The 140,152-nt window shown below is 33.1% G+C and overlaps 24 protein-coding genes across 43 annotated transcripts in view; 12 read left to right on the top strand and 12 right to left on the bottom strand.

Annotated features, from left to right (window-relative positions):
* Nucleotides 1-2,670, bottom strand: part of LOC109362435 — a 2,878-nt gene extending 208 nt beyond the window's left edge. The window contains exons 1-5 of one of the 2 annotated variants that reach the window (XM_019608230.1): nt 2,394-2,670; nt 1,495-1,609; nt 648-1,343; nt 382-493; nt 1-165 (exon numbers count right to left, since the gene is read on the bottom strand). The exon at nt 1-165 is cut by the window's left edge and continues 208 nt beyond it. In XM_019608230.1, coding sequence (XP_019463775.1) covers nt 140-165; nt 382-493; nt 648-1,343; nt 1,495-1,609; nt 2,394-2,476 — 1,032 coding nt within the window. In that variant the 5' untranslated portion in view covers nt 2,477-2,670 and the 3' untranslated portion in view covers nt 1-139. The remainder of the gene's footprint in view (nt 166-381; nt 494-647; nt 1,344-1,494; nt 1,610-2,393) is intronic. The other variant, XM_019608231.1, reaches the window with a different exon arrangement.
* On the bottom strand, nt 7,012-8,907 carry LOC109362434 (AAA-ATPase At5g57480-like). Its single transcript, XM_019608229.1, has one exon. It carries the CDS (start codon nt 8,800-8,802, stop codon nt 7,291-7,293), a length of 1,512 nt encoding a protein of 503 aa, XP_019463774.1. The 5' UTR covers nt 8,803-8,907; the 3' UTR covers nt 7,012-7,290.
* LOC109362436 (protein YIPF6 homolog) lies at nt 13,638-17,597 on the bottom strand. Its single transcript, XM_019608232.1, has 3 exons — nt 17,015-17,597; nt 14,392-14,466; nt 13,638-14,141 (listed from the first exon to the last, which is right to left on the bottom strand). Exons 1-3 carry the CDS (start codon nt 17,507-17,509, stop codon nt 13,881-13,883), a joined length of 831 nt encoding a protein of 276 aa, XP_019463777.1. The 5' UTR covers nt 17,510-17,597; the 3' UTR covers nt 13,638-13,880.
* Nucleotides 18,757-20,013, bottom strand: LOC109361775. The gene has a single exon (XM_019607314.1). The coding sequence runs from the start codon at nt 19,787-19,789 to the stop codon at nt 18,842-18,844; it is 948 nt and encodes a 315-aa protein (XP_019462859.1). The 5' UTR covers nt 19,790-20,013; the 3' UTR covers nt 18,757-18,841.
* LOC109362706 (4-coumarate--CoA ligase 1-like) lies at nt 25,747-31,302 on the top strand. Of its 2 annotated transcripts, none has more exons than XM_019608691.1 (5): nt 25,747-26,805; nt 27,541-27,736; nt 29,888-30,101; nt 30,486-30,588; nt 31,026-31,302. In XM_019608691.1, exons 1-5 carry the CDS (start codon nt 25,807-25,809, stop codon nt 31,149-31,151), a joined length of 1,638 nt encoding a protein of 545 aa, XP_019464236.1. In that variant the 5' UTR covers nt 25,747-25,806; the 3' UTR covers nt 31,152-31,302. The 2 variants fall into 2 exon arrangements, with proteins under 2 accessions (XP_019464236.1, XP_019464237.1); XM_019608692.1 differs by lacking the exon at nt 31,026-31,302 and adding an exon at nt 30,759-30,791 and having other exon boundaries at nt 30,486-30,603.
* LOC109361777 (zinc finger protein 2-like) lies at nt 36,503-38,288 on the top strand. Its single transcript, XM_019607318.1, has 2 exons — nt 36,503-37,517; nt 38,195-38,288. The coding sequence occupies exon 1, from the start codon at nt 37,022-37,024 to the stop codon at nt 37,514-37,516; it is 495 nt and encodes a 164-aa protein (XP_019462863.1). The 5' UTR covers nt 36,503-37,021; the 3' UTR covers nt 37,517; nt 38,195-38,288.
* LOC109362062 (CASP-like protein 2C1) lies at nt 47,775-48,909 on the bottom strand. The gene is made up of 3 exons (XM_019607631.1): nt 48,583-48,909; nt 48,351-48,489; nt 47,775-48,080 (listed from the first exon to the last, which is right to left on the bottom strand). The coding sequence occupies exons 1-3, from the start codon at nt 48,822-48,824 to the stop codon at nt 47,835-47,837; spliced, it is 627 nt and encodes a 208-aa protein (XP_019463176.1). The 5' UTR covers nt 48,825-48,909; the 3' UTR covers nt 47,775-47,834.
* On the bottom strand, nt 49,962-51,475 carry LOC109361615 (probable xyloglucan endotransglucosylase/hydrolase protein 23). Its single transcript, XM_019607125.1, has 3 exons — nt 51,125-51,475; nt 50,620-50,813; nt 49,962-50,513 (listed from the first exon to the last, which is right to left on the bottom strand). Exons 1-3 carry the CDS (start codon nt 51,398-51,400, stop codon nt 50,117-50,119), a joined length of 867 nt encoding a protein of 288 aa, XP_019462670.1. The 5' UTR covers nt 51,401-51,475; the 3' UTR covers nt 49,962-50,116.
* On the top strand, nt 53,550-54,885 carry LOC109363099 (probable xyloglucan endotransglucosylase/hydrolase protein 23). Its single transcript, XM_019609282.1, has 3 exons — nt 53,550-53,920; nt 54,024-54,217; nt 54,331-54,885. Exons 1-3 carry the CDS (start codon nt 53,639-53,641, stop codon nt 54,728-54,730), a joined length of 876 nt encoding a protein of 291 aa, XP_019464827.1. The 5' UTR covers nt 53,550-53,638; the 3' UTR covers nt 54,731-54,885.
* Nucleotides 58,175-58,888, top strand: LOC109361935. Its single transcript, XM_019607462.1, has one exon. The coding sequence runs from the start codon at nt 58,175-58,177 to the stop codon at nt 58,886-58,888; it is 714 nt and encodes a 237-aa protein (XP_019463007.1).
* LOC109362266 (probable xyloglucan endotransglucosylase/hydrolase protein 23) lies at nt 61,245-62,465 on the bottom strand. Its single transcript, XM_019607943.1, has 3 exons — nt 62,100-62,465; nt 61,803-61,996; nt 61,245-61,689 (listed from the first exon to the last, which is right to left on the bottom strand). Exons 1-3 carry the CDS (start codon nt 62,379-62,381, stop codon nt 61,290-61,292), a joined length of 876 nt encoding a protein of 291 aa, XP_019463488.1. The 5' UTR covers nt 62,382-62,465; the 3' UTR covers nt 61,245-61,289.
* On the top strand, nt 65,529-66,888 carry LOC109362268 (probable xyloglucan endotransglucosylase/hydrolase protein 23). Its single transcript, XM_019607944.1, has 3 exons — nt 65,529-65,883; nt 65,974-66,167; nt 66,311-66,888. Exons 1-3 carry the CDS (start codon nt 65,608-65,610, stop codon nt 66,702-66,704), a joined length of 864 nt encoding a protein of 287 aa, XP_019463489.1. The 5' UTR covers nt 65,529-65,607; the 3' UTR covers nt 66,705-66,888.
* Nucleotides 68,606-70,441, top strand: LOC109362265 (probable xyloglucan endotransglucosylase/hydrolase protein 23). Of its 2 annotated transcripts, XM_019607942.1 has the most exons (4): nt 68,633-68,983; nt 69,083-69,276; nt 69,371-69,638; nt 70,229-70,441. In XM_019607942.1, the coding sequence occupies exons 1-4, from the start codon at nt 68,702-68,704 to the stop codon at nt 70,268-70,270; spliced, it is 786 nt and encodes a 261-aa protein (XP_019463487.1). In that variant the 5' UTR covers nt 68,633-68,701; the 3' UTR covers nt 70,271-70,441. The 2 variants fall into 2 exon arrangements, with proteins under 2 accessions (XP_019463486.1, XP_019463487.1); XM_019607941.1 differs by lacking the exon at nt 70,229-70,441 and having other exon boundaries at nt 68,606-68,983; nt 69,371-69,948.
* Nucleotides 70,307-76,686, bottom strand: LOC109362264 (calmodulin-binding protein 60 B-like). 7 transcript variants are annotated; one of them, XM_019607937.1, is made up of 9 exons: nt 76,516-76,686; nt 76,181-76,322; nt 75,011-75,086; nt 74,500-74,558; nt 72,814-73,307; nt 72,548-72,708; nt 72,149-72,352; nt 71,537-71,765; nt 70,307-71,235 (listed from the first exon to the last, which is right to left on the bottom strand). In XM_019607937.1, exons 2-9 carry the CDS (start codon nt 76,285-76,287, stop codon nt 70,658-70,660), a joined length of 1,908 nt encoding a protein of 635 aa, XP_019463482.1. In that variant the 5' UTR covers nt 76,288-76,322; nt 76,516-76,686; the 3' UTR covers nt 70,307-70,657. The 7 variants fall into 7 exon arrangements, with proteins under 7 accessions (XP_019463482.1, XP_019463483.1, XP_019463478.1 ...); XM_019607938.1 differs by having other exon boundaries at nt 76,181-76,331; XM_019607933.1 differs by having other exon boundaries at nt 76,494-76,686.
* On the bottom strand, nt 77,358-86,262 carry LOC109362250 (bifunctional dethiobiotin synthetase/7,8-diamino-pelargonic acid aminotransferase, mitochondrial). Of its 2 annotated transcripts, none has more exons than XM_019607911.1 (14): nt 85,512-86,262; nt 84,612-84,782; nt 83,461-83,722; nt 82,398-82,472; nt 82,164-82,284; nt 81,820-81,968; nt 81,567-81,661; nt 80,955-81,070; nt 80,728-80,865; nt 80,178-80,311; nt 79,945-80,076; nt 79,222-79,356; nt 78,297-78,409; nt 77,358-77,689 (listed from the first exon to the last, which is right to left on the bottom strand). In XM_019607911.1, exons 1-14 carry the CDS (start codon nt 86,162-86,164, stop codon nt 77,509-77,511), a joined length of 2,475 nt encoding a protein of 824 aa, XP_019463456.1. In that variant the 5' UTR covers nt 86,165-86,262; the 3' UTR covers nt 77,358-77,508. The 2 variants fall into 2 exon arrangements, with proteins under 2 accessions (XP_019463456.1, XP_019463455.1); XM_019607910.1 differs by having other exon boundaries at nt 82,398-82,478.
* LOC109362251 (FGGY carbohydrate kinase domain-containing protein) lies at nt 88,676-95,858 on the top strand. Its single transcript, XM_019607912.1, has 15 exons — nt 88,676-88,945; nt 89,078-89,157; nt 89,720-89,837; nt 89,928-90,106; nt 90,685-90,767; nt 90,869-91,053; nt 91,706-91,767; nt 91,976-92,078; nt 92,161-92,280; nt 93,004-93,123; nt 93,247-93,367; nt 93,452-93,608; nt 93,740-93,812; nt 94,369-94,496; nt 95,354-95,858. The coding sequence occupies exons 1-15, from the start codon at nt 88,801-88,803 to the stop codon at nt 95,474-95,476; spliced, it is 1,797 nt and encodes a 598-aa protein (XP_019463457.1). The 5' UTR covers nt 88,676-88,800; the 3' UTR covers nt 95,477-95,858.
* Nucleotides 96,932-103,311, top strand: LOC109362248. Of its 8 annotated transcripts, none has more exons than XM_019607908.1 (10): nt 96,932-99,730; nt 99,868-99,972; nt 100,104-100,256; nt 100,743-100,906; nt 100,996-101,143; nt 101,372-101,494; nt 101,588-101,675; nt 102,319-102,542; nt 102,641-102,724; nt 102,825-103,311. In XM_019607908.1, exons 1-8 carry the CDS (start codon nt 97,526-97,528, stop codon nt 102,483-102,485), a joined length of 3,153 nt encoding a protein of 1,050 aa, XP_019463453.1. In that variant the 5' UTR covers nt 96,932-97,525; the 3' UTR covers nt 102,486-102,542; nt 102,641-102,724; nt 102,825-103,311. The 8 variants fall into 8 exon arrangements, with proteins under 8 accessions (XP_019463453.1, XP_019463452.1, XP_019463454.1 ...); XM_019607907.1 differs by having other exon boundaries at nt 102,641-102,722; nt 102,833-103,311; XM_019607909.1 differs by having other exon boundaries at nt 102,641-102,704; nt 102,833-103,311.
* On the top strand, nt 108,256-110,000 carry LOC109363011 (transcription factor MYB36). The gene is made up of 3 exons (XM_019609162.1): nt 108,256-108,582; nt 108,744-108,873; nt 109,039-110,000. The coding sequence occupies exons 1-3, from the start codon at nt 108,447-108,449 to the stop codon at nt 109,847-109,849; spliced, it is 1,077 nt and encodes a 358-aa protein (XP_019464707.1). The 5' UTR covers nt 108,256-108,446; the 3' UTR covers nt 109,850-110,000.
* LOC109363010 (flavonoid 3-O-glucosyltransferase-like) lies at nt 111,130-113,622 on the bottom strand. The gene is made up of 2 exons (XM_019609160.1): nt 112,692-113,622; nt 111,130-112,155 (listed from the first exon to the last, which is right to left on the bottom strand). Exons 1-2 carry the CDS (start codon nt 113,176-113,178, stop codon nt 111,299-111,301), a joined length of 1,344 nt encoding a protein of 447 aa, XP_019464705.1. The 5' UTR covers nt 113,179-113,622; the 3' UTR covers nt 111,130-111,298.
* LOC109363012 (pathogenesis-related protein PR-1-like) lies at nt 115,042-115,710 on the top strand. The gene has a single exon (XM_019609163.1). It carries the CDS (start codon nt 115,091-115,093, stop codon nt 115,586-115,588), a length of 498 nt encoding a protein of 165 aa, XP_019464708.1. The 5' UTR covers nt 115,042-115,090; the 3' UTR covers nt 115,589-115,710.
* On the bottom strand, nt 117,514-118,360 carry LOC109361646 (pathogenesis-related protein PR-1-like). Of its 2 annotated transcripts, XM_019607164.1 has the most exons (2): nt 118,083-118,360; nt 117,514-118,052 (listed from the first exon to the last, which is right to left on the bottom strand). In XM_019607164.1, exons 1-2 carry the CDS (start codon nt 118,171-118,173, stop codon nt 117,574-117,576), a joined length of 570 nt encoding a protein of 189 aa, XP_019462709.1. In that variant the 5' UTR covers nt 118,174-118,360; the 3' UTR covers nt 117,514-117,573. The 2 variants fall into 2 exon arrangements, with proteins under 2 accessions (XP_019462709.1, XP_019462707.1); XM_019607162.1 differs by having other exon boundaries at nt 117,514-118,358.
* LOC109363041 (ADP-ribosylation factor 1-like) lies at nt 121,479-126,197 on the top strand. The gene is made up of 8 exons (XM_019609208.1): nt 121,479-121,870; nt 121,976-122,014; nt 122,123-122,185; nt 122,909-122,927; nt 123,999-124,110; nt 124,831-124,878; nt 125,159-125,289; nt 125,916-126,197. Exons 1-8 carry the CDS (start codon nt 121,768-121,770, stop codon nt 125,947-125,949), a joined length of 549 nt encoding a protein of 182 aa, XP_019464753.1. The 5' UTR covers nt 121,479-121,767; the 3' UTR covers nt 125,950-126,197.
* LOC109362363 (zinc finger protein CONSTANS-LIKE 5) lies at nt 129,998-131,682 on the top strand. Of its 2 annotated transcripts, none has more exons than XM_019608097.1 (3): nt 129,998-130,848; nt 130,926-130,951; nt 131,003-131,682. In XM_019608097.1, the coding sequence occupies exons 1-3, from the start codon at nt 130,135-130,137 to the stop codon at nt 131,262-131,264; spliced, it is 1,002 nt and encodes a 333-aa protein (XP_019463642.1). In that variant the 5' UTR covers nt 129,998-130,134; the 3' UTR covers nt 131,265-131,682. The 2 variants fall into 2 exon arrangements, with proteins under 2 accessions (XP_019463642.1, XP_019463641.1); XM_019608096.1 differs by having other exon boundaries at nt 130,005-130,848; nt 130,926-131,265; nt 131,296-131,682.
* On the bottom strand, nt 135,096-138,423 carry LOC109362361 (probable receptor-like serine/threonine-protein kinase At5g57670). Its single transcript, XM_019608094.1, has 10 exons — nt 138,036-138,423; nt 137,713-137,837; nt 137,508-137,626; nt 137,295-137,422; nt 136,844-137,197; nt 136,495-136,749; nt 136,228-136,385; nt 135,907-136,122; nt 135,492-135,641; nt 135,096-135,384 (listed from the first exon to the last, which is right to left on the bottom strand). The coding sequence occupies exons 1-10, from the start codon at nt 138,166-138,168 to the stop codon at nt 135,232-135,234; spliced, it is 1,791 nt and encodes a 596-aa protein (XP_019463639.1). The 5' UTR covers nt 138,169-138,423; the 3' UTR covers nt 135,096-135,231.

The following is a 140,152-nucleotide window of genomic DNA, read 5'->3' on the forward strand; positions in this document are numbered from 1 at the left end:
ATCCACATACAGGTAGTAATTCACCTTAATGTCAACAACCACAAATTATAAGGTGAGATTGATTGCCTTCCCTGCCTCCTTAGTGGACTTGTCCCACCGCAACAGCCAGACATCTCATACGGCCAGTGACCTCCTTTGTCTATGAGACTACGAAAATGTAAAGCCCTGCAAAAGCCGAAGGCTAGTTAATGTAATGCCACACACCAAAAAAGAAAAAAGCAACAAACAAATAAATATATTGCCTTCAAATAGAAGCCATTAAGAGAACATAAACATACATTACAATAAAGCTGAAGTAAACATAAATTAGAGACAAATTTGTTACAGATGGAATTCCCAGATGCCAAAAATCCTTTAGGAGCAGGAAATTGGAAGTCTTACCCATGATAAAAATGGTCAACATTAGGGCAACTGTAACTTGAACAGAACAACCATATCGCAATTGTAAGGGACTTCGAAATTGTTTGTTGAATAAACCAATGCGACCAGAACACTGTAGAGTATGAGAAATTCATTAGCAACTACTTGGAATGTACAAATATTGGGACGTATTTCAGAAATGTAGACTGTAAGAATGGAAGAGCAAACATAGAAAATAGTTCCCATCTTTTCCATGTATCTCTTTCATAAAAATATATTCATATAACCTGATTGAGAATATGAACTGCTCGCATGGCCTTAGGATATTCTTCCCATTTTTGTTTCCAGAAGAGAGGTCTGGATCCTTTCTCTTTCGGGGTGGCCTCAAGAGGCCTTGTAGGTTTATTTCTCCGCTCATCTCCAGCAATTGCAATTTTTAAAGCACTATAATTTGGAGTACTCCATGTCTTCCTTGTACTAATTGTCCTATCTGTTTGACAAACTACCTCGTCACTGTTTCTAGAAACAGAATTAGCTTTTATTTCTATCACATGATCCCTATCCTTGTTAACAGATCTGAAATCTTCGGAAACCTCATCAATAGTAGAGATATCCCAGTTGCAGGCAGAATTTACTCTTCCATTTTTATCTTCTTTATTGACTAATTTCTCCTGAACGGAGCTTTTCGAGGAAGGATTAACCTTTTTGAAGGAGGGAGTGACCTCTACACACTCATCCTTAGAGCTTTGTATGGTCTGACATGTTCCAGATAGAAATGCAGCCAAATCATCACGCTCTTCTTCGTTGAGATTTACCCACCGAAGGGGTTGCTTACCTTCTTCAGTAAAAGATTCCCTTAACGCTTGTTCAACCTGGGAAATTTGGCTTTCGATAGCAGAAATAAACTGCCTATGCCTAGTGGCAATGTTGAAATCACCGTGATGTCGGTAGTTTAGCCTGATCGCTTTCTCAAATTCTTCCATCTATTTCATCATGATCAAAACAGAAAATAAACAATAGAAAATTTGAAAGGGAATATTCAGTTTCATAAGGGAGTTAACTTATCAGAAAATCAATGATAAGAAGATTTCAGAACTTTGAGACAAAACAAATATTCATTAGGAGTATATATACCTGCCATTTTGCAGTACCTAAAGCAGTTTGCAGCTCCCTGCATAGTTCATTTAATCCACCAGAAGCTGACCTTTCTCTCCTCTCTCTTAACCATGCCCTATACGCAGATTCCATTCTGGAAAGATGGAGAGAGAAATGAAATTCAAGTCAAACAGAATCACAGTGATGTTTCACTGAAAAACTATAATAAATGACTAGTTTCCCCTTTTTTTTGCAGGACTTTACCCCGAAGGGAGTCCTTCCAGAAATTCTCGGAGGCCTGAGCCAAACCCAGGCCTAAGAGGGGGTTTGAAAATAGTTTTCAACCAGCAATGGACGCGCCTCGGTTAGAACCTCATTAGCTGCGTCATTGCCTCAAGCCCAAAGATAACTATTTTCGCCTCAAAATCAGGAAAAAACTTTAACAAGGGAGATTGTCATGCAATTGCAAGATCATCATCCATGACAAAAGTTTTTTTCCCCAGAAGAACCTGGTATGCTGGGGATAAGTAATTCAGTACTTAACCAGATAAATAAATAAACAATATTTGAAAATTTCAAAGCTAATATTCCACCCCTTGTATGCATTATTCCATAAATAAATAGAAAAAAGTAACCCACTAAAAGTTCAAAACCGAAATAGACAATACAAAAGTGTAAGAGACAGCAACAAATTGAGTAAGGAAAATAGGAAAACAGAACTTGGCGCAACAAAAGACACGAGAATCATCAATGAACCGATGGAAGAACCCCCAACAGAACCATAATAATAATAATAAATAAATAAAAACAGACATGCAGAACAAAATTCGGTTGCAGACACGAAATTAAAAATCAAATACAGACAAAGAAAAAGTAAAAATAAAAAAGAACATAAATAGGAAAAAATTGAAATGCAAATAAAAAAGTGGGGAACGTACATATCAGCTGATTCCTGAACCTCCTCCGCTGCAGAGAAGAAAGAGTCCTTCCGCCATAGATCAAAACTATTAGCTACCAACATCTTCAACAGCCCAAAATTCTTCGGAGTTCGAAGGAAACACGTATACGAAGCAATCTCTGGTGAAGAAAAACAACAAGAGAAGCTAGGTAGTTGGATTTGTTCCTGGATTCTCTCTCTTCAATTTCTTGTGAGTTATGGCGAAGCCAAGAAGCAATTGAAGAGAGACTCACTTCTCTCTATTTTATTTCCATTTTATTCCTAATCGTTTGAAGGTTTAAGTTTTAAAATTGGATTTAATATACGACTTTATACACTAAACAAATCATCACCATCCATTTATATATTAATCATATTCATTCTCAAATAAAAATAATATAAATTAACAGCATATAATATGTTAATAATATAAATTTTTTACACTAATAATATTAGATTTTAAATTCTTTAAAATCTAACCATCATATGAGATAAGTGACGGATTCCAATTACTAACTTCAATTTCTTTTTCCTTTATATTTTCGAAAATCTAATTTTTAGATTTAATCACAAATTCAAACTATTAAATTTTCCTAAAATTAATACTAACGTATAAAGTATAATAAGATTCTCTCATGATAATATATCTTATTACTTCAAAGCATATAATACATTTAGTTACTATAACTTATCAAATTGTATATTTTAATAGCACTTTTTAATAAGAAAAAAGTGTATGCACAGAATAGTTTTATACACTACATCATCAAGAATTTGGATTTAGGATTTAATATGTATATACCGACAATGTAAATGTTTTTTATACTGTCAGTCAATCATCCATCATTGATTTGTTAACCATCATTGACTCTTAGACAAAAGTAATACATGACGTGCTGACAGTGTAAAAAACTTTACACTGTCAGTGGATAGATTTTAAACTCTTATATTTGATCATAACGGACTCTTCAAAAAATAATACAAATAATGCTATATAATATTATAAAAATCTTTACGTCTAGAATATATATATATATATATATATATATATATATATATATATTACATTTAATAGTATAGAAATATAGATATAGATATACACAGACTTTCCTATGTATTGAGTTTATATATTATATTTCTTGTATTTAAATTATTTTTTCTTAAATAATATAACATGAAAATGATACATTCTATATCATAAAAAACAAAAAAAATGCGGGTGACTAACACGGAGTGGTAGTCGACACGCTAGTATACATAATCGTAAACAATTCACAAAAGTTTAATATAGGTCATTTTACATGTCTAATTGCATATTATTTATTTAAAAAAATTATATTATATTTAGTTTGATTTATGATCTATTTTAAATTCAAATATTAATTTGATCCATATTCAAGGTCAAGCCTTTTCTGAGTTCCTTAATCAATTTGTTCAAAATTTAGTCTAATCATTAGTCAACTTAAATGCATTGTGTATTTTAATTTTTTATAAATTTTACAAATATGTTTTTTAGATTGTCCTTATTTTCAAATATGGTAAAAAGGAAAATTGTTAAAAAGTCCATAAGATTTTGTTTGAAAGTCCATTAAAATTGTTAAAAAGGAAAATTGTTAATGTATTGAAAATTATTTAATCTACTTTCCAAATTAAATGCTTAAATTCTTTGCACTTCGGATAATATCTTAACCAAATGAGAAAATTTCTAAAAGTGTTCACATTTTAATATTTGTGAGTTAATGATATAAGATTTTTAGATTGTTCCAATATATTGTTAACTATACCTAACCCTTAAGTGTAAAAGAAATCCATATTTTTGTACTATTAATATTATTATTTTATCTTTTTTGTGAGAAATTAATATTTTTTGGAGTATATGTCTTCCCTTCCAATAAGTATCTTTCTCATAAATTAAACTCTTAACATTTTAATTGTTTTAAATTTGATGGAACCTTACCACACTAGAATAATGATGTGTTGTTTTTTTAAGGAACCTGCTTTTGGTGACAAATCATGCATATTTAAGGCAAACGTGTTAAAGCAGTTTCTAAGCATTAGAACTATACAATCCAGGCATAAGCATGAAGCGCGTCTTAATCAACAACACTTAGGCATGGATCATTCACTTCGAAATATTATTACTTCTATGTTTTCTTAATTGCGTAAGTCCTACTTGTTCCTTCCATCTTGCTTAAGCCATTCCTCAAGATTATCCGTTGTCCATAAATCTTAGTTATGGATCGAATTCGTTCAAATTAGAACGTAATATTTATAGGATATTTTTTATGTATAATAAATTACTTTTGTTTCCAAAATATCTTTATTAAATCAAAAAGTTTAATGGAAAGAAAAAATAATTTAATTCCACTATTGAAGAATAATTTTAATCAAATTACTTACAATTGTCAGCACCTTTAAATGTCTTCATTAATCTACATGAAAATTACACAAAGGGATATATAAAAAAATCAAAATGATGGCAAATTTAAATTATAGCGAACCAGTAAGTCGCTAGTCTAGTCGTATAGAATTTTAAGGGATTCCCGAAATGAACAAAAAATTAAGTAATTGATTTTTGGAAATGACACTTATTGGGATGAACAACCACATACAAAAAAATAATAATTTTTTACTCATAGAATGATGAGATACTAAAGAAATGCCACAAACTCTCATTTATGTTTGAATTGATTATCCATTTATACTCTATAATTGTCTTATTTTCAATATTACTTAATAATCCCAATTTTAGAAAAATATTTGTCTAAAATGAGAAAATTTCTTTTCCTAGCAATTTCAATTATGTTTGACTTAAATATAGACCTCATTAAATAAAATAATTTTTTTAGATAAATATTTTTCAGTATTATTTATTGTTTTATGTATGTAATTTAACATATTAAATAATATATACATATATTGTGTGAATCATTTAAATATTTATGAACAAAATAGAGAATTAATAAAGTATCAAATGATATATATATTATGATAATATTTTTTTTCATAAGAGTGTTCTAAATAACTAACAAAAACAATTAAAAAAATATGAAATTATATGAGTTGATAGTTTTTTGGTAGAATGAAGAGAGAGAAAAGACGCTAACACCTTAAAAATGAAATTTCTATAGCTTGAAAAATGTTTATGAGCTCCTGGTGGGGGAGAATAAAAAATCAAGATACTATGGTCATTATAGGCCTCATACTTTGCTAAAAAGTTAGTGCAAGAATTGTGTTCAATGTGTTCATAGTTTGTTACAAGCACATGAACTATATACTTTGGTGTGCATACATGCACGTATAACCGTAAGTCCATAATTCATGAGAAAGAATGAGAGAGGCTGGGACGAGTAGTACATGTTTATTACTCATCCTCAAATATTGTTCGGTTCTATGTTTTGGACTTAAATGTCTTGTCCACTTTTTTCATTGCATGAGAAGACTTTCTAGTTGTTTTTGTGCCTCAACCCTCCTTGTGGGAACAAGTTAGATCCTCCTAAATAGGAATCCACTTGGATTAGAGAGACAAATGTTTCAGACTAGTTTTTTTTATTGAATAATAAAATTATTATTTTATTGTAATTAGATTTTCATTTATTTTTTGTGAAGCGATTACCTTTCACAGTCGGAGACGATTCCAACCTTCTATACTTCCCAAAGCAACCTTCTGATTCTGATCCTGTCCATTCGAACATAAGTAGTTTTACCGATTAATAAATAAAGTTTAAAGGTAACAATCCAAATGGCAAACTGACAAATAAGGCAAACTTGGAATTTTATTCTCAAAGAAAGGTTTTAGCTAAGTTTCACGCAGTTAACAAAAATCACTTTCGCATTAAAAGGACAAGATCTCAATCACTAATTCACTATTTGTAGCAGTGAAAAGAAAAAAACGTTGTAGCCTTGTATTTTGCAGTTTGCAATGCAAATATGCAATTTAATTATACTTTTTTAGCTGTGTAACAATTGGTCTATTTTGAAACCTTTTCTAAGTTCAAATTATTAGAGGCTGAACCTTGTAATTATTCGTTGGGCAGGGCATTACCCCACCCACATATTTTTGTCATCTACGATAATGCTAAATTGCAGTATCAACCAATTTCTATAAGTTCAACTTGTTAGACAATAGTAATACTCTATCTCACTTATTACTAGTTTGAGAATTAGATTTTGGAAGAGAATGAAGAGAAAGGGAAGACTTAGAAGTCATTTCACAAGTGTATTTCATGGTTTCCAAGCTTTCCCTTTCTATTCATTCTATTCCAAAATCTTACTCCCAAATTAACCCTATGTTGCATGAAGCTCAACCTTTCCGTACCATGTGCACCCACATGTTTACCAACACATCCCAGCTGGCTCCGCAACCATGTCAGGTTGTAAAGTCCTTCCATCCTACAGATCAAAATGTGTAAAGGAAACAAAATTCAAGAAAAGTGTTTGATATAGATTCTGATTTTAGATAATGATTATTGTGGTATTATAATATTTAAGATTATAAACTAAAAACATAAATCAACTCATCAAATTCAATCCCGTTTCTTACTTATTTTCTTGGTTTATAAGGTAAGGTTGCTTGAATAACAAGCATATAACATTGAGCGTGGAAACCAAGTTTCTTGCAAATAATTTTCCCTACACATAAATTCCATCATTCAAAACTACTAATAAAAAGACAGAACTATATGACATGTTTAAGTTTAGATGCAATAGCTTCATCCACATTTTCTTTCGATCTCAAAAGTCGTATCCCATAATTTCCCCATAGTTTTGTCTTCTTAAACAACACAATTACCCTGGAGAATACAGAGTATAATAATACTGCTACTTCTTTAGTAACAGCTATGTTTCAAACACTGTAGAACAATTGTTCCACCATTATCACTAATCACTATAACTCTTCAGTCACTCTTCTCTTCTTCTATCTTACCTTCCTTGCAATTGTCCTCAATCTCAGACTCTTTTCTTGGACTGTCACTATCCAAAGCCCTTTTCTCTTGCTCTTCATCCCCAATATTCTCATTCCTCTGTGCCCTGACCTTCAAATTTTCCAACAACTCAATCACTGCCTTCTTCTTCTTCCTACGATTCTTGATCAAAACCTCACTTATATCAGCAGGGGTCATCCGTGCCACGTCAACAACTTCCTCCAATTCCTTCAAAACCGATTCATCCAAGTCACTATCTTCACACCTCAAATAATTCTGAAGCAGAATCTTCAACGAAGAGAAGGAACAGTAACTCATGAAAATGTGCATATCCATTCTCCCACTACGTAACAGAGCCGGGTCAAGCTTCTCAACGTGATTAGTTGTAAACACGAAAATCCTCTCACTTCCACAGCAAGACCATAACCCATCACTGAAATTCAACAAACCTGAAAGGGTAATCGAATTTCCACTACCTTCTTCACTGCCACCAACACCTCGAACTTCAAGTGCACTTAAATCATAGTAACCTCTAGAACCACTAACACCACTATTTTTATTTTTCTTTCTGTTAGTGAGGTTAATAGAACAATCAATGTCTTCAATAACAATAATAGACTTAGAACTAGTCTTCATAAGAAGCTTTCTAAGTTCAGAATTGTTATTCACCTCAGTTAACTCCAAATCATAAATATCATAGCTAAGGTAATTAGCCATAGCAGCAATCATGCTAGATTTTCCAGTTCCTGGAGGACCATAAAGAAGGTAACCCCTCTTCCAAGCTCTACCAGTTTTCTGATAAAAACCTTGACCATTTGCAAAATCTTGCAAATCCTCCATGATCTCATTTTTCTTCAAAGGATCCATAGCCAATGTGTCAAAAGTGCTTGGATGTTTAAACGGCACTGATTCCCAAGGGTGACCCCTTGAATCCAATGACCCACCTCGTGAATTCGTGTACAAAAGCCTATCTTGATTCTTCCTTCGAATCTCGTTCGCTTTCTCCATAATGTAATCAAGGTATGATTTTAGGATCAGGGTTTTATCTTTTTTCTTAATCCGGAGCGTGAAGCCACGCTTCTCATCGGGGAGTGGACGCCATGAGAAGGTTTGAGATTGTCTCTGTGTGACGATGTGTTCCCAGAGCACATTAACGCCGTTAAAGGTATCAGTAATGGTGTCATTGTTGGCAAGACCGAAGGTGAAAGCGGTGGAGTTGAGGGCGCGTGTGAGGCTGAGACGGGTTCCGGTGACGGAGATATGGGAGCTGAGGTAGAGTTGGACGGCGTTGTAGAGCTCGTTGGTGTTGACGCCGTCAATCTCCGTTATGTCGAAGTAGCAGTAGGAGGAGAAGCAGTGGAAGAAATGGGAGAAGAATTTGAGTGAAAGAAAGCGAAGGTGTGGTGGGAATAGTGATTGTATAATGGTTTGGCAGAAAGCAAAGACACCAAGAAGTGATGCCAAAGAGGTCCAATACTCTTTCATTGTTTCCCGTTTTGGTTTCTTTCTTCTAAAGGTTTCTGATTTTTTGGCGTCTGTGGAAGATGGAAAGAGTAAAATGGTGAATGGAAGTGGGAAGTTGTGTAATTTATTGAAAGTGATCCAGGTTGTATCTATTTATAGAAGACAGTGGATAGTACTCTGTCTGTGCCAATAGATGATCAATTAGCTATTAGTTATATCCAATCCAATTTAGAGAAGGCTTAAGATATAAGATATAAATTCAACCAACAACGAGCGTTAATTCAAGTGGTACATATTTGATTCCCCTTAAGCAAAAAATATTTTTTATTGAAAAATGTTGCATTTATTATTTTCCAAACAAGTTGAATTGGATTTCTAAAATTAAATTATAGTACTTTCTACTCAACAACTAATATATTATTAAAATTGTGATATTCAGTTTAATATCTATATATTATCATTATTTACATGATCATTATATTATTTATTTATGTATGTTATTTTTATTGATTAGTCCTTTATGATTAGCAAATAAATTGTGATTAATTGAGATAAGGAATAGTTAAATAAGACAAGAGACAATGTGTTGTAAGGGATCAAAATTGGGTGGGAGAGTGGGGATGGAAATAGAGAAGGCAAGCTTATGGAGAAAATTGAGTGAAGAAAGGGACACGGGCCAACGTGGAGGATATAACATACTAACATATAAAATCCTACTAGATTCTATAAAGACAAAAAATATTAAGATTTAATTCTTAAAGTGATATTTATTGGAAATGATATTACACAAATAAAAAATTATTAGCATTTTACTCATTATGAGTAAGGTAGTATAAAAAATATACATAATACAAGTAGGTCAAGAGATTGAGGACAAAAAAAACAATTAGAGATGGGAAGAAATCAGAGATGGTCCCTAATTTGATCAGGTTGGATGCTTGAGGGAGGGAATTTACGGAGATGTTTTCAAATGATTATTTTTTCTTTTATACTAATATGAATTTTTTATCTTCATATCAAGTTTTCTGCCGCAAACAACGAATGTTGGTTCAAGTGGTATATGTTTGATTCTCCTTAAACAAAGTCTCGGGTTCAAGTCTTATGGATAAAAAAAATGTTTGCTAGAAGAGTTAGTCTCACATATCTGTGAATGTTCCTGGCTCGGACATGATTGCCTCAAGTACGAAAATACACGTGGGAAACCAAAATAATTTCTCTTCAACAGATGGCTGACTAGGATTCCTAAAACGCGAGCAGAAAAACTATTTTCAACTTGTTTGGAATTGGTAAAAGTAAAATGACACTTACCCTCACTTAGTCACTTGTTCATTTATATCTTCAAACCTCATTAGTTATTCAAACACGAAACCTAGCTCAACATAGTGACCTCTTCGTCACTCTACACAGTGACCCTCATGAATGCTACCTTCATTTTTCTAGCAATAGCGCCACATAACAAATCATATTGCTCTGCACCACTCTGCACATAAGGTTAAAAGTTGACCCATTACGTAAAGCAAACTCTTTCTGTGTCTCTGCCTCTTGGCTTCAGCATTGCCTTACCACTAATTCACTATCTATCACATCAAACCCCAAAGATGGCTACAGAACAGAGAGAACACTGACGCAGTAATGCATCTGTATATGTGCCTCCTCACATCCATGCACCGTACATTTTGTTCTTTCCTACACTAATATCAAACATTTTTATTATATATCAGCTAGACATTGGTTTAGTAGTATAAATACACACTAAATTTTAATGATATTTATTGGGTGAGACAATCACGAACTCAAAAAACAGTAATTTTTTAAACAAAAAAGCTGAGAAAATACTAATGATAATACCAAAAAATCAATTTTAGAATGATACTAACTTTCTCCACAAACAAGATATCTATTTTAGTAATTATTTGAAAGTACAAAAATATTTATTTATTTATAACGATTAACATAAGTTAATTTAAAAAATAATAGCACATCCTTTCCTCTTATATTATTATTATTTTAATAATGTTATTCCTCTCTCCTTTTTATTTTTCTTTTCTCACCTCCTTGAGGATAAGATTCATGATTTATTTGAAAGAAATGTTATTTAGGATTTACTTGAAAATAACTTATGGGACTTATCCAGTACTTTTACCATATTTATTTTACTTTACACATTAGTACATTATTTTTTAATGGTAAAAATTATATCTTTTTATTGGACCTTACATTCCTAAAACTTTTAAAGCATAGTGTAAATGGTGTAGGTATTCAATTTGTGATATTTTCATGGCGCTCAAGATATTTTGGACATAATTGGTGATTAAAATTGTTATCGCTATTTTATATATTACATATTTCAGATTAATAATTTAAATAATATTTATATCTTTAATTTAAAATCAACATTTAATTTTCAAACATTAATATGATGCACTAACAATCAAATTTTATTCTAGATGACTTGAACTTATAATTTATTAACATTTGCAAATATATACAAGAGAATATTACCATATGTGTTTAGAAATAGAATAAAGAAAGGAGATGATAAATAAATAGAAGTGACTCATCACTTAATAAACTCGTCCAATTATGTCTCAATATTAGGTAGCCTATGCATCTGATAATTTGATTAATTTGTTGAGTGTGGAGTCTATCTTTTGCAATATTTTTTTTTTGAGAAAACTATGAGGAGAAGCAAAGAGCTAAATGTTTACACAATGACAGAAAAGTGAGGAATATGAAGGAACTTTTTTCTACAAAACCGAGAAATTTTCAGCCCGTTCTTTTTCTTTGCTATATTCTATTATCTTATTTTAGAGATGCTCTACTCCTTTATTCAGCATTCTTTCTAAGAGTAACCTTATCCTAAAGGACAATGAATCACTTGGTTATGTTGGCAATAAAATTAATTTAGAAAAGAACAGAATTCGATTTCGTGCAAAGTAGACCTCAAAAATCATTTTCACTCATGGAAAATTGACCCAAGATTTTCAAAGGTATCATATCCAAGTCTTGGATATAAAAAATGAGCATTATTATATCTCTTACTAAATCATCTTATTAATCTTTCTACCCACAAAAAAGTGACACATGTTACTTGTAATCTAATAATTAATAATTAAAGTATTTTATTGTGACATATGTTATCTTCTTGTGGGTAGGAGAATTAGTATGAGAATATATCATTTTCCATAAAAAAAAAATTGTGAAAAGAATTAGCTCCATCATATTATGATGATTGTGGTAGATGATACTTGTTCTTGACTTGGCTGAGAAGAATCAAGCAAACTCACCAAACCAACATCTAGATGAAACCAGCCAAATCATTGTCTTGCGTTCAACCCTAGTAACAGCGGGATTTATAATTCTTGATTAGAACAATACTTGGTGATTTAGAAGAAAACTCTACATTTAATTTTTTTTGTTTGTCGAAGTCAAAATATATAACTTGAAATCAAATAATGTTTAATTAATCTATAAGGAATTACATGCAACCTTTTGATAAATATACTTCTCCTTGGGTCTATCTATCCATTTTAATAGTAATTCAAGTCTACCTCATTAGACCAGTAACAATGATGAACATGCGTTGAAATTTGGTCTTATCAAATTTTGTATTGCTAGGTTACAAACAAATGTAATGATTATACCGCAAGAACAACAACGATATCTCTTCTACATTCACTATTTGACCCTACATACCAGCTAGTATGGATGATCATTATTACCTATAGCACAAAATGGGAATAATAGCATTTTTGTCGAGTTCAATTTCTGTCCATGAATTAGGTCGCCGTTATCAATCTATATATAAGGAGACAACGAATGCCCTAATTTAACTATCTTAACCAACCAATCCTAATTATTGAAGCATTTCTGAGTTTTTCGGTTGCAGAGATTCCAACATGTATATGATTGTCTGATTGAATATGACTAACAAACTGCATTACAGCCATTACAAGGTCAAGAAAGAAACTATGTAACAAATCGATGACTAATGACGCAAGTGGCCTAACCAACTAGTTCATCTATTTACTTTGGACATGAAATGGGAGTTGCCAAGTCATTGTTACAATTCTCAACCACAGGTAATTATAGTATTTAAAAAACTACAATTCCCACTAAGAGTTTTAAAAAACTGTAACTATAGTATTTCTATTGCTGAACCAGGACGGACCCCATTTTAAGATAAACAAACTTTGCACAATCACTTATATGGTATATCAGGGTATATCTGAGTAATACTATATGCCCGAGTATCTAACAGATTATTTTTCGTTAATAATTGAAACCTTCAGTTTTATATAAAAAACGAGGGGCCCAAGGAAGCAGTGTAGATAATATAAACGTTGCCAAAATGCAGTAATGGATGGAGGACGCACGAATCATATAGAAACAAATAAAAAAGAGCATCACAATTCACAACCCCTTTTAGAAAGAAAGAAAGAATAAAAAATACACAACTGGCTCGACACGTGTTTAGCACTTTTCACCAATTCACCAAATAAACCAATGCTTGCTTTCATGAATTAGGTCCAAGTACTTCATTAAGTGATCAAAAAGGTTCTGTTAGGCAAATTTTGAATAGAGTATGCACTTTATTCCAGCTCAGACATTGGCCATTTGCTGAGTTAGGAAAGGTTAATATAGAATTTGGACCAAGCGGCCAATTCTAGATATATATTTCGTTGGCACGATAGAATTATTAAATTGAAAGCCAACTAAGTAATCAATATCCACAAAGTTGAGAGCATGTAGCCAAAATATAACACACTATAATTTTCTAACTTCCTCTTTCTGTCTTTCTCTGGGTCCATCAAAATTATCAGTATTCACATTCACATATTAAATAACAGAATGGGTAAACATAACTTTAACGAGATGGTTGCTGCAGGTTTGATCCCATTATATAACTTCCACGTAGTATTATACAACTGTCTGTGTCGAAATATACCTAACCAAAATATCAAACATACAAAAGACAGGGCAGGGGCACAAAATAAGGGCAAAAAGAATTTAAAAAGGTTGATCAATAAACAAAAATTCCTATTAGAATTGTATTCCAAGCAGTTATGGGAATATAGTAATTAGAAGCATTGATGAATTTAGTCAATGGCAATGATGAGAAAACCAACAGATACATACACGAGAAAAACTGGGTAGAGTGCAAGAGCTTTTCTCCTAGGGTTGACAGCAGAACTCATGAAAGGATATGCAGCCCAAGAGCTCCAAGCCAATGTCACACACACCACAACAATTTTCAGTATGACATTGTTCTTTAACATACAAATTAATGCACCAACGTCCAGAGGGAACAAGCAATAACCCAGCAGACTCAGACTCTGGAAGAAAATAATGTGTCCACCCTGAAATTTTGAAGAGTGAGAGTCAAATGTTTGCTTGCCATCACTCGAAGTAAACTTTCAAGAATGGTTAGGTTCCCCCCACTCTTTTTCCTCTCAATTAGGCATCCTCTATATACAATTAAATCTTCCTTTTTTGCACATGAAAATAGATATTTTACTAAACTTCGACATTACACAAAAACAAGATACTGAAAAAATTAAAGCTGACACTAAAAAATGACTAGATCGGAAGAGAGAAAGAGGCTATTACCAGAAGCAGTACATTCAATGTCAAAATTACAGCGCCAGCAGCAAGTAAAGCAAATGCAACAGCAAAAACTTCAGACTGCGAAACAACCAGAGAAAATATTAGGAGGGACATGACTGAAACCAACCATATTCACTTTGTAACCATCCAAAGCATCATGCAGATTATAACACCAAAAAGGCAGGGAAAATAGCATGGAGCTACCAAAATGATAATAGCAGTACAATGATTAATGCCACATATGCAATTGAATAATGCCATGGCATATATGAGAAAAACTTAGTAAAATTAATTACAACTATCGGCTCCACACTATCCTATCATGCCTCATTAAACTTATATAGGTTCCCAATTGAAAGTAGACTAAACAACCCCGGAAAGGATAAAAGGAAAAGAAATCTATATTCAATTTATTTGTATCACAGAAGAAATAGATTATGTTGATAAACGCAACTGAGTAATTCAAACAATCAGCATCTTGCAGTGATCCTTCAGACTGAAAACACAGACTACCCGAACACTTGTCTTCTGGTCTGTCCTATGGCAGTCTATATATATTTCAGAGTATTATAGCCAACAAAAACTCTTAATTTCATCCATCGTGCCCACTGTTTTATAGAGTTTAAAGAACTGAAGGTTAAGCTGAAAAAAACCTAGCAGCACCAAATCATTATAACGGGTATCTATCAGGCTAATTGCTCACTGGATGACCCATCAACCCGAAGCTTCAAAGTATGAGAACTTCAGCTCTTCAGGTATAATCAGAAAAAGGAAGGTATTCACTTCAGTACTATGGCAGTGTTTGGTAGCCCCATCGAAACAGGACGGAACAAGACAGATGGGTTCTATCCCATGTTTGGGTGTATGTTATAAGAGGAACAGAACAGGACAAAGGAGTGAAGCAATGGGACATTTTGGTTCCACCACTGAAACGGAGCAGAAAGCTTTTATGATGTAAATATTATTGACCAAGATACCCTCTATTATGTGTAATTCTCTTCCCCTACCCAATTCTTGATTACTTGTTCTTCAGGTCTCTGTCTCCAACTCTCCATCCCCTTTCTCTTGCTCTATGACCTTTTCCACAGAAATCTCATTGAGTCTCCTCTATCAGAATATTTAAAAGAGAAATGGTGACCTTACCATGTCCAGACTAAAGAACTTCGCACATGAAATTGTAAAGGAATGTGTGTTGGTCGTAAAATGGCTTGTATACACTATACAGCATCACAGTAATGGACATGAAATAAAGACAAACTATACAGCCAAGTTTCCTTTAGGATTCAAACCGAATTTCATGGTTGGAAATCACCTATGGTGTTTGACGCGGTTGGAGAGATGTAGAAAAAACCTATAAATTCAAACAAACAGGAGAGGGACTTAATTGTAATCGATGACAGTGTCCCTTCTATTCAACTAATGCCAAACACAATGCAGAAATCGTATGTCTTTTTTTGTTCTAAGGTCACCAAACATAGTAAAAAGTTTAAATATGTTTTATTCCATTCTGTTCAGTTCTGCTTTGTCGAGTCTATTCACAAACCAAACACTATGTATGTGTACATCCACTGCTCAAAGTTGCAGCTGATTGTTTTTGCCAATGTTGGAAAAATGCAGGAGATGTTAAAATGCACAAATCAAATAGCCTGAAGCAACTTAAAGGGAGACAGCGTTTTACAAATAATAAAATATAGCTTCAACAAAGAGAATATGGCAGGTCTGACAAACTATCTAGATAAGAATTAAAAACTGTATGACAGAATACGGTCAATGCTAACAATTCTGTTAAACAAATGCAATCAAAACAAACACTAAAACAAGGGTATAAAGTTTTTGCTTATTCTATTTTAAAAAACAAAGTGTTCCAATCCCTATAGTATCAACACACATACACAAAAAGAGAGAACCAATATATAATAAGTGTCAACAATATGTAAAGAACGACCAAATGCTAAACCACAAATTGAAGAGAATCCAGCAAAAGAACCAATTCAGTACAAACAAGATAAAAGAGGATAATTAACAATACGATTTCATACAATATAAGGATAATTAGAAGTTTAAGTTTAGGCAGGCTGATGGATCGATTTGTTAACATCGAGGATAAGGAGATAAGATAGGGAAGTGTACATTGAGAAACTAAGTCCACTGTTACTTGTTATATTGAATGCATCATTTCCTAATACAAAATTATCTCTTCTGGTTCCTTATATTTGTCCCTAAGGGCTGATGTTAACAAAATGCTAGAATTAAACAAAGACACGAAAGAGTGATTTAAGGAAAACTCGCTCCAAATCATTTGAGGCTGTAACCGGCCCTGTGATCGAATGCAACATTGAAGTGGTGGACGACGACAACTAAGCAAGAACCTATCGAGATTTATATCTAAGACAAACATGCCAATAAGTGTGTCTCTAACGGAACCCTTACAATCCTGGAAGAAAGACTATACGCAAAATCACTAATTAACTCATACATTGCCCTCAATATAACGCATCATTTTTACTTTCATTCAGCATACAACCATACAATAAACTAAAATAAAAATTCTGAGATGACAAAGACAAGATCCATTGTATAACCAAAGATGAAGCAAAAGAAAAAAAAGCAAGAAATTAGAGAGTACCTTCTTAACAGAAGCAGACCAAGAGAGAACGAGACCAAGAAAAACGATGAAGAAGAATGGACCCCACAGATCCCAATCCCTCAAAGCCTTACCAGGATCCTCACGAAAAGGGTTGGGAAACACCACGAGCTTAAGATTGCTAACAATCCTTGACAGATCCCTCTTCACAGTATCCCAAACGGGTTCGGTGAGAGTATTAGGCGGAGATCCGAACCCGGTTGGAGCCAGATCGGGTCGAGAAGGGACAGGTTGAGAAGGAGGTTTGGGAATGTGATTTTGAGTAGAAGAAGAAGAAGAAGAAGATTTGGAAGGAAGAGGTGGAAGATTTGAAGGAATGAAGGGTGAAGAAGAAACAGGAATAGAAGCGCGTGGAGGACTAGGGGGTCTTGCGGGGAGAACGGTGGCCGGAGAAGCATTCATCAGGTTTTCGATCTCATCAATGTCAGATTGAGAAGATAGATGAGGATGAAGGGGTATTGTATCGCCTTGTGACATTTTCACTCACGCCAAAACACAAATCTCTATTCTTCTTCCTCTTTCTTCTTCCCTGTGCTTATTCCTTATTTAATGTTCCTCATTTTCTGTTTTATAATAAGTCTGCGGAAGTTCTACTATATTACTATGGATATAAAATTTGTAATTTTTTTGATCGAGTTTTTATCCTAATTTGTTAAGAAAATCCTCTTTTTAACGTTCATTTCAGTTTATGGTAAGTATTATATTGAGATTAACTTCATCCTCATATAAAACTTACCCATTAAAAACATCACATCAATTTATTTATTTAATTATAGAAAATAAAAATGAAGTAAATAGTAATTTTGTATTATGTTGCTATAATTAAAAAATTGAAATATTTTATTATTGTGAGCACAGTTGATATCAAGTTAATTTAATGTTCCATAAAAAAGAATCAAATTAGTGTCATGTGTTTTTTTATGATTTAAAAGGATTGTTTTGTTAATATTCCTCTCACATTTAAGAATGCAATTGTCTATTTGGCTATTTGCACATCTAAACATGAAAATAAAAGAATTTTGAACAATTCGTTACATAAAAACAACAATTTGTGACCAGAGCACACGGATATAAATACAAAACAATCCTCACTAACAGATTTAGTGTTGCTACTGTTGCACCTAAAAGATGTAAGAGTACCCATTAAAGATAAAACTAAGCAAAGTTATCTTATAAAAGTATTAGATCAAATGAATGATAGATATATAGCCTTATCCAAGTTATCTTATATGTATATCAAATTTACTTGCTGGACAAGTTTACATTCTTTCTTTTTTGGTACAACAAGTTTTACATTCTATAATGTAAAGTGTGATTATTTCACAATATCTCAATTAACATATTCTCCCAGTTGAAAAAATAGATGTTGTAAAACATTTTCTATTTTGATTTCATATCTGGTTTTGGTGTGAAATTATTGACAATTCAAAATGTTTATTCAGATTTCATACTAACTGAATCATAATATGTATTTTTATGGAGTTTGAGAGTGTTAATCAGCCTAGGCCCAATTTTAAAGATCTGGACAGCTTTTGAGAAATTCTGAAAAAAATGAAGAGAACAAAACCTTAACCAGGAAAGTGTTTTCTCTGCACTTTCCCTGTTTCCCTGTTTTAATTGATTTGCCTTTGATTTCGCAATGTTAGTTAATTCACAGTGAATCTTTTTGTACACAAGAGGCTATAGATCAAGTTGATTTGTATTGCATATAAAAATTACGAATCCAATATTATATATCATAGCATTATTATTGATCATACATGAAAAAAATAAACAAAATGGTCAAGTCAAAAATACAATGACCAAACACTAAGAAATATGATACATCTTTGATGGCTTCAAATCAGTGGTAAAATTGAAGAAATTAAGAGTATGAATCCACTTCTCTTGATTCTTCAACAAATGAACCGCAATAGTGTTAGGCACAAGGTCATGTGCACAAACTGAAGGTGGATCAGGATAATTATACATAGACCACTTAGCATTAAACCTATTCTGGCCACGCCTACCCCATCGCATCCAATCTCCAAACACTTTATCCTCTGGTCCCTCAACATGTTTCTTAGGAATATCAGAACCATGAATCCATTCAACTATGTCCCATGATACCACAAACCCCATTCCAGACATGTAGTGTTTAAAAGGGTCCATGCTCCCACACGGTATAACGAACCCATAGTATAAATCTTCTCTAGGTAACGGTTTTAACGACTCCACCAAACTGTTGAGTCTCACGAACGTGTCATCATCTGCTTTCATTACATAATGGTAAGGAGGGTAAGGTACATTGTTACCATTGGTTTCGTTGAATATCTCTGGCAAGGTGGAGAAGAAAGTTGAGGTTTTTCCTTTGTTCATGTTCTCTGTGCAGTTTAGGATTATGATGTCATCGTAGCGCATGATCTCCAATGCTACTAGAACTTTTTGGTCATCTTTGGTTAAGTTGCAGAACACGAACTTGACGTCCACTTTTGCACCCTCTGGATTTTGCGAGCCATAGATGAGGCGGAGGAAGTGGCGTCGAAGGTATTGGTCTGGGAGCGTAAGAACCGCAATTAAGATTCGTATGTCATCTTTGGAAGAGGAAGAAGTTGTAGTGAGTGTGTTGTTTGAGAGAGCGCATCGACCAAACCTTAGTAGACCATTGAATCGAACTTCGTTTATGGAAGCTAACAAACAGAGAAAAATGAAGAATATGAAACAAGAGAGCATGAAAAAACTTCTTCCTCTTTTTGGCTTTGGAGACTTTACCATCATTGGATTGATTATTGAAGCTTCAGAAGAGACTGTTTATTTTCTGTGAAAAGGAAGGGTTATGGGTGCAAAAACCTTGTGTGAATCTATGTTAAGCTGATAACAAATTTCTGAGTTTCTTACATCTGACGCGTTATGCTCATTTTCGTGTTAGTGGGATTTCCCTTTCCCTTTTGAGTTTTGACTTCTCTTTTAAACAGTGTGATTGGCAATAAGCTATTCCTATTAGTGTAACACCATTTTGTAAAATAATTGATTTCTAAGTTTCACTAATTCGTATGGTTAATTTATTGAACAAAGATTGTAGTATACGCTTGAGAATGAAGCTGGAATTAATTAAATATTGGGTAAATTAATGAGCTCTTCAAGTAACTTAACATGGGCTACTGGAAAAAAAGTTGCATAGGTTGGTTACATATCCCTAATGTGTGCCTAGAATTGAGCAACTTTATAGATTATTAGTTACTAATTATATAACTGGAAGGTGGTGTGAGAAAGGAGCTATTAAGAATTTGAGATGGTGGAGTTGAGCCTAAATGGCGGCTGCATCCGTATGCAAAGTCTCGCTTGATTGAGTTTACTATAAAGTGGGTTGGTCAACTTTTCGTAATTAGGCATATTTGCATGAACAAAGGAGGCTTCATTACCATTAACGCCATACTTGACTGTGAAGCAAGTAACGCCATTGACCCTAAAATAATTCTTTTAAGTTTCTTTTGGTACAAGCAAGTAACACAGTACATTATTGCTATCTCAACAAATGATGCTTACGGAATTCTAAATATTTTGGTTTTTTTGGAGATATATTAGACCTGCTTATACCACTATATGAAATTTCAAGACATTAATAGTTAGTAGTCACTGTTTACACCACCTGGTTTCGGTGCCAACTAACCATGAGATTCATGAAACACTAGATTCTCTGCCTTAATAAAATATGTTATTTTTCATGCATTGGATCCGTTACTTACCAGCTTCATCGATCAAGAGAGGAAAAATCGCGTGACTGATGAGCCACACCCATACGTTATGTAATACTTTTTTGGGGTTAAAAACGCAAAACACGTTTGCTTTGCCACAGTTTATCACAAGAGATATCATAGGATTGTTCTAAAGGTACTTTTTGTTTGTTTGGTGACAATGTAGCTCGTTTAATCTGAGTCTAGAATCTGTTAGATTAATTTAATAATCAATGTGGTTCATGTACATGAAAGTCACTAATCTGAATGAGAGTGTCTAATGTGATAATGGTTGACAATTAAATAATCAGATTAGTGGGGGTTTTGTTAACTCCCTCCCTCTCACTTCATGGGAAGTTTCCTATATGTTAACTTCCCCAACTGATGCATTAAATTGGACAGTGTGTGGCAATTCCATTTAGTACATAATATATACATCTCTGTTCTGAGAGAGAAAACAAAAAGCAAGAATAAGAGAAAGATCTTGGTTTTACATAAAAGAAAATCTAGTGCATTGTTATAGCGAGGAAGGAAGGAAACTGAGTTTCTAATCATCAAGAAACTCATAAAGGGAAGGAGGAGAGGTGAAAACAGAAATGCAATCAGAGAAAGCATCAGGGAAGAACACTAGAAAGAAATAGCAATGAAACCATATATTCTCTAACCTTATTCTATAACATGTAAATGTCATAATGTCAAGATCCTAAATTAAGGGTTCTTATAAACCATTAAAGGCTCAATGTAAAGTTTCTCCAAAAGTTTTTTTTGAAAGCACTAACAACAATCTTCAAAAGCATGAAAAGGCTCCTTCAATTTATCAACCGAGTAATAATCATCTAAAAATAAATTTGATCCATTGATTAATGAAATAGAAGAATTAAATTTTTTTATACTATTTACAAAATGTATATTTTTTAGTGGAGAGAATATATGAATTAGTAGTAATGATATGAAACTCAATGCAATGCTTTTTTGTATTAACGGAATAAATCTTGTATTCACTCCTTTGATATTATTTTATATTATTCCCATTTTTTTATTTTTTTTATAAATTTAACACACACTTATACTTTATTTTCACTAATACAATTATTTATTATTCATCATTTTCACATTTATTTATCTTTGCTTTTTTTTTTTGGTAAAGTTTGAAAAGAAAGACAAAAACTAAGCTTTGCGGTACCATAATCCAATGGCATCAAAATACAACATGTATATGAGATCATTGGATAGTTGGATACTATATTTAATACGTGAAGAGCAGAAGAAATGGCTCTTTTCTTCTCCAAATAGAAACCAGTTTATCAAATCTTGAATGTACTCGACTTTACCCTACTTACTTATTGGGTTTGGAGACCTTGTTATTGTCAAATTTGAATAGGTTGGATTTAATCGAGTCTATGATTAGATTCAAAAATTAAACTCTGTCAATATTTAAGTCGAATATTAAACAAGTATGACTCAACCTAACTCGTCTCATGTTTATACACTCATTATATAATTGTATATATCTATGTTTAATTGTGTAGAAAGTCATCAGATTTTTTTGTCAAAATATTATTGATTATCTAATTTTTTTTATATATATTTATAAAATTTCATATGTCAAATTATATATTCATAATAATAATTAATATGGAAAATATTTTTTGGAAATATATATTTACACAGCAACCACGTGATGTTGCCATTTTTCCACTATTTACTCACTTAACTCTCTGCTTTGCTATCCGGAATTCGAGTTGGGGTGCAATTTTGATCATGCAAATATAAAATATTGATCATTTCTGCACCCTTTGTGCCTCCCATCATTATATACTAGTATATTACATTGTTTTATTTTAGAACCTATATTGGTAGCGTCCAATCAATTTGTATGGAAAAAGCAATAATTCATCTTGATTCATTATCTCTTCTCCTTAAAAAGATAAAACGGTAAGTATAAGTAATTAAGCATAACCCATGTGGTAGAAAGTATTGTCTTAAGTTTATATCAGAAGTGGAAATTAGAGGGTTTTTAAGCCATCTAGTCAATCTTTTTAATTCAAAATTGAACTAATTTCACTACATATCAGGTACACGTTATACATAAAATCTTTCAAGCATTTCCTATTATTGAAGCACAAGTCAGGTATAAGAATCAATTTTTATACATAAAGGTATTCAATTTTGAACCAACTCCATACGAGCAAAACTCACTAGTGTAGAAAAAGACTATATATCGGTTAAAATTGACATTTAACATTGATTTTAGGATCAGTGCTGAAAATGACGGTGTTATAAAGTTGGAAGTTTAAGAATTGGTTATGACCTTATGTTGAATATGGACAAAATATATTATTTCTAAATTCAATATCAACTATATATTTTGAAACATTTTCTGTACGATTTGTACCAAAAGGATCAGGCTTGATGCATCTCGCATTTTTCGTTTTCTATCATTTTCTTCCTAAGTGACTTATATCCCAGGAGACAATGTATGAGGTCGACATTGATATGTGTGAATTTGAAGTATATTTAGCTTCTAGTTTGGATGCATTTCTCACACATTTAGGACTTTTATATTAATTTTTATATTATTTTATTTTTCGGGCCAAGTATGAGTTTTGTGTGTGTTTTGTGTAGGATTTCTCAAAATAAGCCCAAAACAATAGTTCAAAGCCCAAAAATAAAAAGTAAATAAAAAATAGTGGAATTTCAAGCCTAGCAAAAAGTGCCTTAAATCAAGAAATGAAGATGGATAAGCGTGAAATAGTATTATTAAATTTGGACCGTTTATTAATTTGGTTAGGGTACTAGTCAAGGAGTTATTGATTTGACCAATGTGTCACTAGTTGAATCCAATAATGTAAAAGCTGTACCGTACCGGTCGGCTCGACCAGAAAACTGGCGAATCGGACTTCTAACCGGTACAGTACATATGTTGAACCAGCCAAATATCAAAACCGATCAAAACTAGTCAAAAATTGATCAAAACTTGTCAAAACCGGTCAAAATTGTTTAAAACCAGTGAACCGACCGATAGTTGACTAAACCGGCCGGTTTATACACATATTGTTTTTTATAAAAAAAACTTAAAAACTCATTATAAGGTGACCCATCTTTCTAATTATTGTTCAACACTTCAAGACACATGCTTCCAATACATATTTAGATTACACCTTTTGGTTCCTAACATTCGTGTTTAATCTCATTGACATTTGTGTAATCTTGGAGTACTGTCTGAAGATAGGATTTGGTGCAAAAATATAATCTCGATATGAGACAACTTTGACTCATTGATGTTAAATGTTAAAACTCCAAATTTATTTGTTTTGTAGAGTGACTTGTGAACTTCTGTCATTTATTTATGTCTGTCTCTGCCAATTTCAGTTCTCGAAATTCTTACTTTATGACTATCTCTGCCAATTCTAGTGCCAGATAAAGAATGAGAGGGAAGTTTGCCGGAAATGCGTCAACAAAGATCACGAGGGAAAAAGATGTTGAGTAAAGATGTACTCAATTTGGACAAGAAAATATGTAAAGATGATGCTTTTATTTATAACATAATATTTTTTCAAATTCCTTAACCATCCAATACGGGACTTAGAGTATTTTTTTTTTAATATTCTTCATATGTGGAAGTTGTAAGTTTTTTTTTATTTCAGACCAAAAATCCTCACTAATAACCTCCATAAAAATAAATTGCAACAATTTTTATAATAACACAATCATGTTAAGGCGTGTGCAGGAAATGAAGACTATAATCTTCAACCAATTATATAAGATGTTGCTGATAAATATACTTAAATTAAATATATATGGATTGATATGCTAATTAAATGTTGGAAAAGTTTTTAAACATTGAGATCAAGACATCAAAGCTGCCTTGTTTTTTTAATGTATTTGAGTAAGAATTCCTAACCAAAAAGCTCCTCCCATAATCCGGTGTGACACGCGTGCCATTTCTAATAATAGTTTTGATATCATATAAATAATTGCCAACTAAGTTAATCACCTTATTGGTATAATATAAGAAGTAAGTTTAAATTTCACAACTTTTAGATATAATAATTTTTTAAATTAAATACGTAAAAACTAATAATAAACTTACAAATTAAATTTTTTTGTATCAGTAATCTTGCACCACACATGGGATGCGACTAACTAGTAAAGGAGTATCAAATATCAACAATGCTAATCACCAAGGCATAGCTTAATTAAAGTAGGTACTCGAGTTGAGTTATTGAAATCGAACTGTGTTAAAATTTGGTGGACATGACTTTTTTTCTTTCTATTGTTTTAAAATTTCTAAACCATTTTTTTAGCTTATACTTGGTCACCTTTCCAATAATATAATAAAATGACGAGTTGAGTAGTGCTGCTTTGCACGTTTATACAATATATACATACTTACTATCTTAAGTCATATTTTAAATTTTATTTTGTACCAATAAAAATATATTATGTTAATTAAAAATTAAAAATTTATTATTAATTTTTGTTTTTGCTTTATTATTATTAAGGAGAAATGGTTTGTTTGATAATATATTTTTATTGGATGCTTATGAATACCTTGTGGGTGGAAATCAGGTAAACCAATCTCCCTACATATGACAATTTATACATGAGGTGTAATCCATGGGTAAAAGAAAAGTGGGTGAAGGTTCTGTTTGACCCAGATTGGGAACAATTGCAGTTTATCTCGGGTTGATGGAGTATCTTGAATATAAATTGCTTTAGAAACTTACAATGACGCCTACTTAAGTTTGTTAATGGCAGCAAGATATTATTGGTGGTATACTACTTGAAACTTGAAAATAACATTACTCAACAAACATGGTCCTCTAATTAAAGCTTAACCATGGATGATATATCTGATGTGTTAAAAACTTAATATAAAGGATAAATTGATTTCTAAATCATGAACCATTAATAAGGTAGCATCCAAATAAAAATGGGTGAAAGTCAATATCTCACCAAACCCACTAGAGGAAAAAGCCAGAAGCAACTATTATAAAGTTGTAGAGAGTGGCACCACTTCCACCAAACTTAGAAAAGTTTCCAACCTCTCCCACCAATATGGCACCTGCACCTCTTCCTTCTCAAGAATTCATTTTCCGTTCCAAACTACCAGATATTTCCATTCCCACCCATCTTCCTTTACACTCTTACTGCTTCCAAAACCTCTCCGAATTCGAACACCGCCCATGCCTCGTCAATGCCGACACCGGCGACACCCTCACCTACGCCGAAGTTGACCTCACCTCCCGCAGAATCGCCACCGGCCTCGACAAAATCGGAATCAGTCAGGGTGACGTCATCATGATCATCCTCCGCAACTGTCCCCAGTTCGCCCTCTCCTTCTTGGGTGCCTCCCACCGTGGCTGCGCCGTCACCACCGCCAACCCCTCTTATACGCCGGCTGAGCTGGCGAAACAAGCGGAGGCCACGAAAGCGAAACTAATCATAACACACGCTGCTTACGTGGACAAAATCAAATCTTTCTGTGAAAGCAACGATGTCAAGGTGATATGCATTGATTCATCACAAGAAGAAGGTGTTTTAAACTTCACGGTGTTAACTAACGCTGACGAGAAAGAAATCCCCGACGTTAAAATAAACCCAGACGACGTCGTTGCAATCCCTTTCTCTTCAGGAACGAGCGGTTTACCTAAGGGAGTAATGTTAACACATAAAAATTTAGTCACCACGGTGGCGCAGCTTGTTGACGGTGAGAATCCACACCAATACAGTGACAGCGACGACGTGCTTCTCTGTGTGCTTCCAATGTTTCATATCTTCGCGCTTAACTCGATTTTGCTGTGTGGGATACGTTCTGGCGCAGCGGTTTTGATCGTGCCGAAATATGAGATGACTAAATTGCTGGAGTATATAGAGAAGTACAAGGTGACGGTGGCATCGTTGGTTCCGCCGATTATTATGGCGTTGGTTAAGAGTGAAGATGCGGTGAGATACGATTTGTCGAGTGTTCGGGCAGTGATAACAGGTGCGGCACCAATGGGAGTGGAGATTGGAGAAGCTGTCAAAACTAGGCTTCCAAATGCCATACTGGGACAGGTCAAACCTCTCCACCCTTTATAGTTGAATCACTTTATTCCATGTTAACAGGAATATATGATTTCTCTCATTTAAAACTTATTTAGTTACTTGTACTTTTTATATAAACAAAAAAGCTAGGTAATAAATAATTTTAAATTCAAAATTAACTTTAAAAACTGGGAGATAATAAATTTTATTTTCTGCCTTTGGTAATTTGGGCTATTGTATTAAACATTTTATCTTAACAAAAATATAATTTCACATAAGTTTGATATGAATTTTTAATATTAATGGAGTAATGGTATATAATTTTTTTCATACGGCCAATACACAATACAAAACCTACTTATTAACGGAGAAGAATTTTTAAATAAAAGTGAACCACATGAATAATGAATATTATATGCGTTGTGTAAAAAAAACTTTATATTTATCTCTATAATTTATATAACTCTTAAACGAGTTATAATATGATTTGACACTTTTATTCTGAAAATATAATGTATTTTTACGCTTATGTATAAGTATAAAAATAATTATTTACCTCTCAATTTAATTAATGGATATGATCCTAACTCTTCTTAAACTCTATTAAAGTATTTTTAAATGGATAGTTTATATGTAATAACCCTGGTGATTATTGCATGGAATAAAAACTAAAAGGAGAAAAAATAACTTATTTCAAATATTATGGATAAAATATAGCCATAGTAATAAGACACCGAAAATTGATGTAGAATTTTGGATTTACAGGGATATGGGATGACAGAGGCTGGGCCACTTTGCATAAGCTTAGCATTTGCAAAGGAGCCATTGAAGATAAAGATAGGTGCATGCGGGAGCGTTGTTAGAAATGCTGAGATAAAAATCGTGGACACAGAGACTGGTGCTTCGCTTCCCACAAACAAAACTGGTGAAATTTGCGTTAGAGGCACAAAAGTTATGAAAGGTATTCATATTTATATTTTTTCACTATATAATATACTTATACATCCCATTCTATGATTTTTTACCAATGTTTTTATCAGGACAAATTATTACATGATCATTAATTTTGAATCATGCAATAATTCTCACTTAGCACCAATGACATGTTCTCCCATTAGATGGTGTTTCCTTTATTATTTTAACTTTAATATGACTGAAATGTAAACTTCAAGCAAGTACATTTCTCTCTCCTTTCCTCACCAATAGCATTATTCTTGACAAATTTCTTCTTTTATAACTAAAATTATCAAGACTGTAATATTTATGAATTGTTAGCGTAAAAATTTATATATAGTCACTATATTATTTATAATTTATTTAAATTATTTTTTAAAAGTCAAAAATAATTAAATATAAATAATAAATAATGAACAAAAAATATAAAAATATCTTACACTATTAATATATACATTTTATCTTTTGTATTTTAGCAACTATTATAATTATAGTTTTATATTACTATGCTTTTGACCTGAAAAACTTTACAGTGATGAAGCAATGAAGCATAAATGTCTAACTATTCTTTTAAAATTCCCATTTAGTACCTTTTTTATCATTAGATATGGATATTATGTTGAATGGGTTATGCATCCCATTTCTATTTAATGAGTTTAAATTATTTTAGTTTTATCAATTATGAAACTTGTGTTAACGAAAATATTAAAAGAAAATACATTTTCACCAACCTATGTATGCTTTTTACAAGAGGTGGGGGTCCTATTTATGCTTTATGTACTCTCCCAAGAGGCCATATTCCCGCGAAAAGCATCTTTACACCAACCCACCACCAACCACACGAACATGAGAATGAAGTCCACTTAGATTAGATTTAAAAACATAATAGTATTATAGACCAACTTTCTACTGCGTCATCTTGCAATAATCCACTTAGGTCTCCTTTTCTTTATAGGATCACTTTCAAAGTTTATTCATATTAATTAATTTTATCATCCAAATACTGTTACATTAATTGATTATGAATAAAAATTATCAACTATTTGAGTGGAAAGACAAGTCGAATAAATCTCATTAATGAAGAATATTTTAAAAAATACATACAATTTAATAATATTATCATGCATAATCCTTGACCTTGATTAAAAGTATAAAAAAATGTCATCATGTAAATAAAACCAAAGGTATAGTTCTCTTTTCTGGCCAAAAACGAGAATTTGATTTAAAAAATTTATTTATCTGGGAATCAGTCATCCCATACACGTACATGTAATAATTTTATTCTAAATTTAATTTAGATTTTATTCTTTAAACTTAAACAATTTCATAGATCTTCTGTATTTTTAAACAATATGCAGCCCATGTTTTCCATTTACCAGAAGATGTTTTCCCATTGGCCAAAGATTTGATATCACTACTCTTGGGTATTCACAAGTACTTTTTTTGATGAATTATTTCAAAATTGTCTTTTTTCTAATGAATCTATCGATGAAGTCGTCATAAAACGTAACTCATTTTACTTGTTTTTCCTCCACAATGAAGTCATTACCAGTGGGTCCAAGTAGTCTCAATCTTTTGATAATTGACATACACATGTAAGCCACTGATAATACTCTACAGCCACATGATTGATTAGAATGTGACCTAATTTTAGCTATCATAAATAGATCAAAGATAAATTAGATGATCAGTCCATACAATATCAATCCTGAGTTAGAATCTTCCATTTTAGTGTTTCCAAAACAAAATAAAATATAATTTTTAATAATATTTATCCTTCTAATTAATAAAATTACAATTTAGGTTAAATAAATAATTTCTCTCCATTAAAAAATTCTTGTTCATGAACGTAGTACTCCTTTAAACTAGATTGTATATTTGTTTACATGTATGAATAGTGTAATAGTTTTATACGCTGTATCATTTATCATTCATATTTAATATTAACCCTTAAATATAAATAACGAAGAATAATATAGTTACTATATATAAAATTTTAAAATAACAATACATAAATCTAAAGGAACCTAAATATAATACCATGATGACTCCGTCTTCTAATATATTAAAAAGGGTAAAAAAGAATGATACTAAAATATATTAGCAATATTGTTTGACTTGTTTCTAAAGATGCTTTATATGATTTGTGGTTGGTAAGGATACCTAAATGACCCAGAGGCTACAGAGAGAACTATAGACAAAGAAGGATGGCTACACACTGGTGATATTGGTTATTTTGACGATGATGAAGAGCTCTTCATCGTTGATCGATTAAAGGAACTAATCAAATACAATGGATTCCAAGTAGCTCCTGCTGAACTCGAAGCAATGTTGATTGCTCACCCAAATATTTTTGATGCTGCTGTTGTACCGTAAGTTCATTGCTTAGCATATAATGCTTTTGAACAAAAATTCATGTAAATATTTTTAAATGTCTCATATATTCAGTATTGTGATTTACTAAAGATTTAATAGATAAGAATAAGTGATTCTATAATAAAGAATGTAAATAAAAAGTTGTCATGCAAATAGAAATTATAGTCACCCGTTGAATGATTTGAAATAAAAGAAATTGTTGGTGAGGAGGTTCTAGTCTTTCCGGTTTTTGATGTTGTAAGCACTGTGATCTTGTTTTGTGCTGAAGCAATCCTCTTGCTACAGTCCTAATAAAGTTTTCAGTTAAAAAAAATTAATTTTAAGATTTTTAGGTAATAGTTAATTGTGATGATGAATGATATTTTTGATGTTGGTTTCAGCTTGAAACATGAAGTTGCTGGAGAAGTTCCAGTAGCATTTGTCGTGAGATCAAATGGTTCTAAGATTACGGAAGATGAAATCAAACACTACATTTCACAACAGGTTCTCTCTACCAAAATTATCAGTAGTTTATTTATTGTATATATAGTGGTGTGTGGAGGAGTTTAAGGTTAGAATAAAAACACTTTAAATTGAATCATTTTTCTATTATTTGAAAAAAGACTCCTCACAAATACATATTAAGTTATTATCTATTTATAACAATCGAAAAAATTATTAGACATATATAAAGAGTTTATATGTATCACATTATATATTAGTATATTACTATATCCGGTTGAAGCATGTATATTAAATAAGTGAATAGTAATAAATTAATGAATATATAATTTCATAACTTACTGTAGATTACAAATTAATTTGACTAAAAAAGAAGAGTTCTCTGACTAAAGTCTCATGTATTAATTATCTATTGATATTTATTTATTTATTTTTGGTTGTAATGTTTTATTTTGGATGGGTGTGTGTGCTTTTGGCAGGTGGTATCTTACAAGAGAATCAATAGAGTTTTCTTCACAGACACTATTCCTAAAGCAGCCTCAGGCAAAATTCTGCGAAAGGAATTAAGTGCAAGGCTTAACGAAGGTCTAGTACAGGCCAATTAGTTCCTTGTGGCACAAGAAAGTCACCAGACCCTTTGTATTTTGGTTTTCTTCTTGTTTTTGTATGTAATTTTTATAAATACAATTCGACAACTTTTCTATTTTCATAAATAATTCAATACTGTAAGAACCAACAACTTGACCACAACCACATCACTATGGAATAAAATCATGACTAGTAGTGATGGAGACCAAGATAATAAAATCTCAAAGGAGATAAATTATCACCTAAATAAAATATATCAAAATAAAGAACTCAATCACAAGAACAACATACTAAAATCTCACAAGAAATAGGACAAGTTTGCACCCAAAAAGTGATTACATTGACACTAAACCATCATCAGAAGTTCCCAACTCTTTCAACTAGTAAGCATGTCTTTTTTCAGTTTTGGAGAAACTTGGAAAGGGGCAACATGTCCGGTGTAAGTTTATCAAATGTTATTTTCTTAGCCCAATAGGGGCTTTTCTTTAATGGATATAGACTTGTATGCATCCACTTATTTTGCTGCTGAACTTCTCTCCCAGCCTAAAGCATGGTTTTGAAATCTTGGTTAAATTCCCACGGCCCAAATCTTGCACACAATAATTAAAAGAATAACATGTTTTATATTGATCCCTATTAGGTAATTACCTACAGAAATTAAGTCCTTCCTCTCATTCAACTCCAATTCAATTACTTGCTTTCTATTAATTTTTTGTCTACTTACAATCTTTTCTCACCAATCTTACTATTACTTTAGAATAAGTTATCAATATCCAAATTTACACCATGTTTATGTGAGATTCACCTAATACTTATTCAATAGTTGTACATAATATATTTTGGACAAGATAGTTAGAAGTTTCATCTCTACTACATGAAGTTTCAATTATTAAATAGTAAAAAGTTTAATATTATCGGTTGAAATTTTCTAAAATGAATAATTACAATGACTAAAATAACAGATATTCTCATTAAAATAAAATATAATATTTCAGGTACAAATTAAGGTAGAGTCAGATTTAGATCCAAAGAAATGACTATATCAAATTATTGAGTGAATTAATATTAAACAAAAATTATCCTAATCCACTTGACACATACCCTACATATACGGATATACAATATATACTACAAAATTTCAAAACCCCACTTGAAGAGGATAGGGCAACAATGTGGTAAATGGTTGGTAACACCTCATCTTCCAATATGAGAAGAGACTAGTATACTATGTTACTTGGGGTCAACTAGTGTTACTCTTTTGTCTGCCACCAATTATCTCATTACAAGAATACAAGCCTTATTTCAGTCTGCAACTCACATAAGAGACTATAATTTTGCTATATTTTTGTCCTCATCTCTTTCTGTTTCTATCCACACAACCACTAGCTAACGTTGTACATTCACTTTACCTACCTAGTCTACTACCTAACTCACGCTCACAGCACAAACAAATAGATATGGTCCATGAAACAAGGTGAATATTTTTAATTTAAATATTTAGTTTAATTCCCACCTTAAAATAAAAACAGAGATATACTAAAGTCTATCATTCTCCAAGCCATTTTTGTTGCACATATGAATATCAATTCAAGTGTCAATATCAATAACATGCTATTCATAATTGGCTTGATCAACAAAAAATTTCGTCACTGAAGACTGATAAAGAGATAAGACTGGGATCTTAATTTGTTGGACTGTAAATAACTCTTTGGTGACCTTGAATATCAAGTCAAATGTCAGTATCTGTAATATAATTCACTAATTGGATGGTTAACAATTATTTTCGTTATTTGACATGTTCTGCTTGTCAAAGTCGAATCCCACTTCCCATCCATCAACAGTGAAAGGATATGTCTTGGTACCTAGTCCTTAGTATGATGACAGTACATATACTTAATTATAAAATGTTTTTTAAGCACGTGGACTTAGATAGTAGAACAATGTTAAAGTTATTTAACAATGTTGTCTCAAATTATATTTTAAATTATGTCTCATATAAATAAAAATATATTATATTAATTAAAATAATTATATATTTATTATTTTTTCTGTTTTTATTTTGTTATCAATGATGAGAGACAAAATTTTAAAATATCATACTCATGCCACATGCATGCAGACAAAACACAAATCAATTTTTAGAGTTAAATGATCCTTAATGTAGAAATAATAGAAAATAATATTAGAAACGATACACTATTTTAATAAATAGGTTTAAAATCTTCTTAATCATAAAAAGTAACAAGTGTTAGAGTAGCATGTCAAAATGCCACTTTCTTAAAAAAAAAAAAATTAGATTTAATTGTCACGAGATTTAGCATTGGGGAAATAATATTTGGGAAATGAAATTCTTAGGGGATGATCAGCTGTCTTCAAACTTGTTCTTATCTTCTTTTCTGACCAATTAAAAATGTCATTTAAATAAAAAGATAATTTTAAAAATAAAAACTAATATTTTCACATTACTTGATGAAATCTAATTGTTTAAAGATATAATGATATAGTTTTTTGGGACAAAATTCTGTTATCGTGGATGGCACTTGCCATAGTACTCTTATCCAATTTCATCTAATTGTATGGATGCAAATAACGAGGAGAAGCGATACCATAGGAAAAGTGTATAACGTGAGGTCGAAAATGGGAAGATCTTCTAAGTATTTTCAGCTATGAAGCAATTATACATAAAAATGCAGCATGAAAAAGAAGTTACTTAGAGTCATGAGTAGTTGCAAGTGATGAGGCATGCATGTCCACTTTGGAGCTTAATGATCGCTTCATCAGAAGTCACATATGCTATCATCAACTAAAGTATAAAGCTGGTTTTATGAGTTTAACAAAAGAAATTGGCATCACTAAGAAATATGAGAGAAACTATTTACAGTGGAGGAGCACAGTAGAGATTATCAACCACAAGCGAAAGGAGAGAACCTCACCTCATTTATGTAAGTGTAAGCGTATAATTGAGTGAAGATTTATATACAGTTAGTATATCTTTTAACCTTCATTTGAATTATTGTTTTTTTTTAAATTAATAATAATTAAAAATGAACCGTAGATAATACAATAATATTGTGAAAAAACTCTTATAATATTAATGTAAATATCTTTTTCTCATTAAGTAACGTCATAGCCCAATGTATTTTTATTTATGTGGAGCCAGAAAAACACAAAAAGCTTGTCAATAGTCATATTTCTATTTGAGTCAGTCCTTCGCATATATTCCATCTCATCAATGCTTTTCTTACTTTTAGATTGGACTTGAAAACTGTATATTTATTTTTTTTCAATGTTATTTTTACAATGAAATTGTGATAATCTGAAGTCACCTTTTGGCTTTTATATTAATTTTATGGTATGAAGATAATAAAATATTAAAAGTAAGTAAGAGAGGTAGAGGCAACTTAATTTATTGTAAGAAAAATTATTAAATCTGCTAAATTATATTATGTTTATTAATAAATGAAAACACGAAGATTTTCATCTAGAAGAATTTTTATATCATACTAGTTTTTAGTCTATAATTTTTAGACAATAATCATCTTCCACATCATTGGAAATTGGTTGATGCAATAATTCCTTATTATTTTCTTCTCGTGAAGGAGATTTTCTAGTTTAACTTATTTTTGGAATCTTAAGACTTGGTGACTGAACAAACGACAGCATGACGTAGTTTCTTGGTTCACTATGTGCCTATGATTTAGAGACAATACTCACCGCAATCTTAGTAGATTAGAATACTCTGATCCCCCAATCTTGGTTTATTATTATGTTATATTGAAGCCTATTCATGATGGGATTATATATATGCTTATGTAATAGTAAATACCTGTGTGGAGGAAGGGTACGAATTTAATTTGTCTGCTACGCTACATTTTATAATTATATTTCCCATATGATCCTCCAATCATGGTTTATTATTATGTTATATTGAAGCCTATTCCATGATGGGATTGTATATATAAGATTATGTTATAACAAATACCTGTGTGGAGGAAGGGTACAAATTTAATTTGTCTGCTATGCTACATTTTGTAATTCTATCTCCCATGTGCTTGGTTCAGACCACAAATTTGGATATTAGTTAATATTACATCTCCATCATTCATTTGAAATAAATTTATCTGATTTTAATTATTAATACATTATTGATAATGAATATTTGATTAAGATCATTAATCCTGAATCATATAATAATTTCTCAATCAAAACAAAATCAGTATAGTCTGGTGTGTAACTGTATGTAATTGTAGTGCTGCAACATCACTCACTTAAGATCTAAGACCACCCCAACACTGGTGAATTCTTTAAATTTCCAAGAAAGTTGATATTGCTATTCAACACGGTGGGAAACATTTTTATCCATTTTTATTAAGAACTGTTTCCTATTCTGCAATTAGTTCTTTTTGTGTTTTGACTTCTGAGGCAAACAATAGAGATTCACCATTGAAGTTACTATTCTTAATATAAAATAAACAGTATGACCCAATTAAGATTAGAAAAGCTGTTTAGGATTGTGAATGTTCTAAGAGAACAATAACAACGGGCAAGTTAACTTAATTGATTTCATATAAATGTATATCTTGATAAACCATTCATTGTGAGAGGCTGTGGCGTATCTATTGTATGTAGGAGTAGTAGCTAAATGACAAGTCATTTTGTTGTCAGTATTGGCTTTGAATTGGAAATGCTAATTAGATAAATTTAATTCAATTAACATGAGGATTATTTTTCCATTATTGATTGAATAGAAACGAAATTGTTAAGCATTTATACTTATATATGTGCATGGGTGTAGACAGATATACATGGCTTATATAGCTTGATCATTAGAGATAGAACGTAAAATATGTATATCCTGACAGTGTAAAAATTTATACGCATGTATTTTATTTTTTACCATTCATTTAGATTACCTTTTCTTACAAGTGAGCAATAATTAAGAAATCAAATGTAATGATATAATCACAATATATAAAACTACACTATCGGTACATACATGTAGAGCCGTAAATAATCAGAGGTCTGCAGCACGATGCTTCAATGTTAATTAATCTAAGCCGCTAATTTTGTTAAAACAGCACGGCTGTCCAATCTTCTATAGACAGATAGTAAAACATGGAATGAAGATTAATTGTTTCACTTTTTTATGTCTTATTTGTCCCAATCTAATGAGAAATTGTCACCTATTTAAAAAGAAAAGTCACAAAGTGATAAAATAACTTTTTATACTTTTTGATGATATTTCATTAGACATAAAGACATGGTTTTTTAGGGACAAAGATCCTCATTAGCAAAACATTAATATTATATGCCTTTAATTTAAGACAAAATGTGAAAATGGTCTCCAATCATGTCCATTATAATTTAGTCTAGTCAAGAAGGTTTATCTTGCCCATATTGCAATTCCAAAATTAGTAGTCTGATGGAACACTGCATGATTTTAAGTTTCAACTCCTTGTTGATAAGGGTCACAACGATACTGGCTAAAACTTTCTGATTAGATGCTTAAATTGCAAACATTCACATATCTCAATGACTAAAAAACAGTTCAAATACAAATAAACCTGATTAATCTATCTGTGTAGGAGGTTTCATTATTTATTATTTAACCATCGACCGACAAAGGATCCAAATTCTGCCATTAATGAAGGCGACAACCTCTATGATTCTCTACTGATCTTGCAGATATATGTCCCTCTATCTCACTAAATATACACCATCTTTATTTTCTCACTAAATATAGTACTGTTTGTGTCTTCAGGAACAGTGAACCTTAGAGCCTCCTATATTGCATAAAGATCCCTCTCACCCCCTACTTCACATCACACCCTATATCTTTTCCTCTCTATTGCTTATATTTTTCCTTCATCTGTCTCTAGCTATACCCATGAATTTCCATCATCCTAATACTTCTCTTCACCTAAGGGAACCAGATGAGAACAATTCACTAAATCTAGATCTTCTCCTTGACCCTTCTTCCTCTTCTTCATCTTCACCTCCTATTACTTCAATGGAACCTAGGATATTCTCATGCAACTATTGTCAGAGAAAGTTTTATAGTTCACAAGCTTTGGGAGGCCACCAAAATGCTCATAAGCTGGAAAGGACTCTTGCCAAGAAGAGTAGGGAGCTGAGTTCAGCCATGCAAGCTTATGGAGAAGGAGGACAAGAAAGAAGACCATATTTCAGAGCTAATTCACACCAACAACACCATCTTGGTCGTGCTCTTGGGGTCATGGAAAACCAAGGTACGAGGGTTGTTGCGGAAAGAAGAGAGTTTAACTATGGTTCTAAAGATGGGGTACCTTCTTGGTCACGTGGCTATACTTCTGAAAATGTTCAAGAAGATGTTGGCCAACTTGACTTGTCCTTAAGGCTTTGAAGTAATTAGAAAGAAGATTCTTATTTATGATGAATCATTCTGAACCAAACAATGCACAAATAAGAAATGATTTGTATTGGGTTGAGCATCTCTTATGTTATCTTAATATATTTCTTTGCCTATAAAAAAACAAAGGGGTTCGAGGTGAGTTGGGGAATCAATGAGTGTTATTGTGACAATTTGAAGTGACACTTTTAGACGCTATAAGGTAGTACCACTGTCACTTTTCTTTAGAGGGTAAAGAAGGAAGCTGAATTTCAGGTTACATGGGTTACTATATTCATGACTGTTTCTATTTTTAAGTTTTTCTTTGTTCCTTTTTGTACTGTAAGCATGGTAGAATATTTATCATTGTAATATGAGATATTTTTTTTACAGAGAAGAACTTGAGAAGTTTGATAAAATAAAATGGAACAATACAACAAGAAAGTCAAGTGCCTGATCAGAATAACAATTGCATGCAAAATTTTAAGGATTTCCATGCTACATTTCTTATTAATATAATATATATACATGAAAGAGTAGCAGAAGCACAATTTAAAACTTAAACCCATAAATGGTATAATTTATGGAGTCATGTCGTGATATGGTCACTGAGGTTCAGTTTCCTTGTGACTTTACATGCAGCAAGTGAACATTTAATAAAATTTTCTTTGGTTTCTGTTTTCTAGCATGTAGTCTGAAAGTTCATCACATGGTCTTGTTGGTTCACGTCCCTGGTTGGAAAGACGCATATAAGTTTTTTGTTGTTGAAAAGGGTGCGTATGTGTGCTTTCTTATTAATTATTGACACAAACTAATGTCTTCTTCACAAAGCCTTTTTATTGTCCCTGACATGCATTTCATTCTTGAGTATGATAGAGCACAAAAAATGTATCTCTTTCTCGGCTTTGCTACAACTCACTAAAGAGGAAAAACAACTGATTCATAAGCTTCATGGAGTATTATTTATTCTGGCCACTGAAAGGCCTTAAACGGAGTTCAGAATCCGGTTGCTAAAGAAAAAGAGAAGATATTCAAATTGAGAATTGATTGATTCCTCTATTCACAAGTAGCTATAGGAGGAATCTATTAACAAAGAATTGTACTTCATGCTGGTCATTCACCTGACAATTTTATCTAAGACTATTATCATTATTATTTAAGAGATAAATACTACAAAAAAATAAAACAAAAAACAAAATGCTAGTACACTTATTTCTTTGTTTAATGTGAGATTACATTTTTCCATTGAAACTAAAAGAAAAAAATTAAACAAGAACTCCCATATTCAATGTCCTTGATAATTATCATTCACTTCTTATATTAGGCATGTGAACAATGATTGCTCTTTATTTTTTGAGTTAGAGAAATGGAGTTTTGTCACCTAGGTAAAGAACTTTATTATCACGGAGTTGAACATTCGTGCAGTCCATTAAGAAGTGAATCATGTGCAATTCGTCATTTACTTAATCAACCTGTGGTCTATAGACCCATTTGTACTTGAGAAATGACATATACATATATATTATTTAATTAAAACCTTAATTTACATATCTTTTCTTGGAAAAGAAAAGGAGATAATTTAAGTAACAAAAATTATATTTCCTTATTCTTTTCTTAGCTAAAAGAGGAAAATGATTATTTTTTATTACAAAAAGGAAATATGAGGCTTGAAATATAAAAAATATGTAAATACTATAGCTCATTGTATGTTAGGTACACATGGAGTTGCTGACATTGGTGCTTGAAGAACATGAGCATTCTACATATTTAGGCAAAAGACAAATTTGAAGATAATAAATTTTTTTATTAATCATTTGGTATTCAAATATCACATTGACACTGAATAATTTGGATTTAAGTAGGGATAACTTCTCCTTACCAAACATCTAATACAAGTGTATTCAAGGATAGTCAAGCTTGAATTTTCTAGTTAAGTTAGAAGATTCTCATGCAATTTAGCATTTAGTGGTAAATAATTTATTGAAATTGTAATAACTTTCTTAGAAGGAAGAATGATCAAAGCACCTCTCTTCACAGGTCACATTCTCACAATGGTGATGGTATAGCAGTTATTCAATATTGAGATGATGAGGGAAAGTTACTCAAATTTACAATTTTTTAATGGTAACTTTCTTCCAACAATTTTAAATAGTAATTAATTATATGTAATATGATGTTCTTGTACCTCTGGCGATAAGAGTCATCTATTTCCAACATTGTCCCACTCTATATCTGAATTAATTCTATATTGTCATATGAATAAAAGAAAATTATTTTTCATCGATTAAAAATGATAATTATACGAAAGAATGAGAATTTGGGACATGGGTGGAAGATTGTAAATTTAATGGGGTGTGAAAATATTGAAGGAGGAAATTAATTTATTTTGAAATTTGAAGTGGGACATGCTCCAACGATTACGTTTGGAATAATTTGGCTTCTCTAAAATGCAGATTGCACTCTAGAGTACCCCAATCCACATTGAAAATTGTAGCATGAACGTTTTGTTTGGTTTTCAAAATAAAAATTGAAGACGTGTTCATTTTTTATAATATTGTGGGACCTATTTACAATAGAAAATTTTCAAATCTAAAGCAAATACTTTAGTTGCTTTTTACCCTTAGATCAGCTATGAAGCTTCAACGATTATGACTAGTACAATCAGTTGCACTATGATTGCCTCCTTATAAAATCCCCTAGGTATATTTATTCTTGAGTTGCCAAATGGGTCAAAAAGAATTCTCAAAATATCTCAAGAATAAATATATCCTTTTTTCACACGTTAAAAAATAATTAAGGTACAAGGAGTTTACTGTATAGAACAAATTCAATTTAAATGAGCTATTTATATGATTCAAATTTAAAGGATTGTCCACCAATAATATAATTTTACAATATCAATCAACATCAATCATTCATTGTATAACGAGTGATGCATTAATGATATTAAATTCATTTAAGAGGTTTTGTTTTCAATACATTAACTGTTGTATAACGAATGATGCACTAAAGATAATAAATTATTTTTATATTATTAATACACATCCGTTATTTAAATCCTATTTATAACTAGTAGTGATACATAAACCAAAAAGGGAAACCTAGATTTTACAATTTTTAATGATAGTTTTTTTTAACAATTTTTAATCATATAATAATTATATGAGAGAATAAGAGTTCTGAGATTAGTAGATTGCAAACCAGTACTTTTGTATGGTGACACCTCATAATCTCATCATTTTATGTATTCTTTTAGTCCACATAAACTCGTGAGTGTTGAAATTTATAATCAACGTGAATGAAGTAATTAATGGGTGACAAGCTAATTGATTATGTGATTTGTGTTATTTAATGAGTGGATTGTAGTTCCTAAGTTTAGTTAATTGATTTTTCCTTGGTGTTTATCTAAGTTGGTGATGTTATCATATTTCTGGTCGTGTAGCTTTCTCCCTTGTGAAGGTTGTTCTTATCTTATGATATTTTAATAAAAAAATTACTTTTGAAAAAAGTTTATTTTCTTATACCATATATTGACACATGACATAAAAACTTGTTTAATGACCAATATTTTAATAATTTTTGTAAATATTACCAAATTCTTTCTTTGCTTAATATTTTAATACTGGAGATGATTCTAACTCAAAATGTATGAGTAGATATCCTCTCTAGTATTTGAGGGTCTTGTACTAGATAAAGATATTGAAATATGACATTGGGAATTTTTTTACATTTCAGATTTTAATATTTTTTGAATAAAATATTAAAACGTATTAAACTTCTTCTTTAATTGATATTCCAGAAGCACTGGACCTTTATACGGGATAGGATCCCAGCCCACAATATATGTGTTGTAAAATAATTTAGGAGAAGTACAGTAAATAGATTAAAACAAATAAATAAAATAAGACTTATAATACGAAATAAATAAGGAAAATTGAAGAGGAATGTAAGGTGCAGAGTGATGTTAAATCTAATTAATCTTAGCTATATTTTAGAATGGAAAAAACTAGTTGTTATTTTGTAGTTGACAGTTACAAATTGAAGAAAATAATGTTTGGTAAGGAAAAAGGAAAGAATTGCTTCAACTGTGCCATAATTACTCTTCTTTTGCAATGCATGTTAAAAAAAATGGAATTACCCTTGAGAAGCCTCAAATGTCAAAAGGTAGAAGTTGGATAGAACATTTGTAAACCAGACAGTGATTGTTGCCAGGTACTTTGAAAACTCTACGTGGGTTCGATTTGGTCGGCCATAATAACAAGTTATAGTGTTGTGAGGGTCCATGTTTCTTTAAGTTTATGATCCATGAGTCCATGCCTCTAAATAGCACATAATCCCATCATCATTATCTATGTAGTGGGTCCATATATCCTTGACTATGAGTCCCTTACGTCCTCGACTTGGTCCTTATGTGGGACACACTCTTTGTTACTTGCTTATTCAACAACTTATATTTAAGGTATAGCCCAGCTTGCTATGCACTTCTCTTTTTTACCGGTTTAGCTAAAATCAAACAACAATTTCAGTGCCTTTCTTGTTTCAGTTAATCTGCATGTTCAAGTGCGTTCTGGACTTTAGCCTTTTTAAATTGCTTCCTACTCGTAAGTTTCTCCCTTTCAAGGTTCATATGATCACATGAAAAAATGTATATAGTTAAGTTCATTATATCATTTATCATTTATATTTAATCATAGTTAAACTCTTCAAGAAAGTAATACAAATGAATAGTAAATAATATAATGAATATATATAAATCTTTATACTAACAATACATAAATATTATACTCATAGTTTAATTTATCATGTTTTATTTTTGAAACTAGTATTTATGAACTATCAACCTAAAGATTTATACATTCATAATACATTGTTTATCTGTAATATTTATATTTAATAGTTTACAATAATAATTTGAAAAAACTCTTATATTAGTAATAGATAAATGTTTTTCTGTTTATTTTATGTGCCCTTGCTATATAATTTGCTCTGTATTAATTATTGGACTATATGATTAATGAATCTAAATTGGTTATACTGTTAAAAACTGACTTGTTTAACATATTATAAATTTTAATACTGTGATTTTCAATGTAGATTTTTAATTTTTGATTACTTAATTAATATGTGTATGAAAACGTTTGTTAACAAGTTATCACGTGTCCACTTTTTTTACGCTATACAATATAGACATTATTTATAATTAAAATAACATCATATATGTGTGTTTATCATTAAATTACTAATGGTATGAGCGCGCAATATTATGAAAATTGGCTAGTTAAGACAGTAATTTGAATTTTCTGTCGAATTAACAGCCGCCATATACTATGGGAGCTTGCTTGGGATAATGTTTACATTTGTGCAACACTGGTTTGAAACATTTTAACCGAAGTCTAAAGTAACCAAAGCCTGTTAAGTGAAACAACAGCTAAAGAATTTGTTACGTGATGGACACTAAAATCCTCAATCAGATCCCTTTGCTTTTTCACATAAGTTTGGCGTTGGAGCAAAACAAAGCTGTATCCAACAAGTGATAAAACCATCACAAAGTGGTTCTACACTTCTACTTTCATTACTCTGTCATTATCGTTTTGTTTGCATGAAAAAACATACCTCTTTATGTGGATTTCTTTTTCTTTCTTCTGAATTTGTATTTTCCTTTTTTATTCTCTTTTTCTTTTTTCCTTTCAATCAGTTTTTTGCTTTTTTGATGTAATGTATACCTCCTCTTATCCTTGCAGTTTCCTACGGATTATATCATTTACAATATGAAGGAGACTGATATATATACACACATCGAACTTCTATTGTTTTTTATTTTAAATATCTTTATTATTCAATAAATGTCTGTATGTTTCTCCATGTTCCTGCGAGTTTTTCAGATTCATGCGGTGGCTATGGGGTTTCAATGGTGCCTCTGAAAAAGGAGATGAGGAAATTTGGAATTTTTTTATAAAAATAAAGGATTAAAATAAATCCAAACAACTATGAAGGACCAAATTGGACACTCTTAAATAGATAAAAGACCAAAAAATATTTAAGTCTTCAAATTGTATTGTAAAGTACGGAAAATACTCAATTATGGATCAAAACTCGCCTGATATATATTTTTCACTAACAAGATTGGAACTCAAGATGGACTTTATTTTAAGAGAACTAGTGACTTCGTCAATGTATGCTATTATTGTTTGAATAAATACATATTTTCTTTATTATTGTTTGAATAAATACATATTTTCTTTCTTCAAAATGTTTTTTTGAGATAATTAAAGAGAAAAAGAAGAAGAAAAATAAAAAAGAGAGGCTAAAAGTCATTACAACATAATATCAAGATCCGAAAAAGTGATCCGATCTTTGTCCATCTCCCATTGATCCAAAGCCAAGAATTAACTCTAGCGGACTTAAGAATTTTCTCAAGAGAGGGTTGAACAAAATTAAAAATAAAGTCATTCCTAGACCTCCAGATAGCTCAAATAGCAGCTAACCAAATGATACTCCAACAATTCAAATAATATAACGCATATGTAGTATCATGCCCATGTGATTAGTAAAATGATGAATGGGCTGAAGAGGAAGAACAATGTTTATGTTCAACCAATTATAGAGAAGCTGCCAAACCGAATAGGTGAAGTTACTAGAGGAGAAAATATGTTGAATAGTTTCAACTTGGTCATTGCAAAATGGGCATAACGTTCCCGCTCTAGGTGCTATAGAGACTCCCCTCTTGAGAAGAGTGTCGACAGTAGGAATCCGATCCTGAAAAAGTCTCCACGCGGAAGCTTTTACTTTTAAGTGAGCTTTTGACTTCCAAAGCATACAAAGATGGTTAATATTACGAGTCGAAGGCTGTTGATGATGCTGAAAGAGAAGGTCATAAGCAGATTTGACCAAGTATTGGTTGGATTTGTCATGGCGCTACTCCCAAGAATCAAGAACGTTTTTCCGAACAACAACGTTTTGGATTACCTGCAAAAAAGAGTCAATTAGATCAATTTCCCAAATAAAAAGATGACGTCTCCAAGAAAGATTCCAAACCCAATTTCCCTCGAACCAACTTCCTAACTCACTAATGTGGGCATTCGAGTGAACACTCAGAGAATAAAGCCTTCTAAACCTGGAGAACAGATTAGTATGACCCACCTAATTATCGTGCCAGAATCTAGTCGAAGACTCATCTCCAACACGACGAGTAATACCATCCCAAAACCAATGAATGTTATCAGAACCTGTAAGATGAAGGTTACCAAAATCCCTAACCCATAAAGATTTGTAATAAAGGAAGACCTAGACCCAATCCCAGTAACATTAACAAAATTCTGGTCATACTTAGAATACAAAAATTTACACCACAGACTGTCTTTCTCAGTGAGCATGTGCCAATTCCATTTCCCAAGAAGGGCAAGATTGAAGAAATGAATATCTTTAACGCCTAACCCACCCTTAGACTTAGGCGTGCACATCTTATCCCAATTAACCCAATGGATCTTCATATGACTTTCAGTCCCACCCCAAAGAAAATCCCTCTAATTTTTTTGGATCGAACGAATAACACCAACAAGAGCTTTGTAGAAGGACAAATAGTAAACATAGAGAGCTGAGAGGACAACATTAATCAAGATGAGACGACCCCAAAAGAGATATGATTCATTTTCCACGAAGAGAGCCTAGTTTGAATCCTATCGATAAGAGGTTTCCAAGTTGCACGACGATGATGATACACCCACATGAATCCCTAAATAAGTGAAAGAATTAGGGGAGAGCTTGCAATGAAAGGAATCAGCCAAACTTTGAATATGATCCTCAGTCACATTTATACCAAGTAATTTGCTTTTGTTGAAGTTAATTTTAAGACCGGAAGAAAGCTCAAACAACCGCAAAATACTTTTCATAGCCCAAATATTCTAATTAGTGCAGTCACCAATTAGAATTGCATCATCATCAAATTGAATCATAGAGACATCAATATTGTCAAGGCCCACCTTACAGGGAGTGAAAAGACCTTGAGAGCTAGCTTCACGCATAAGATCAGGCAAACCTTTAGCCACAATAAGGAAGAGAAAAGGGGAGAGGGGTCTCCTTGACGCAGACCATGTTGGAGATGGATCTCCTCCGTCGGACTCCCATTGACCAGAATAGACGTTGTTGCAGTAGTCAAGCATTCCATGATCCAACCCTTCCACTTCTGACAGAACCCTAACCGAGACATCATATGATCAATGAAACTCCACGAAACAAAGTAAAAAGCTTTTTCAAAATCGATTTTAAAGATGGCACACTGCTAACCAGTTTTCTTAGCATCATGGATGATTTCATTGAGGATCACAACCCCATCCAGAATATGTCTACCTTTCAGAAAGGTAGATTGAGTATCACTAATGACCTTACCAAGCACTTTCCATAATCTGTTAGCGAGCAACTTAGCCAGGATTTTGTATAAGCAACCAATGAGAGAAATTGGTCTGTAATCCCCTATCAGTTGAGGACTAGATTTTTTAGGGATTAAACAGATGAATGAGGAATTGACGCCCTTAGTAATTTTACCATTAGCATGAAAATCACGAACCATTGTAATGATGTCATCCTTCATGATATGCCAGAAAGCTTTGATAAACTTAAAATTAAACCCATCAGGCCCAGGACTCTTACTGCCCTCACAATCCTAAATGACGTTTTTAATCTCCTCCTCATCGAATTTCGCAATAAGAGAAATATTGTCCAAGGAATCTAATTGGCTCAAAGTGATTACGGATCTCCTCTTTGACACCATGAACATTTTCAATTGCCCATGAATACATAGCCTGTGAATATTCATAATTATACTTTAACATGTTTCATGATTCTTAATAGGAAATACTTTAACTTATATTCATAATTATAAAGTACTAATTTGTATTTTTTTTCCTAAGATTCAAACTACTACACATGAAAATTATTAAGGATTAACTTGAGGATTCAATCATATTATTTCTATTTTAGTTCTCCCTTAGTTTCTATCTAACTTTGTGTATAAGTTTTTTATTGTCAAGTCACGTGTTTTCTAGATTATGCAATCCTGTTACAACAGGAAGTATCTATAATACAGTCGTGCTTGCTCTCTAAGCAGTAGTCTTCAACGTATTCAAGAATTAACGCGAGTCTAGCTTAACGTAAATAAAAACAGAAAAAATATTATATAATATAAGAGTTTTATACATTATTAGTTTATTATTTACTATTTATTCTTAATTATCATCGAGTCGAAAAAATTGAATAGTAAATAGTATATTAACTGTATGTAAATTTTTACCCTGAATAAATATTACACTCAAATAAAAATATACCACTTTAACTAACTATTTGTTGATTAAATTTTTATAATGAATTCAGAATTATTTATTATTTAATGTACACCAGACACTGTACGTTAACATTTACAGAATAAGAAAACGTATTTTTACACGTAAAAAAGTGAAGGTTGAGAATTTTTATTGTCAATTTTCTAATATTTATGTATCTTTTGTGCAAGAAAAATATATTGTATAGGGGTTGTCCAATATTAGATGAGGTTTCATTATTTCCCCTACCCTATTTTATTGTGGATATCTGATACATTAGAAATACATACATATTTCTTTTAATCAAAAAAACTGGATGAAAAATAAAAGGATTGAACTCAGTTCAATTTAATAATTTTTTTACTTGAGTTCAAAATAAGTTATGTTTTTAGCTATAATTTAACTAAATAGAAGTTCATAAATTGTTTAATTTTACTCGTCAACTCAAATTAATTTAATAAATCAAGAGTTGGTAAAATATTTAGTTCAATTTATTAGTTTAATTGGTTCGACTCAAGTTCTCATTTGTAACCTTAAAAAAACGGAAAAGGACAAGGTTCTGGCCTATATACTCAAATGTAAAAGGCTCTGGCCCAAGAATGGGAGGATAAAAACATCCTCGCCATGATAGTCCAATGAAATCTCTTTTTATTTTAGTCCAAGCAATTGTTGAACTAAAGAGAGACAAATAGACGGGGAGAGAGGCCTTACTTCAGAGAATTCATGGATTTTTTCTGTAAAATTGTAAAATTAGAATAATTGGGTTTTAGAAAACTACAAAATATTTATCATCCATTCATTTTATTTTTCTTATTTTTAGTTTCATTTTACTATATGTTAATAATTTATGGTGACTGTACAATAGTTTCCCCTAATATAAGATATGAGTGCGACTGAGTAATCACATATTAAATTAGAATCATTTCAATTATTCAAATAACACAACTCATATCCTCAATTATGCATAAATTTAGTGTAGTTATCTTAAGTATACAAAGCCAAACACGTGATTAATACAATTATTCTGAAACAGTATACAACTTTGGTAAATACATCCTGAACACTTTGTAAGCAGAGATAGTAGATATGAGAGCCATTAGGATGGATGCCACATAGCCACAGAACACAGCCCCTCCAATCTGGAAGCAGAACCTTGTAAATCTGTTGCATACCTTTAGCCACTCAAAGGTTTGTGATCCAGTTATTGCCAGCACCGAGCCTTCAAGTGCTGCAGAGTTTGACGCGAATGTAATGTACACAGCCATCTGTTTACAAATTTAAACATAAAGTTTATTTACAAATATTGGTCAAATGATTGATTCAAACATTTTTTCACTGAGAACATGGGCTACCTAATTGATATGTAATATGTAGTACCTAAATATTCTAAGGTAACTCCAAATTTCCAGCAAAATTAAACTAAACTTTATACCCAACAATTTGATGATTCTGCAATAGCTACAATTATACTTTGATTAGATAGAGGATGCATACATACATAATAAAAGAAAAACCAGGTAAAGAAGAGTAATTACCTGATCCAACAAGAGAGAAATCCAAGCCACGCTTATATAAGACCCTTTGAACTCGCTTCCAGAATAAGTCCATGCAGCGTGTTTGCATAATTGAAGCATGTTATAACCAGCAGACACAGATGTAATATACACCAATATCCTGTAATAAAAACATGCAAACCCTACCTCTAATTTAGCCATAGCAATTGATGAACAAACAAAGATATAATTAGATGGAGAGAGTTCTTCTTACTTGAGAGCATTCACATCTTTGTAGGTAGCCTTCTTCTCAATAGTTAATACTATAACCTTTGTTTGAGTATCAAAAGCAACTAAAAATGCTGTTAATACCAAGACAAGAATTGCAAAAATCCTTAGATAAACTTCCCCTCTCGCCATTCTAAATTCCATTGTTTTTTCAGATGAAACGTACTGTATCAATATTCTTAATTGTAGTTCCAACCTGATGCATCTATTGAGTTGTGGAAGATGCATCGTATTGATGCTTGACACATTATAGGTAGATAACTATCCACGGTTGGTAGAGACTAGTAATGTCAACAGTTAACTAATCTCTGTTATTTATTATTCATCATAACTCATTCGGTTGGATCTCTATCTTTTTATGCACTTAATTATTTTTTATTTACCACAAAAGGGTATGCCATAAAAGTTGAGGCACACTACAGTTTCGGGGAAAAACCAAGGCTTGATCCTTGGAGATATACTAATTTGGAGGGCAAGCCTCACTGTTCTGAGGAATTAGTGTTGGACATGGTGATAGGACGATGCATACGACAACGATCAAACATTTATCTCACCGGGTGGAATTAGCTACATGGACCGGCTATACGATCAGAGGATGCTTAGTAAAACCAAAATTTAATTTTTATGTGTGTTGAAAGTGCACTTAACTGTTCTGTCTGAAATAAACTATTCCTTTTTTTTCCCTTTAAACTATGATGATGAATTTCGGTGCACATAGGAAAATTGAATTGCGAATTGAATTGAATGGTCCTTCTATTTGCCCAACAACGTGTTCCTATTTCCTACAAAGAAATTAATACTAAACCATTTTTAATAGAAAGTGTCTTTCTTCCTTGTATGCAAAATAGTAGTTGGAAAGTGATTTTCAATTTTCTCATTAACCTGTTTTGAACATGTACAAGGTGATCCTACTCATACGCATATCATATGGGACGAAATTAGAAAGGGCACTATCTGCTTTAATCAATCTACAAGGCAAATGGTCATTAATATATAACCAAGCAACCATACTTATTGTCACTTCTGTGATCCAACTAATTTCAACTGATTTTAAATACTCCCTCCCAACTAATTTCCAGCCCGAGAGCACATCTTCTATCATAAACTTTGTATTATTCTATGTACCTCCTGTTTCTCATTGGTCAAAAAATATAAAGTTAATATATATTTAATTCATGTTTTACTTTTCCGACCAATGAAAAACAAGGGTAATGGAGTGGTACAAAGTTCCATCCAGCCTTGTCATCACTTTGGGGCAAGCCCTGTTTTTAACTTCTAAGTGTTTATAACTCATGTCTAAAATGACATAAATACCATGATGCACTAGATTCGTGGTGTTGTTTTTCTTGCTCGAGAATATAGTATGCCATTTTATTCTTTTGTACTTCAATTAATAACTAACACTATTACATGACGTTGACATCTGAATATAACTCAAATCAAACAGCAAAAAGAATTGCAAAATGATATAATGTGAAGAAAATAAGACACAAACATATGCAAGAGCATGATGAACTATCCTATGAGTTGGTGCGGATTGTGCATTCAACAGGGAGGCCTTCAGGGAATCGCTTAGTATCTGTGCAGTAATTGTAAATCATGTAATTTTTCCGAAACCATTTTAGCCTCTTCAGGCTTGTAGAGTCAAACTGTTGAGAGAGCCAAGCATTATGAGCAGAGTTTGAGTTGCAAGAAGAAACACCATTAGACCAAACACAACCATTTGCACTGAAGTTCCTGAAAGAAGCAGTGAATGGAGCTTGACTCCAATCTGTTTTCACAATTCCTCCTCTTGTTGCCCAATCATCAGCATTCCAGAGACTTGAGTATAATCTCATAGGCTGGTTCTTTGGGTAAGGAACACCTGCACCCTCCAAGTTCTTGAACTCCCTAATTGGTTTCCCATCAACATAGAACCTGAAAAATAATATAAAATCAATTATTCTTATAAGTCAAGTTAATGAAGTTTAAGATTATAGATTTCAATGCAGGACATATATAACTGTGGGTTTTATAAACTTACACAACATTTACAGGACTCCAGTGAATGGAATAGGTGTGAAAATCTGCAGTTGGGTCAAACCAAAGGTAAAATTGCTGCTCTCTGTTACCTTTGCCTTGGGTGTATACATTAGTATGAACTATATAAGGATCACCACTCAAATTTCCTAGGAACTCAAAGTCTAACTCATCCCAAGATAACCCTTCTGAACGTAACTACATGATCCACAAATTACATATTAGAATGAAGTTCATGATTCATGTGTAGCCATCAGGCATGTTCATTTGTGAGAGTTGAGCATATTATTATTTACATGGCACTCTTTTGGATTCATAGTTATTCAAGTCACGTCAATATTAATCTTTTAGTAAATGTTCCACAGTTATTTACATTTACCTACATATTTAATTTTATCTGTCACTTAGTTTTATGTTCGTTCTATGACAGAAAGAAAAACAAGAACTGATGTTGTCCTTATCTTATCTTGTTATTCAATTAGATGAATAAGATTGATTAAGCAACTCACGTAATAAGCAGTGACAGTGCCGGCGGAATTCCCAGGGACAAGTTTGATTTCCGTGTCAATCTTGCTATATAGAAACTCATTCTTGGATTGAAAGCCAGAGCCAGAGGCACTGTCAAGGGACAAAGTAAGAAGCTGACCATTGTTCACAATCTTACCCCTTCCATCTCCCCAAGTAATGTCAACATGTTGGTACAAGTTAATACCAGCAAAGGCAACCATAGAAGGTGTAAATATTAGAAACGCTATAACAAACGCAACAGAAGAGAAAACAGCCATTGGGAAAAAAATGTAATATTATGCAGCTATGTTATTTGCTGAATAGGTTTAATTTATAGTAGTCCTTGTGAGGCTTTCTGAGGCATTGGAATATATTCGAATAATAAAATTTGGTTGGTGGGGTGAAGTTTGAACTAAATAGCTGGACCGCAATTGAATTCACTTACTTTGCATAATAGTAATCCCAAGTTTTTAAGTGGTTCATTACGTGGTGCTTTCTGAGGAAGGCATTATTTTAAACATAACAGTGGTTCTGAGTTCCTAGGTTTGGCTCTTATAAACGTGTGAAGTTATTGATTCTTAGTTCCAACCCAAAGTGCTGTCACTTTATCTTTTATTGTAAAATAAAACTCTGGTTCTGGTATCTTCCAGGGGACCTTGTGGGCTTTGTAAAATCAGTGGCAGAGTTCTAGAAAGTTGTACTACTTTGGTTTCTATCTACTCCATCTTGCAGCTTCAAACAACACAAAATTCCTTTCATAATTGAGAATTATGATTCAAAGAATCATCATGATTACAATTAGAATTCACAACTAAACTTGCCCAATATAATGTACTCTAGCAATTACTGGTAGCCAAAAAAAGAGATACTTTGTTACTAGAAGGGGATAATTCTAAAAGGAGACTAGAGAGGTAGTTTATTTATTCCTAATCTAGATACACATGTCTTCTTTGACACCACTTATTTAAGTCTTGGACCCGTTGAACCGATCAACTTAAATTTGTGTTAAGAGAAGGGTGGGAAACAACGGAGGATTAGGATCTTATTATCCAAGGTCAATTAAGAAGAACCCTTCTTTCATTTTACATTTCTCATGGGTCAAATGAGGTGAAACATCAAAGTTATTCAACAAAACGTACACGCATAACACTTCGTTGAATAATATGTTTTAGCATTACATTGGAGTGATATACAATTGGAGTTGTTAATTAGAATTGTAATTATAATGTTTGCCAAACTCGAATTGGTTGAATTCACAAATATTATGTTTGGACTGTGCAAATAATTCAAAACAGAATTATAATGTTAAGTTCTATTCCTAAAGTTGGTAATGTTGTCAATGATAATGATGGTAGTATCATGTTGTCATATAAAAAAAAATTGAACATGTCCGTGGAAACTAGCAAATCCTTTGAATATTATGGATAGTTTACTTTGTTCTCTCTTTAATTTCTACAACGAGAGACAAATATATTTTCAATATTTTTCTAGCCACAGTTATACTTCTTTATAAGAAGTGATCATGTTTTGAGTGAGAAACATTGGCAATATAACGAGGATAACAGTCCAAGCAAGGTTTTCTTCCTACCCAATCACTTGACTTTGAAACTTGGTGAAATAGAAAGAAACATTTACTACTTTGTTATATATTTTTCCATTTTTTTATAATATATTTTCCATATTTGAGTTGAGACGAGAATATAGTGGGTCATAATGAATCAACTTCATACAGATAATTTACTTAAATCATAACTTCAAAGAATAATCTGTCAAAAGTTTTAGACTGAGATATATATATTTTTTTAGAAGAGGAGAGCGGTATGTATATTTAGTACTGCATAATAAAAGTTAACAACAAAATAGACAATTTTCATTTTGGAAAAGAAACAGGATTTTGTAGTGAAATTTAGTTGTACACAAGATTACCATTACTAACCGAATTAACAGAAGGTTATACTAATTGACATTGACATACAATTCTTAGTAAATTAGTGATCACGACGCAGAGGCTAAAGTAAAAGCATAAGAAGAACAATATAAAACCACCAGTGTTTAATCTGAACATGAATGGCATTGTGGCGGTGTAACCGTGTTTTGTTTGGTATACTTACTGGCTTGGTGCTTATATTCCTACCCACTGAATATTGACCCCACTAACGCACCAACTTGGTGATTGCGTTTTGCTATAGAAAATGAAAAAGCGCGTCCTAATATCACAGGTTCACAACCAAACCACTTCCAACATCATTTGTTGATTTGGTTGTGCTACTAGAAGCGACAAACAATGGAACATTAGTACATGACAGCCAATCACTAATACTATTTAATATTCGGAAACCCAACAACTACACCTTCCATAGCTCCTTCCTTAACCTTTGAACAACTATAAATACCACTCTTACTTCTCTGCCAAAATCATCCCTTCAACCCTTCAACCCTTCAACCCTTCATCACTCTCTCACCTGAAAAAAAATACATTACTACTAGTAAGCTACGTATACAAATTGATATCAGTTATGGCATCTTCTTGTTGCAATTGTTCAACAATAACTATCCTCTCTTTATTGGCATTGTCATATTTTATGGTAGCTTCAGCTGGCGACTTGAACCAAGATTTTGATATTACTTGGGGTGATGGCCGTGCCAAAATACTCAACAATGGCGAGCTTCTCACCCTTTCACTTGACAAAGCCTCTGGCTCTGGTTTTCAGTCTAAGAAAGAGTATCTCTATGGAAAGATTGATATGCAGCTTAAACTTGTTGCTGGAAACTCTGCTGGCACTGTCACCGCATATTATGTAAGTACCCTAACGCTTCATATATGTCTTAATGTTAATTCTCCCAATATATAGTTTCGAATTCCTCTTGTTTCTTCTTCTAAATTTGGTTTATGTAACACAGTTATCATCAAAAGGCTCAAACTGGGATGAGATTGACTTCGAATTCTTGGGGAATTTGAGTGGTGACCCATATATCCTTCACACCAATGTGTTTAGCCAAGGCAAAGGTAATAGAGAGCAACAATTCTACCTATGGTTTGACCCAACTGCTGATTTTCACACCTACTCAATCCTCTGGAACCCCCAACGCATTGTGTAAGTTACTCTTATCTAATGCAATCCTCAAAATATAAAAAATAAAATGAACATGTTCTTTTGCCTTGTGCTGGAAGTAATGTAACTAAAAAACTCTGTTTCCTCTGTTTCAGTTTTTCTGTGGATGGTACCCCAATAAGAGAATTCAAGAACTCAGAGTCAATTGGAGTTCCATTCCCAAAGAACCAAGCAATGAGGATATACTCGAGTCTGTGGAATGCAGATGATTGGGCCACAAGGGGAGGGCTTGTTAAGACAGATTGGACTCAAGCTCCTTTCACTGCTTCATATAGAAACTTCAATGCCAATGCTTGCACTGTTTCATCTGGAACATCTTCTTGTTCTTCAAATACTGCATCTTCTTCAAACAATGCCTCTTGGCTCTCTGAAGAGCTTGATTCAACTAGTAATGATAGGCTCAAGTGGGTTCAGAGTAATTACATGATATACAATTACTGCACTGATGCTAAAAGATTTCCACAGGGCTTTCCTCCGGAATGCAAAAGTGCTTAGGGAAGCAACGCTTCTATAGAAGTACATGACATTGCAATTTTTTTCTTCTTTTTCTTCTGTAATTTCCTATATGATATTCTTTCATTTATTGTTCGAGTCACATATTATTTATATTACAGAATAATACAGATCATCATTAATTCAAATGGTTAATTCTTCCTTTAATTTCTTATGCCGTTTCATACCTTGGCTATCAGACTAATAATGTGGACTGAGGTTAGGACAAGAAAATTTCCAAGGTCTAAGCTTAGTTAGGAGTGAAATCAATAGCTTACTCTTTAACACATCATCAACTGCAGATCCTATATATCGCAAGGAAAATATGAAAAATTTATCATGCAATGATTCTACACATTATAATTACCTGAGAAATCATTGGGTTATATTCTCCTTCACATTACTGTTATGCTCTGGTCCAAGACATTCGTTATCTCCTTCATTTGCTTGAAATATTTCCTTAAGGTTTGTCTTTCGTGAAACCAATAGGTGTGCTCACCTCCAAGTCAATGAGGGTCATAATCTTAGTTTTTGTTGTACAATATGGATCAAATTTGAATGGCACTTTCTATATTAGTTTATGGAGAACTTTAATTATGAGATTGTTTTTCCAACAATGTATTTTGTAATCTCCTTGTTTTGTACGTGGTGATTATAAAATTAAAATAAAACAGATAAAATATAAAAATTAATTAATTTTAAAATAAATATAAATAAAAGGTTGAACAAACTGCTAATAAATTGTTGTGAATTAATCCGAATACTTTCTATAGTTATTAATTTTCTATCTCAATTTCAAACTTTTTGTTAATAGAAAAAAGAATTTAGCTTTTTCTATTATTTTTAGTATTTCACATTCAAAGCAAAAATTAACAATGGCTAAGCTTTATGAAGCTTGAAATCTTAGGAGTACTTATGTTGGAGTTAGGACATGATCCTCATAATGTGATAAGGAAGAAGGAAGATGAAGAAGGAAGAAATTATGCAATTATGAAGAAGGAAGAAAATAATTAGGCTCATACTCATTTGTCTATCCTTTATTTTCGGATTGGGCCTTGTTACTCTTAGGCCCAACTTGCTATTTTTATTCTTTTCAGTTGGTTAAGTTAGTTAGGAAAACTTCCTTTAGTTTCTTTATATATTTTCCTCTTCTTCCTTATAAAATCTAAGTTGGATAATAAACAAAATTAATTCAAAAAGTTATTCAATCAATTCTTGCAATGGGGTACATGATCTTCAACATGGTATCAGAGCTTAGGCTCTGATATACCATTCTTCCGCTGTCAATTTCTTCAGGAATCACATTCTTAAATCTTCCCCCTTCTTCTCTTCTTATTCTCCAACTCTTCGTCTGCAACATTTGTTCACCTACAACGATATGGAGAATAGAGCAATTCAGCCAGTAAATCCTCTACAAGATCCTTGTTCCCCTTACTACATGAGCCCCAATGAGAATCCATGTGCCATCCTCGTCTCTAAATCCCTCAAAGGTGAGAACTATAACTCTTGGTCTTATGCAATGTGGATGTCAATCAAAACGAAGAACAAGCTTCAATTCATCAATGGATCTCTCTCGAAACCTTTGGTCGAGGATCCATACTTCAACGCATGGGACAGATGTAACACTTTAGTAGTTTCTTGGTTGACTCAATCAATTGATGCATTTATTGTTCAAAGCATCCTTTGGATGGACACGACACTGGAAATATGGCAAGATCTGCGTGAGAGATACTACCAAGGAGATGTCTTCCGAATTTCACAATTGCTGAGAGAAATCTACACCTATAAGCAAGGTAATATGAGTATAGGGGTTTACCACACTCACATTAAGGGTTTATGGCAGGAATTGGATAACTTTAGACCAATTCCTAGATGTTCTTGCACACACAAATGTAGATGTGATCTAATACCTACTATAAAAGGCTATAGAGAGAATGACTATGTCATTTGCTTCCTAAATGGTCTCAATGACCAATATGAAGGAGTGAGGTCAGAAATTATGTTGATGGACCCACTACCTACTATGAACAAAGCCTTTTGCCTATTAACACAACAAAAAAGACACATAAACTCTCAATTAGGAGAGCCAAGAATTCTGATGAATGCTTCCAGTAATGAGCATCATGATGATGAAATTGGGAGAGACACAAGACTCAACAGAGGAAGAGCATACCAACCAGGGAGAAACTCGGGTAGATCATCAATTGGGAGAGGAATCAAGGCTTGCACTTTTTGCCACAAGACAGGCCACACAGTTGATCAATGTTTCATGAAGCGTGGATTTCCCCCTGAAAATTTCAAAAGTTATGTTGTTAACAACATTGGAATAAATGAGGTTCAACCTTATGACTCTGCATCATAAGAACAAACAAAGGATCAACCTCTGATTAGCAATGGGACAACATTAGGAGTGAACATCACTCCTCAACAACATCAAACCCTTCTGTCCATATTACAACCTACAATCACGCACAGCATAAACCAGTTTGCTAGACACTCTACATATCTTAATGACAATAGCAAAGGTATAGTGCACATATTAAATTGCAGTACTAAAAGTCTTGACTGGTTTTTTGACACAGGGGCCACTGATCATATATGCCATACCCTCTCACAGTTTCAAACATACAAGAAAATTAATACCATTTATGTAACTCTGCCTAATGGCAGTCAAATATCCACCAACATCTCAGGGAGTATTGTGTTTTCTTCTCATCTTTACTTGGTTGATGTATTATACATTCCTTGTTTCACCTATAACTTGATTTCCATATCAAAACTGATTGAGACAACACCATGTCAGCTAACTTTCTAAATAATGTTTGTCATATTCAGGATCTCCCATCATTGAAGATGATTGGTGTAGCTGAACTGAGAAGTGGACTATATGCAATGAGGAGCCATGTGAAGACCTTACCCATCATGCATAAAGAAAAACTCAACAGTTCAGCCAATAGTTTCAATACATATGACACTAGTGTTTGGCATAATAGGTTAGGTCATCTTTTCCATAATAAGATGTTAGCAATGCAGAAGGTTTTCCCTTCCATTATTTGTACTAAGACTATGGATCCTTGTCACATTTGCCATTTAGCTAAACAAAGAAACCTACCTTATGATAATAGGATCTCTAAACCTACTTACATCTTTGATTTACTTCGCATGGATATATGGGGGCCTCTTTCCACTCCAAGTACTATTGGTCATATGTATTTCTTGACAATAGTTTATGATAAGTCTAGATTCACATGGTTATATTTCTTAAAACTTAACAAGATGGGATGGTTGAGAGAAAACGCTAACTCATACTTGATGTTGCAAGATCTCTGATTTTCCAATCCAGAATTCCCCACTGTTTCTGGAACTATGTGATGGCACATGCCATTTACTTAATCAATAGGCAACCAAGTAGATACCTATCCAATAAGAGCCCCTTTTGTGTCTTGTATGGAAAACTACCTAGCAAACCTGAGTAGTGGCCTTGATCCTGAAACAAGTTGTTTTGAGAATATCAATGAGGAATTCCCTGCACACCATTCTCATAACTATACTCATCCTACTGAGACTTGTGAGACTTCAATGAATGAGCACAACAATGATACTCAACCTACTGTCATCACTAATGAAGAGAACATTACCACCAATGAAACTAATAATCCTAGGAAGTCCACTAGAAATAGGAGCAGGCCTCATTACTTACAAGATTGCCATTGCAGTCTAATTGCTTCCACTTCTCTTTCAAACTCATCAAAATCTTCAAAAGAAAGGTATCCTCTATGTAATAGCATTTCTTATGAACATTTGTCTTTAGCTCACAAACACTTTTCTCTTAGCATATCTTCCAATGTGGAACCTAAAACTTATAATGATGTTGTCAAATATATATGCTGGAAAAATGCAATTAAGCAAGAGTTGGGAGCCCTAGATCACAATAAAACTTGGATAGTAACTACTTTACCTAAAGACAAAAGAGCAATAGGATGCAAATGGGTTTTTAAACTGAAATATAAGGCAGATGGCTCTATTGAAAGGCACACGGAAAGACTTGTTGCCAAGAGCTTTACCCAAACTGAAAGAGTGGACTACGTGCAAACCTTTAGCCCTGTAGTCAAGATGACCACCATTAGGGTCATCCTTGCTTTAGCCTCAGCCAACAAATAGCACCTACATCAGCTAGATGTCAATATAGCTTTCCTCCATGGTGACTTAAAGGAGGAGGTCTACATGAAGGTTCCTCAAGGCTTAACAGTTGGCAATCCCAATCTTGTTTTCAAGCTTGAGAAGTCTTTATATGGGCTCAAACAAGCTAGTAGGCAGTGGCATGCCAAGTTAACATATTTCCTATTACAAACAGGTTATGAGAAGGCATTTGCTGACCAATCCTTGTTCATTAAATCCACTGAGTTTAGCTTCACATGTATACTAGTGTATGTCAATGATCTTGTTCTAGCAGGTACTAGCATCAATGAGATTGATGACATGAAACATCTTGTCAATAAAAGGTTCAGCATAAAGGACCTTGGGCAATTAAAATTTTTCTTAGGTATGGAAATAGCCAGGTCCAACAAAGGGATTTCTCTATATTAGAGAAAATATATCCTTGATCTCCTCGAAGAAACTGGTATGCTAGCTAGTAAGCCTTGCTCCACACCAATGGCATATGCAGGAAAACTAATCAGCATAGAAAGTGGAGTTCCTCTGAATGATCCCACTGCATACCGAAGACTCATAGGTAAGATGTTATATTTAACTCATTCAAGACCTGATATTAGTTTTTGTGTTGGCCATTTGAGCCAGTTTGTATCCAAACCCACTAACCTTCATTATGAAGCAACTAAGAGAGTACTGAGGTATCTCAAGGGTTCAATTAGTACTGGAATTTTTTTCCCTGCAGGTTGTGACTTCAGGGTAAGGGGATACACTGATTCAGATTGGGCAGGATGCCCTGACTCTAGAAAATCTATTTCAGGATATTGCTTTTACCTTGGCAATGCACTTATATCATGGAAAAACAAGAAGCAACAAGTTGTGGCTAGATCTTCTGCTGAAGCCGAATACAGGGCAATAGCATTAGCTACCTCTGAAGCTCAGTGGCTTGCCTATCTCATGAAGGATTTGAGGATTGCTCATCCAGAACTCATAGCTCTGTTTTGTGACAATGAATCTGCCATTCACATAGTTGCAAATCCCATCTTCCATGAGAGAACCAAGCACATCGAAGTAAACTGCCACTCAGAAAGGGAGAAAATACAATCAGGACTCATTCACTTACTTTCTATTCCAAGTCTCTCTCAAACAGCTGACATATTCACCAAGGCACTATCTCCATCTCTTTTTCGCAAGCTTCACTCCAAGCTTGGAATGTTAAACATACACATTCCAGCTTGTGGGGGGCTGTTGGAGTTAGGACATGATCCTCATAATGTGATAAGGAAGAAGGAAGATGAAGAAGGAAGAAATTATGCAATTATGAAGAAGGAAGAAAATAATTAGGCTCATACTCATTTGTTTATCCTCTATTTTCGGATTGGGCCTTGTTACTCTTAGGCCCAACTTGCTATTTTTATCCTTTTCAGTTGGTTAAGTTAGTTAGGAAAACTTCCTTTAGTTTCTTTATATATTTTTCTCTTCTTCCTTGTAAAATCTAAGTTGGATAATAAACAAAATTAATTCCAGAAGTTATTCAATCAATTGATTAGAGAATCTTTTAGGAAATTGCTGGAAAAAATTAAAGTTTTATCTCAAAACCAATTGGCAATGAGAGAAATTATGTATTTTATTCGTTTCAAGATAATAAAGTAGGCGATGTAAGATTAATTTTTCAACATATCACATACACATAAATCTCTAGGAGTAGACGAAAGATTACCTAATGAGAGTGAAGTTGGACTTTGGACTTACTATGTCAAAGTTTCATTTCAAAATAAACTCACAATGATATAAGTGACTCAATAGATATTTAAACTATGACATTGAGGTAGTTAATGTGAGACTTACTTCCCAACATACGCACTCCACAAACGTCTATCGAACCAGGTGAATGATTATCTTTGATCCATGACTAAAAGACATTTTTTGCCCATAACAATTAGAGAAGTTAGGTTTTGACTCTAATATCATATTAAAGTTTGATCTCAAAACTAATTATTAATGACAAAAATAACATGGATTTAATTATTCCCCCTCAAAACTAATTATTAATGACAAAACTTATAAAATAAAGATTATATCCAAACTTCACGTTCAAGATATTAAGTCCTAAGTACGAGACTGTAATGAGAGACAAATCTAACTTCAACTAAGAATATGATCTATCAAGTATTTATAAAGCTTAGATCCCTGATCTTATAAAGTAGGTTTTCCTATTTTCGTGGCTTATAAATCATATCCAAAGTCGTAAGGGAGAGTAGCCATTTCACTTTGATCCTTTATTTGAATAGAAAAATGAAAGCTTTCAATAATGAATAATGAATAATGAATGAGAATAAAATTATGAAAATTACACACGAGAAAAAGGTAAGAAAAAAAGTGAGCACACACTATCTATAGAAGCGTTGCTTCCCTAAGCACTTTTGCATTCCGGAGGAAAGCCCTGTGGAAATCTTTTAGCATCAGTGCAGTAATTGTATATCATGTAATTACTCTGAACCCACTTGAGCCTATCATTACTAGTTGAATCAAGCTCTTCAGAGAGCCAAGAGGCATTGTTTGAAGAAGATGCAGTATTTGAAGAACAAGAAGATGTTCCAGATGAAACAGTGCAAGCATTGGCATTGAAGTTTCTATATGAAGCAGTGAAAGGAGCTTGAGTCCAATCTGTCTTAACAAGCCCTCCCCTTGTGGCCCAATCATCTGCATTCCACAGACTCGAGTATATCCTCATTGCTTGGTTCTTTGGGAATGGAACTCCAATTGACTCTGAGTTCTTGAATTCTCTTATTGGGGTACCATCCACAGAAAAACTGAAACAGAGGAAACAGAGTTTTTTAGTTACATTACTTCCAGCACAAGGCAAAAGAACATGTTCATTTTATTTTTTATATTTTGAGGATTGCATTAGATAAGAGTAACTTACACAATGCGTTGGGGGTTCCAGAGGATTGAGTAGGTGTGAAAATCAGCAGTTGGGTCAAACCATAGGTAGAATTGTTGCTCTCTATTACCTTTGCCTTGGCTAAACACATTGGTGTGAAGGATATATGGGTCACCACTCAAATTCCCCAAGAATTCGAAGTCAATCTCATCCCAGTTTGAGCCTTTTGATGATAACTGTGTTACATAAACCAAATTTAGAAGAAGAAACAAGAGGAATTCGAAACTATATATTGGGAGAATTAACATTAAGACATATATGAAGCGTTAGGGTACTTACATAATATGCGGTGACAGTGCCAGCAGAGTTTCCAGCAACAAGTTTAAGCTGCATATCAATCTTTCCATAGAGATACTCTTTCTTAGACTGAAAACCAGAGCCAGAGGCTTTGTCAAGTGAAAGGGTGAGAAGCTCGCCATTGTTGAGTATTTTGGCACGGCCATCACCCCAAGTAATATCAAAATCTTGGTTCAAGTCGCCAGCTGAAGCTACCATAAAATATGACAATGCCAATAAAGAGAGGATAGTTATTGTTGAACAATTGCAACAAGAAGATGCCATAACTGATATCAATTTGTATACGTAGCTTACTAGTAGTAATGTATTTTTTTTCAGGTGAGAGAGTGATGAAGGGTTGAAGGGTTGAAGGGTTGAAGGGATGATTTTGGCAGAGAAGTAAGAGTGGTATTTATAGTTGTTCAAAGGTTAAGGAAGGAGCTATGGAAGGTGTAGTTGTTGGGTTTCCGAATATTAAATAGTATTAGTGATTGGCTGTCATGTACTAATGTTCCATTGTTTGTCGCTTCTAGTAGCACAACCAAATCAACAAATGATGTTGGAAGTGGTTTGGTTGTGAACCTGTGATATTAGGACGCGCTTTTTCATTTTCTATAGCAAAACGCAATCACCAAGTTGGTGCGTTAGTGGGGTCAATATTCAGTGGGTAGGAATATAAGCACCAAGCCAGTAAGTATACCAAACAAAACACGGTTACACCGCCACAATGCCATTCATGTTCAGATTAAACACTGGTGGTTTTATATTGTTCTTCTTATGCTTTTACCTTAACCCATAGATACATAATAATTATCTCATTCTATTAAAAATGTGAGAGGCTTGAGCTGACACAAGGAGATGCGTTTGTTAAAAGTAGCCGGTAAATAGGCTAAAATGGTCAAATGGTTGAAAGTGTTTGAATGACATAACTTAAAGGAATAATTCACAAGAGCTAATCAAAATACCACTTATAAAGGTCACGCTTTTTCTGAAAATCCTCTCTAGCTAAAGATGATTATAAACTTATTTTAGATCAATATGTTTATTCACTAACTTATATAAGCATCTTTAAAGGATTGTTAATTACACCCTAAGTGTGATGATGTGTGGACAACACCACTGACATGTGTCCTATTATTTGTTGGTGTGACAAAATTATGAAATTAAACCATCAACACATAATTGATGGCTAGAACTAGAACTAAATACTTCAGAATGTAGGAACAATAAAAGATAATAAAATTTGTAGGCATTAAAACAAGAAAGTCGTCATTTTTTTAGTTACTAGAATTTTTTGTAAACATATTTATTATTATGACTTTTTATGTTATTGTACCCAAAAAACAAGTAGTGCATAAAATAAAATTAGGGTATAAATAAAATTGTAAGGTTTTTAAGAATGGAATATATAGTGTCAGGGTTTTTATTTTTCTCCTTAAAACTTAAAAAATCAAATTTCTTAGGTAGTGTTTAAAACACAAAACCTATTTCAAAATTTAAGAATATAAGAGATGATTAATCATTAACCCGCAGATGAAATATTACATATGATTTTATCTTCCATGGAAAGCCACACCAACACTGTATTTAAATACCTTTACACTTTTATTAATTAATTTTCTCTCTAACTTTCATTTCAATGACAAATTAGAGATGCACATTAATGCTGATCATAACCGCCAGCACGCACCAAAACAATATTTAATAAATAATTAATAAGTTAATTATACTGACATCTCTTACGTTTTAGTGAAATTACATAAATTATCACTCACTTTTCTATACACACAAACCTCCCCTAATTTCACCACTATATGAGAAATAAGTGTATTCTTTTAAACAAATGTGATAAATGTAATTAAGTTAAACAAAACATGGTATATTGTGAGAAAAATTCAAATAATATACAAATCAATGTATCTTCATTATTTTTTGTTACAAAATTCATCAATAATTTTTAAAAGATATTATTTAAATCGCTCTTATACTATATCGCGACGAACCAAAAATAATAAAGAAGTATCGACTCATATATTATTTGGACTTGTCTCCACAATATATCATATTTTATTTAACTTAATTACATTTATCACATTTTTTGTTCAAAAAATTACACTTATTTTTCATATTGAGTGGTCATTATAATGAAAATATAAAAATTATAGATTTATATATATATATATATAAAAGTAAGGAATAGTTTGTGTAATTCATAATTTACTCATAATTTGCTTTTGTTGTCTCCTACGGTAAAGTCGTATGTGGCGTCCGTAAAGGACATTCATTCATTGATCCTATCAACTACGATATTTATCATACATTTCTTGTATCCAATTCTAAAATATGATTGAGGATTCACTTATTTTTATAATTTTTTTAAACTTACTCTTTATAGTAGTGATTAATTTTAGGAAAATTTAATGATTTAAATTAGTGAGTAGATCTAAACTATTGGATATTCATAGAATTTGATGACCAGACTAAAAAGTAAGTTTAAATTTTTTACTCATATTCATCGCCTTAATATAATATAAAATAATTAAAATATATTGCAACAACACATATAGACAAATATATTAGGTAAATAAAGCTTTTTAACTATAATAATAATATAAATTATAAAAAACATCAATTCAGAGTATCCATCCGACTATCTTAAGTTCTCTTTATCATTTAGATGAGATCTGCTATCTTCAAACCTGTCCCCAAATCTGTCCTTAACCAATTATAATAAAATAAAATTAATAAACCCATGAATATTTAATTTTTTTAACTGACGTGACATAATATGATTGATTTCGGACAGACTTTAGGATATATTTTAAAACAATATATATTTTCCTTATTATTTACTTGAGATCCTTTCACGTATTAAAGTATCTCATATTAGAATATGAAGAAACTTTATACTTTCTAAGTTTTTTTTCTACCAAAAATCTTCATCTTGTACTTTACCCTCTAGGAGAGAATCTTAATTCTTTGTTATTTCAAAATTATGTGCTTAGTTATGTCACAGTCCATACAACTTTTACCACTTCAACCATACCAGTCTTACCTGGCAACAACTACTAAATAACAATGTACAACTCTATGGAAGGTATATACTTAATGACATGACGATAGGGACTGCGTCAAGTCCTAAAAACCATGCATTATAATATAATATACCCTCTACCCTGCCCCAATATAACCTTTACCAACTTGTACTGATATTGATATTCATTGATTAAATATACAATAAAGTTGATTTTGACCTTTAGAGCTTTTCAGCTTTTGACAGCTTTCTTCTTAATTACCCATACAACTATCTACACCTTACTTAACAGGCACCTTCCTACCCTTCTTCCTTTACTACTTGATGCTGCAAACCCATACAAACTATTTTAACTTCCCGCTACTATATATAATGCTTAAACCCTTTCAAGCTTAACACCACATTCATCACAAGTACTTAATTTCTTAGCTTACACTTATATTGAAAGAAAAGAAGAAAAAAAACAGATTCTTCTTAATGGCTTCTACCACTTCTTTAAGCCTTCTTTTTACTCTTCTGCTTGTGAGCCTTTATATTGTTCTCTGTGGTGCTAGTAACTTCAACCAAGACTTTCAGATTACATGGGGAGATGGTCGTGCTAAAATACTCAACAACAACAATCTTCTCACTCTTTCCCTTGACAAAGCTTCTGGCTCTGGATTTCAGTCTAAGAATGAATATCTATATGGCAAGATTGATATGCAACTCAAGTTGGTTCCTGGAAACTCTGCTGGCACTGTCACAGCCTATTATGTAAGTTTTATATAAACACACACTTATTACTACTCATTTTTTTTGTAAGAGATTAACAAATGAATGAATGTTTCTTTCTTTTTTTACCAGCTATCCTCAAAGGGATCAAATTGGGATGAGATTGATTTCGAATTCTTGGGGAACCTAAGTGGTGATCCATATATTCTACACACCAATGTGTTCAGCCAAGGCAAGGGCAATAGGGAGCAACAATTCTATCTTTGGTTTGACCCAACTGCAGATTTTCACACTTATTCTATTCTCTGGAATCCTCAACACATTGTGTAAGTATACAATCTCCTCATTAACTAGTCCTATATAAAATTACACCTATCTAGCTAGCTCATATATTCAATATATTATTAAATGTGTAACTCATTAATTAAGTTACTAATTGGTTACATTATTGTCCATGTGTTTCTTTCAGCTTCTCAGTTGATGGCACCCCAATAAGAGAGTTTAAGAATTTGGAATCAATTGGAGTTCCATTTCCAAAGAATCAAGCAATGAGGATATACTCAAGCTTATGGAATGCAGATAATTGGGCTACAAGGGGTGGACTCATTAAGACAGATTGGTCAAAAGCTCCATTCACTGCATCATATAGGAACTTCAATGCAAATGCTTGTGTATGGAGTGGTGGAAAATCATCATGTAAATCAAATTCTGGTTCATCTTCCTCTGCATGGCTAAGGCAAGAGTTGGATATAAGTGGTCAACAAAGGCTGCGATGGGTACAGAAGAATTACATGATTTACAATTACTGTGTGGATAAGAAGAGGTTTCCACAGGGTCTACCACTTGAATGCACACGCTCCTAGTTCTTCAACAATTACATCATGCACGCTTAGAATAGAGAAATATAATATAATCCTATGTATTATTCTTTTATTCTTTCTTTATGTTTGTTTGCTGTTTGTGACTTTGTACCATGTAAAATATGAGTATCACGTGTAGAGCCAAATCCAAATTGTTTCTTATAAATTTAATAGATTAATTTTTATATTCGTTTGATTTTTCTTTTTACAAATTGTACTTACTATTAACTATTAAAATAGTATTGGAATATGATTTATTTTGTTATATCAGTGTGTAAAACTATGTGATGTGATTTACTCATGCAATATCAAGTCACACATAATTGGTGATATATAGTAGTTTAAAAAAATATTTGCACTGTAGATCATAATTAAGGATTTCAACGTGTACTTCAAAATTTATTATGTAAAATGTAAAAATAGTCATTGGTAAAATCAACATTTTAGGTTATGCTAAGATATATGCCTTTACATGTATAATGAATTACATATGGAGTTGTTAAACGTCGATCATTGATTTTTGAACTAACCAATATAATTTCTCACCATATTAAAGACCTAAAAAAGAAATTGTCATATCTAAGATTCTTCCACCTATTCAGAGATTACTATGATCGAGATGTAAACAACTGGATACGGATGTAACACGCTAAACATGCAGCAAAAATATTTACTATTTCTCTATTTGAGTATTCGATACACAATTCATTTACACCCATTACACTTTACAATATTCATTCTACAATAAAATAAACTATATACTTTAATGTAAAAACAGTTTAAAACTGAGTTTGTTTTTTTAGATGAGAACCTAAAAGTAATATCAACTCTTAAATCATTTCATGGAAATGTAAAGACATTCAAATTTTCTTACCTTGGAAACAAGTTTATTTAAAGGAGCATGATAGATACCTAGGGATGAGCTAAGTGAAGATCAAGTTCTATCATATGTATATATCGCTCTATATTTGGTATAGTCCGGAGTTTAACAAAAAAGAAGTTGGGGTAAGTCTTTTTTTTTTTAAGTTTATATAACTAAAAAGTCCAATTCAAATGAAAGAAACTCAAAGTAGGATATGGAACTATTCTCTTTCGAGTCTATAATGTATCATATCATTATATCAACACATTTATGAATCATTCTAACATATTTTATATTATATATAAAGTTATTTGAGTTATTTATCTATGTAAATTTGATTTATTTATAGGTAAAATCTATTAGTTTATTTACATGTGAAACCTGTTCATAGGTCTCATTAAATGATACACCTTTGGTGAAACCAAACTTTGAAATGGATCAAATTAGTCAAAATTTAGAGAAAGTCAGAGGGGATAAGACTTGTAAATATATTCGTGTGAATTCCAAAGTTGGCCTAATATATTCTCATCCTCATCCATACTGTAATATTCAGCTACTTTTAGATTTTTTTTTTGTAATGGTATCCCCTCACTTTTTGAGTAAAGAACTAAATTTTTTAGAGTTTGTGGCTATCACTGTTAACAAGTGTCACTTCTAGAAATCAAACAAGTAAAGCTTTACACCACTATACCAATACTAAATTAAAATTGACATACAAACCCATGTCATAAAAATGGTATAGGTTGCGTGAGATACTGTCCACATGGGACTTTTTCAGTGTTCAAACCCTTAAGTGGTCGATGGCGGTGGAGGCTCCTTTAGGTGTAGGGAATTATTAGTTTAGTTGGAAATATTTCATGCTTGGTTGGCAATTGGTAATGTCACCCAAAAAGGGTTCATTCTCAACACCAACCTTTAACATTCAAACTTAATATGAAAAAGAACAACCGCGTGCCATCTACACACACTATTTTTTAATAAACAAAGACAACAACCGTGTCCACTTTAGTTTATTATCTCTTTGTAATTTCGCATGTTTTTCTTCACTAACTACCTTACTATAAATACCAACCTAAGTTTCTTCACATACCATTCCCACTTCACTAATCACTACCAATTAACAAAAATCACTACAGAGATGGCTTCCACTAGTTATTCAACTATGTCTTATGTGCTTCTACTTTCTCTTTTCCTTAGCTCTATTATGGTTACCTTTGCTGGTAATTTGAACAATGATTTTGAAATAACTTGGGGAGATGGCCGTGCCAATATACTCAACAATGGGGAGCTACTCACATTATCACTAGACAAAGCTTCTGGGTCAGGATTCCAGTCAAAGAATGAGTACCTCTTTGGCAAGATTGACATGCAACTCAAACTTGTCCCAGGAAACTCTGCTGGCACTGTCACTGCTTATTATGTAAGTTAATATAACTATAACTTTATCAAAGGTTTAATTTTTTTCTTTATATTTCATTGGTATTCAGGCTTGATAATAAATCTATGATCTTGTTTGCAGTTATCTTCAAAAGGATCAACTTGGGATGAAATAGACTTTGAATTTCTTGGAAACTTGAGTGGTGACCCTTACATTCTTCACACTAACGTGTTCAGCCAAGGCAAAGGAAACAGAGAACAACAATTCTATCTTTGGTTTGACCCAACTGCTGATTTCCACAATTATTCTATCACTTGGAACCCCCAGCGAATTATGTAAGTCTTCAATCTCATTTACCATTCTGTTTCTTTTTTTCTCTATCAAATTCCTACATATACTTATAATAAATTTCATTTACTCTTTATTCAGATTCTCAGTTGATGGCACTCCCATTAGAGAGTTCAAGAACTCAGAGAGTATTGGTGTTCCCTTCCCAAAGAACCAACCAATGAGGATATATTCTAGTTTGTGGAATGCAGATGATTGGGCAACAAGAGGTGGACTTGTTAAGACAGATTGGACACAAGCTCCCTTCACTGCTTCATACAGAAATTTCAATGCTGAAGCTTGCATCTGGTATTCTGGAGCATCATCTTGTGCCTCAAGTTCTGCATCAAGTGCTTCTAGTTCCTGGCTCGCACAGGAGTTGGACATTACAGGCCAAGAGATGTTAACATGGGTGCAAAAGAATTACATGATATACAATTACTGCACAGACACTAAAAGGTTTCCACTGGGTTTTCCTCCAGAATGCAACACCTCATAGGAGAAAACAAAGATCATTCCAATACTACTTTAGTACTTTTATTGATATTGATGTAGCTACTGCAGGCTGATTCTTTCATTCGTTTAAATCTTGTAATCACTATGACAAAAATTTATGGCATTCTTTACAGTGCAATAATATATATTAACTTTATAGTAAAATATTATAAACATTTTTTCCTGACATTTTTTCTTTGGCAACTTATGACCGTGGTGAAACAGGCAAATTAAAATCAAAACTATTCAGATAAGCTATTATTACGACCCTTAACCTTCAAATGAGATTATTTCATAGTTCCGTTCCGTCACTGCAAAAAAAAGGAAATCTTTTACATGGAGAACACATCACTTACAAACCAATACTAGATAGGGATACAGACATACATTAAAGACAATGATAAGACTTAAGACGTTCATGTTCAGAGTCAACTAAACATAACCAGCATCCAATGTTCAATAGATCATTATGATACCAGATATAAGAAAATGAAAGAACCAGAGTGATCCACTGAAGATGATGATATAACACACAACACAGCAAGAAACTTAAGTAGATCATAATTCATATACATCAATCAAGTGAGATGACAAATCTAAGTTATCAACTGAAATGGCAGGTGCTCCAGAATCAATGGAAATGTGATAATAAAGGAGCATGAGCACAAAAGTGAAAAACAAAAAACAATAATGGTTTTCCTAAGTGAAATACTGTACAGGATACTGTTCTGTACAAACTTGCAGTAAAATCAGATACACAGGTGCATCACTAAGAATGTTAACACCCATGGACTGCACAATTTGGTTGTCACTGATGAAGACAACTAAATTGCATATCATGGGTGTGAAATCTGAAGGCTGCCTATTAAGCCTGAAATCATTTGTCCAAATGACCTATTCATCTAACTCCTCTATTTGTGCCCGCTTCTCAGCTGCTATTTTCCTGATAAAAAAGCCCCACCTCATTGCTGCCTTGATCTTTAGCCATCCCACAACAGCTCTGCCTGGACGAGAGCGATCCTCATCAAAGTTTGGCATAGGTGACGGCATGAATGATTGGAATGAATAGCCATCCTCAGCATTCATGGAGGAATTACCTCCCATGCTTAAGAGGCGAAGCAAGTGCTGCATATCTTCATTTTCTAGCATCTCATTACTTCTGAGGCGGATTTCATCCTCAGAAAAGAATTCATTGACCCCCTTATCCCTGTTGTGTGACCAATCATCAAAAGGATTGGTAGTAGATGGCTGAATAGAAGAGCTGCCAGCAAGAAACCCTGATGTTGATGGTTGAAGAGGACCAAGAGCTAACCCAATTGCACCACGGCCATTTCTAGTGGGTTGGCTGTGTTGAGTATTGTTGATTAACTGGTCATTAGACAGATATAATGAGCTGTCAAACTGGTTCTGTGCGCTGGAACTTTCTATCAGTGACTGCCCAGGATATCTTGTTACCATATGATCGTTATAACCTGAAAAAGGATTGTATGGCATAGAACTTTGGAAATAAGCAAAATTTTATTCATGTATATGTAAGGGGTCTCTTATTTTTTGTCCAAGGGGGTGGAGGGGAGAAGAAAACAATTCATATCAAAATTTTAGTTTATCAACAATATCATAGAAAACATCTCACTTCTTTCATTAGTATCATAAATCATATTTGAGAAACACAAGTAACTGAAAATATGACATCAACAGCCCAAAAGAAAAGGTGGGGAGGAATCAAAAGAGAGGATTAATTAAATTAGAGATCAAGGAAACGCTAATGCTTACCTCCAACTGACATCCCGGAACTCATTTGATCTTCAGAAGGAACACACGCTGGGAGCACTGGCAAATGCAGTTGATGATCGAAACCACTAGTGTAATCAATTAACTCAATTTGAAGTTCACTGTCAGCTACAACATTATTTTCCCCAACACTCACAAGTGATTTGCCATCATACTCTATAACCTGATCCCAATTTTCATATGCCTTCTTCACCAAGGAATCAACATAAACCTGGACTTTCAAAACCATTTTAAAGGTATCATAAGCTTATCCTATTCCTAGAAAAAAGCATTAAAAGGAAACTTCAAACTTTGAGCCTCATAAAACTAAAATGTTACGATCCTGACCACTATCTACAATTTCTTGGTGAGCAACATAACATGTACTTGTTTAGTTGTGTTCAATACTGCTAAGTTTGCAAGTGAGAGAAAGTAAAAACATAAAGACAGCATTACACTACAATTATATAAGTAGATTGAAGTGTGCCAGCTAAAAAATGCATGCTCAATGTTTGGAGGCCAAATAATCAATACAAACTCATGAAACACTTAAAAGATGGTAATAATAGCAGTAACTACAGATATCAGAGAAAGGAACATCTGAAGCAGACTAACCTTCTGGCTATCAGTGAGAGAATCAGCAGAAAAGAATTGTTCTCCTGCTATAAGGCCACGCAGCTCATAGATGTTGTTAAAAATAACACCAATGTTTCTTGTATCTTCTGGGTAATAAACATAAAGCTTCCCGGTTAAGACACAGGTCTTTGCATGATCTAAGAGAGCTTCCCACATCTTATTTGACATACCACTCCCAAGGATCTACAGTTGAACAATATATTTTTTATTAAAAAATATAATATTAGAAGAGAAGGTAGAAGATTTTAGGAAGAGGATACGATGTCCTCATTAAAACAAAAAAAGAAGCCTAAAACCAAAGCAACAAAGCATGCCAATACAGTTGAACAATATTAGATATGATTGGAACATAGCTTCAAGATTAAGACAAATCTTTACATTCCGCAATTTCTGCGAATCTTTAACCACAAGCCGAAGGAATTGTTCAACTGTGCATATTCCAGCATAATTCAGCTTCTTGTGAAATGACCCATCCTTGCCTATCTTCTCCAATCTCCAAACTTCATCAGTCAAAGCAGGAGGATAATGCTTCTTATATACTGCAAAGAACAGAACTTAACAGTTTAAAGATGGTATCGTGATGTGGAAACAGGAAGATCACTGGTGCTAGAGAAAAAGCAGAAAATACAAAAACATAACCCTACATTCTCCTCTATGATCTTTAACAATGAAAGCCTCTGTCTTAGCTTCACGGATGCGTATGGACTCACAAAAACCTGATGCAACCTTCAGGCCAAGCCTGAATTTCCGGCTCCTTATCCAGCTTGAATTGTCTGTAAAGGTCAGTTCCCCCAATGTTCCAATTCCTTCCTTGAGAGTCACTTGCAACTCCCCAGTCAATAGAGGTCTCTTTCCTTCGCGTTCTTTCACCACATGGCTTTCAAATTCTTCTTGAGTCCAATCTTCATCATCTTCATTATTAAAATCACCTTCAAGGACAACAACGTCAAGTTTCATGCAGGCTTCAGGTCCAGATATTACAATATTTCCAGTATTGGTGTCAATCAAAACAACATGTACTGGAGCCCCCTGCTCGCCTTCCACTTTGCCTCCAGTGAACAGGGGAAGAGACAGTCGGGACCTAAAATGCAGCCTCAAGTTTCTACCATCTGGACCTTCAATCATTTTTGGGGAAGACCTGAAATTTTTGTAATGATAGAATTAAATACCAGTCTCAACACGAGGTACATAACATATATATAGGAAATATTATGGTGGCATTACAATGGTGAGGTAGATATAGGAAATACCAGTCTCAACACTATAAAGGATGGACCATTATATTAGAAGAAAAAAGAAAGGTAAATGGAAACTTTACTTTGTAACTTTATCAAAGACAAAAAAAACTGGACCAGAATGATAACCATTCTCCAATTTGGTGCAGATTCAAGGAGTAACATAAGTCAGTGGCTATTTAGGATAAGAAGCTCGAGGGAAAGATGTAAAGTCAACAACCATGTCCACAACCAATACACACACAATATGCAAATTAGCACATGTATGACAGAACCTACTTTAGCAAGTTAAAAATATTTTTATCTGACGACTCGAGGAAACCAAGGCAGCAGAGCATAAAAATGAATGAGCTTCATCTTCTGCTAAAAAACACACATAATTGTTCTTATTCAGTTTCATGGCTTCGGCGTATAATAAAATAGAAACAAGGTCTTCTGGAAATGCACTCAAAGAGCAAGGGTGTGGTGCAAATGATTAGAGCTTAATGCTGGAATTTTTGGCAACAGATTTTGCCTGCCATGTTATCTTTGACACAGGATTACTTTCTTCGCTCCATTGTTAGTTGGCTTCTTTTTAAGAAGATTCTGCGGATTACTAATCCTCTATCGCTGCACTCTCTTCCTTTACAGTGAATTCTTTTATCCAATAAAAAAATAAAGCACTCTTCATTATCCTTTAAAAACCATCCAGTAGTACAAATGTTTTTTGCATTAATTTAATCAGATATGCAGCCATCTCTATTGCACGGCATATAATTCAATATCCTATTCCTTGACACTGCAAAAAAACATCATAACATAATTTCCAGACAGTAGATATCCTATCCATCCAAGATCAAAAAAGTTATGAACTTCAAGAGTACCTAATAATTTACATCACGAAATCAAGTAGAGTAAAAAGGGGATTCAAAACTCAAAAGTAGACACTAGACAGTGAGCTAATATTTGTTACCTCAACAGATCCAATTCTATCTTTGCTAGGTCAACAGACAATATATGAAAAGCATGGGAAAACATATAGTAATAATATGGAAAGTTACTAAACTATAAATATTTAGAAACTAATTTCCGCAAAATGTAAAGATTTTCTTAAACCTCCCACTAAGTCTTGCAGGACCTAACTTTGCCAGAGCACGCTCCACTTCTTCACTAACCTGTTCACACAAGTACCATTTAACTAATTAAGAACCAAATGCTGAAAAGTTGAACCCAAACAAGGGACCCAAAGCAGAAACTTCTAGTTATAAGTAACTAAACATATTATAGTACAATTTCTATGAATATGGTATCACTTCTTTTCACGATCACACACCAAATCATAACACGGACGGAAAAGATAGAGTTAAATGGAACACTGAACAAAAAATGGACACCCAATCCACTGTGAACAATAAACAAGTTTGCTTAGGCAAGCAAAATCAGGTAGGGAAATGTGCACACACTAGTGACACTAGTCATAATGCTTCAACACCATCAAATTGCATAAAAGATTATATGAGTTGTAAGAAATTATTCAATGTGTAAAAATGGCTTCTAATTGGAGTGGAAGGGAAATAATTTTCTGGAATGTAAATAGTAGAAAGCAATGTGAAGCTAAATGTCTTACAACTCGGCGAAGAATAGGTTCTAAAGATGAGCAAAGTTTCTGCAAACTGTCCACCTTGAGAGCTTCCACAATTACACTGCAAAACACATTGGAATCCATTATAAGGAGCTAATAGAAAATAAATTACAAAAAAGGCATTCATATGGATGAAAACTAATAAGAAATAAAACCTTTTCTATTGTAAGTTTTGCAGATAAGTTTCTAAATTATTTTTAATAAGCATTCAGACTGATTTACTTGAAATATAAAACTGAAACTTTTCATTCGTTATCGAGTTACTGATTCATTTCATTCTAACTCCTAAGGAAGTTTTAGTGTTCAACCAAACAAAAGCATTGATCATTAACAAACATATACTCTAAAGATAACAAAAAATGAGGAAAACCTTACGGGATTACATAGACTAGAGAAGGGATGTAGATTATGCACGGGGGATGCTCCCCACCTATGGCCACCATACTCTCAACTCAAGACCCTTCCTAACCAAGAAAGCAGTGTTTCAGAATCTTTTGACTGTTGTTCAAGGGGTGGTAATGAATTTTCCACATCATAAGCAAAGAGGTACAATCCCTCAGATCTCAACATTTACTATATTCTGAGTGTCAACTTTTTGCAAGAGAGTTTGGATTACAGAAAAAAAATATCAGGAAGAATCCTTCAAGCCCATGATGATACCATAATAATCAAAGATACCATTTTGAAGCGGGTTGTCTAAAACACAGGAACAGGTAATATTCAGCACTATCAATGACAACTGACAACATAAGTACGACCACATTGGCAACTTAGGAAGTTGGCAGGACTCTTCTTGATAGGCACACACACTAATCTAACTCAACTACCAGAACTACTTTGGGCCAAAGATTAGGAACAGTGTTATAACCAACATGAAAAACATCTTCAAAATCAGAAGTAAACCAGAATATTCAATTAAGATGAGTGAGGTTGAGATTCCATTGACCTGCTTCCAAGTGGGAATCAGCATAAAAAGCAGTCTACTAGTCAAAATTAACACTAGCATATGCCCCCAAAAAATATAAACATCTTTGCTCATATTTACCAAGCAGTGGAAAATAGTAATACAAACAAGACAAAAATTATACTAAAAATTGGTGGATTAAAAAAATGAAATTGATAGAACCACAAAATTGAAGAAAACGCATTGATTACCTAGCAAGACCAGGCCTTTTTCTTTCAGGCTGGTCATCTTCTCCACCACCTTCCAGTGACCTTTTCCCCATACTGTTACTATTTGGGTCCCTCGTAGGCCTCTGCATTTAAACCTCCTTCCAATACCCCTAGACTACTAAATCTGCAACCACTCCAGGAACCAAAAAAGTTACCACCATTATTAACTACTCTACAAAACATTAATAATAATAAGTAATCAATTAAGAGAGAAACCCTAGCAGTTATTACAGTCTAAAGGGGGAAACAAATTACAGATCTAGACATTATAACAAGCAAAGTGAGCTCGAATTACATGTATAGTAAGTTGGTAGGACCTGAGAGAGAGTGAGATAGAGAGAGAGAGAGAGGAAGTTGGAGTTGGAAGAGTATTTGGTGAGAGAGAAGATAAAATCTTAAAACATGAAACAACAACTTTCTTAGCCTAAACAATAGCTTCGTATGATTATGGTCTACTATGGCGTCTTTGTTTTTGTTTTCATATTACATTTTTCAGCTGAGGGGAATGATTACCTAGTTTGAGTAACACTGTAAGTCTTATTAAGTTACCCAATAGATGGTGATTAGTACAGTGGTCCCAGAAGGGCAGAACCATGTTTAAGTGTTGTCGTGTCTTATTAATGAAGAAGGAGACCAGAGGGACAATCGTAGCCGTATGTTGGGAGGATCAGAGTGGATAAATAATGGTGGCTGGTGGGCAATTGCCACGTCACTGATCACTACAGACACCATTCTATGATTCTACTTCTCTCCCATCACGTCATTCTCTTATCAACAGCTGATATCCTCTTTTTCTTCAACAAATGTTATTACAAACGTAATTATATTTAATAAATAATTAATCATGTTTATTATAAATATCAATTTTGATATTTTAAGAAAAAATGACTTATATGTTTATTTATCGTGGTTGGTAATATAAAATACATTAATTACTCACATTAAAATTGACAGATTGTGGTGCAAGTTATAAACAGATTAAAAAGAAGATAACTACACATTAAAAAGCACCTCAAAAAACATCTAGCCATATTACCTTACTGTTATAAAAAATAATTGTCAAACCACATTCTTTAGAATTTGTTTTGGAATAAATTTCTTCCTACAAAATCAAAATAAGAAATAAGCACACCAATTAAGACACAATTATAACTGACTGACAAACTAAACATAGAATCTAATAATATTAAATAGGATGTGTTTTTAATAACACTATAATTTATAACATGTTCGACTATAACTTAGAGTAAAATCAATAGTAGAAATATTAAACTTGTGAATAGTTAACCAGATTACAAGTTACAGGATTCTCAATTCTTAATTCCATCAAAGTCTTCAAGCCTCTTATAGAGTTTGAGGAGTAACTGATGGCAAATTTCTGGAGACGTGCAAGGTCCACACAAGAGATATATGACATTACCGATAGGCCTCATATAAACACCATCTTCCCGAAGATGCTGCAGAAGAGATCTTGCGTACAATGATCCATACCTGTGCAAAACTTGACAATTTAGAAGAAAACCTCATGCAGGGTGCAATGCACAATGATATTTGGATACAAATACCCATCTAGACTTACATATCCCTTTGATGTGGTATTTTACTTGTTCATATTTCATAAAACATTTTACAATTGAAGCTTTATTTGTAAATTGTGTTTCCTCTTGAAAAAAATAATTCTAATATAGAAAAACTATAGCGAAAACAGATGGCATGACCAACCGTATATAAACACTACTTTCTGCAGTTCATTGCATTCCTTATAAAAGATGTGAGAGATGTATTCCAGATAACAACTTTAAGGGATAATAAGAGAAAGAAGATGTTTACAATATCTAGTACCAATAGATACGGTCAATCTACAGATTGCAAGTCAAGAGAACCATCCTTTCACGAGAGCTTTATTTTCATCATATTTTACGGGGACTCCATACAAAATTATCCGGGGTTTCCCTCAAGCAAAACAGTAATACAAACACGTACAGATATGAAATATTAATTTTAAACATTCTAACTCATTTAGTTCTCTATCTAAGGAATTTTGGAATAGGATGCTCAAAATTATAGATGGGAAGGGGTAAAGTTTATGAAATGATACCCAGCATTACTGCCTTCTGCTTTTAATTCCAAGGCACAGAGAGTTCCTAATGCAACTACTCTTTGAACAGCAGGGTGGGATGAGAGCTGTCGAACAATTTTATCATCCCATAACTGCAAATGCAAAACCAAAATCAAATAAAATTTACATTACTCTATTAAGGCAGGAATATCGAACATAGGATTTAACATGAAAAGTTCTGAAGGTGATGTTGTCACATACCATAATTGTTGGAACAACTCAAAATGTTTATCAAAACAAGAAGTTACAATCAACAGAAAAATATATTCATAATCACTATCCAATAAAATGGTTTCCAAGAAAGACTTTCATGACGTGAGACTTCTACTTTTATACATCCTCTAAACTCTATTTTAAGTTGAATACAGAAGCTAAATCATGTTATGAGGGCAAGCCGAAGTAAAGTGAAGAAAGTTAGAGGGAAACCACTACACATGGATCTGATTTATATGCGCAAAAACATGCAGACATAACCAACAAGGCGTTGGTCTAGTAGTACAAGGTCTCGCTAGATCCCTAGAACGAACAAAAGATCATGGTTCGGTTCTTGGCAGTGACACTTATTGGGAGGAGCAGTCACAGACCCCTAAAAGGATTAGTTCCTCACTCATAAGGTGAGAGGATACTCTTGGTAGTACCAACAAAACATGCAGATATAGGTACAAAAATGCATGATATAGTGACAACAAATCCTTCATTGAATGACAGGAAACCCATTTTGGTCATTTAAAATGAAACAAATACACTGAAAAAAGGCTGATAAATCATTCATACTCCATATAGCTAAGCAAGACAATCTGAATCTGTACCTTTAGAAATATTATAGCAACCTATAGATTAAATATGCACTCATTGTTTATATATTATGGTATGCAGTAAGAAGCACAGAATACAGTAATCATACCTCCCTAAGGAATCGTCCTTCAGAAGTGATATTAGGGTTTGAACAAGGGTCTTTAAACCATGGGATGGATTTAGCAGCAGCCATGCAGCCCATAGGATGTGCAGAGTAAGAATGTCCATGCAAAAGGGCCTTCAGCTAACCAGAACAAGAGGACACAATACTTTATTATGCCATTAAAACACAGTCAACAAACTTTGTTTTGCATAAACACAATACAAACTCCTAACCAAAAGGCAAATAAAATATTCAAACCCTGCAGAAACTTAAAAATTGGGAATGCATTATTTGCTGCATCCTATTTCTAGTACACTAGAAACAGTTGATACACAAAATAAAGGACTACAGTCACTACACGACTAGGGGGAAATACTCACCATGCAGAATGATTTTCTGGTATGATACTATGATAGTTCTACTTCTACATTTGTTGTATAAAGACCAACCCGAAAATCCACAGCGAAAACTAAGCAACTATTTCAAGCAGCTTAATAGTTTATATAGGTTTAATAAAAGAAATCAAAAAGTTGGAGAATAACCATGTAGTTTTCATCAGATGATATACAGCTACGAGCAAATGCAACCAGTAAAAGCAATGAAAACAGTAGACTAGTATTCAGTAAAATTGGCAAGATAAAGTCCATCAGCATCAAAACAAAAAATACAACAGCTGTTTTATGTCAGTCAAACCATAGAAATAAAATCTTCCCAAAAATATTGCAATACCTTTGAGTCTCCAATAAATGAATCAAACACGGCATTTGTTGCCAAGGTGGCAGCCAATGGTATAATTCCACCAGTCATCAGCTTTCCAAAGCAGGCTATATCTGGTACACAATGGATTAGCTCCACTACAGTCTGTGAAAAGAAATATAAACTGCTAATCATATAAATGAAAATATATACAAGACAGTTTGTATAAACAAGAAAAGAGAATACTGGTCATTAAGGGAAATCACCTCAACTCCGAGACGCCAAAAACCAGTAAAAACCTCATCAAAGATAACTGGAATTTTTCTACTCCGGCACTCATTAACAAGTACACGCTGAAAAAGTGGATCAACCATATGCATTCCGCCAGAACCTTGTATAACTACAGAGAAGTTCAGGGCTCCAATGAGATTATCATTCCCCAAGAAATAAGTGCAATCAAATTAACTTAGAAGACCAAGAAAGGCTACTTAAACAGCTTTGGAAAGAAGACAACAAATAGGAACCAAAAAAGAAAGACAAAGTAGTTTTGCTGGGTGGAATAGAAACACAGAAATGCAGTATTTCATTTTTCACTTTTAACTTCATTACAATGAGCATAGTTTAGACAGGGGTTAGTCTGTTATATTGTTTAAGTTATATGAGGAAATTATTCTTCTCTTTGTTATCTTGTTTACCTTCATGATTTGCACAAATACAATGTCAAAATAGCTAGGTTACTAAAGACAAAGGAGGAGAGGGTGAAACTAAAATGGCACTTAATAAGCTGCGAAAGAAAGGTCACATAAAATATCTTGCCTGGTTCCATAATCAATGCTCCAATATTAGCTGATCCTTTAAATCCAGATAATTGTTTGGATATGTATGATGAATAAACTGCAGCAAGCTTGGACTTATCCCTGCCTTTGTGAAATATTTCCTCGTGCGAAGCAAAGGCTGTGAAAGTGTCAATAAAATAAACAGTGACAATCTAAACAGTAACCAATAAAGGGAATTAAAGTTGGAATTTGGAATTTTTAACTTACTGATACTGTCAAGTTTAAGATTTCCAAAATGAAACCCCTGAGGCAAGGAAAGCATCCATTTATTATTGCGCATAAAGACAGAAGGAGGATCTAGAAAAAGACCTCTTCCAGTGTACCTATGAAATTGTGAATTGAAATTTAGAAGGGTTTAGTGAGTATTAGCTAGGTTTAGAAGACTAGACACAATTCCTGGGAAGTGACTTGCAAAATATAAGTAAAATATACTGCAAGAAATGAGGATCTATGGCATCAACAATAAGAATTCACACACAATTTCAAGCGTTTTTTACATAAGTCTTTAATACACACACGATAAGGATAATGAATATATTTTACATTGAAATAAATTAAGTCGCCAAGCTGACTTAAGCTAAACAGAAGCTCACAAGCAAACAGCTTATATTTATTTTTGGTCTATCTTCTAATACCTTTTATACTGCTTTACACAGATATTTCTAAAAAGGCACATGCTTACTGTTAAAAATCAGCCCATATAACTTTGTAAACACTACAGTGCAAAATGATATGAGTGAGTTCAAGTAGTCAAGAGACTTGAGGCACATCAGCAAACACTCAATTCCACACATATATAGTAGTAGACAATGTTTATACCATGGTTGTTGCAGGAAGCCTGTATAAGCTGATGGTGCCTGTGCTTCCATAGCACCCAGTGTGTCACCATGATATGATCTCAGAAGTGCAAGGACCTGGAATATTTTAATCCACAAGCATTATATTATGTGCTTCATAGTGTTGCTTTTACAGAATATCAGTCTCATACAGTCATACGTAAAAAAAATAAACTCTATTACTCTACAACTAGGCCAAAACTACCATCGGTTAATTAAAGGGATGAAGTGCCAACCAGAAGGTCAGTGGAACTCCCATCTGTGGTATCCTCATGAGAATTTGGAATTAGTCCATGGTCAACAGAAAATTTGCGAAATGCCATCTTCAGAGCAATTTCAATTGCTGTAGATCCATTGTCCGAAAAATATACTCGAGAAGCCCAACCTGCACAAACTCAATCCTAGTAAAAGACTTACCCAAAATTGATCCAAAAAGTATATTTTTAACCTAAGTATTCATTGACTAAATAGTCCTAAGATCAGAATTCCTATATTTTAAATACAAATTACAAACAACTATTCGGTAAATTCCTATAAAAAATACAGGTCAAATGTGGAAGTGAGAAAGGGACACACTAACCTTTCCCTACACCTTCAAGCATAACCTCAGCACAATTTAAGGCTGGCTCGTGAACATTCTCGGGAAACATTACATGCCCATATCTTGCAGCAGCATATCCCATCTCCCTAGCAAGCTCAGTCTGAAATCAGCTCAATGCAAAAATTACATCAAAGGGAAGCTCCAGAGATTTAATCAGAGACATCCAACTAGCAATACAGCATTCTGGTGCTATAAAAGGAGCATGAGAATGACCTGCAATACAGCATCAGGTCCTTGAGTCCACCAACTGGCACATGCATCAAATACTGGTGCTATGACTTCTGCATCCTGAGCCTTTGAAATAATCATAACTTAGAATCACATGGTGTGGTATCTAGGTCTTAAAAAACATAAAATAACTCTAGAACTTTTGAATATAATTACAAAGTAAACACTAAATGCAGTAATCCCGACATAGTGTCATAGTGCTGCACACTTAGATCCCCCTTTGTTTGTTCTTGTTATGGAATACTTGACAAGAAGATTTCAACAACAAGCAACAAAGAATGAATTCAAATTTCATCCAAAATGCAAGAGACTGGGTTATTAATATTTGTTTTGCAGATGATTTGATGATATATAGTAAAGTTGATAAGAGGACCATAGAGTTGTTTCTGGAAGTTCTACAAGACTTTAAGGAAGCAACTGACTTGAGGCAAATTAAAAAAATCACAAATCTACCTTGGAGGGATCTCTGGTCTGGTGTAATCACGCAGGATATACATTTCAAATCTCGCTGTTAATCTTCTTTAAGGTTGGAATCAGGTTAAAACTATTTGATTCCAAGGAATTGGGTAAGAAAATCTTGCATGTCTGGAAATTTCAAAAGTTCAAAAAACATTCTTTATGTAGCTGCTGATGTTTACAGCTTGCCCGAAACAGATTGGTGCTTGATTAGAAAATGAGTACAACTGAGGAGATTTATAGCAATGTAGAGGAAGATGTTAAAATTGGAATTAGAGGAATTCTTAAAAGGAAAGTGAATCGGGGAGATTTTCTTGACAGGGAATGGTATTGGACGGGTTTTCTGTTATACTTGAGTTTGTGTTAAATTGTGGTTGTATTGCATAGTGGAATGCCCCTGTGATTAGGAGGGTGAGGAGATGGGTTTCTACACTGATGGGTGTACCAATGCTTCACACTTCCCTGTCCTAAGATGTTCAGTTCTTTGGTAAATATAGATTACAGTTTTAAAAAATGTGAAAGAGAAATGGCGATTGACCAGAAAGGTTGTGGAGATAACCATACATAGATCTTAATTTTATTTAAAACAAACCTTGAAGACTGCAAAGTTCTCACCACAGCGTGAATCAATTACTGTTACTCCTCCATCTGGTACAAGTTTATGTTGAGTGAAAGGCCACCAGATGATATCCCTTGCCTTCTTTGGCATTTCATGCAACTTTTTTATTCTCTCAAAATAAGCAGAGTGCATTATTTCCTTTAGATTACTAAATAAGGAATGACAACCTTCAAACCATTCCATTAGGTCATTAGATGGATCTTTTGGAACAGGTGGTAACACTAGAACCGGAACCCTGCATGAAGAAGGCAAGAAAAGTATGTAAATACATAGGGCAATCATGTTGCAAAAAGGCAGAAAGGTCAAACACAGAAAAAATAACTGATCAGTTGAAGCATAAATGTGGCCATGCAGAAATTTGGATGCATGTGTGTGCATAAGAGAGAGAGGGGAGCTTTAGCAAGTAGCAACTATTGGATGTGAGAGGCTATTTTTAAGATTTGAATTCATTATTTCGAAGTCACAAGACAACAACTTTACCGTTACACCAAGATCCCTCTCATCTGGCGCATACAATACTCACAATTTTTTTACAATATTTATATCCGTTTTGATGGTTTAGCATGTATAAGTAATTTTACCAAACTATTCAAAACTCCTTTAAAGAAAAAAAAAAAAGTAATCTTACAAAACCAATACTTTTAAAATTAATTATTCTAAAATACACTATACTTAGAAGTAATGCTACAAGCTCTTAGTGGTTCTTGTTCAAAACCTGCCAAAAATGAATTTAAATAAAATTTTCAAAAATTAAAATGAAATAAAAAGTGCTGAAAGTGAAAACCAATTCATCAAGAACATCACTATGTGCGTTCAGGATAAAAACCCTTTCCTCTTTTAACTTGATAAATTACAATCTTTTCCTAAGACAGAATAATTTGTTTACTTAAAAGTCTTTTTTTCCTTTAATACACATTCAGTGCCTAGGATAAAAATATTTTCTAACATTATTTAGTGCTCACCTTTTCATTACTAAAAATTCCAGTACAAAAGTTTCAGTTTTAAGAAAAGCATCCTGAGAAAGAGAAAAAAAAAGAACAAGTTATTCTTTAATATTATGCAAAATTCTCTGTGCTTCGTGTCACAAACAAAAACAAAATATAGAAACTAGTAATTAGGCTTACTTGTTTCGTGTATAAGACATTAGTGGACCCTCATTTAAAAGACCGTGATCTTCAAGTACAACAGCAACAACATCATAACCTCGAAGTGTTAAGCTCTCATAAGCTGAAATTGTTCCAGAAATACCTCCTAGCCGTCCATCTCCAACAAGAATAGCAGGAACACGGAATGGCCTAACATGAAATGGTAGATTTAACAAAAATATGTAGATGCTGGAAGTCTATGCCTCATGCATCACTGATTTAGCATCAATTCCAGATAGTGCATGAGCATGTTTGCTTCGTTTGACTAAATATTATCACTTAACGATAAATGGTGACACTCTAACAAAGTAGCAAGGAAAGGATCAAACCGAAACAGCATGATTTTTAAGTCAGAAGAATAAAAAATCAAACTAATATAAATGAACATGTCACCAACAACAACAATACAGTCTTTTCTCATTGGATGTTGTCCGCTACATGGATCGAATAACATCATAATGTCTTAACCATAAATTGTGTAACAACTATGTATATCTAAATCCTTATGTTTCACTTATAATTTATTTTTTTGGACTCCCTCTATCTCTCCAACTGACCTACTTTCTTTACTGGGATTTCTACAATTCTTCTTCTTCTATGTGATCCTACCATCTTTTCTATAAAGAAGTATTACCTCGACTTTCTCTTTAATGCATTTATTACTATCATTATCTTGTCCAGTCATCCAATGGAACATTCTTATCTCTGAATAGTTTCCATACCATCAGCATTATTAAAAAAATGTTAGGACTATTCTTCAGATGAAATTGCAATAACAAATACCAAATTTGAGCTACCCAAGTCCATATACTCCTTAATTTTGGATCAAAATCGAATCCCATCGTATAAAAGTAAGAATGATGAGATTATATTGCAAACCTATACAAGTCACATTGAAGTGATCCAGAAGGACCTGGACTTGCCACACCACCTGCAGTTTCAACCACACACATGATTTCTGATCTCTCCTTATCAGCCCCACTTCCCACCACATCTCTAAAACAACTATGCAATGTTTCCAGCACCGTCGAGTCCTTCACCTCCAAACCTTCCCTCTCTGCAGCCAAATGCGGCGATACCGCCTCTTCCCACGCATACAACGTCTTGCAAATCAACTTTGACGCCCCAAACCCTTGTTCACCAATTTCGTGGTTTTCAATTGAGCGTTCCGTTACAGCTGGCGAAACATTGAGGACACTGTGAGAAGCGAAAAGAGGAGTGTGAGGGTTGCGGAGGAAAAGAAGCTGGGCGACCTTATCGATGACGAAGCGGGAGTCGGAGTCGGAAGGGAAGCCGGTTTGAACGGGTTTGAGGTAGTGGAATTGAGAGTGGGGAGAGAGGAGGGTGGATGCGGCGATGCCGGCGGAGACTAGGGTTTTACCGACGCCGGTGTTGGAACCCCAAATGAAATAGGTTGGGAAGGAGAGTGGTAGTTCGAGAGGTTGAGAAGTGAGGGAAGATAGGTGGCGGAGGGAATGGCGGCGGAGATGGTTATGACGGCGAGAGAGAAAGAGGGAAGAGAAGCGGAACATGGCGAAGGAGTGGAGATGGTGACACACACAGTAAGGGAGTCGCTATTATAGATAATATAAGGCGGAAAATAAGGAGGGAAAGAAAACGGTATCAGGTTTTCTTGAGAATTTCAGAAAGGAAACACAAATTTAAAAGAGTTTAATGTAAGTTTTTTTGTATTCTCATCATTCCACTGTTGAAAAATATATTTAAATTAAAAATATAATTATTATTATTTTTATTTATACTTCACAGTTGATACTATTGTGTTGAATACTTTTATGGTTTAAGATACTAACATATGGATTAAGAGTATATGCTTCACAATGAAGAAATTTCTTACTATAATTCCAATTTGAAATTGAACTATGAAATGAAGAAATAAATAATAATCCACAACTAGGAGTATCTAGGAGATGTGATTCTATCATAAGTGCATAAATATTAAACTCTAAAAAATATATTTTGTAATTTGAATAATAAACATCTAACCCTGGAAAATGAAATAAGTATATTGGGAATGAATGTGGAAACTAGATATGATAATTATTTTATACAACTACCTCATTGATAAATAATATTTTACTATATACACCTATATTTATAAAGTTTTCTATAAAATATTATTGAGATAGGTAATGCGGGGTGTTATCCAAAAAAAACCATTTACATTAAAAGGAGTAATCCATCCCAAGCACAAAAACAAATTGACATTTTCTAGGAAGAGACTATACACACAAAATGTCTATATAAACTCTCTAATAACAAAAATATAATGATTAAAAAGGTCACAATAAAGAATAAACCAAACAAGAATGAGTTGAGTTCTGTAGTTTAAATTGTCATCATGGTATTCTTTCCTTTTGGTTGTGCACCCACAAATCAAATCTAGAAAATTGCTTGCACCATTTCCATCATAAAAGATGTATTGCCATTAGTTGAGAAAAGGTTGTTATGAAAAAAATGGGTTATTATATTTTTTGAGAAAATTAAAAAGAGTGGAGCAAATCTTTAAGATTATCATGAAACCTAATGTTGTTAACAATTTTTAATTTGAAGTAGCAATTTGACCAAACAAAATTATAAGATCAAATTGCAAAAGCGATCAACATAATGGACCAAATTGGTCATTTTGTTTTTCAATATAATCAATTATGTATATTTAACGAAGGTCATCTCAAAATTTATATTTCCAAAATTGAGAAGGTAGGGAAACAATAAATAATAAGAAAATATGGGCTCAAACAAATTTTTTTTATGATAATAAAGTATAGTCTTATAAGGAGATAAGTTATATCATCTAAACATTAAAATCATGGTAAGTGTCATATTTAACAATTTTCTAAAAGTTATACAAAATATGACATATGTCATGATTTTAGTAAAATTATATAAATCAACTTTTCATTCTTTATCTATACATAAATCGCTCATAATTATAGACATATATTATACTGACTACCATTACAAGAGAAATAAGTGTAATATCCTAAATAAAAAATAGTTATAAATATAATTAAGTTAAAGAAAATATGATATTTTATGAAAATAAGTTAAAATAGTATAAGAGTCAATACATTTTTATAATTTTTTTGTCACATATAATATAATATTCATTTAAATATGTCATTAGAATTTTATGGAGACAACAATTAGTATAAGAGTCAATATTTCTTCATAATTTTTAATAGAAGAATGATTTAAACATCTAATTAAAATTATTCATTCAGATTAAAATAAATAAACATTGACTATTATACTAATTGAACTTGTCTCTCCAATATCATATTTTATTTGTTTAACTTAATTATATTTATCATTATTTTTTGTTTAAAATATTATACTCATCCTTCCTACCTAAGGTAATCGATGTAATATGTAAATAAATTAATAGGAGTGACTTGTGTAGATACAGAAAAAAATATTTTATATAATTTTATTAAAACTATAATTTACTTTTATATTTAATAATAATGATACATATTGAGTTAACACTTTAATTTCCTATAGTGTAACTTTTGATTTCCTATTGTATCCTTAATATTTTAATTTTTTTTAAAATCAAATAGTATGTAACCTACCAACAACATATTAACCATACATCCACTTTCATTTTTTTTGCAATTAAAATAAAAACAAATAAATATACTATAAATATACTCAATAAAATTATAATATAAAGTATGTTCATGCAAAATAATATTTTGATTCATTAAAATAAAATATATAAAACTTAAATATTTAATAGCAAAACCGAAAGTAGTATATATAAATGAGAAAAATAAATGTAATGTATTGTATCTGTTTTATAAAATTGTTATTATCTTTTAGAGTGTAATATTGATAGTATAAAGAATGCACAATCAATATATTATATACCCTTCATTTGGATTATTATTTTATAAAAATTGAAATGTAATTAAAAATGAATTGTAAATAATGAAAACATCTTTTTCTGTATCTCTTATGAACTTGCCGGATCCCCTTTTTCTGTACGATAGAGGATGATGGTTGCGACAATGTTGTTGTGACTTGTGACAATTGTGAATGAAAAAAGAGCAACGAGTGTGGCAAATGACAATGGTGAGTGAATGATGATCAAAATATGAAAATATCTGATAAATAGCGACAAATATATAAATAATAGATATTGAGAATGTCAAGTAAGAAAAAAGAGAGACTTAACGATACTCCCCAATTCCCTCGCACTACTCAAATGTCTTCTCCTTCCTCTCCCGTCGCCGATCCTCTTCGCTCCGTCTTCCTCGGCGTCGACGTCGGTACCGGCAGCGCTCGTGCTGGTCTCTTCTTCTTATTCACTCATTCAATTTCTCATTCCTTTAACGTCCCTTGTTATTGTGCTACTAGTAGTATAAATAGAGGTGTGTAAAATTTGTATAATTGATTTCGTCTTTTCATTGGTGGTAACACAGGTTTGTTTGACGAGGAAGGAAAACTTCTTGGTTCATCAAGCAGCCCAATACAGATATGGAAAAGCGATGCATGTGTTGAGGTACTCTTTTTCACCCCTGTGAAGTAGGTTAACTTTCACTAGATCTATATGAATACCTAAAGCTGATGAGATTGCAATTAATTGCAGTCATTGCGAGAATTAACACATGTCCATTTAGTTACTAGGGCATTGACTCCATATCATGTTAAGTTGGTTGCGACAATTGAAAGGGAAATGTGTAGGGTTCAGTTATTAGTACTATAGGTATTGAAACTAGGGTAGGATACCGCAGAGTTTATGTGTTGTTGGCAGTTCTGGTGCTCTACGAGGCTATAGTGTATTTTTATGCTTTAGTTTCTGGGATTGCTAGATGAGAAGTGTGCTGGAATCTAGTATCTCCAAGATCAAACCAGTCTAAATCACGTTTCTTCTTAATTTTCTATTGAAGCAGACGGTTGGTCTATTATGTTGATATTGGAAATAGGAAAGGGGTGGTTTTAGTTTACAGACAGTAGTTCGTGTTGTGTTGGATATTTCTTTGTGTTTTCCACTTCCAATGCTTTAGCATGTATGTATTTTATATGTTATAAATAACATAGATTCTTATTTTTGTTCTAAACAGCAATCCTCTACAGATATATGGCTCGCAATTTGTGCAGCTGTAAAAGCAGCTTGCTCTCAGGCAAAAGTTGCACCTACAGAAGTAAAGGGTCTGGGATTTGCAGCTACTTGTTCTCTTGGTATGTAACATTTTTAAAATTGATATTTTTTAATCCTTTTACAACGTGGAAGGTTTAACGTGCGAATGAATGACTGTAACTGGATAACAGTCGCAGTGGATGCTGACAGCTCACCTGTTTCGGTTTCTTGGAGTGGTGATTCAAGAAGAAATGTGATAGTATGGATGGATCATAGAGCTGTAGAACAAGCTGAAAGGATAAATTCCTGTAACTCACCTGTACTAGAATATTGTGGTGGAGCTCTTTCACCCGAAATGCAACCACCAAAGGTACCATCTGAACTAGTGCCATTTTTTCATCAATGGTCATTGTACATAGTATGTTGTCTACTAAATTCCATTTTAAGCATTCCCCTCCTTATATCTATTTGTTGTAAAAAAATTCAAGTGCAGTGTAATTTTAGATTTTTATGGCTGCCTGTATAACTGTTGATACAATGATCACTGAAAATGTTAAACCACATCTGCAACTTGGATAGGCCATTTCCATCTGTCTTGGATTAAGCTTATAAATCATGGTTGATCTGAGTAGATGACCAACTAGATACAGTCTATAGGATTTGTAGGAATAATGTATGAACATATCATTCTTTCTTGAAAAAAGGTCTTTCCTCCTTTAACTTTTTGTTTCCTTGATCTTCTTGTTTTGTACTACTAGTGCTCTTAGTTGGAGTATTGTGGTTAAGTAAACTTGACTACCATAAAATTATATTACCAAGGATTTACATCTTGAAGATACTAAAACTGGAAAGTTTCTGCACAACTCAACTGGTTTTGAGTATGATTGAGTTTTATTGTATTCAATTATACCTTTATCAAACTTTTACTGATGGAATCTAACTTCTCAGCTTCTCTGGGTTAAAGAAAATTTGCAAGAATCTTGGGCTATGGTTTTCAGATGGATGGACTTGAGTGATTGGTTGTCATATAGGTACCTTATTACATTCCTAAAGACTTTTTGATGTCTAGTATCAGTTTGATGTTCAAGTCAAGTGGCACTTCACTTTGATTAATTTATGGCAATTTCTGTAGGGCAACTGGAGATGATACTCGCAGTCTGTGCACCACAGTTTGTAAATGGACATATCTTGGCCATGCACACATGCAACATATCAATGATCAAAACTCCCGAGATATGGAAGCTTGTGGGTGGGATGATGAATTTTGGGAGGAAATTGGTTTGGGTGATCTTATTGAAGGACATCATGCTAAGATAGGTATTTCATTTGACTGACATTGGCCTACCCACTTTCACTAGTGACAAGCTTTGAGACTGCCTAATGTGGACTTAATGCAAATTCCATATTTTATGACAGTTTGAGACTTGACTGTTGTGTAAATGCAAAATTCCTGTTTTAGTAGAGGATTTGTTCTCCTGCTGAAGTGGAAAAAGAGTCAATGCTATATGCTATTGGTGTTCCCTATTTGTCAATATATTTTCTCTGCTTTCAAGATTTAAGTATGAGATTGGAAGTATATGTGCAAATATCGATCTCTTTGACCAGGATTATTTCAAATTTTTATTACTTGTCTAGCAAATTTTAATGTAAGGAAATAATCTTATGGAATATTTTGGTGCAAGTGGAAACTGTTTTAGTCCACCTTAGCTTTTATACCGAACTTAATTATTTTTCGCCCTTTGGAAGTTCAATATGAAAAACAGTTTTATGACGCAGTATGCTTAGTTATGATTTAAGTTTGAAAGTTGTAATTGGTTTTTTCTTAAACAGTTCTTGTTTTTTCATGTGTGATCCAAAGAATAATGGGGGTAAGCTTTGAGTAAGCTTACGATTAATTATCTATTGTTTGTGCTATTCAATCTATTTCTATCTATTGGTTTCTCAACATGATAATGGTACATAATAACAGGACGAAGTGTTGCTTTCCCTGGCCATCCTCTGGGTTCTGGCCTTACTCCTACTGCTGCAAAGGCAAGAAATTCTGTATTGAAGATTTTGCATTCCTTTGTTGTTTGAACCAGTGCTTCCTTAAGCTTCATTAACAAAGCAAACATATGTTGCTTAGTAGGAAGAATATGAGTACTACCTTCCTCCTTCTGTGGAGATTGGTTTGATTTGATGTGACAAACTCCTATGATGCAGCTGGCTTTTAATACTTCTGATGGGTTGAAATTTTCAGGAACTGGGTCTTGTACCGGGAATTCCTGTTGGGACATCACTAATTGATGCTCATGCTGGTGGGGTGGGGGTCATTGAAAGCGTGCCACCATCAGAAGCTGAAGGTTGTTGTGACTTACCTTATGATTGTAGTTGTTTGGATAAAGCATTGGTATTTCTTACCTGAAAAAAATTACATATGCTCAGAACATGACAAGGAAGCGATTTCCAACCGCATGGTGTTAGTTTGTGGAACTTCCACATGCCATATGGGTGTATCCCGCAGCAAATTATTCATTCCTGGGGTTTGGGGTCCGTTTTGGTCAGGTACAATATACCAGTTTCTCCATTTTGGTTGACATTTTGAAATAATTGTGGTCCCTAGATTATCTGATAGGGTGGCTACTATGGCAATTCATGCATTTTACACTCGTTAATACCAAGATGATTGAAAGTTACAGTTTCAAGTGAGAAGTAGATTTTCCCTTATGGTAATAACTTTAAGTTGATTGGTTGTGGTCAAAATTCATGAATAAAATCTGCTTTGTTGGAACTTGGATATAGAAGACATAACACTAATCCCCTATTTATACTAACGTTATACTTCTGATTACTTGAGGAAACATATCATAAAATATAAGATAGAGTAATATCAATCCTAAGAGATCTTCTAAGATATTATAAACAAATATATAATCATAATAATATGAGACATTTATCTTGATATCCAAATATCCTATGGATATTCTCTATAAGATAATTTAAGATATTGTGAGATACTTTCATATATACTGACATTCTCAATAACATCATTCATGTATCTGTCCTTTGAAAAGTCATTATTTGTGTTATGATTAGTTCCTTTTTGTCGAAATTGATATTGATACTGGCATAAACAGTAAGAGGTAACAGTAACTGAAGGGTTACATCTGAAGGATATGCTGCTTAGTTTCAGCATCTTATATTTCATTTAAGATTAATATAAGCATTCATCATTGTTTCTCTTGCATTTTATGTTGTAACCTGTTTCTTCTTTATCCAAACTTTCAGCAATGGTACCAGAATATTGGCTGACTGAAGGTGGGCAGAGTGCTACTGGTGCATTATTGGATCATATAATTGAAAACCACGCTGCTTCTCCACTGCTTGCAAATCGAGCTGCTTCTCAAAGTAAGAACTTTTCTTGGATGGAGTCTTTTAAATATATATATTAATAAACATTTAACAAGTCAGATTAGTCGCCTTTTACGAATGTCTTAACTTGGCTAATTGTTCTATGCTTTAATGTTTCAGAGATTTCAGTGTTTGAGCTTCTGAACAAGCTCCTGGAAACAATGATGATTGAGCAAAAGCAATCCTTTGTTGCTGCCTTGACTGAAGATTTACATGTTCTTCCTGACCACCATGGGAACAGGTATTTTTTGGCCAATGATGACTTCCCCTCCGCTATATGCCATAATGGCTTCCAAATAATAGGCTGCTATACATGATTGCACAGGTCTCCCATTGCAGACCCAAAATCAAAAGGAGTTATCTATGGTTTGACACTTGACACAAGTGTGAAACAGTTGGCTCTTCTATACCTAGCAACTGTGCAGGGCATTGCCTATGGCACCCGTCACATTGTAGAGCATTGCAATGCCCATGGTCACAAAGTAAGGATGCACAATGCTCACACACATTTGATGTTGTTACTACTTTTTTTGGGTCCGCTAGTCATTTACATAGGTTGTTGATGCAGATTTGATGGATTTTATTACTGTGATTTTTCTGCCTTTGTTTGCAGATCAACACTCTTCTTGCATGCGGTGGCCTATCAAAGAACCCTATCTACATTCAGGAACATGCTGATATTATTGGTATTATTGAGTGTTTTTTATTGGACCTTTTTCATTGTGTTACGTATTCTGATAAAGATATCATTGTCGTACATATTCTGTATGGAGTTATGAACTTTTTCAATGTGACAAATGACACTTGTGTTCCAATTTTAAAAGGGCAGCAAAAATATGCTAGCATCTTGGGTTTCTTACCTTGTCCAATGATAACCATTAAAAAAACAAAACAATAATAACTCAGTAATTTAGCTGTAGAAAAACAGGATAACGGGTCAAGAACTTCAATCTTATATAAAATATTTCTAAATTGCGTGTATATAATACAACCCTGCTAGACAGCTAGTATCTCAAACTTTGTCATCAGCAGAATTATTTGGCATCTTATGTTCCCTCGCAAAAATTAGGTTGTAGTTGTTCCATGATCTGGATTTTATCTTATTTTATATTTTTAATTCATTAATAAAAATTGAATAAATTTCCTCTGCTCCCTTAGAATAAGAAATGTCGAAGAAGGTATCGAAGCGTTAGCTTATTATACTTTTAAAAAAATAGCGAATCACAGTTATAATTGTCCCAGGTTGCCCTATTATTCTTCCAAGGGAGAGTGAATCTGTGCTCTTGGGTGCTGCTATCCTGGGTGCTGTTGCTTCAAGGAAATATCGGAGCCTTAGTGAGGCCATGAAATCCCTTAATGCTGCTGGTCAGGTGTGGAATCATTTCCTTCTATCTTGAAATATTTAAAAATTTAAAACAAGTAATTTTTTTTAGATTACAGGTCAATTGCGAAAGTTACATGTAGGGATGGTAGTTTTCAAGTAATTCTCAATGTGTGATCAACACTTGCACTAAATTGATACTAAAATGAAATGTGTAGTCAAATTGGGATAAAGAACATAGTGTGGGTTCAACTTTTTAATATATCTTCTTGGTAAAAAAAGAGTAAAACCTGAATTAGTCCTCCAAAGAAAATGATCATCAAATAAGTCCTGAAATTTTAAAATGACCAGCACAACGATACTTCTATGGACTTTACTCACATACATCTTTCGTGGTCTTAATTTTACACTGTGGTGGCCATTTTAAACTTCTGATGACTTATTTTGTGATCATTGTATCTTTGCTGGACGAATGTCACATTTTACTCTAAAATATACTAGGAAATAATTTGTTACACAATTCTCATAAAATTATTATCAATTTTGCATTTTTTTGATAAAAACATGCATTCAACTCAGTCAATATTTTCTGATATGCTACTTCCTAGTTACTACCTACTAGTTAGAAAAACAGATATATCATTTGTTATACTGTGTGGTCTTGCGAATGTGCCACCTAGCAGTGAGAGGCTGCATTAGTCATATATACTCATTGTATGCATCTCATTAACAGTGCAAAGATGAGTAGGCTAGTCCTGAACTGAGCTATCGAATTTCAATTGGCTGTGATAAAACCCCATATTTTCTATCCTAATGCCTTCCTCCTATTGTTGTCTCTACTCATATTATATTGCTGCTGCTCCTAGTTTTCCCTGATGGGCTACTAAAGTGCATGAATTTTGGTAGGTCATTCATCCATCTAAAGATCCAAAGGTTAAAAAGTACCATGATGCCAAATACAAGATCTTCCGTGACCTTTATACACAGCAGCTCGAGTTTCGTTCCATGATGGCTCAAGCCTTGGCATAGCTTTGCAAATTGCCGGAGCTCAAAACTGAACATTACTAGTTTGATCATTATCTGTTTCAAAATGGTCATACTTTTTGGTAGTAGGTTAGGCATTGAAGAACTCAAAGATACAAGAAAAGACAAGTTACATGTACAGGCTCATTGGCAACTTATTCTTTTCCTTAAACAAAACCAACATGGAGCTTGATGTTGTACATAATCGATCATAAACCCGGATAAAAGGTAAAAATTATGCTGGACTATCAACAATTGAGAATAATTTATATAATATTCTTGGTTCAAGTAGTGCCATATGATGTGATAGGACTTCCTTAAATCTGGACCAGTTGAAAGGCATATTTAAATGCAGTGGGCCCCTGTAAAGTTTCAACCACTAGTTATTCCCAACCCTTTTATTCTTGTGAGCTTTTAAGAAACAAAACGTGAGTTTTTAAGGATACACTTCCAAATCATCGACTTCCACCTTCTATTTGTCTTAGATGCGCTTCTGCTTTAGAAGAAGCAGCATATGCTTGTTTCAACCACTCTCGATTTTCAGAAAAGATTTGATGGGAAAAATACGAAGCTTGGTTACAAAATTTGTTGATTGCTTAACTTGCTCATAGCTGGCTTAGGAAGACATCCTTCTATTATTTTAGGTTTTGGGGTTTGAGAAGGATCTAATCACAACTAATGCAAAATTGTGTCATAAATACCCATATTTGAAAATAAAAGAAAAACTCTTATATCATTACCATGCTTATAAGCAGGTGTTTATCTAAGATCTTCTATTAATACATGTATAACTAATGCTATCTAACTTTATCAGAAGTTGTCGGCTTAAGTTCTAAATTTTTCTCTTCTTTTGGTGTGCAAACTATAAAGGTTATACACTGATTGATTTTGTAACAAGTTTTCGAATCAATAATTTACTAAAAAGGAATTAAAACATATATATTATTAATATAACGCACACAATCATATATGGGGTGAATATAAATCAAAAGTTGATGGAAGAGAAAAAAATAAATTAAGAAAAACAATTTCCTGAATCAATAAATAAACATATTATTAAAAAAATAAACAAGTACTTTAACTCTTAAGGAATTAAATGCTTAAAGTTTGCATGGGAAAATAGTATTAAATACATTGAATATTTTTCTACTTAACTTCCCGAGATATGAATTCTTTTTTTATTGGCTTTCCACGTGGTTGGTCCAATAGTTAGCATCTTGGAGTATTTGTGGATACCATAGTAAAATCTTCATAAATAATCTCTACGAAAAAACAAATCTGCTATGAAGAATCGAGAACTATTTCTGTCACAATTCTATCTATCTGTAAATAAAAAGTATATCCATTAACAACAACAACACCCTTATATTAATAATATATACACAAAAATATTTATGGGGTGAAAAGAAATAAAAAGTTGATAATGAAGGAAAAAAGTAGAGTGAGGGTGTGTGGTGAGTTGAGTTGAAGAATTTAAGAGCATATATTCCGGAGTGATAAATTAAATAATATGCTAAGAACATAGTATTAGGAGAGGTTGCCACGTGGAACAGTACATAGCAAGCAGGCATCGCATTCTCTTCCCTTTTTCTATGTCTCTCTCCTTCTTCTCCTTTCCCACAATCTTTGAAACTCTCTTCAATTAATCCAATCTTTATAACTCTTCTCTCTCCTTCACTTCATAACCCACTTCCACCATCTCACAATAACTTAAACCCACAACCAATACCCAGCGCGTGAGATACAGATAGACCCAACAACGTTGCTCTAACTAATCTTAATAATTTCCTCATTGGGTTATGATTTCACTACAAAATTTCTAATTTTGTTATCTGGGTATTGCCGATTTCGCTATCTCAGGTATCGTCAACTAATGCGAACCTCCTGAAATATTGGAACTTTTTTGTATCTGTGTTCACACCTTTGGATTATTATTGTTCAATCCTCTTTTCCTTCATTTTTCTTTCCCCTTTATATAAATTTTGTCTCTTTTCATTATTCTCCCTCATTCCACGCATGGTTATACATATATGCTGTGAGTGATGCTCTCGTGTCATGTGTAATAATAAAGGGTTTCAATGTTTAAGCCAGTCTGATAATAATCTATTTGATAATCTTCACCATCATACACAACAACATCACTATTTGATGGATAGCCCCACCGCGGTTCGATCTCCGGCCACTGGTGGTTCTGATCCCGGTTCCAACGACGAAACCCGGCGTGTTAAATTCCTGTGTAGCTTTCTAGGGAGCATAATACCACGACCGCAGGATGGTAGATTACGTTATGTAGGTGGAGAGACACGTATTGTGAGTGTTCCACATGATATTAGCTATGAGGAATTGATGATGAAGATGAGAGAGTTGTATGATGGTGCTGCTGTGTTGAAGTACCAGCAACCTGATGAGGATCTTGATGCCCTTGTCTCTGTTGTCAATGATGATGATGTGGTTAACATGATGGAAGAGTATGATAAATTAGGTTCAGGTGATGGATTCACTAGGCTCAGGATTTTCTTGTTTTCGCAATTGGAGCAGGATGGTTCCTCACACTTCAATGATGGGGATGATAATGAGAGAAGGTATGTTGATGCATTGAATATTTTAAATGATGTTTCTGATTTTAGGATGTTGAATCAAATGGAGTTTCCTATTATGAACCCTGTTGAGGATATCCATATGCCTGATCAATTATATAATCCAATTAGTGTGGAAGGTGGGATTTATAGCCAGAGAAGTGGGGAACTATCTATGCCGCCACAGTATAATTTGCATCATATTGCCATTCAGCACCAGCAGCAACCTATGAGTCAGAGGTTTAGTGAAATGGATTCTCCATGGAGTCCTGCTTTTTACTCTCCTAGGCATCATGCTCACCATGACTCAAGATCAGTGGTAGAATTTCCATCTTCTCCTTCAAGTGCGAGGTACCGAGGGCCGTTTCCCGAATTACCGGATTATGGAGTGCCCGAAGAGTATGCTCGACATCATGTGTATGACAATCAACCGCAATATCCTGAAAATGTTGTGTGGATGCCAACAGCACCACCACCACATTGTGAGAAGTCAGGGTTTCCAGGAAACAGTTTTCATGGCCCTAATGTTGTAGATGGGAACAGTATATGTGACCACTGTCGCATGAGTTTTCCGAGAGGTCAACCATCTATGGAGCTTCCTAATAATATCAGTAATGGACTCCCACCGGTTGTTGGTAATTCATGTGCAGAATGCCCCTCAACTACGGTGAATGCCATCTATCCGAATGAGCCTAGTAATGATCTTGTTATAAACTTGTCTAGGCATGGTAGTGTGAATGATGGACATACTTACTTGTCTAGGCATGGTAGTGTGAATGACAGTCATACTCTGTCTGCCAACTATGTTCAGCAACCACCTGGACCTGAATTGGGGGCTGAGCTATTTCCTGACCAAACCATGCCTGCTATAGCACATATTCAAATTCCTGCCCTTGAAGAGCACAGTATCCGGTTTGGAAATCCTCCTTCTCCTTATGCAGTAGATAGTCATTTTGCTGTGCCCCGTGGACATGTGCCCGGGCATGCTTTCTGGAGAAATGCTCCCACTCCAGTTCATATTGGACCATCTTATGAAGTATCTACTTCATCTCAGCAGGTGAATGGTATGATAAATGCTGGATTAGTCAGGGTAGAGAGCAACCCAGGATTTTTTGTTGGGCCAGATAGTCAAAACCCTATTCCTTTGGTTGATTCCCCACTGATGTTGTCAGGACATGATGGGTTAGCTATCTCAGAACATCCTTACACACAGACTCTGAAAATGAGTTCAAATGCCATTGATCAGGAAAATCAACATCCGATAACTGTAGATGCAATCTACCCATCACAGGACATAAATGCTAGCACTTTCTTGGAACCTATGCAGCTGCCAAAATCATCCGTTAATATGGTTCACGGAAATGTTGAAAACTATAATGCTCAGCCGCATGTTATATCTTTTTCAGAGCAAAATAAAATCACAGAAAATGTATTCAAAGCTGTCAGTCAACCTGCAGCAGAGTGTGGAAATGTTGAGAAACTGGCAGACAAAGACCCTTCTGCTCCAGAAGATTCTAAGCATTTGGTTGATCAATTCAGTTTCTTGCCTGAGTTGATTGCTTCTGTAAAAAAGGCTGCATTAGAAGGTGCCGAGGAGGTCAGAGCTAAAGCTGAAGAGCATGAAAATTCTCAGATGCACAATTCAAAACCCAAAGAAGAAACAGCGAATGAGGTAGAACTAGTGGTAAGGAAAAAGTGATTTGGTTTTTATTTTTTAATATGAAAATTATATTTGTTTTCTTCTATCAGAGGTGAGTGTGATTATGCTTGAGGTTAGTTTATGTTGTCTTATATATAATATGTATTTATTTTCTCTTGTAGAATGCTCATGATGATTTAGAATCGGAACCTGAAAATGACCATGTGGATACTTCTAAAATTGAGCCTACAAAGGCCGAGGAAGAAGCAATTGCTAGGGGGTTGCAGGTTTTCACGTCATCTTACTCAAAATCCATTATGTTCTTATCACATTTTCTTTTCCATTTTTTAACGGTCTTTTCTGGGTTTCCTTTTCCCACATATCTTGGGCTGATGGTAGGCTGATCATTTTTTTTCAGACAATTAAAAATGATGATCTGGAGGAGATCCGCGAGCTAGGTTCTGGAACTTATGGGGCTGTCTATCATGGGAAATGGAAGGGTTCTGATGTTGCCATTAAGAGAATAAAAGCTAGCTGTTTTGCTGGAAGACCATCTGAAAGAGAGAGATTGGTAATATTTTTATCTGATAGTTTTTCCTTTCTTTTAAATAGTTGTTGATTCAAACATTTAGAATACAATTTTTTCCCTGCCCTCTGTGTTATGAATGTTCAACCTTGCTAAAAAAAGTTAGTGACATGAAAAATAATTACATTTTGTTTTACTAAGAGGTTAACAAAAGGCTGAAATTGTGGCCCCCAACAAATATTTGAATGTATTACACACACACATACAACCTGACCTAACCTTATATAGAATTAGTTTTGGGATTGAAGTAAGATCAGATTGAGGTGGCATGCAATTCATTGGTTATAGCCCGGAAAGAGAGTGTGATTATTTTACTCTACATAGAGCGACATTTGTTTTATGTAGAATGGAACATCTGATTTTCCTGTAGTACAAGGATATTTAGAATAGAGGGATGGTGGGGCAAGTATTACAAACAAGTAATTTGAGCCCCAAGCTATATATACTGATTTCAATTGGTTGTCTTCCCAGATTGCAGATTTTTGGAAAGAGGCATTGCTGTTGAGTTCATTACATCATCCAAATGTTGTCTCCTTCTACGGTATTGTTCGTGATGGCCCTGATGGTTCTTTAGCAACTGTGACAGAGTTCATGGTTAATGGATCTTTAAAACAGTTCTTGCATAAGAAAGATAGGTAATTTGGTGCACGCATTGAGTCGAATTTATATTTCATCGCTGTTTTCAAGCAATGTGATGTATTGTTTACTCTGAGCCATTTAACAGGACAATAGATCGTCGTAAGAGGCTCATAATAGCTATGGATGCTGCATTTGGGATGGAGTATTTGCATGCCAAAAACATTGTGCATTTTGATTTGAAATGCGAAAATCTATTGGTCAATATGAGAGATCCGCAACGGCCTGTCTGCAAGGTACACATAAGAGTTTGGATCCAATAAACCATTATGCAAATTTTAGGAAATTCATGTTCAGATCTGTCCAAATTTTATAGCTGTGGTGTATAACCAATTATATTTAAGCTCACATACATATACATGTATGTATTTATGTGTGTGTGTGTATGTACTATATATACATATTATATATATTTATATGTATATAACCTGATAGCAGAGATTGAAACATTGTGTATTTTTCAGATTGGTGATTTGGGTTTATCAAAGGTCAAACAGCACACTCTAGTGTCAGGAGGGGTACGAGGAACTTTGCCATGGATGGCACCTGAACTTCTTAGCGGGAAAAGCACTATGGTGTCAGAGAAGGTATTCTTGGCATAGCTGTTTTAATTTACATTGATAATATCCCTTTCACATCTTTTGTGATGATCTTTCCTTGCATCTATACTTGTGCTGTAGATTGATGTTTACTCATTCGGGATAGTCATGTGGGAAGTACTCACAGGGGATGAACCCTATGCTAATATGCATTGTGCATCAATAATAGGTGAGAACCAAGTAACAAACCAAATGCATAGAGCAATTTGTTTTGCTATAATTATATGCTTTTCCATTTTTGCTTGCGAAGTTATTCTATCTCACTATCTGTGTATGTTTTAAGAGAATTTGTACTTCTGAATGTCATACTTAGCTCAGGAAATTGATAACTGACTGTTTTTAAGTTTTTGTTTTATGCTTTTATTCCTTGGAGGATTTTGTCAACTGTAATAGGGTGTGAACCTGGTTTCCATTGTATTCAAGCAAAATAACACTGACATGGAATTTTTGTAATTTTGTTTTTGGCAGTTGCTCTTTGTTGTTAACTTGTGGTTCTGGTTCTCCTTCTCCTCTTCCTCACTCGTAAATTTTCTGTGCTGTCTGTGTCTGTTTATCTGCCTCTGTTGAGTTTTTCATCATGCATTTATATACCTTAGCCATTTCCGAGGCGTCCAATTGTAGATACTTCTGGAAAAATATTGGGATATGAAATGTCCTAAATTGTTCCAAATAAGGTGTGACTTAATTGTAGAAAAGCACATCTCATTGCAGCATACAGCAGCTACAGTCAGGCTTCCAAAATTGTCATGCCTTCAATCCATTACATGTTGCAGACTTATAAATATTTACTATTGTCTTATTTTGTTTTGCAGGAGGAATTGTGAACGGCAGTTTACGCCCTCAAACCCCAACATGGTGTGATCCTGAGTGGAAGTCTCTAATGGAAAGTTGTTGGGCTTCAGATCCTGCAGAAAGGCCATCATTTTCAGAAATTTCTAAGAAGCTGAGGACTATGGCTGCTGCAATGAATGTGAAATAGTCAATTCGTCTTAAAACAGTCAACCGCCCTTCTTGCACCCTATATAGCTTAGAATTGGTGAAGGAAGGGGAGAATATATATTAAAAGGAGCCTTGTATTCAACCTTATCCAAATCTTTTGTAATGTTGCCTTCAATGCTATTTCCCTTAGTGCAGTCAATTTGCACCGTAGCATGGATTTTCTCCTAGCAGCGGCATGGTGCTCCGAAGAAAGCCACATGTAGGGTGAATATATCAAGTGTAGGTGATTTTGTTATTATGTGATTGAAAATTATTTGGTAGAAAAATGTTTCCTTTTCATAATGTGTGGTTTTAATGGTACTTTACCTGGCTTTTGCAGTTTTGCAGGGTGATGATAGCAATAGTTGTGCTTCTACCACCATCTGAGGAGGAACCATGCCTTCTAGAGGGACGCGTATATAAATTAACATACTTCAAGTCTGTGCTTTATATGGACAGGATGAAGAATTATGCTTCCTATCTGCACATGGAACAAATTCAATTTGTCCTCAATATTTTATTTGACTGGCTTTATTATTTTGATACCATATATTCTCAATCACACAAATATGCGTGCTTAATGTGTTTTGGCTCTTGAAGCTGTATAAAGGTAATTCTTTACATAATGACATGTCCTGCTTCTTTTGTCAAATATGGATAATACAACTTCAGGGAAGTTCTTACTTATCCAGAATTTGTCTTTGAGGAATTGTTCTATTTAATGAAGATGCCCCTTGATCTGTTCTATGAAAGCTGTTTATGTAGTTATGTACCATTTTTGCAACTTGTGTTCTCATTCTGGCAAGACCAAATAATGGTTAACCACATGCATTAACCTTTCTTAATTATACACATGTGAATATTACAGAATGGATTATAGAATATAAGAACATGTGAATTTTGACAAGGGAATACAAAGAAATATTGCAACGTTGATTGTAAGAAATCACAACCTACAATGGCCAAGCAAGTAAAAATATGTTTTTACAAAGTGGAGTTATTCATGATTGAAATTAGATGTTGCCATGTTATATAGCAGAAAAACCATATTTTCAAGGAAAATTGAGGGTATTCAAGAATAAGATAGAACTCATTATTCAAGAACCCATTATATAGTTAAGTTTGATATCTGCAATAATATTTATGCATATAGTGGCATAAGTATATTTACGTCAACTCAAAATGTAGGATACTTTCCTAATATACCTGGTCAAACTTTCTGTCCTTCATTGAGGTTACTATATTACCATGTATCAATGCAATTGAAAAATGAAAATAAAAAATCCTCCTGTTTATAACTCTGTAATAATAAATCAATTTAAAAAACATGGTTTAGATTGCTTGTATATTATTTTGGCAAGGCAAATTCATATAAAATTTATACCACTAAAAAGCAGCTTTATATGACAAAATGGTGATTGCCGAATCTCGTTGACAAAATTAAATTTGTTGCACCTATCTCTTATGATTCAAAACTAGATATTATTGGTTTCAATGTAGGGATTTTAATGGTTGTGAATGATTAAACAGTGAAGTTTAAGTTAGAGTATGTGGCATCAGTGACCAACTCTGAATGTGAAGAAAAATTCATAAAGTCAATTTATGTGACACAATCAACATCTATATCTACTCCCTTGGCCCTCTTCTATTACTACTTCTTCTACCTCATACCTAACACACGGGGGAGACTTTCCTATTAAAGTCAAACTAGGCATATTTTTTACACGTGTATTTCTATAATAAAAGAATAAAAGTTTACCTTGATGATTTTTTGTTACAAGTTTTACTGAAAATATTGCATTATTATGACTGAGATAAGTGATTTTCACTTATCCAACCACTAGTATTAAATCTCAATAAAACAAAGATAGTTTTGTCCCTCTTGTGGTCTTACTTAACGTAAACTAGATTAAATGTTGCTTTTCTGAAATCCAAATATTGGATGATTTATTTAAATTAAAAAAATGAATCAACACTTCTGTGTATTTCTCACTAACTTAGATGTGATACAAGTATCAACATAGGTTTGTTACCATTACTATTTAATCAAGTACTTAACTAAAATAGTTTTGCATTTAACATTTGTTAGGGTGACTATAGAAAGAGAGGGTTAAGGACCACTCTTTAACTCAACAGGGTAAATGGTCTATTCACAATGATGTAGATCACATGTTCTTAATGGTGTTTCATTTTCTGTCACAAACTAATCATATATTAACATGTAGATAAAATTTAAAAAATAAAAGGTAATAAAACAGAATACTCTAATTGACTTGGGACATAGAGTAAAACATTGTTCACAAATTATCCTTATTCACAATCCCTATTGATACGTATTATTTTACAACAAAATGTGCTTGAAGCAGAGATAGTAAAAGTTTGGTTAGTATTATTTTATTTATTATAAGTAACACGTATTGAAATGATGATTAGTGTGATGTCAAAGAAGAATTAATACAGAAGTGGGTTAGCATAAAGAAATCGGAATCCAATTAGTCCACTAGGATAGCATCTTTGTCAACTCCAGTGACGACATATACAAAGGAAGGGTCTTTCTACGAAATCACTGGCTAGCTATTTATATATTAAACCTACTTTACTTCATCCATCCTTATCTTCATTCTGTTACATTCAAAATATTTAATTAAACAAATAGAACCCACGGTGTCATGATAGCAAAGTTATACTTCCTTGGATCAGCACAAAAGATATGTAACAAAAGCAAAATCCACTTATTTGGAATAAACCATTTCATTTTATAGTTATTTATGTTTTTGCTATGGGACAGATTTTTTATTCAAGTTTAAGATCAACCCAACTCTATTAACTCAACAGAAAAATAAAAAATACACAAGATAGATATATGAATATCACAATATCAAATATGTTCTTGTACACCTAAATTTCCTTTTAATACAAATGTTTCGAGTAAAGAGATGCTCTCCATAGATTTATTTTATCAATCATACCCAAATTATAATATCTTTATCTTCTGATTAGTAAAGTTTTTATTGCTGATAAAAAAATCATACCCAGGTTAGAATGGTAGTCAAAAAGTAGCAACAAACTTTATGTATGAGATTGAAATTTGAATTACAATATTGTCATTTTTGTTCTAATTGCGACCCAAGAATTAGTCTTACAACTATAACTATTTATATTTTTGTTCTAATTATCAATTCTAACATTAAGACAGATATTAATCAAAGGATGATTTATATTTTATAGTAATATCATAAATTACATATAAATGGTGATAAAGTAAACCAAATGTGTAAACACAACCATTTCATTAGAAGCCAGCAAACATTCAAAAGAAAAAATGGCATTGTATCAAATAATACTGTATATAATTCGTAAAATAAAAATATACAGTACACAATAGTTGAATAAATTAAAGCAGCATCAATAATTACCAATATTTTTTGTTATTGGTCATGTACTTCCATGTTTATCCTCTCATGAAAACTGTGTTCATAAGCAGTTCCACTAGATTGGTCATCTTGATGATGAAATGTACTATTCTTTTTCCCAGATTCTTCACCTCTAATTTTCTTGAGGAAGAAAATTAAATACAGAGCGTCAATGCAAGAATCTTAGTTAAGGAGAAAGACAAACAGAACCATGTTTTCTTCGTCCTAAAGATCTGAGACTATTTGATGATAAAGATATTAATGTTTATAAATATGAGAGCCTAGTGCTTTTTGAATTTGATAGTTTCTTCTTGTTATATTTCTATGTTGGTGTGGTTCCGGGCCTCTATTTTCCTGCCTCTTGATTAAAATATTGCACTAGATGGAGTATTAAATTAGGATACACAGGTCAATGAGTGGTGCTTATTCTCAAAAACAATTGAATTTCGAAGACCTTTCTGTTTGGCTTTTACTTCTTTTCTAGTTTTCATACACTTTCCAACCCAACTTGTCAAAGAGGTAGAAAGAAGATAAATTAAATCAATAAAGATTAAACAAAATTAAGTGTTTTTCGTATTACCAAAATTCATTTTCTCACCTTTTTGGGTAAGCAATTCTTTCGGGGTTCGTGGTTTACCCTTTTTCAAGTGTTGCTCTCAGGAATCAAACATTTAACATTGATAATCCAATGAAACTTTACACCACTAGATCAATGTTTTATTAGTATAAAATGAAGGGCTTTGTTTGTTGATAATAACCCAACAATAAATAAAAATGGAAAACTTATCCCACCATTAATTTAACAAATGTTTCAACCTTTTCATTTTCTTCTTTTACAATCTCATATATAGCTGCATTATTGTTCTATCAACCCCAAGTTCAAGACTTATCAAAGAGCTAACTTTTCTTTAAATTATACTTGATCCTATGTAACTACTGATAAGTAAGGACTATAGCATGTTGTTTTGTAAATCTTATTTTTTAATTTTTGACAATGATATTTTTACCCTTAATCTAATATAATATATATGATTTTTCAGTTATTCATTTAATACATTGCAGCTGGTTATACAATTGATTTTGACATACAAATTTACTAACGAGATAGTTATATAACTATTAGGTTTCAGCTAATAGCACATCTTTCTGCTTTAATCTCTAACTAAGAAGTAATTAAGTTAATATTAAGCAGATGTTAAAGAATAATTTGACGTCTGTTGTTCATATGTGTCAAAGAACATGAACTTTCGTGGAAAATATCTTGTCATGACGGGAAGGATCAAGTTTTCATTGATTTGGTTTCAAAGTAAGAATCAAGTTGGTTATGATTTTGTGGTGAAAGCAACCATTTTCAAGGGATTGACTTTTTCTACCCTTCATCACCAGCTTCTCAATATATATATATAGTTTCTAATAAAGATCGATTTCAATCGCTAGCTTAACCTTTTATAATGTAATGTTGAGACCAGCTTAAAAATAAAATGTCCCTATTTATTGGAGCTTAATTAGACATTCAGAAACCTTACTTAAAATAGAAAATTTATGTCCGTACATGCCCATGATGACCAATTTGTCGCAAGATTATTTGAATTTTAGAAACCAGCGTCATAGAATGTATGATATTCAAGCATAACTTATTTAGAAAACGTCCCAATTATATTGATGGGAAGAAAGGGAAAGAGCAAAAAAGTCAGGAAAATAGCACATGTCTGTGCCTCTGTGCAACATTTTTTGTTTTTGGCTAATTAAATGCAAATGCTTCATTATTCACCCAAAAAATTCCATGTGCAACATTTAATTTCCTCCATTTTTTGATGTGATATATATATGTGTGTGCAATATTTTCAGTCTTTGCATATGGGATACGTAATCACCAAGCTCGTATATATTTTCTGCATAGGAGTAGTTGTTATTTAATGAACCATAGTAATTTGTGTCTCCTTCTGGTACATTTTCCATGAGAACATATTGAGATAATTAATTACTTATACTTAAAGAAATAATTACTAGCTAATAGGGACATTTACTGTAAATACAAGCAAGGATATGAATAAATTACTAATATAGTTGGGAAGGCTTGACAATGGAACATTTTCGAGGACAATGACGACAAACTAAGAGGATGGAGGCTTCTTTTGATCAAATACATGTAGGGCTCGGGTTCAAGTATTAAACTAATAAACCTATGAAAAAGTTATGTATTTTTTAATGGAAAAGAAGAAGAGGTTTTATGTTATGTTTGTCTAGTTGCATGCATTATTACGCGAATGAGCTAACTAATCCAAAAAGGAAGAGAGAGAGAGAGAGAGAGATATGAATAAACCCTAGATGAAGAAAAATATGGAGTTGAATATAGCTAGTTAGGGGAAGGGAGGGGTTGAGGGGGTAAGACTTTTTGTCCTTTTAACCATCACATCAGCCACTCTTCTTACCTATAAATTCATGCTCTTCTTTCACCAATGTTTCCCCAACAATCTCACAAACCCTTCTCTTCAACAAAAGACAGAAAGAGATTAGAGAGATAACAAAGCAATTAACACTAGAGAAAGATGGGTAGAGCTCCATGCTGTGACAAGGCCAATGTTAAGAAAGGACCTTGGTCTCCTGAAGAGGATGATGCACTCAAAGAATACATTGAAAAAAATGGAACCGGTGGAAATTGGATTGCTCTTCCTCAGAAAATTGGTACACATGCTAACTCTCATTTAATTTGTTCATTACATTAATTAATATCTTCTTAGAGTATAGATGTTGTTTGGTTTCGGTAGAGCTTAAATAATCATCCATTGATGCAAAATTGCATACCTTATAAATTATTAATATATATGGATACAAACAATTTGTAGGGATCAAGAGATGTGGAAAGAGTTGTAGGCTTAGGTGGTTGAATTACTTGAGACCTAATATCAAGCATGGTGGATTTACTGAAGAAGAAGACAACATCATATGCAATCTTTACATTAGCATTGGAAGCAGGTCCTTAATTCTCTCCCAAAAATTAAACAATCTCTATCTATCTATAGTTTTTCAACATATTCTCTTTTGTCCCTTTTCTTTGTCACTAGAATCAGTGCATGTGACTTCTAGTTCTTCCTAGAAATTGAGTATCACTCTAATTTTAACACTTTTATACATATATAGGTGGTCCATTATTGCAGCACAATTACCTGGAAGGACAGATAATGATATTAAGAACTATTGGAACACAAGATTGAAGAAGAAACTGCTTGGGAGGCGCAAACAATCTAACTTCAACACAAAAGAAACAAACGGAATAGAAGAGAATTCATCCAGTAATTCCCTAAGCAATTCTGCTCTTGAAAGGCTTCAACTGCATATGCAACTCCAAAGCCTTCAAAACCCTTTCTCTTTCTACAGTAACACTTCACTGTGGCCTAAGTTACATCCTTCCCAAGAAAAGGTGATTCAGCAATCTTTGAATGACAGCTCTAACTCTAACCCTTTGATGCAAGGACAAAAAGATGAGTTCTATAAACCAATTACTGCTATTGGTGATTTGCTTCAACAAAATGGTGCAAATATCAATGCTCCAAAGGTAATTGGTCATTTGGAGAATACTTTGAATAATAGTTCAGTTCCCTTCATTGCTAATTCTGGGAATAATACTCCAATGTACTCATCAAGTATTGTTGAGCAAACGACTAACATGGGACTTCAGCAAGCTTGTACACTGCAAATTACTGAACTTGATGACATTCTCAACAATAGAACTACAATGGGTAGTTACTTGCCACAGGAAGAACAGAATATGGCTGAATTTGATTGTTTCAGAGAGATGAATAATGGTTCAAAGGATAATAGCAGCTTGATTTGGTGGTCCAATGTTTCTGATGCCAAGTCAGCAACCACGAGCTCTTGGGATTCATCAACTACTCCAACTCTTATGCCAGAAGGGATGTTCCATGATTATGAACTAGGTTACAGTTTGTAGTCACAAGGATTTGGCTTTAATTTCTTACCTATATATGGTGATTTGTTGTCTTAATTTGTCATAAGATGCGGAGAATGAGAAGAATGGGTAGCGTGTTTTGTAAACAACATGGTGAATATATTTAATAATGTAAATCAATGTTTGAGTACTCCTTCTTCAATGTCTTATAAGGTTGAAACTCGTACTTTGTTCTGAACATATAACTAGAACTGTCTAGAAGGCCCTTGATATATATGATCTTGATAGTGAGCTTTAAACAAACGTTCCATTTATTTAAAGCTCGGTAGTTTTGTAATTTGGGAAACCTATATTTACTAAATGAGCCGAAATTTGCTGCATGATATAGCCTATGCACCCAAAAAATGCATTTTATGTTATATTTGCTATAACTTCAGCCAGCCAGGTTTAGTGCTCAAAATTGTATGTGTAATTTTATGTATAACAGAATTTTCTGCTGATTTCTTGCCGTGTTATATTGGTAATTTTATGTATAACAGGTTTAGCTGGTTTTTCTGAGGTGTATGGGTAGGTAATATTGAATAGTTAGAAAGCTGTATATCTATAATTCGAAGGTGATAATTATCTTTCACTTGGTTTTGAATAATATATTCATTCGATTAGATTTGTAATCGAACATGTGAGATTTTGACATTTTCATTATCTGAATATCTGACATGGTTTTATACCACTGGACCAATGTATTATTGGACTAGATGTTTACGTCGAATAGTTTTTCCGGTATAATTTATTAAGAGAAAATTGTGATAGATTGAAAGGATTCTTTCCAATTTACCAAAAAAACCGGTATGTTTTTTAGCAGTCAAATAGAAAGGGTAAATGGGCGGGCATCAGCCCAATTAGTTTACTTGACATGCGCTCATGGGCCTAAAAATGTCCAAGCTGAAGGGCGTAGAAACTGAAGCCCCAGGATAGTTATGCGAAACTTATCTTACTTATGCTATGAGCCCAGTTAGAAAGTTGGTGGTTCATCTATTTCTTGTATTGAGGAAGAGAAGATGAGTTTCTAAAAGATGCACGTGTGCTGAAGAATTATAATCTCACGTCAGGTTACTTGATACAACAGCAAGATATATGATTAATTTGTACTGATATATCTGTTTGTGCATACATACCGTTTGAAAAGGTTATGGTATGTTTTATTATCAGTTCAGCATGGCAGTTATAAAAAATGTGTAACAATGAAGGTAGTGTCAGAAAAGAGAGAAAATGGAAACAAAGTTGCATGAAGTAATTGATTTGTATTCATAGGTAATATCCACTTTAGTGGTGGTCACCATTGTGAAAAGAAAAAAAAATACTGGGTATATATGACTAATACACAATCATTGAGTTGTTGTTGTTGGGAAATCAAAACCAAAATACTGAACAAAGAAAACGTACAAGATAATTTAATATCCATGCTTCCCCAATCATTATGAACCTTAAATATCAACTTATGACAATGTTTATCAAAGTAGTGAAATCCCGTAGAGAACTACCATCATGTTGAATTGCTGCCATTGCACGCTCCTTGAGTTCTAGCACCTTTTTCCTCATCATCCTCCCTTTTTCACTTGACATTATTAATCTCAAAGCTCTTAGTGTATTTTCCTTAGTGAAAGCTCCATTCTCAATTCCCACACCAACTCCCCAACCATGTTCAAGCATTCTGTTATTCAATTTCTGGTCTCCAAAAAATGGCCTACAAATCATTGGAACGCCGCCAACCATACATTCCAATATTGAATTCCACCCACAATGTGTAACACATACACCAACTGATGCATGTTGAAGGATTTCATTTTGTGGTGCCCATTCAACAACTTTCCCTTTTTTCTTTGTCCTTTCTAAGAACCCTTTTGGTAATTGTTTTTCAGGATTGCCCTTAAATGCCCAAATAAATGGGTACTTACATTCCTCTAAGGCCTCTGCTAGTGCAAAGAGTTCATGGGATGGGGGTGTTATCACACTTCCAAAGCTAACATATACTACTGATACCTTGTCACGTTGTTCCAACCATTCTAGGCAATGTGCCTCATCAGGGATATGATGTTGTGGGGTTGTCCTATTGAATGGACCAATGTTTAATAGCATTTTGAATTTTGATTTTAGGACAGCTACAATAACAGGGTGTACATCAGCAAAAGAGTTCATAGCAACCACGGTTGCTTGAGACAATGTTGCTCCCATTTTGTATAGCAAAGTTGCCATAGGGCTATCTATATCCTTCACTACCCCTTCAGGCAAGTCAGATACCTTCACTCCAGAATAACCAGGAATGAAATCAATACTTGGGTCATCACAGTCTGCATAACAACCACAACAATCAAATATTATTCAATTATACACTGCAATGAACAAGTTTATATATATGTAAAGTATTAACTAAGGAACAATGAATTTAAATTGTGACCATTAACCAATTTGTAATTTTAATATCTATATGTGGTTGTATTTATGTTTTTATAACCAAAAGTTTGGGTGAATTATATTTTGAAGGCTTATCAAAATCAGGGCTCTATAAATGATTGCAGAAATATTTACACAAATAACAAGATTTGAACTCACAATGTTATGTACTAAGAACACATAACTTAGGATTTGATGTTAGTCTCTTAGGCACTATATATGTTCCTTATACATGTTGTAAAGTTCCAACTCCTTAATCTTTATCAAAAACATAAGGGAAGACAAAGAAATTAATATACATCTTGCTTATGGGAATAAAAAGAAAGAAATGAATATACATTTTGCTTATAGTCTTATGTACATTACATTAGGAGAAGGTGGAAGATTTCTTGATGAATTAATTCCATATCAGTGAGTTAGAAAATGTTCTTACCATTGGAGGATACTCTTTTCCTAAGAAGATCGGTTTCAATATGGACAAGGACAGAGTGAGGCCCTGCAGTCCATAGAGGAACCCAATTGCAACCAAATTCCTTAGCCATTTCAGCACCAAACCAATAAAATGCATCTGTAATCAAGCAAGTAATCTTCTTCCCTGTCTCAGCCACCACCTTATCAATTGCACTCTTAAAGTTCCCTGGCATTGCATATATAAACTTTCCAATTGCTTCCATAGGGTGCCCTTGCACATGACCCTCTGGAAAACCATCATGGACATTATAAGGGTGTATGTTCCCTAGGTCCCCCCTATTTACTTCGAATATTTTCGCATTCGATGCGCGTGTGCTGAAGAATGAGAATCTCACATCAGGATCCTCAGCTGCAATTCTTAGCACCAGGCTTAGGAGTGGACCGGCGTGTGTCCCGAATGGGAAGGCCAAAACTGCCACATGCTTGGGAGCAATTGGGATACTTTTCATGGCAGAAATATGATCTACTATTGAATTGAGCACTTGATTAATTGATATCACTATGTTTATGCATACCCTCTGGAAAAGGTTTATGGTATGTTTTTATAGTATGTTCTGGCGTGATGTATAACAATTAAGGAAGTGTCAGGAAAAAATTGAAAGAAATTGAAGTGTTCTGAACTTGAGTTGAATGTCTTAACAAACTAGATGGTTTTTATGTACAGGTAGGTATGTGCAAAGAGCGTGTAGAATATGTAATTGGTGATATGTTTTTAATGCATGGTGCAAACGTGCACTTTTAAACTTACTAACTACCCAAAGCTATGTGAATTAAAACTGAAAGAGAGCCTTAATTTCCAACCAAATATTTAATAATCATCATCTCATTTGTTTGTTCTTAAGCCTAGTTATTTGAGTGGTAGATCTTGATGTGATTAAAGACCAAACAGCCTTTTTCTTGGTGTATGCATAGCCACACATACATATACAAACGACCTAAATATAGCCACATTTACCGCACAAAAAAATAGTAAATTGGATATGAAATTTTCTTAACCTCATGTTTTCTCTAATGTTTTGAGGATGTGCTTAAATATCTTAAACCTCCTAGTTCCAATAGTATAGCAGATATTCTACTTTTAAGTATATCAGACGTAGAAGTATTTAATTTTACTTATATTTTTAATGATAAAAATATTATTTTATTATATTATAAAAGGATAAAAATATCTTATAATGTTATATTTTCTTTTATTTTTTGTAGTATTTGTCTGGAAATGATTTTACTCCCACTTATCCATGTTTAAGGACTTCTAACTGGGGAGCCTGTTAGATAAATCTCCCTTCGGTTCTTATAAAAGCCTATATTCCTCCAAGGCCTCTGCTTTGTGCAACTATCATCACACATTCTATCGGAAACTTGCAGGGGCACGACCCAGAGTCCAAGTTCGTGAGAGGCCCAAACTGTTTTTTTCACTCACAAATAACATACTATTATTTTTATTCTTTTTAAATCAATCGTATTATCAATAATTATCACTTAAGCATAAATTCATTTAATATCTTATTGGTAATAACAGTCATTTTTTTATATTATTATATAATTGATACATATTATATTTAAAACTTATTATAAAAAATAATATAACTAAATTTCTTTTGGCCTCACAAATTTTAAATCGTGTTCAAATTTTAATATACAAAATTCACATGTTTTTTTTAATTTTGTACCCCAAATTTTTTTCTCACTAAACTTGTAAGATTTCATAACCAGCCCTGACAGGAGAGAGGAGTACAGCTTGCACATTGTAACACTTACTATACATAAACCAACTTATTCATTTACAAAGCATGAAACATGTCTATAATAAACATTTTGGAGATGAATATATATATATATATGGAAATAACACTGGAGCAATGAAAGTGTCCGAAGACATGATTTTGGTTTTCTCTCCTTCCTACCTTCAGATGGGGTTTTCTTCCTTCCTGCTTCAGACCTCGGTCTCCTTTTCTATTTGTTTTTTTATAATTTATTTAATTAAATATTAAATCAAATCCATTTTAAATTCTGAATGGTTAATCTAATGTTGGACTTACATGAAGAAAGAAGTTCATTACACCCCACAAACTACAAAGTCCAACTCCAATGAATGAGTTGGCCTTTAAAAAAACATTCACTTTGCGGCTTAGATAAGAGTGGAAGCATAAATATATTGCTTTCCAATTAAATATGTTTCTTGTAGCATTAATAAAAGTAAAAAATGCAACGACCATAGAACATGGATGCCACCCAGTTTAGTTAACAATGTTGATTTCACTCTCAACTCAACTCCTAAAGTCAAGTTATATAATTATAAATACATCCCCTTCACTAATAGTAAGAGTACCCCTCAAATCTCTAGTACCTCAATCAAAAACAATGATGCATTCTACGCATTATTCTCTCACCATCATCACCTTGTTGTTATTGATAGTCTCAACCACTCATGCAAAAACCCCAAACCTAGCAAGCCAATTCTTGATTCCTCAGAATGCTGCTCGACACGCGGTGGGGTTGAGGCCACTGGTGTGGGACACAAATCTGGCACACTACGCGCAATGGTACGCGAATCAAAGGGTCCATGACTGTGCCCTAGAGCACTCAGATGGTCCATATGGCGAGAACATATTCTGGGGCAGTGGCACAGGGTGGAAACCAGCGCAAGCTGTTAGCTCATGGGTTGAAGAGTTTCAATGGTACAATTATTGGCATAATTCTTGTGCCTATGGACAAATGTGTGGACATTACACTCAGATTGTGTGGGGTGCAACAAGGAGAGTTGGGTGTGCTAGTGTTACCTGTACTGATAATCAGGGAGTGTTCATAACTTGCAATTATTTTCCTCCTGGGAACTATTATGGAGAAAGACCTTACTGAAAACTGAAAGTGGGAAAGAAAGATCAGAGAGAAATCAATAATGTAATGGCCGTTTTCTACTCTGGTTCTACCTCACCAACTGTATTGATTGCTTTTGACATGTGGGTTTATCATTCAACCCCTTTGTATCTTTGCCTTTATTCATGGTTTAATATTATAAATGTATAATAATAATAGTATATGCTTCCTTTTTTCATGGAATGTTAAGGCTTTGGTAAGAATTCGAAATCCAAGAAAGAAATATGAATTGAAGTTTTACATGGTGTTAAGGCTTGTTTGAATGATTGACTAGAGCTTCTTGCCTCATTTGTGTGTTTTTTAAGGCTAGATACTTTATTCGTATCTTGCTTTAGATCTTCAAGCACATTTTCCTATACTCAACCCATTACTATTAATAATATTTTAATAAATATATATCAAATAAATATTAAATTAATTTTTAAGTTAATAATATATATTACATGTGTTAATATTTAATTGGTTAGGAATAAAGTGATAAATGAATTTTGGCATAAATAATTTGTGTTTCATGTTGTAACCATAAGCAAGCGTGATAGGATGAGTTTTGGTTAGTCAAGAATTAGAGGTATATGACAAACAAAGGTGAAATGATCTAGTATAAGTTTAGCTATGAGGTAGGTCGATTATTGTATTAAAATGAGTATAGCAATTCCTACACACCATATTTACATAATTATATCATTTACCATATCCAAATGGAACGACGTACCACCTCTCAAGTTGGCAACCAATTGCAACACATATATTACAAGAAAATGAAGAAAAAAAACCGAAATTGTCAATTTTGATTTACAAAATTGTTTTTTTAATATAAAAAAATCAGAATCCGCTTATGTTAGTGGAAACAAACAACGAATTTTCAATAACTGCCCAATGTATGTAGGGTCTGCAATCTGCACTATGGACGCATATATTACTACTTTGTAGTGATCTATTTTGTTCTTATATAGAGGCCCTAGACATACAATACATCACACACAGACACACAGGTTAGAGCATACTTTTATACAAGATTAACCGAACCAGGTTTTATCTCTTACTATCTATATTTATGAATGCCATATTTTTTTGGTGATCAGAGCTTCGAGATATGATCATCCCTAATGCTTATGTCAAAGAACAATTGAGAGAAACAATACTCTCTTCCACTAATGTTGGAGTCCTTCAAGTCCATATATAGGGACTTCGTTGGAACATAATTGAAATTAAATTTTAATAAAGTAACGAATAAACTATCCATAACTAGTATTAATATAAAAAACACATTGTTATACGGTATATTTCTCACTGAGCTAAATATTCATATTTAATACACGGGTAACTAAAGTTTAAAGAGTAATAAAATAAAATTAAAGTTTGTGATGATAATCTATGAATCTTTATACTATTTTTCTAAAATTAATCTATGCACAAATGAACCTAAATAAACTATCTACAGGATAAGATATAAAAAAATTCACAAATCAAGCCGGCATATTTGACAATCAGATACATTTCACATGGGAGGATAAATATTTTACTGCAGCTTCTAATCTTACCACAAAGGCACAAACCACGCTTAACTACTATATACCTGTCCTCAAGCACCAAACGAATCCCCAACTAACATGCCCTTCTACTTTCTTGTTACTTTGAATTCTCGTCTAAATTCTCATTTTTCAAGAGAGAAAAAGATTTATACACTAGTGGGAAAGTTTTTTACGCCTGTATCATTCATTTTTAATCACTGTTAACTTATTTCAAATATAAAAGTAATACAAATGAACAATAGATTAGTATACTGACAAAGTCAATCTCATTATTATCCCACAACACTATACTTCATTTATTTATACCAATACATTTCTAAGCACACTGCATGGCTTAATTCACGGTAACATCACCACTGTGGCATGCACTGTCCCCTAACCCTCTACTACTAATCTTGAAACATATAGAAACATATAATAGATTGAAATAACGATTTAATATGGTCGTTCTCCAACATAATTACCCACAGGATCATAATTACAAGTCATAAACACATCTCCATCATTACATACAGCGCGTGCACAACCAATCCTTCGAGTATTCTTCCACACAATTTGAGTGTAATGTCCACACATTTGACCAGCTTCACAAGTGTTAGTTGCATACGTGTAGTATTTCTCTTCATCAGCCCATGCTCTCACAGCATCAGTTGGAGTCCATGTTGAGCCACTACCCCAATATATGTTCTCTCCTAATTTGAAATCATCTTCTGGGAAAGAATGTTCTACCTTGCAATCTGCTTTCCTTTGACTAGCCCACCACCTTGCATAATTCTCAAGCTGAAAGTCCCACATCAGTGGTAGTTCCAACTTTGCTGCTCTTACCAAGTTATGCCTGAACAAAAACTCTAGTGATTCTCCAATGCAGCCCCAGCATAGTTGCTTTGACACCTTGTATATGGTTTCATTGTCAGGGCTTTTATGTTGAGGAACCAGTTGTGGAATGGCTGAGAGAGTGTTAGTCAAAGTTACAAGAAGGAAGAAGAAGAGGAGCAAGGTGGCTTTCATTTTTGTAATTGTTATGTAGCACTGCATTTTGAGCTATGTACCTTAATTTATATGTGACCCTAGTTCAAGAATATGTGGTTGGAGACTGGTGAATGTTGTAGAGAGTTTAACCACTTGGGGTACAGAGAATGTGAGGGATAATCGCCAATAGATTTGTTTGTCATTGATATTTTAATGTTGATAGTTCAAGTAAATGTAGCAGAGTGTGGGATATGGGAGTGAGAACTGTTCATGGCATTATAAAACGGTCTGTGATCAATGATTGAGTGTCATCCCGTGAGTCAGGTTTCTGTTGTGCCCGTGAGTTGTCTTTGTCTGTTGTGCTCACCATGGTACATTCTAGAAATAACCAACGTGCCACAAGATGCAAGTCACGAGTCTGAAAATAGTTTTCCACACGAATCAAATTCTCACATTTGATTTTAAGGTTTTGTTTGGTTTAGAATAGAAAATGAGAAAAGAGAAATAAGTGAGAAAGAAGAAAAAATAGAGGAGATTTTTGTGATGTTTGATATAAGAGAAGAATGAGAGAAAATGAATAGAAAGAAATATTTTCTTCAATTTCTCTTTTATTTGGTTAGATAGAAAATGAGAAAAAAGTAATGATGTTGTGGTTCAAATTACAAAAATGTCTATAGAGTAAATAAAATAGAGAGAAAAATGTTGTTTTATTATTAATTAAAAATAAATGTTATAATTCTAAATTATAAATTTTATTATAATTTTAATTAACATTTTCAATTGATATGGTTTATGACATAGTTTGGGACACAATTTGGGACAATAGATCATTATTCAGATAAAGTCTCTATTTCTCTTCTCACTTTCTCCTCACAAGTGGAGATAAAAAAATTTTGTGGGCACACCCACTTTTTTCTTCTCTCATTTCTTTCTCCCCTCTCAACTAAAGGGGAGAAACTCCCAATTTTTCTTCTAATTCTCTCTCCCTCTTTTCTCTAACTCTACTCAACAAAACTCAACCTAAGAGAGTCCTATGAGGAGTGTTAGCATGGCTTGCTACATTAGAGTTACACATGTGAACATTACTGAAGCTTTCTGGACCCTTGGTTGTGCTGAAAATGATTTTTATCAATGGGGCCACTAGGTCAGGCCCATCAAACCTGAATAAGATTGAATTCCACCATTTAAAAATTACACTCAAACAATATTTATGATTGAATAAGGGACAAATAAGATCTGACCCGTCTCGTGGTTACACATTCATCATATTTGTTTGTATGTTTATTCAATTGTATATAAAGTAATTAATGACATCTCTTTCTTAGAAAATATATTTAATTCTCTAATTTTTTAACATATATACATTAACAATATATTTATAAATTTATATATCTAATTACATATCCATAATAATAATTAATAAGTAATATTGATCAACTTTATTTAAAGAAGTATATATTATATTTAGATTCAACTTTATTTAAAAGAGTATATCATTTTATATGTCAAATTACGATCGGATTTGAGTTTAAAGGTTAGTTCAATCAACATTTAGATTCAAGCTAAGTTATTAGTTTTAGGTTTATGGCTAGGTTTAGATTCAAAATATTAATTTGATCGACATTTAGGATCATATAAAAGATAAATCTTCTCCGACCCAATCCAATGGGCGTGTTCACCTAACTAGCATTGTTATTGGATATGGTTAGGGGTTAGGCTGAGAATGATTTTTATATAAGTGGGCACTAGTTCTATTGTGATAAACCACATACCATTATTATGGATAAGTTGTTCATTAAAGTGAATGGTGAATAATTAAACGCCAGATCAAAACATCAACAAAAACATATTATTCATGCATGTAATTATAACACATAAAATATGCACCCTGATCGTTATTATCATTTAATTGATTACTAACTACAAGATTGATCATGTATATAAAAATAATATTAATAACACGTCATATTTTTTATTTTGAATACAAATTAATAATATATGCTGTTAAAAAATAATAAGAAGTTTAAAATAGTATTCTCAATGAAATTTGTGAGAAATAAACCCAATAACTATAGGATTTTAATGTAAATAACTTTCCGCATAAATGAAATAAGTTTAAAATATGAATTAATATTTCTATTAATTAGCTATATCCTTTTTAAATGATCTCTTATAAGATAATCATTCCATACATAAATGATTTTAAGGAATGGCGATTTGAAATTTTAAATACAATATTTTGAATTTTGAGTAGATTATTGTAAATAATTTTAAATTCAAGGAGAAAGTTAATAAGTAAGAGAAATCTCCTTACATAATTTTTTCCCCATGAATGAATCACATTAGAGATGTCTCTAACGCATAAGGTTAGAGATTGAGTAAATTTCTCTTCTTCAAAAAACTTCTTAAAATTATAATATAGGAATTTATAACTATTATTCCTTATAATATATGTTTGGCTAAATCCTTAGGATCCTCACAAGTTAATCAACATGCTAATTTCAAAAGAAAATTTATTAAGAGAAAGACTTTCTAATTTCAATTAAAATTTGGTCATAAATGATAACACCAAACATCATAAATACATTTGTCCCTAAATATGATGTGTTGCATAAATCTCCATATAAGTTTTTCTCATTTATTAATTATTTTTTTTAAAAATAGAATCTAACTCATAAGTTAAAATGTTAAATTAGAGTGACTTAAAACGGCTAAGTTAGAGGTTTATTAAAGATTCTTCATTATTCTACATTCACTAATCAGTGCAAAATGTTTATTTTTTTAGAATAATTTTGGAAAACATTAGTAATTCAAGCCCTGGATTATCATCCTAAAGTAATTTCAAAAGGTTGATTAAACATTTTATGAAACCCATAGATTTAAAATAATTACAATGAGTAATATCTAACGAGTTCATTTTATATTATTTTAAATTGTATAAAAATATTAATTTTTATTTTAAATATATGTCAACTTTGAATAAGCTCTGGATAAATGTGACATAGAAAGTAGAATAGTTGATCCTCATTCATCAATACTCGGAATAAAGATCACATGTCCCAAGATTTAATGTCTTATTATGTAAAAAAATAAATTTTTTTGATTACTTGTTATAATTTAATTGACTTAAAATACGGAGACAAAATTATTTTTATAGAAAAATGATATATCTTTCTACCCACAAAAAAATGATAATATTTTTTTAATAAAAAAATATCTTATATGTAAGAAGATTACTAGAATAATTTAGCAAGAAGATATAATAATTCTTTTTTTTTTTTACATGTAATCCTTGTCTGAAAGTACTAGCGTTTTCTTTCTGGCAATTGAAACTTGAAAGTACATGTGTAAAACGAAAGTAAATAACAAAAAAAGTTATGAACGTGATCTGAGGTGGCAGCCAAACAGATCGTAAGGATGAAAGCTTAAGAGCGAAGGGAATCAAAATCGTCGTCTTGTTCCCTCTTTTTCCATTTTCGATTTTCTTCTCTCACAAACCAAACCCATCTCTGATTCCCTCATTATCCGAATTGGACACAGATTCACACTGAAATTCACCGCGTTAATTTTATTCTTCGAGATCTGATCCCATTTTTTCCTATTTTTAATAAGTGGTTGATTAATGCATTAATTATATAATCTCACTGTGCCTCTCGGAAGATGGGTTTAGTGTTCACCAGATTGTTCTCCTCTCTTTTTGGTAGCAAAGAAGCTCGAATTCTCGTTCTCGGTCTTGACAATGCTGGAAAAACTACTATTCTCTGTAACCTTTTCCTCTCTCTGTTTCTTCCTCATACAATTTACTTTCTTCATTTTTCATTTTTTATATTAATTTCACGGTTGTTTATTTTTTACATTATTTTTTCAGATCGGCTTCAAATGGGTGAAGTTGTCTCTACTATTCCAAGTTGGTACTCGATCTCCTTTTACATTTACCTGAATCTTAAACAGCCTCTGCATTTTTCTTTAATTGTTGCTTCATTCAGTTAGCTCATGGCTTGATTATTTGATGCAGCAATTGGGTTCAATGTTGAAACAGTGCAATATAACAATATCAAATTTCAAGTATGGGATTTAGGTATCTACTTTAATCACCTTGATTCATGCAAATTGTCTATATTTTATTTTAAGTGTTATGGACTTGTGACATATTTTTTCCTTGCCCTTGTTTTACTGAATAAATTTTGAGGAAAAAAAACAAAGATTACCTGAATTGAAATCAGTACATCGACCTATGCATGGTGAACAAATCATGGAGTTTGATGTCACAGTGTCACACATTATTAACTTCAATTTTGTGTTTCTCACTGAAATTCTATTGGGTCTCATTGGTTAGTGGAGTATATATCAATGGTGTTATATTCCTCTAACTCATACTAAGTATAAGCAAGTATACATGGCCAATGTTTTAGTTTTGAACTCTGCTAGTTTCAATTCTGGGTACCTTAAGTAGTTAAATAAAAAAACATTAGTTAGTTTGTACTCTTCTGGACTTGAGTATGTTTTTGTATTAGTATTTTTTAATTTTGATGGTGTCTAAGCAAAGACGAAATTATGTTCAAAATTTACACAATTCTATGGTTTTGGCCTGTTCGATGCTGTTCAGACATTCCTAGCTTGTTTTGTATTGAAGAAAATAAACACTTTTACTTCAAGAAATTTTAGCACTTCTAATATAGTTTATTTTGTTATTTACAATCATGTGCACTTATAATTGCATGACACAGAATATGCTGTAATATATGAGGACATATTTGATATTTCATTTTCTATCTCTGATAGCAAACCTTTGTTTATGCAGGTGGGCAGACAAGTATCAGGTAAGCCTTCTGGTTTCATTCTTGCCTTTTAACTGACGGAGATGGGTAATCATTTTTAATCTTTACTTTTAAGAGATAAATAGTGAGCCCTTGAGTAGAGCGCCAGAGAGATGCCAAAGAAATCACCCTATCAGATGTATTTGGGATCAGATTTATGTTGTTAAGTGGCTAACTATTTTATTTGTAAGGTCTAAGGACACCTAGTGGGCATGGGTTAGTAGTGTCTAGTAAAAGTCAAAATTGTAGTTTAGGAGTTGTGTTGTTGTTACTTGCTTTTTTGTAAGTTGTTCGATAATTGTAGTGAAGTTCCTAATCTTGAGGTTCATGAAGTCTAATAGATCTTAGCTTGTACTGTAAAATCAAACCTCTATTTCATGAGGTCTAATAGGTCTTGGCTTGGACGAATGAGCAAATCTTTATCCTTGTCTGGCCGATCCGTTATTTGAATATTAAACCCAGAATTATGTGAAGTTTCTTCTTTCGTGGTTTCTTACACCAGAAGAACCAGCTGTTGGCTGTGTTTGATTCATTCTTCTTAGTCCTTCTCTACTACTTGATAGATTCCTATTTAAAGTTGTGCTCCTTTATCTAAACCAAATTATCTTTTATTAATTTATTTATAAGGTTAAAAGTTTCACTTTTGTGGTTTGGCTGTCCAATGTGTTTTCTTGTGATTTTAATTTCTTAATTTTGCTCTTAAGGTTTTGTTATTACGTAGCCTATACCTTTTTCCCATCCATTTCAACCAAAAATGGATGTGATAAGCATGTGCAACCTAAAATTACATCGTTTTAAGATGTTTCAATGTCCTAAAAACGTGGATATATTACTTCTGTCATGTCATTTCCCTTATAAATGGACATAAAAAGGTATACTTGGCTATTACGTGATAACGGAACAAGCTACAGGGCCAGAGTACGAACTACTAAGTTTAAGTCACTGAGTGTGTGGTATATTGATATCAGTTGGGCCAAACCGCAGTGGGATTCTAAATTTACCTTTAGTTTATATGTAGTTTCCGCTGCTTTCCCTGAACTTTTCTTTGGTTGATTATTTTGGTTCTGTCCACAGGCCATACTGGAGGTGTTACTTTCCAAACACTCAAGCAATAATCTATGTTGTTGATTCAAGTGACACAGATAGGCTTGTGATAGCTAAGGAAGAGTTCCATGCAATTCTGGAGGTACATTTTTCCTGATTTGTGTTTTAAGCAAATGTAGTTTATGTTGTCGTATTTACTGTCATCATCATCTTACAAAGAAATAGGATCATGAAAACATGGATGTCAAGTCTAGGCTTGGAGGGAGTGTAAGAATTGCCATTTGCCAACATTACAAGTCGTTCAGAATTCTGATCTGAGTAAACAGTTTGGACGCTTCTTTAAATTCTCTTGATGATTGATGACAGAGTTGTATCCAATTTGTACTTATAGAGTATATACTCACATATAGGTTTAGTGATAGCTATTAGGTTCTTGATGGGTCTTTGATGCAAGTACACTTGTCCGGTTTATGATTTCAATTTGAAATTATTCTAAATCAATGTATTTGTTAAAAACTTGATGCTCTCTGCGAAATAATGTTAAAATTTTATTTGGGTTTTGTTATCCTCAGCTCTTAGGGCAGGAACCAAAAAAGGATATGTTGCATTAAGAAACGAAGTACATAAATGTGTTGCATAATATGTCACTTCCTAATACAACATATCCAATTTTGTGTTCCTTAACCTTAGCCCTTAACAAAACCCGATTTTTTAATTATATTTGATATATTCATTTTCAAATTTGGTGTTTTACTCTTAGAATCGATTTGTTCTGCTCCTAGTCTCCTTTGACTCTGGTTAATGCTGCCTATGATTGTGATCTCAGGTTAATACTAATTATTTTATGAACTCTTTTTGTCAGGAGGAAGAACTAAAAGGAGCTGTTGTTCTCATTTTTGCAAACAAGCAGGTCAGAATTTGATCTATATTTGGATTGTTTGTTGGATTTTCATATCCCCATAGGGGGTAGTATAAGGAAGGAATATGTAAAAAAGTTAGGGGGCTGATATTATAGGTTGAAGTCTTTTGTTAAATGAAATAATATGATGCTAATTCATTTATATCAAGTAGTGAGATTATGGGTTGGTTGTTATTGTAATTAAGTAATTTATATGCATACGTTAAATACTTGGCAATATTCAATTTGAAAATTTAATTTTTAACTTGCTTAAATGTTTCCTGTTATACAGGACCTTCCTGGTGCCCTTGATGATGCTGGAGTTACTGAGGCTCTAGAATTACACAAAATTAAAAATCGTCAATGGTCTATCTTCAAAACATCTGCCATAAAAGGCGAAGGACTTTTTGAGGGCCTGGACTGGTAAGATAAATAAAACTGAAGGCTGTTTCACGGGAGTTGTGATTTCTTATATCCATATATATTATCATCTTATGTAGTTTTGCTATGTGTTTACTTTTTCATCTTTGCTGTATTTTGCTTTTAATGTTTTTGTGGATATTTTTTCCGCCTTATAGCTGTGCTCCCCTCTTTTTAATCTCTAATATATTAATTCCATGATTATGTAAGAAGGTGCATCTGTCTAGTTGTGCTTTCAATAAGTAAAATTTTGAATATGCAGTTATCATGGAAAAGTTGCCTAGTGACCTGTATCACTGGACCAGAATGAGGATATTGTAATTACTTGCCAACTTGGCATGTGGTCATTTGAAAATGTGTGAGGCACATTCACAGTTTATAACTTTATATTGGTCCAGAAAATAGGATTAGGGACTTCGGTTCTATGTTTTGTAGGTATTCATGTATCTTTTGAGTTGTAATATATTTGGTAATATCTGCAAATGTTATTACTTCTTTGTGGTGTTCAGAGTTTACATCCGCTACAAGCTAGAACCCTAGCTGAGTGCTGACATAGCATTGCAATGCCTTTTTGTTGAACACCTCCATTGTTGTCTTGCGCAATGTTAATTTGTGAGCTTGTTATGTAGGTTGAGCAATACACTCAGATCTGGAGGAGGCTAAATGTGTCAGCTTCAACAAGCCATATACTTAGATCGGTTGAATTCAGCAGAAAGGTTGACTGGGTACTTCGGTTTGACTTTTCATTGTGAATGATATCATAATAGGATCATAATTGAATGCTCATACTCATGTATTTTGTTCCATTTTTCGTGTTTAAAGATTAAAAATATGAATGGGCATTGATTGTATTTTGTACTGAATTTTTCCTCAGTCCTTTTTTGTATCTCCAAGTCCTCCCCTTGATATAGTAGGAGCTTCTAAAGAAAACTTCTTCCTATTTGTTTGGGCAATCAAGCTTCATGGGTTTATAGTGACTGTCAATTGACATGAGTGGCTAATGATGCAAATCTCAAAGGCTTCACCAAATAATAAAGAAGTCTTGAATTTAGATGAGATATATTTGTGATGATTTCTAATAATTCTAGACTTCTTGCTATATGGATAATAATAAGGTGCCTCCCTCTGGGATGCTGAGTCTTACAGTTCATTTCCTTTTTCAGTTTTCTTTAGGTTTTCCTTTGTTACTGTACTGAGGCTAAAAGGACCTATATGTTCATGCAGTGTTTGCAACACCTATTATCAATTTAGCTGTTGTTCAAATCTTTAGCATTTTACTTTAGCTTTGGTGCCATTTTGAAGCATCAATGAGATGATAAAATCTTTTTGCCTTTTTCGTTTAAGCCCTTTCTTCAGTTGGCAATCATTATCTGTTGTATTCATCAACAGCATTACACAGCGTGCCTAATTGGATGGTGTGTCATACTGTCATCTATATCTTTAAAGATGCGAATCAACATGCTAGGTGGGTATTAACCTTATCGACAAAATCATTTTACAATTTGTAAAATATAAAAAAGAAAACCTTAAATTGGACACCAAAACTACTTAAGTTTCACGAGCTCACAATAATAAATTCTAATAAATTGGACACCAAAACGAATTAAATTCTAATATTTTTGGATACCTGTGTTCAATTACTTGTATGTGGCAATATATAGTGGTTTTATAAAACTAATTCTGTGTTTTTAGTATTTACATTGAATTGTTGTAACTAGCAATAATATAAAGTAAAGGATCAATTAAAAATCATATATATAACGGTTGAGGTAAACGTTGATTTATGGTTATAGTTTATATATTTCTTTTCTTTATTATTAAATTAAGCATGCCTAATAATAATTTTGGGTTTCTCATTAAGCTGTGTTTAGGTCCTAGAATACGTATTAATAATGAAGTTTGCTAAGGTTCCACAAGTTTTCTTGAACTCTCGAGTTGACAACCATATCTTTCACATTCACATATTTCATTCAAGTTTACTAAATCAGATCAAGTAAGTTAAAAATACAAGGACTGAAAACTTAAAAAAACAAGAGCTATAATTAGAATGAGTTATAAATTTAGAAACAAAAACATATTTATTATTCTAAACATTACAACTACACATGAAACTCCTAAACATAAATAATCAAAATCACTATCCTTAATCAGAGTAATTCTGACACTATTTAATATGAGTTGGGATCATCTCCATTAATAAAGAGTACATATACTTAAAACAAGAGAAAAATATAATATAATTTAACATTTTTATTCTTAAGATATAATAATATAATATTTTTATCCTATGTGTAAGTGTAAAAATGATCATTTATTTTTCTATTAATGGATAGGATCCTACTCCTAGGATTGTGCCTTTTTAGTTTTGCAAAGGCAAGAAAAATAAATAGTCCCCCATAAGGCACAGGAAAATCATTATCCAACTCCTAGGATTGTTGACTTTCTTTTAGTGGCCTTCGCGTTTGGACACAATGATTATGACATTATATTCATAGCGATCCCTTCTATGAGAAGAGACATTATCTTAATAGAACGAAAAATTAATTATAAAAAAATAATAACCACTATCCTTTAAACCATTAGTTAAAGGTGAAAAGACAATATCTTTATTAGAAAATTATATTCCATACAATAGAAAGAAATATGTGCAGCTTCTCAATAATAATTTTTTTCTTTTCTTAGTAGTGTTATTGGAATAGTTATCACTTATTAACATCAGTTTATAATTTAAATCACTTATTTTTTTGGCGTTAATTAAGGGTTCCTTCTTTCATTGTAATAGATAAAAACTTGGTTGTCTCTTTAGTATCACTCCAAATATTGGACATTAAAATTTGATTAATAAAAGATTTAATAAAGATACGGGATATTTATCTTCAACCTATATGCTTAGTTCCTACGTCTCAAATTAATCACTGATACTACTATTGGCTTATCAATCAAAATAAGAATTACCCATAACTTGCTGCGACCATATAGTCAAAAAGAGGCAAAATATAATATTTATTTATTTTCATTTAAAGTGCTGCAAAAGAATGTTCGAATCTGATCATTTGTTTGTTATTTTAAACGGTTAAGAATGTATTTATTGACCTAAATTGTTCCCAAAAATAATGAAAATGTCATTAAAAACCATGCCTAACCATGTGCTAAACACGAACGAAAAGAACTGCTACACTAACGAAATAAAACTATCTATTCAAAAAAATATCTAGCACATGAAATGTAATAGTATACCTACCCTAAATATCTGGCTTCACATCTTGCGTTATTTTTCACTATTACATTGGATTAATTTGGATTCATCATACAATAACTTGTTTTTTCTTAATAGTTCAACAGCCTCGAGAGTTTGAGTCCTTCATGCGGGAAAGCAAGTTACACATCACTTGAGAAGAATTCATGCATAAATTGCTATCGTCTACATTTACAAGTATATAAATTAAAGGTATTAGCTCATATAGTCCTTGAAAATTTCATTAAATAAGGAAAATTATTAAATAATTTTATCCATACATTGTTGGATGAGTGACAAAGATATGTAGCTTGAAAAGGTGTGACTCCTCTGGTACATTTTGATAATGTTTATTAATTTAGTTTATTGAATATAATGAGTGATTGAGACTATTTCACTTAAATAATGAATTTTATCAAAATCTGATTTAAATTCATATAATATTAGCATGCATACTAGAGTAGCATCTCCGGGTTTGAAAGAATACATTATTGTTTAGCACCTCAACTATACCCTAAAAATAAATTAATCATCAATCAATAATTTATGTTGTGAAATATTGTCCAATTAAGATGAATTGTTAATTAAACTAGTTATCACATGCTTAAGGATATTTCACACACTCATAAAAGTTAAAACGGAATTGCTATCAAAGGACCCAACATTTTTATTACCGCAACTCAACTTTCTAATTTTGTTTTATACCTAATTTTGCTGTTGTTTGATGTGATTGTTAGTGTTTTGGATATTGGTATAAATATATTATTTTATTTATTGATTTAATTTTATTGAAGATAATCTTTTAATAAATTAGGGGTCCATTTTTCCATCCCAATACCTAAAATATGTCATGATAAAACTTGCATAGGTAAGATATTTCATCAATCTAAGCTCATAAAACATGGCTTGCTTGAGTAAGACCTTTCACTAATCTAAGCTCACAAAGGCTCTACCCCACATATGATTTGAAGTTTTAAAAAAAACTTATGTTCTTATCATTGTGCTTAGATAAGCCCTCCCTGGATACCTACCCCAAAGTGGAAAATAAAGACTAGTATCAGTGTATCACAAAGACTTAGGAATAGTTTGGATTTCCAACCCAGTTCAAACATCTCAAGAAATTAGCATGACATATACTGAGAGAGTTAAGTGTAATTTTGAGGCAACAATATATATTTACAATACTTGATCCCATTCGGATATATATTAGTTACCCCATTGTTGCCAAGTGCCAAGTTGAGAGCATGTCGTCTCATAACAACTGTGCGTCACGATAATAATCTAATGTCCGTGGAGGCCCCACGTCGGCACAGACACTACACGATGACAACTACTACTCCCCAATACATATCCATATGTTAATATTTTTGGTCTGAGCGAACTATTTATGTGGCCAATACGCAACCCACGTGTCCACTATTGATTCGTTATCACCTAGATTTCCTCAATGTGCAAGGCACTAGCTGATAGATAATAGAAAATCCACACCCAAAGAAATCAACTCATCCAACGTTTCAGCACAAGTTAATTTAATCCTTCCTTTCTCAGAACCTTCTTACCATAATACAACGAAATAAAACTAAACCACAACACTTATTTCATAACTGATTTTGATGGGAATTGAGAGGGGGGGTCTTATTTTGAAGGGGTTGAGGAGTGGCTGGAGTGTGCCGCCGAAGCTATGTGACTCTTGCAAGTTAGCTTCGGCGACACTTTTCTGCCACCCCGATTCCATGTTTCTCTGCATCCTCTGCGATTCCAAAATTCACTCATTCAACAAACATGGTTCGCGCCACGAGCGCGTGTGGATGTGTGAGGTATGCGAGCAAGCACCTGCAGCTGTCACGTGCAAAGCAGACGCTGCTGCACTATGTGTCACGTGCGATTCAGATATCCACTCCGCTAACCCACTCGCGCAGCGCCACGACCGTGTCCCCGTCGAGCCCTTCTACGACTCTGCTGAGTTCATAGTCAAAGCCTCCGCCGCTAATTTCGGCTTTGTGGTCCCCACCGACGACGGAATTACTTCAAACGGGCTCAATCAAGATGAGCCATGGCTCATTCCGAACCCTAATTACGGGTCGAAACTCATGGATGCACCTGATATCAAGTCCAGGGAGATGTTCTTCTCTGACATGGATCCCTTTCTTGATTTCGATAACTCAACGAATTTCATCCATAACACTGGAAACGACAGCGTTGTGCCTGTTCAAACCAAAACCGCTCCTATCATGATTCACCATAGCTCAGAAGCTTGCTTCGACAACGAATTTTCTAGATCGAAACTCTCCTCGTTCAACTACCCATCCCAGTCTATTAGCCAAAGCGTAAGTACACTAACCAATATAAAATCTCTTCTAAAGCAAAATTGAACTATTGTTCTAAATTATTTCATGAATGATAGGTTTCTTCGTCTGATGTTGGAGTTGTGCCAGATGCGAACACGGTTTCAGAGATGTCGTACTCTTTCGTCAGGAACAGTTCAGATTCAAATGCAATGGATCGTGAAGCGAGGGTGATGAGGTACAGAGAGAAGAGAAAGAATCGAAAGTTTGAGAAAACTATTCGTTACGCTTCACGAAAAGCTTACGCTGAAACCCGGCCCAGGATTAAAGGCCGGTTCGCTAAACGAACCGAAATTGAACCGGATATGGACCGTCTTTATAATCCCTCTAGTGCTGTTGCTTCTGTTCCTGCAACTATCATGCTGGACACACCGTACGGCGTCGTACCGTCCTTCTAACCAAACATGGTGTATGACTTGACCGTCTCTAACTCTATCTTCAAGTTATTTGCTAAAATAATGTTAATGATTAATGAATCTCTGGGAACCGTTGATTATTTTGAAAACTAGGATGAAGATGCAGTTTCAGCCGTTGATCTGTGGGAGCATGATTCAGAACTTATGGACCTCCATATTTGTTTTAGTTTTCAGTTAGAAAAATATGTTTACCTCTTTTAGACTACTTTATGGGGCTTATTGCATATCCATCTCGTGTGGAATTAGAATATGTACTGTATTAAACTCTTTTCACTGCTTTCCTTTTCCAGTAAAAAGTGTCTTATCACAATCGGATCACGGATCTCTTTCCTCATCCATATTGGGTGGCACTGCCCAATTATATGTATCAACTTTTCCTATGTATGATGGGTTATCTTCATTTGACATTTTATTTTTTTAATCAATAAGTCATCCTCTCATGATTTGTTTCCACAAAATTAATAAAATACTAGGACAAATAAATAATGGGATCAAACCCAAATGAGGAAGGGATATTATAAATTATAGTTTCTAAGGGTGTGAATGAATATTATAATTTAATACTATAGAGAAAAAAGGGAGCAATTAAAATGAAGGATTATTGTATACACAGATATAGATACATTGGACCCTGACCATAGAGGATCTGGTATGTCAGAGTGTGAATGTGGGAGGGGTAGGGCGGCGCATATTCATCTGAGTTCGTGAGACCCCACCACTAATCTGGGAGAGAAATTTGCCTCAACAGCTAGATCAGGTTAATGAGTGAGGTTGGTTGATGTGACTACAGCGAATGTGCTACATGTAGGATTCATAAATTTATATACAAGAATAGAGAATGCATAGATTATCAGATAATTATGTATTAAATATGTTTTTACATTCGCTTTTATTTTAATTTTACTGGGGGGGGGGAGGGGAAATTGTTGAGCAACTCAGATTTGAATTCAGCTGCTAAATAATAGTTTATGTCTCCAAGTTCCGTGAGTTGTGTTGACCATTGGATTAACTACTTATTATGGGTTGAAGCTTTGGATTTCATTCATGGAATAATGTTGTTGATTTGAATTTGATCTCTACAGTGTTTTTAAAAGTTGGATTTTGTCCATCTCATATTATTTAACAAATTCTAATTATCAAATGTTGACTAAAATCAAAATATTCAAGTATAGGAAGACTTTAACCATTTTTTTACATGGAAAGTTTCCTGCTACAACTAAAACATATTTAAACCACAACTTAATTATTTTAAATGTCTTACAAACTTGTGCAAATGCTGTGTTTAATATGTCAAATAGTAGTGTGTTTAAATTCTAAAAGAATCGTGTGTGTATATATAGATACAAATGAATGGTGATTCTAAAAGTATAACTATATATGATGAAACCATCTTATAATAAAACATTGAACATTTTCCATAAAAGAACTTAAAATATTAACAAGTAATCATATTTGTTTTCTATTACTAACTAAAATAAAGAAAGGTTAAAATAAAAATAGAAACTAACTATTTTTGTAATCTATAGTATTCAAATACATTTGATGTTAATCCTAGAGTATTATAAAGATTAGATTAAAAGGTCATGCCTCAAATTTTCAAAATGAGAGTTTTGTTGCAAGAAATGACTCTACTTTAATGGAGCTGGATATTCTTCAATGACAAATAATTGAAGTCTATATAAAAAAAAAAGACTTCTAACGTTTACCAACATCTTTAAAAAAAACTAACAGTTAAAATGAAATCAAGACGCAAATTCTAAACATAACTAAAAATTGAATAATTGTTTACTTTTTTTTATTTAGGGAGGAGAAAATAAAAAACTTGTATATTTGCCTATTATATTACGAGGGAGATAGAGCATTGAAGACAAAAAGGTGTCGGTCAAATCGTTGCACGTGGTGTCACTATCAAACGAGCTCCAAAGTGGGCCCATCTCACACCACTTCACGTGTCTAACAGCCCAAGCCATCCCTGTGGGCTCATTTGTATTGCTGCTGCACCACCACTGTCCAAAGTGGTCCATTTCATTTATTAACATCACCATCTTCCTCACTGTACGAGCCTACAAAGTTCAGAATACAAATCTTATGTAACAAAAGTTTTCTATCTTTATACCAGCTTATTTGCCTAGTAATAAATAATATACCTCATTTAATTTTTAAGTAATTATTATATTAATACATTTAAATATTTGACAAAATATTATTAGTTTGATATAGAGGAATAAAAAAATTTTGTTATAGAGAATTTGGATTCCGAAGTTAAAGGTGTGCGCAATCAAGACAACACTTCAGGTTGCAGTAATAAAACAAAATCATGTAAAACACGGAGTGATTCTCACAAATTAAATGTTCGTTTTTAAAAATAAAATCTTGAATGTGTGTCAAACGGGTATATTTTAGATAATTTGTATAAACAATGCACTGTTATAAAAATCAAATTGATTGGTAATGTGTGTTGATTTAAATGGAAGAGTTCAACGACATGGGAATGGACTTGAGATTGAACTGTCGATCAAATATTTCAACAAGGTCTCCTAAAGCGTTTAAGGCATCAACCATGAAGATTTTTTAGAACCAAGAACCAAACTACATGTGCTTTTGTCGGATACCAAATCCAATCTTCATTCAACAAAATCAAGGGTCATAGGAAGTAATAGCGCAAAGTAACATAAAACCCATCCACATCTTGGTATGTGTACCGGGGACTCTACAAATGAAGTAATATAGGCATATTAGGGGCTGGTCTCCTTAGCTTGCTTGTTAATGCTTACTCTCATTTGGAATGCTAATTCCTCCATGCATCTCCACCTCCATGTCTATGCCTAAGCTGAAACAATGGCATGGGTGGCAGAGCTTGTCTTTTACGATATATTTACGAGTTAGTTTTTGGAAAGAGAAATAGAAAGTTCCCCATCACAAATTTATGGATCTTAATACTTCTTTTCTATTCAATTTCTTGAAGATTACATCGTAAACAGATTCTTAAAAATCTTTTTGGATGGATATGAAGAATGAATTGCTCTTCCAATAAGATTTTTCTTAAACAAAAAAAAGTATGATAGATTGACGATATTGGAGTGCATTCAGTAGGTATTGAACCTACAAATTCACTAAATATGAGTTGAACTCTTGGATCTTTTAGTAGGATCCCTGGTGCACACTGAATAACAATATTGCATCTTTTATTCGTTTTTTAATGAAAACATATTATATGGAGAGAGAAAATTATTTTTTTCTCACAAAAGTTAAGATTCAACCCATAAAAGTCAGATATAGGCTTTTCATGTATTCTATCAGATAATTAAGATTCATCAAACTCTCGTCAATATGAGACACAATAATATTACATGTTCATTCTACTTTTAAAACCTAATTACTATTTGTGAGAACTATCCCCCAATATTAAATTTTATTAGAATAATATTCAAAAACTCAGTTAGTAATTAAAGAGAGAGAGAAACAATATAACATTGAATTGAAAATCACCATCGAATAAAAGAAAAACCATTTTCAGATACACAATAACGTTTTATAAAAATTTAAATTGGAATTAGACATTAGCATTTCAATTAGGACATTTGGAATTCATTTAAAATTGAAATCACAATTTCATGAATGAAATTATAACTAAATTTACCCAATCTCAATGTAGTCTGATATGGTTTCCTCGCTTCTCTTCCCTCGAATGCCTAATGTTTTGTCTACTAACCTTTGGGCTCTAATGGCAAAATGCCAACATTTTCCTCAATCTCACACATAAAGGTTTATGTTTGTTTCAATGGAAAACCCTCACTGTGTAATCAACATACAAACAAAAATGTTATTATATATTAAGTTACAAAAATAGGGAACCAACTTTTTATCTAGTACTAGTACTTGCTTTCCTGTCACAAACCTTAAAATATTTATTATAGTAAACAAATTTGACAATGAACCTACATATAATTTATTCTATCAAAAAATGCTCCAAAGATATGGCTGAGGGGACATCATATCCAAAAACCATTGAGTAATCATCTAAGTCATCAGAACTGAACTTTGGGATCCTCCAGCTTTTTCCAGCCTCACAGTCTTGGCCACTAGTTAGAAGTTCTAACACCTATAGAAAATCCAAAAAGAAGAAAAAACACAAAAATGAAAGTTCTTTAGGTAAATTGTAATTTTGTTAAGAGGAACTTAAACATAACTAGATATCTGTTTATTCACCTCGCTCATTGGTGGGCGCCACGTGGCAGTTTGTCTCACACAGTATGAAGCCGTTAGTATTACTCTATGCAGTTGATCTTCATCATATTTACCTTCCAATTTTGGATCAGCTAACTCAGCAATATTCCCTGACTCCATGAAAGGTTTTGCCTGTATGTTAAGGCCTTATTGATTAATGTTAAGTTTAACCAATTTACAACAATAATAATGAAGTCTTTATTTCACTAGGTAAAGTCGAAAATATATAATGTAAGCAGACAGACCTATCTAACCAATTTTAAGGAGGAAATTTTTATTATTATCATGTTTATTTCTACTTCTAGTACTTTCCATAGGTTTACTTTTTTATTCCCATGTGACGAAGTAAATTTTATCATTTGCAATTTTGTTTTCATGAAAGGTCTGCATTGGTTACCCATAGGAGAAGATTTCTCTTGGAAGAATCAACAGGTCTTCTTCCAGTTACAATCTCCATAAGCAGAACTCCAAATGCAAAAACATCTGTTTTCTCATCTACAATTCCATGCATAAAGCACTCTGGTGCTAAGTACCCAAACGTGCCCTCCACAGGAATTACAGCATGGTGAGTCCACTTGTTTGGAAGCCACTTTGCTAGCCCAAAATCGGTTATCTAAGAGAGGTAAAAAGTGAAAAAACATGTTTAAAGATTTGAATTGTGTAAGAACATTGTTGTTTTTTTTTCTTTCCAACTACAATGATTTGGTTGTTATTCTACCTGTGGTTCGTAATCAGGACCCAGAAGAACATTAGAGGCTTTAATGTCGCGATGAATTATTCGGTGTTTGCAACATTTATGAAGATAATTGAGACCCCTTGCAACTCCTAGTGCAATTCTGTATCTGATAGGCCAATCAAGTGAATTTCCTGCTTTACCTGATAATCATTGCAATGTATTTAATCTCAAACGATATAACAAACAGTAATTATAGATAAATCATAGCAATAAATTAAATTTGAAATTGGAGTACAAGGCTTTTCGCACCATGCAATGCAGTAGACAAGTTTCCATTCTGAGAGTACTTGAAAATCAGATAGAGCCCATTTTCAATGCAGCATCCCTCTAAAGCTGCAGTATTAGGATGGCATACATGTCCAATAACACCTAATTCCATAAGGAACTCCTTTTCCTTGTTAGGGTTGTTGTTGTCCTTGGCCAATCTCTTCACAGCAATAGTTCTTCCATCACAAAGATCACCTCTGTATACTTCCGAGTACCCTCCTCGTCCTACCAAGTTATCTGTAGTTTGACAAAATGAAATAGGAATAAGGATTCTGATTTCAATGTTTCCAATAGACCAATACCATCTCATCATGGCTTAAAATTTCAATACCTTGATGGAAGTCATTAGTAGCATTGGATATTTGTTCATAGGTGAAGCACTTCAACAAAGGCTGATGCTTTTCATTTTTGGATGTGTTGAAGTTTTTTCTTCTGAATGATGAACCAAGGAAGGACAAAATTAGCCTAAATGGGGATTGAGATCTTCTTAACTTGGATTGGCTCTTAATCTTTGATGTCATTGAAGGGGTATCTGTAATGCTTGACACCCTAGTGCTAAAGGTATCATCTTCGGTGCTGTTAGATTGTCCCTCAAGTGCATCTAGTACAGTTATCGGTGAACTGCTCGCAGCCTCGTCAACTTGGTGATCAATCTTTGGCCGCCTTGAACTCTGTTGATGATTATCTGCTAGTAAAATTAAATAGAAGATATCCTATTTAAGGGACTAATTATCCAATATAATTTGTACTGTCTTTTACCTTATTACAGGGAGTTGAATTACCTAGAGAATGTGTTGAATTTGAATGTGTAATTTGGTCTGCCTTTTTAGATCTCCCAACTGAGACCACTGAACAGCCTTCATGTGCATGCTCAAAGCAATACTTGGTGATTCCTTTATAATTTCCATTTCTAAGAAAGAAGAAATTTTTAGAGGGTTTGTCATGTTTGATCTTTAACAAGAAAATTGATACATGTAACATCACTTAGTTCTTACTTATTTCTTTGGTTTCTTGAGCCACAAAGAAGAAGAAATTCAGCAGAAATGGACTTGGCTTCCTGCACTAATCCTCGGCCTACTTTGGAACTGAGTACCACTTTGGCTTCCAAATCAACCTGATAAAGATATTTTCATAAGCATTCATTAACTCTAGACTCTTTTGTATTGATTGAGAAATAAAACATATTCCTAGGTAGATTACCTGATTAGACCAACATGTTTGTGCGAATTCTCCAAGCACAGATATAACATATGCTTTCGCTTTCCTAATTTGTGAGATCCTTCTTCTGACTGAGACTCGTTTCTCGTTATCCTTATCCTTAGCAACTGTAATTTAACAAACTTGCATGCTATTACAACACTAAATGTTCACAGTATAAACATATGGTTCGATCTATAAACTCAAGTTTGTGAACAACATTAAAAAACCACAGAATAAGTTGAATGTGAAAATGTAAATAAATAAGTATTAAGAAGCTAACTGGTCTGCATATTTGAACCTAAGGTAGAAAACTAATAACTAACCAAGAACATGCACAGCCACAATGGTATCATTTGGATTGGCTAGAACTCTTATTGCCCAAGACAGAATCTCTTTGCTGTCATCTGGGTCTAAGGGGAGGCCAATGAGTATTTTAGCAGGGGAATGAGACACCATTGTCAAATGGAGTTATTTTCTCTGCTGATTCTTGTTACTGACGAATGAGTGCATCCTCAGGTTAAGTATATAAGTAGTGTGAGGAAAGTGCATGATTAAATTCAGTTATAGTGTGAGGCCAACCCCATGTTGAATTATATTATACTTGTTTGAGAAGCATAAAAAGCCTATAAGAGTGGCAATATGAGAACTGATTATACTCTATATCTCTCTCTGGTGACAATTAAGTGTTGTAGTTGGGTGCTTTGGTGTATAAGCAAAGGTGGTAGCACGTATTTGATTTATCTTGCTATTCAAGCCAAAAATTGAAGCTACCCTCACATTTTAGTAAACTAAAGTACTCTTTCTTCTTTTTGTTTTCTTTTATTTTTTTACTTCCGTTTGGTAGGAAAGCTTATTGTGCTATTTGGCACTCTCCAAACGAGAAAAGAGAGATTCTCATCACTTTATCATCAATGAAACTTCGAGAGGACACTAACTGTTTTCTCATTTCTCATGGATAACGTGGCCAGTGGCCAACATTTCAGTATAACTACTTCCTCTACTTCGCTACCAAACCTTGCAACGTTGGCAATGCTCTTCATTATTTTGTCATCCACAACAACACCATAGGGACCGAGGGTATCCTTACCTTTTTACTTAATAAACATCTCTATTTCGAGGTTCTTAACTGTCCTTTCTGACAAATATCACTCATAAGAATTGAATTTTCGACCTTATATATCTAGTGAGGCTTCATAGAATGTACGATAAGTGTGATAATTAGGGACATGTAGAACAATACAACTAATTGTAGCAGGAATTCATAAAGATGTGCCGAGAATATATGACAAATGTGATAATTAGGAGTTATAAAAATAGCTTTTCATTTTTTTAATTTACATTGGTGTGCTGAGATAACCTTAAAAGAATATTCTCAATAACTTAGAAACATACAGCATTTAAAAAATTCTTGTACAGATTGGCCTTGTAGTGTTCTAAGAAATATTGGATTAATTTTTCTCCATTTCACGAAGATAGAGTCATTACAAATCCAATTATTGCTGTTTCTGAATAAGAATTGCCTCTTCCGAATAAGCATGTGCAGCTATCCTACTTTCACTCCAAGGTTTGTTAAATAATTATGCTGATTCTACAATTCAGAGATATAAAAATAAATAAAAAGCATGACACGTGCTGCCAGTGCTAGCAAGAGAAAATCGGGTTTTTTTTTGTAAAAAAAGAAGTGGACTTCACATCAGAGAAATCTTATTTAATAATCAATCTATAGTTTCAAACCCATTTATACATGACCTTAAAAAAAATGATATATAGAACCGAATTTTTGGAGGGACACTAAAATGTACTAATGAATGTTAGTAATTATTCACATCACACTTTATGGATCCACCTTTCTTTGCATTGAATAAGTTCCCATGACTACAAAATGTATGCACCGCAAAAAAAATAGAATGCTAGCTCCCATAACTAAATATTATGATCGATTCTAATTACTAAATGACAATCAAAACTAGTTATGTTTGCATCTTACGTTTTTGCATTAATTTAATTAAATTGATATAATAAATATTTTCAGCATTTCTTTCAATTCATGTAACCAAGCACATCTGAAGAGTAAAGAGACTAAAGTTTGATTACTAATGTAATATACAGTAGGCCAATTTCGACCAGTACGTACTAAAGTCTCAACATGTTCATGAAAATAGTATCAATATGTTGCTTAAAATGTCTCAATATAAAAAATAATAATAAATGAAAAATTGTCTCATATCACCCGCTTTATTAACATCTTATAGTTTGAGCGTTAAATAAAAGAAATCCTGTCAATGCTGCTGTTAGTATAAACCATATGCTACTTAGTTATTTTATTTTTCAGTTATCTTAACAACTGGTCTAAATGTATTGTTTAAAATATATAAAATTAACATTGAAAACCCAAATTCAAGACTTTCCCACATGTTAAACGAGTCATTTTCTGATGAAA

Source organism: Lupinus angustifolius, chromosome LG12 (assembly GCF_001865875.1).
Source record: "Lupinus angustifolius cultivar Tanjil chromosome LG12, LupAngTanjil_v1.0, whole genome shotgun sequence".
NCBI lineage: Eukaryota > Viridiplantae > Streptophyta > Magnoliopsida > Fabales > Fabaceae > Lupinus > Lupinus angustifolius.

Bases quoted from the DNA above. Each gene is read 5' to 3' on its own strand.
- LOC109362248 (XM_019607903.1), top strand. From the start codon at position 97,526: ATGTGTAATAATAAAGGGTTTCAATGTTTAAGCCAGTCTGATAATAAT. The intron at 99,973-100,103 runs GTTTTCACGTCA...ATTTTTTTTCAG, and splicing joins CAATTGCTAGGGGGTTGCAG to ACAATTAAAAATGATGATCT. The intron at 101,144-101,371 runs GTACACATAAGA...TGTATTTTTCAG, and splicing joins CGCAACGGCCTGTCTGCAAG to ATTGGTGATTTGGGTTTATC.
- LOC109362251 (XM_019607912.1), top strand. From the start codon at position 88,801: ATGTCAAGTAAGAAAAAAGAGAGACTTAACGATACTCCCCAATTCCCT. The intron at 91,054-91,705 runs GTATTTCATTTG...ACATAATAACAG, and splicing joins AGGACATCATGCTAAGATAG to GACGAAGTGTTGCTTTCCCT. The intron at 92,281-93,003 runs GTACAATATACC...CCAAACTTTCAG, and splicing joins TTGGGGTCCGTTTTGGTCAG to CAATGGTACCAGAATATTGG.
- LOC109363010 (XM_019609160.1), bottom strand. From the start codon at position 113,178: ATGAAAAGTATCCCAATTGCTCCCAAGCATGTGGCAGTTTTGGCCTTC. The intron at 112,156-112,691 runs GTAAGAACATTT...GTTGTTATGCAG, and splicing joins GAAAAGAGTATCCTCCAATG to ACTGTGATGACCCAAGTATT.
- LOC109363041 (XM_019609208.1), top strand. From the start codon at position 121,768: ATGGGTTTAGTGTTCACCAGATTGTTCTCCTCTCTTTTTGGTAGCAAA. The intron at 124,879-125,158 runs GTCAGAATTTGA...CCTGTTATACAG, and splicing joins TCATTTTTGCAAACAAGCAG to GACCTTCCTGGTGCCCTTGA. The intron at 125,290-125,915 runs GTAAGATAAATA...CTTGTTATGTAG, and splicing joins CTTTTTGAGGGCCTGGACTG to GTTGAGCAATACACTCAGAT.
- LOC109362363 (XM_019608096.1), top strand. From the start codon at position 130,135: ATGGGAATTGAGAGGGGGGGTCTTATTTTGAAGGGGTTGAGGAGTGGC. The intron at 130,849-130,925 runs GTAAGTACACTA...CATGAATGATAG, and splicing joins CCCAGTCTATTAGCCAAAGC to GTTTCTTCGTCTGATGTTGG.
- LOC109362265 (XM_019607941.1), top strand. From the start codon at position 68,702: ATGGCTTCCACTAGTTATTCAACTATGTCTTATGTGCTTCTACTTTCT. The intron at 68,984-69,082 runs GTAAGTTAATAT...TCTTGTTTGCAG, and splicing joins GCACTGTCACTGCTTATTAT to TTATCTTCAAAAGGATCAAC. The intron at 69,277-69,370 runs GTAAGTCTTCAA...CTCTTTATTCAG, and splicing joins TGGAACCCCCAGCGAATTAT to ATTCTCAGTTGATGGCACTC.
- LOC109361615 (XM_019607125.1), bottom strand. From the start codon at position 51,400: ATGGCTGTTTTCTCTTCTGTTGCGTTTGTTATAGCGTTTCTAATATTT. The intron at 50,814-51,124 runs GTGAGTTGCTTA...TGGATCATGTAG, and splicing joins GCACTGTCACTGCTTATTAC to TTACGTTCAGAAGGGTTATC. The intron at 50,514-50,619 runs GTAAGTTTATAA...ATTATTTTTCAG, and splicing joins TGGAGTCCTGTAAATGTTGT to GTTCTATGTTGATGGGAAAC.
- LOC109362434 (XM_019608229.1), bottom strand. From the start codon at position 8,802: ATGAAAGAGTATTGGACCTCTTTGGCATCACTTCTTGGTGTCTTTGCT.
- LOC109362436 (XM_019608232.1), bottom strand. From the start codon at position 17,509: ATGTCACAAGGCGATACAATACCCCTTCATCCTCATCTATCTTCTCAA. The intron at 14,467-17,014 runs GTACTCTCTAAT...GTTGTTTCGCAG, and splicing joins GGTCTGCTTCTGTTAAGAAG to TCTGAAGTTTTTGCTGTTGC. The intron at 14,142-14,391 runs GTAATAGCCTCT...TCAAAATTTCAG, and splicing joins CATTGAATGTACTGCTTCTG to GGTGGACACATTATTTTCTT.
- LOC109361775 (XM_019607314.1), bottom strand. From the start codon at position 19,789: ATGATGGTAAAGTCTCCAAAGCCAAAAAGAGGAAGAAGTTTTTTCATG.
- LOC109362706 (XM_019608691.1), top strand. From the start codon at position 25,807: ATGGCACCTGCACCTCTTCCTTCTCAAGAATTCATTTTCCGTTCCAAA. The intron at 30,102-30,485 runs GTAAGTTCATTG...TGTTGGTTTCAG, and splicing joins TTTGATGCTGCTGTTGTACC to CTTGAAACATGAAGTTGCTG. The intron at 30,589-31,025 runs GTTCTCTCTACC...TGCTTTTGGCAG, and splicing joins AACACTACATTTCACAACAG to GTGGTATCTTACAAGAGAAT.
- LOC109363012 (XM_019609163.1), top strand. From the start codon at position 115,091: ATGATGCATTCTACGCATTATTCTCTCACCATCATCACCTTGTTGTTA.
- LOC109363011 (XM_019609162.1), top strand. From the start codon at position 108,447: ATGGGTAGAGCTCCATGCTGTGACAAGGCCAATGTTAAGAAAGGACCT. The intron at 108,583-108,743 runs GTACACATGCTA...AACAATTTGTAG, and splicing joins TGCTCTTCCTCAGAAAATTG to GGATCAAGAGATGTGGAAAG. The intron at 108,874-109,038 runs GTCCTTAATTCT...ATACATATATAG, and splicing joins TACATTAGCATTGGAAGCAG to GTGGTCCATTATTGCAGCAC.
- LOC109362062 (XM_019607631.1), bottom strand. From the start codon at position 48,824: ATGCATCTTCCACAACTCAATAGATGCATCAGGTTGGAACTACAATTA. The intron at 48,490-48,582 runs GTAAGAAGAACT...TTTTTATTACAG, and splicing joins AAAGATGTGAATGCTCTCAA to GATATTGGTGTATATTACAT. The intron at 48,081-48,350 runs GTAATTACTCTT...ATTTGTAAACAG, and splicing joins TTTCTCTCTTGTTGGATCAG to ATGGCTGTGTACATTACATT.
- LOC109362266 (XM_019607943.1), bottom strand. From the start codon at position 62,381: ATGGCATCTTCTTGTTGCAATTGTTCAACAATAACTATCCTCTCTTTA. The intron at 61,997-62,099 runs GTAAGTACCCTA...TATGTAACACAG, and splicing joins GCACTGTCACCGCATATTAT to TTATCATCAAAAGGCTCAAA. The intron at 61,690-61,802 runs GTAAGTTACTCT...CCTCTGTTTCAG, and splicing joins TGGAACCCCCAACGCATTGT to TTTTTCTGTGGATGGTACCC.
- LOC109363099 (XM_019609282.1), top strand. From the start codon at position 53,639: ATGGCATCTTCTTGTTGCAATTGTTCAACAATAACTATCCTCTCTTTA. The intron at 53,921-54,023 runs GTAAGTACCCTA...TATGTAACACAG, and splicing joins GCACTGTCACCGCATATTAT to TTATCATCAAAAGGCTCAAA. The intron at 54,218-54,330 runs GTAAGTTACTCT...CCTCTGTTTCAG, and splicing joins TGGAACCCCCAACGCATTGT to TTTTTCTGTGGATGGTACCC.
- LOC109361646 (XM_019607162.1), bottom strand. From the start codon at position 118,173: ATGCAGTGCTACATAACAATTACAAAAATGAAAGCCACCTTGCTCCTC.
- LOC109361935 (XM_019607462.1), top strand. From the start codon at position 58,175: ATGGAAAACTACCTAGCAAACCTGAGTAGTGGCCTTGATCCTGAAACA.
- LOC109362250 (XM_019607910.1), bottom strand. From the start codon at position 86,164: ATGTTCCGCTTCTCTTCCCTCTTTCTCTCTCGCCGTCATAACCATCTC. The intron at 83,723-84,611 runs GTAAGCCTAATT...TTCTTCATGCAG, and splicing joins ATGTCTTATACACGAAACAA to GGTTCCGGTTCTAGTGTTAC. The intron at 79,357-79,944 runs GTATTGCAATAT...TGTTCTGGTTAG, and splicing joins CATTTATTGGAGACTCAAAG to CTGAAGGCCCTTTTGCATGG.
- LOC109362268 (XM_019607944.1), top strand. From the start codon at position 65,608: ATGGCTTCTACCACTTCTTTAAGCCTTCTTTTTACTCTTCTGCTTGTG. The intron at 65,884-65,973 runs GTAAGTTTTATA...TTTTTTTACCAG, and splicing joins GCACTGTCACAGCCTATTAT to CTATCCTCAAAGGGATCAAA. The intron at 66,168-66,310 runs GTAAGTATACAA...TGTTTCTTTCAG, and splicing joins TGGAATCCTCAACACATTGT to CTTCTCAGTTGATGGCACCC.
- LOC109362361 (XM_019608094.1), bottom strand. From the start codon at position 138,168: ATGGTGTCTCATTCCCCTGCTAAAATACTCATTGGCCTCCCCTTAGAC. The intron at 137,423-137,507 runs GTAAGAACTAAG...CTTCTTTCTTAG, and splicing joins TCAAGAAACCAAAGAAATAA to AAATGGAAATTATAAAGGAA. The intron at 136,750-136,843 runs GTATTGAAATTT...GTCAAACTACAG, and splicing joins TACTAATGACTTCCATCAAG to ATAACTTGGTAGGACGAGGA.
- LOC109362264 (XM_019607937.1), bottom strand. From the start codon at position 76,287: ATGCAGAGGCCTACGAGGGACCCAAATAGTAACAGTATGGGGAAAAGG. The intron at 72,353-72,547 runs GTAAAGATTTGT...GTTCAACTGTAG, and splicing joins ATTCGCAGAAATTGCGGAAT to ATCCTTGGGAGTGGTATGTC. The intron at 71,236-71,536 runs GTAAGCATTAGC...ATCCTTTTTCAG, and splicing joins TTCCGGGATGTCAGTTGGAG to GTTATAACGATCATATGGTA.
- LOC109361777 (XM_019607318.1), top strand. From the start codon at position 37,022: ATGAATTTCCATCATCCTAATACTTCTCTTCACCTAAGGGAACCAGAT.